General features: G+C 48.3%; 5 protein-coding genes and 7 non-coding genes across 13 annotated transcripts; 9 read left to right on the top strand and 3 right to left on the bottom strand.

Annotated features, from left to right (window-relative positions):
- The first annotated feature begins 39,371 nt into the window (after positions 1-39,371).
- On the top strand, positions 39,372-62,029 carry LOC135821159 (uncharacterized). Of its 2 annotated transcripts, none has more exons than XM_065334227.1 (7): positions 39,372-40,040; positions 44,973-45,287; positions 46,901-47,314; positions 53,289-53,660; positions 58,147-58,194; positions 59,102-59,161; positions 60,174-62,029. In XM_065334227.1, exons 1-7 carry the CDS (start codon positions 39,839-39,841, stop codon positions 60,191-60,193), a joined length of 1,431 nt encoding a protein of 476 aa, XP_065190299.1. In that variant the 5' UTR covers positions 39,372-39,838; the 3' UTR covers positions 60,194-62,029. The 2 variants fall into 2 exon arrangements, with proteins under 2 accessions (XP_065190299.1, XP_065190298.1); XM_065334226.1 differs by having other exon boundaries at positions 39,373-40,040; positions 44,970-45,287.
- Positions 62,030-62,950: 921 nt separating this feature from the next.
- LOC135821158 (mucin-5B-like) lies at positions 62,951-69,451 on the bottom strand. The gene is made up of 3 exons (XM_065334224.1): positions 68,688-69,451; positions 67,519-67,673; positions 62,951-65,656 (listed from the first exon to the last, which is right to left on the bottom strand). The coding sequence occupies exons 1-3, from the start codon at positions 68,873-68,875 to the stop codon at positions 64,029-64,031; spliced, it is 1,971 nt and encodes a 656-aa protein (XP_065190296.1). The 5' UTR covers positions 68,876-69,451; the 3' UTR covers positions 62,951-64,028.
- Positions 69,452-72,191: 2,740 nt separating this feature from the next.
- LOC135821157 (transmembrane protein 64-like) lies at positions 72,192-75,872 on the bottom strand. Its single transcript, XM_065334223.1, has 3 exons — positions 74,940-75,872; positions 73,827-74,153; positions 72,192-73,310 (listed from the first exon to the last, which is right to left on the bottom strand). Exons 1-3 carry the CDS (start codon positions 75,513-75,515, stop codon positions 73,251-73,253), a joined length of 963 nt encoding a protein of 320 aa, XP_065190295.1. The 5' UTR covers positions 75,516-75,872; the 3' UTR covers positions 72,192-73,250.
- A 284-nt stretch (positions 75,873-76,156) lies between these two features.
- On the top strand, positions 76,157-122,901 carry LOC135821156 (citron Rho-interacting kinase-like). The gene is made up of 44 exons (XM_065334222.1): positions 76,157-76,521; positions 78,170-78,261; positions 78,627-78,710; positions 79,754-79,938; positions 80,421-80,577; positions 82,337-82,421; positions 82,846-83,000; positions 83,389-83,545; positions 83,741-84,002; positions 85,086-85,545; positions 86,174-86,277; positions 87,122-87,293; positions 87,497-87,697; positions 88,838-88,891; positions 89,198-89,251; positions 90,140-90,232; positions 90,595-91,020; positions 91,668-91,765; positions 92,116-92,221; positions 93,187-93,240; positions 93,627-93,770; positions 94,394-94,447; positions 98,134-98,187; positions 98,941-99,012; positions 99,803-99,919; positions 101,090-101,199; positions 101,521-101,707; positions 103,213-103,317; positions 104,064-104,126; positions 104,826-104,996; positions 105,319-105,697; positions 106,178-106,286; positions 106,921-107,010; positions 108,100-108,191; positions 108,608-109,032; positions 109,376-109,535; positions 110,988-111,136; positions 117,037-117,126; positions 117,371-117,488; positions 118,704-118,820; positions 119,059-119,139; positions 119,788-119,860; positions 120,930-121,367; positions 121,670-122,901. The coding sequence occupies exons 1-44, from the start codon at positions 76,347-76,349 to the stop codon at positions 121,773-121,775; spliced, it is 6,678 nt and encodes a 2,225-aa protein (XP_065190294.1). The 5' UTR covers positions 76,157-76,346; the 3' UTR covers positions 121,776-122,901.
- Trnar-acg (transfer RNA arginine (anticodon ACG)) lies at positions 95,487-95,559 on the top strand. Its single transcript has one exon. It is a non-coding gene; the product is annotated as a tRNA-Arg (tRNA).
- Trnar-acg (transfer RNA arginine (anticodon ACG)) lies at positions 96,228-96,300 on the top strand. The gene has a single exon. It is a non-coding gene; the product is annotated as a tRNA-Arg (tRNA).
- Positions 96,884-96,956, top strand: Trnar-acg (transfer RNA arginine (anticodon ACG)). The gene has a single exon. It is a non-coding gene; the product is annotated as a tRNA-Arg (tRNA).
- On the top strand, positions 103,837-103,909 carry Trnar-acg (transfer RNA arginine (anticodon ACG)). Its single transcript has one exon. It is a non-coding gene; the product is annotated as a tRNA-Arg (tRNA).
- Trnar-acg (transfer RNA arginine (anticodon ACG)) lies at positions 111,999-112,071 on the top strand. Its single transcript has one exon. It is a non-coding gene; the product is annotated as a tRNA-Arg (tRNA).
- Positions 118,447-118,519, top strand: Trnar-acg (transfer RNA arginine (anticodon ACG)). Its single transcript has one exon. It is a non-coding gene; the product is annotated as a tRNA-Arg (tRNA).
- Positions 120,668-120,740, top strand: Trnar-acg (transfer RNA arginine (anticodon ACG)). The gene has a single exon. It is a non-coding gene; the product is annotated as a tRNA-Arg (tRNA).
- A 3,566-nt stretch (positions 122,902-126,467) lies between the features above and the next one.
- On the bottom strand, positions 126,468-141,324 carry LOC135821154 (uncharacterized). Its single transcript, XM_065334221.1, has 5 exons — positions 140,913-141,324; positions 139,642-139,770; positions 129,701-129,861; positions 128,671-129,059; positions 126,468-127,264 (listed from the first exon to the last, which is right to left on the bottom strand). Exons 2-5 carry the CDS (start codon positions 139,686-139,688, stop codon positions 127,046-127,048), a joined length of 816 nt encoding a protein of 271 aa, XP_065190293.1. The 5' UTR covers positions 139,689-139,770; positions 140,913-141,324; the 3' UTR covers positions 126,468-127,045.
- Positions 141,325-142,885: the final 1,561 nt, after the last annotated feature.

Here is a 142,885-nt window from a genome sequence, read left to right as displayed (position 1 = left end):
CTCGAGGCCCCGCTTTTCCGCCGAAGATTATAATCATCCGCGGCTTGCACTGGATTTCTTTGAGTTTCCTTGTTTTTTATTGCGTTCTGAAGTGGAGCGATACTCTAGAGGCTGTGCTGATGCAGCTCTGGCCCAGGAGCGGGGCTGACAGACTGCCAGAAGCGAGTTATTATTTATTATTATGCTCTATTCGCGTTAGCATCAGTGAGCTTATAAAGCTCACATATAGCCTTCGCTTAAGCCGCAAGAAGGAGCAAGTGAGCGCGAGGAAGCGCAATGCACACAGAGCGTCAAAACAGAACAAAACAAAAACAGAAAAAAGAGACAAGCTGCAAGAAGGAGCAAGTGAATGTGAGGAAGCACAGTGCACATCAAGCATCACAATCGCAAAAAAGACAAGATGGAAACGCAAAGTTATGTCCATTGTTGCATTAGCGGCTACATACAACCTTCACCGGGTCCTGCCATTGAGGGCGATCCTGGGCGAGCTGCTGCAGCCTGTTGCAAGTCATCTCCATTATCTATATAATAAAGGTAATTATGTCCATTGTTTCATTAGCAGCTACATACAGCCTTCACCAGTTCCCGCCACTGTCGACAGTCTTGGGCAAGCTGCTGCAGCATGTTCAAGTCATCGCCAGTCTCTAGGGCGGTATTATTTTTCAGCTTTTTGAGATCATTATTGAGCGTTCGCGGGAGCGTTGTTCTTGGGCGTCCCCTAAAGCTGGGGCCGTTACCCCCTAAGAAGTAAGCTCCCATGGCACGTCTGGCTGGGGCTGCCTCTTCCAAACGCAGCACATGACCAAACAGCCTCCATCTAGCATCTCTGATGATTTGGCTCACGGGGCGAGATTCTGTGCGTTTATACAGGGAAGTGTTCTTTATTATGAGCGGGTATTTAATGCCTATCACTGTTCGCAGCTGCTGCCTGTGGAACGAGTCCAATTTCCGCTCCTGTATCCCCGTGAGACTCCATGTGCCACAGTTATAAAGCAGGATTGGTAGAATGAAGCTATTATAGAGGCGCACTCGTAGAGACTCTCTGATGTGTTGCCCTCTCAGCCATATCACCCACATCCGGTGAAGTGCGCTTGCAGCCAACCGCTTTCGTCTGCCTATGTCCTCATCCACTCCAAGCATCGAGCCCAGCTTTATTGTGTGTCGCCACTGTTCCTCTATTCGATCCTTTTGTCTGCTTATCATGGTGTGTTCCGTCTTCCCCTCATTCATCTTCACGTTCCACTCTGCTAACAAAGAGGATATTGTAGGAAGGCAATATTTTAGATACTTTTGGTCGGTACTGATGAAGTCCACATCATCTGCATATTCCGACTCTCCGGGCAGAAGCAGCTGGACGTCTCGGTCTGGTCGCGGCGGTAGACGGTTTCGTACCTCTCTTAACGCAGCTTCCAGGTATATCGTAAACAATACCGGCGACAGAGAATCTCCCTGTGGAGTCCCATTGTATGTTTCAAGTGGCTGGCTCAGGATGTTGTTTAGCCGTACTTTAATGGTGGTATCCGTAAGTGAGCACTGAATAAGATGTAATTCGTCCCGGTTCACAATAGTCTCCAGCACGTTCATGAGCTTTGGTCTTGAAATAGTGTCAAAGGGTTTCGACATATCAATTCCCAAAATGGCGATATCTTCCTTTACTCTTTGGCATCTTGCTGCCAACCATCTGTAGGAGTACACAGCATCCGCTGTACTTCTCCCGTTGCAAAATCTGCTCTGGCAGTGCGAGAGGTATTGATCAACTGCCGGCTTAATACGCGTCAATACGATTAGAGACAGTACTGAGCTTGCGTAGTGTATTTAGAAGGGTAACTGGCCGCAAATTTGCAGGGGGACCTCTCTTCTTGCCCGGTTTCGGCAACGGGACCAATATACCATCACCAAGCTGGATGCGTTGATCTTTAGCGTAATTATTGAATAATGTGGCTATGTTACCATGCAGTGATTGCGTCCCATACTTCAGGAGCTCAGCCGGGATTCCATCGGGGCCGGATGCTCTGCCGTTATTTAAACGTGTTGCAGCCTTGAACACCTCCTCAGTCGTTATGGATCGGTTCAGTGGCATTTCACTCCTCTCCAACACAGTTGTTGCTAGTGCCTGGTTGCAGAATATAGTTCTGAAGTGTTCCTTGACTGCTTTCACCGATTCCGCAGGTTGAGGTATAATTTTGCCTTCAGCATCCTCAACGATAACCGGTGATTGTTTCTGACGACGGAGTAGCTGGGTTGCTTTGAACATCTTTGCGTCATTCTTTATTCTTCCTATTTCTCCCACTCGTTCATCGAGCCTGCTCGATGCCATCTTGAGGCATTCCCGCCGAATCTGGTGTGAAATGCGATTGCGTTCTTGCTTCATCTCAGAAATCTTCCCAGCGTCTTTGCAGTTAGTGAGATCCAAACGTAACTTGCGTTTTTTCTCGGCTAGCTGTTCAATGGCACTGTTATAGCCATTTGTATGTACTTTTCTTCTTTTTGGTACTATGCCAATGGATGATGCAGCTGACTCCTTCATAATGCCGGTGATCTTCCGGGCATGCTCCTCAACACCCATGTTGTCCATCTCACGGCATGTCAATTCCAGACCCCGCTCGATTGCCGCTTGGTATGCCTCCCTCTTGCTCAAGTCACTGAATTCAGATACACTGAATTTGTCATTGGTCTCCCTTGATATGCATGGCGCATTCAATTTCTTGTAAAGATTGGTCAGGTTGACTTTTGCGAGGACAAGGCGGTGGTCACTCTCCATCTTTGTCCCCGCATATGACCTCGCATCTTCCACCACAGAACGCTCACTATTCCCACAGAATATATAATCGATCTGGTTGTATATGGGTATTGCTGAACCACCGTCTGGGTTGCGACGCCATCCTGTCCATGTTGTGATATGTGCCGCACGGTGTTGGAATGCAGTGTTGCAAGCAAACAGGTGGTTGTCCGACGCAAAGTCAGACAGAGCCTGTCCACTGTAATTGCGGCGGCCTCTTGAGTGTGCTCCGCAGCACGACAAATCATGTCTCCCCGTAGCTGTGACGGAACGTTTTCCAACTTTTGCATTGAAATCACCTATCACGAAAAGCATGGCTGATGATCGAAGCTTCTGAATTGTCTCCAATAAACTGTTGTAGAATTCATCCAGACAGGCAGGATCCTCCGCAACGCATCCAGATGTTGGTGCATAAACGTTGATAAACGAGCACAGAGTTCTATCGGACAGCCATAGCTGCAGCACAGCGATCCGGTCAGAGATACTCCAGTATCTGTGCAATTCGGGGCAGTAAACTTATTTTTACGGCGAATCCAAGTCCATAGTGTCGAGAGGTCGACGAAAGACACAGGAGTCGATAATTATCAATAATTCCATCGAAGCCCTGAGAGATTTTCGTCTCTTGCAGGCAGCAGAGTTCAGCTCCATATCTTGTTAGGTCACAAATAAGTTGATTTTTTTTTCAAATTTGAATTTAGTCCACGAACATTGAAAGTTCCGACGTGAAACAAGCTACTCTTGTTTCTACGACTGCTACTCAGAATACTGCGGGTCCTCAAACCAACCTGCTCATTAGCGAAAGACATACGCCATAGGGTTCAAGAACAGAACCACCATGGCTGAGAGGCGTCACTCTCTCATCCAAACAAGCGAGTGCTGACAAAAAAATTGCTCGCGTGAGTGAGATTTTTTTTCATTGTGCTTATGCAGTGTGGCCGTGATGAAAAGCAGAACAAATAATTCCCGGTTTATAATCTGAGGATTGTTCCCTCAATGTGACCGGCCCCTAACTTGGCCTAAGGATATTATTATAATAATTGTGTCACGAATGGAATGTCCTAAATGATGGCCTACATGTAGCGCCTCTACATGTATATCAAATTCAATACCGTATTATACGCATTGATGTGCAAGCCTTTTCTTGCAGAAAATGGCACTATAATTATGTAGTCTTGCATATTCATGTTCTTCTCCAGGGAAATCATATGGGTAGTGGCGGTGAAACTTTTTTTTATACGCAGGTCATTCTGTGGATGTTGCTGTTGCAGAATTTCATGACTCTGTCATAAAATTGTCTTGCCTTTCAGAAAATTCAGATGTCCACACCCTAAGGGACCATCGCAAAAGTTCGCAGAAGCCCCCGAAACGAAGACCGTGAGTTTCGGGCCTGACCCCCCTCCCTCCCCCCTCAAACGAAACGACAGTCACAATATGGGCTTCATTTTTTCACTTCGATGCTCACACATAATAATTATTATAATAATACTACACAAGCATTGTTGTATCAGTGTGTAACAATGTACAGCACTTTATAAATGCAACGATGATATCACCTTGCAGTGGGTGATCTAAGAACGAGAACAGCTAGAGCTATGCAGTTGTATCCTTTGAGCATTACAATGAACGTTGATTGGTGTATATTGCTTTCACATTCAAGCGATATATCTACGCCGGCTGTGATGGCATGCTAATCCTACAGCTCCTATAATTATGTCGTCAATACTTTTTTGAATTGAAGCCCGGTTTGCGATTTTCGCACCGACTCCCTCCCCCCCCAAACGTATGCTCTTCGTTTCAGGGGCTTCTGCGAACTTTTGCGATGGTCCCTAAATCACATTTACTTGAGAATTGTAACCAGGTGCGTGCCGCAGATGTTTTTGTTGATTCTGTGTTTATAATTGTAGCCATGGGTGGTCGTGATAAGGTCATCCGGCATCATATTGTACTGAAACCATAACCCTTTTGATGTCGATAAAACCTTTGGAAGTAGTTCAATGACTTCAAAGTGTTCCAAGTCCACGATTGTCTAAAACAACACAGCAAAGTAGGAACAACGAGAGAGCTTGGAAGCTCAGGGCCCTACGCTATGCTTTTATGCTTGTTTGCCTAGCTCATCGTACATGTTATAAGAACTGAGGCAAAAGTATTTGCAGAATTTATTGCGGATTGTTATTTCTCTAATATCATCTACTTTTGGTTTGCTCCTTCTTTTCTTTTTATCTCCTTATACTGTAAATCAACAAATTTTGGCCGATGAGAAATAGAAACCTCTCTATTAGAGAGGTTAAGATGCACGTTATTTCCGACGTGACGCGCAATTTCACGTCAAATTTGAAATCGATCGGTATTTTTGCTCTCACATGCATCAATTGCTCAATCATGCATCATTTGCCTATATAACAAACTTTGGCCTGCGATTTACTTTGGCCGGTTGGTACCAAGCGGCGAAATCAGCGAAATTAAATCGCCAGCGAAAATTAGTTGATTTTAATACAGTAATCGGATTTTCTGGCCTTTTTTTGTAGTAATACATGTACATTGACCTGTTGAGCCAATGACGACGCCGAATGCATGGTTGCCTGTGGAGCACATTACATAACTTAGCAGTCTCCTAAAATACGTATCCTGTCCGACGGCAAAAGAGTCTGCAGATTTAGTTTTTCTGCGCGTCGACCGGATGTCTGCGGCGCGAAAGTTCAGCTCGCGTTATTTGGCTCGCACTTCGAAAGATCAACGCGAGTGACCTGCTGCTCACGTGGAAATTTGGACATTACATAACTTTACAGTCTCCTATAATACGTATCCCGTCCGACGGCAAAAGAGGCTGCAGATTTAGTTTTTCTGCGCGTCGACGGGATGTCTGTCCTGACGTTCACTGGGACCGGCGCTGACTCTGCCGATCACGGGCATTCTGGACTCAATGGGATGTCTGTCCTGACGTTGCCTGGGACCGGCGGACTCTGCCGATCACGGGGTTTCTGGAGTCGACGGGATCTCTCTTCCGACGTTTCCTGTGACCGGCGCTGAATCGCTCGTTCACGCTTATTTTGGAGACGACGGGATCTCTCTTCCAAAGTACATGTATGTTTATGCTGACGCATCCTATCACCAATTCGGCGTCTATTCTAATTTAATTTCCTCCTCGTCTCCCTATTTCTTTCCAAATCTCCCTCTACATCAGGGAGTCGTATACATAATACGACGAATATTGGTACGGTACGGGACAGATACAGGAGCCCGCAAATATTGTGGACAGCTGTTATGTACAATCCTGTAGAGCCTTTGTAGTCACAGATACGGGACAGATACGGGACAGATACGGGATAGCTCCAGCCGTGACACAAACAAACAAACAAACAAACACACAAACACCAAATTAAAGCTGTGTGGACACTGGCTAGCGCCAGACGTTACTGAAGTAACGTCTTCTGCATAGCTACGGGAATAAACATGTGTATTATAGGAACAATAAACATGTATTAAAATGTAAACAAATACATTGTTGAGTCCGACACCTCGTTCCTACAACTACACTGATCCTGAGGATATAAGGGGCAAGGATATATGGTTGGAGGTACTGAGAGATTACTATTATTATTATTATACGCATTCCCGCGTTGAAGTGTAGCAGCAGTATGCTGCGTCCACAGCTTCGCTTATGCAGAATGGCTTGGGTGAGAGGAGAGGGGAGAAAAGCAACAAGGCAACCAACATCTATGAAATTGGTCACAATAACATGAAGAGAACCAACCTACATATGCATGATTGCACAAGAATAGAGACGACCAAATATAATGGCTATAATCATTGTGCCACAAAACCGGTACACAGGAGATCTGACGACAATGTAACGAAACATAAAACTCAGTTACTCAATACAGGTTCCACTAAATTACAAGAGAACAACGCTACAACGTTAGAATTGCCGCTAAATTATCGCAAGTGTAGAGAACGAGTCCAATAAAAAATGAAAACCATGAACAGACTGTCCCGAAGTTATTTTGGGAACAAATTGTACTACATGACTGTACTTGCTGATACTGACGCTGACGGAACACGAATTAGAGTTGAATACTCACGAAGTCTTGTACATGCACATCATTATGCGCCGGTGTTGTGGAGTAAGCAGGTACGTCAGTCACCAATCCAGCTTCAGCTCCACGCTCGCTTCAGCAGAATGTTGCCCGCGTTTGCTTTGCCTCCACACGGATAGACGACCAGCGCAGAGTCCCGCAGCTCCGTGGCCGTAAGGTCTTGATATTCGCCGTTAGCGCCGTCAAGTCTCAGTCCACCTCTCACACCAAGCCGCCCTATAAAAATCTTTCTCTCTCCATTGGAGTGCTCCCCAGTTGCGCGAGGAGACTAGAGAAATTCCTCCGGTGAGCGAGGAAGAAGAGCGGAGTTACCCAACTCAACCTAACAAGAGATTACTAAGGCACTCCATAATAATAAAATGTTACACGACTTTGGTGAGTATGAATGATATCCAGTCAAACCTCTTTAGGACGAACACCAAGTGACTGATGCAGTGATGGTATTTGTTCTGTGAGTTTGTCTTAACCCTATTTTATAACGAGTGAATACAATTATTTCTCCACTAGAGACACGAATAGATTTCTTCTACAGCGAAAGATTCTAAGCCAGACCAAACCATTGACTCGTCTTGTATGAAACAAATGAGTCACTGAACCTTTCTTTAGCAACATGACGGCAACTGAAACAACAACAGAGAAAATACGATACATGTACAGCACATTCTTGCAGGTACTACAAACAGATTGCAGATCGTAATTCTTGCTCTGCCGGCACGCAACTTTATTTGGGGCAGTGCAATCTCGGCGCTACTCACAAATCAAACAGCCCAGACTCGAGTAAACAAATCCAATCGTACGAGATTTTCACGAGACGAGACTGCACCCAGTGGCTTGTTTCGTATGCAGCAAACAAGTCACTGAATGCATGAACCTCTCCATAATGGAGATTTTCCCTGATATGCGAATTTATTTTGCATACTCGGCCAATGCGTCCAGGACTCCTTGAACCTGCAAAATTCAGATTCTACCCTGTGATCGGAGCACGGAATGCCGGAAGCAATCATGACCAGTGCCTTACTTGTAACGCACCAATGTACAATGAACATGAGTATTTCGACAACACATCAGCAGCAACATAAGCCTTACCGTCAAGAAGGTGAACTCGCGTTCTTCGCACACTGTTGGCAAGGGCAAAGAGATACGAATGGATCTAAATCCGAATAAAATCAGCACACGTTTCCGTAAATGAAAGGGTGAGCATAAGCAAATGAATCGAAAGAAACTGGTCAACTCAGAGATCACCTGTCATTGAGTATTCCGTAAAAGGAGGCCTCGACAGCAGAAAAGCTAAATTTAGAAAAGAGATCCTGTCAGCTTTTCCAGTATTTTATTGTATTCCACCTAAAATCAGCACATACCTAAATTCAATAAATTCTCCAATTCCAAAAGCCTCAAATGAAGGCGTCTTGGTGACTTCGTTTCCCACGGTTGCAAATAAAATCAGCCCTTGAGTACCCCTTGGCGCACGGACTATATAGCGCGTGGCGATTTTTGAATTTGGTGGGCTCGATACATACACAGCTGTTTTTCACCGTACAGACTTTCAACCCGGATTGAAATTTCTCATGTAAACACAGCAGTGCAAGTGAACAGCTTGGCTGATATGACTGCCCATTTGTCACTGTCTTTATGTTCGCACAGTGCGGTGACGAGGTGACGGCAAAGGGTTTAGGTAGCTGCCGCACCTCAACTGGCAGCACTCATTCGCTGATTCCATTGGCTACGGCTCGCTATCAGGCTATGGCGGACAGGAAGACGTTTCTCCTGCTGCTAGCCTGTTTTCTTCAGGTGCTCACTTTTCTGGCCGCGTTGATGCACTTTCCCGTCAGGACTGGTTATTTTTGGACAGACACATCCGAGCAGCGAAACGCCAGGGCGAGGCAGCAAAGTGCTGGTCGTCAAGTTGAAGTACTACACACGCAGTTCGAGGAGAAGGACAGGCGCGACGATGTATTGTCAGCTCGCAGACCGGTGCCAGCTTGGAATTCGCCACCCACTCACCGTCGTCGACTGAGCCTGAACACCGCTGGTACCGAAAAGGCGGCTGCCATCGCCAAGCTGGTGTCTCAGACGACCATGGATACAGTAGGAAGCACGGAAATGTCGCAAGGCGAGCTCAAGTCAGCCGAGCCAAGCAGTGCTAGGCAGGCAGTGCAACCTCGATCTCTTCTGCTGATAATTATTGTCAAGACAGGCCCGAGCTATTTCCAGCGGCGCCAAGTCACCAGGAGACTGTGGCTCTCACGCTGCACAAGTGGAGAGCTTTATGGAAACAAAGCTAATTTACCGCGGAAGGAACATCAGATGATGGAGACAATCACTGTGGAATGTCTTTTCCTGACAGGAACTTCAACAAATGCCACCGTCATGAGACAACTAAAAGAAGAGGTAGCAGAGAAAGGTGACATGTTCCTGGCGCCATTCGCTGATAGTTATGACCGAATGACTTCCAAGACCCAGTGGTCCCTGATGTGGAGTTTGCGTCGGGAGAAGCACTATGATTACCTGATGATGGTGGATGACGATGCGTACATTGTGTTTCGTCACCTAATCCCCTGGCTGCTGCGTCAGCCCAGACATGAACTATATTCAGGCCATTCCCACAACGACAGAAATATGATTAAATGCTCATCTTTTCCACGTAATCCGAATTGTGTTCATGCAAGTAGTCCCCTGTTCCAAGGTGGGCGACAGTACCCTCCTTTCGCCTCCGGCTTTGCCTATATCCTGTCACGTGACGTCGTCCAGCTCAGTGTCCAGGAGGTAGTGCGCTACACCAGTGACATTGTCCCTGGTAACATCGAGGACGCCGTGCTGGGAACGCTCCTGAATGCGACCGGTGTGCGTTTGCGTGGGGAGAGAGGATTCGTGCATTGGGCTGAAGAACGATGTCCAACGAGTGTAACAGTAATTGTCGTCGGAAACGTCCCCGCCAATAATCTTGCCAAATTAGGAGAGAACGATCAAACAGGGAAACCAATTTGCTTTGGACTCTAGACCTTGATCAGTACCAGGAGTACATGTGATGGTTTTTTTTGTTTTCAAATTGAACGGCTAGCCTAGAATTTCACCAGGCACAGCATACAGTGTGTACACGGTGATTTATTTATTTATTTATTTATTTATTTATGGATTCCCCAAAGGCCGAGGCCTAAGTCGAGGGGGTCTCCGTTCATGGCTTACTGGGAATATATCTGTCAACTTAACTGTGCATAGACTGTAGTACAAGAAGAAGAAAAATAAGAATGGTGTAGGCTAGGTCGCTAGGAGGTTGAGGGGCTATTTGTGTGAGAAAAATAAGCCCCGGCTTATTCAACCCTACTATAGGCTAACGGTAAGCCCGCCTTGATCTGTCACGCAGTCAGTTTGGCTGTGTTTTCCTAGATTTCCGGAAAGTACTATTGTGATAAAGTCCGTCTCCTTGCCCCTCCACACTTTCTACTGTATTAACCGGGCATTGTCCGTCGATGAGAATCAGTCTAGCGTCCAGCAGGAGCTCGACAGCTGCCAGCAATGGGTCAGGAGCGTCCATGGTGAATTCTCTCCGGAGAAGACTTCCTCCCTCTGCAACTACCAACTCCCTACACCATCAGCAACCCGTATGGACAATATTCCTATTCGTCACCCCACTTCTGTAGTTCACCTTGGTGAAGAGCTAAGCCCTGATCTAAAGTCATATCCTTTAACATTTTTATTCACAGTGGGTCCAATGTTATTAGGAATTTTGCCTGTTTTGATTTCCACTATAAATAAAGTATACAACAACAACAACAAAGTTTCATAGTCATTTTGCAACCGTTTTCAAGAAGTTCCAGCAAAGCGCCCTACCCAGCGGTCCCGCCTTCAGGTCCAGCAAAACCGTGCGGCACGCGCCGTATTCGGCCTGCCACCTCGCACAAGCGCCCAACCTCTGCTTGCTCGTCTGCAGCTGTATGGCGTCGAAGAGCTCCACAAGCAAAAGAATGTCACTTCTCTGCGGTTGACGTCACAGTATAAGAATTAACAGAGAAGTAGTGTTCTCTGTCCACCCGGGAACGGGTACGAGGGAGCACGGTGTGGGATAAAAGGAGGTGACGAGTGCAGGGTCGGCCTCTTTTGTCTTTGTGCGGAGAGTTGAGTGAGAGTTTGTGAATTATTTAATTTGAAAGTTTTGGTTTGTGAAAAGAATGTCGCGGTCAAGAAGTGTGTCGCCGAGTGGTAGTGGTAGTGAGAGTGAAGGGTATGTTGAGGAGAGTAGGAGGATGAGAGAGATGGCTGCGAGATTGGAGACGTTGGAGAGGAAGTTGGAGAAGTCTAGTCGTAAGAGGAAAAGAGAGGATAGGAGTGACAGTGAGAGTGAGAGTGAGTCAGAGAGGAGCAGGAGCAGGAGAAGTGGCAGGAGTAGAAGTAGCAAGAAGAGAAACAGCAAGAAGAGCAAGAGGAGCAAGGAAAGTAAGCAGGTGAAGAGGGAGAGACAGGACGAGAGGATGGCGGCGGCAAGAAAGAGAAGTTGGAAGGCCAAGGCTCACGAGGAGCAGTTCTGCGTGATAAGTAAGGCGTTGGAGCCTCTAGCCAAGGCAAGGCAGAAGGCGGAGCGTCGAGGCGAGAAGGACATCGCCAGAAACATAGAGGAAGGTGAGAGCGTCCTCCAGCGGCGCGTCAAGTTATTGCTGTTTGCGGACGCCGAAGGGTGGTCGGCCGCAAACATTTATGATGGTAAAATGGAGTGCGGGTCCGATACCGACGATGAGCGGAGGATGAGGAGGGCCAGGGCGGAGGCCAAGGAGGGGAAGAGGAGCAGTGGCAAGCCCTTTCCAGGAGGCCGCCCAGCCGGGGTCGGGCTCGGAGCGGCTGCTCGAGCTCAGACCATGCCGGCGGCACCGAAGCCACCCGGATTCGGCGCCCCGTTCAAGGAGCTGGCCTGTTGGCGGTGCGGAGGGAAGGGGCACGTGCAGAGGGACTGCACGCAGCCTGCCCAGGCCCAGCACCTGCCAGGTCATTCCCGATGCAGCAGCAACAGCAGCCACGATGAACAAGATAAGTTTGATGTGCATGTTGATGATGATGATGATGAGGATGATGAAAAGAGTGTTCAAACTTATTCAGATGTTTTGGTTGAAAGCGGATATGGTGCGGAAGGGGAAGGGGAAATCTGGGCAGAGGGTGAAACTGTGATGCATGGGAGATTGAAGCGGTGCATACCGTTTTGGAGGGAGATGGGGGCTACATCTTGGATTATTAGTATTTTGGAGGTCGGTTATGCGTTTTGTCTTTGTGCTGTGGTGGCCCCCACTGGCAGTGTTCACGTGTTCAATAGTGGTGTACACGTATGAGTGAGTGTGCGGATGTGTGCGCAACGAGTGAGTGCAGGGTGGACAGAGAACCCTTATTATGATCTGGCGTTGCTCGAATGGTCGGGCAAGCAATGCACTGCAAGCCCTTCTGGAGCATCCCAGTACTCGAACAACGCGCGCGCAACGCAGCTTGGGCCTTCGAGTGCCCAAATCTGCCTCCAAAGCCGGCCACGACCGTCCAACCGCTCGGGGGTCCATTTTATGGAACACCCTGCCATCCGACGTGCGTGGTATTACCCAGTACCACCAGTTCAAACAAGCCTGCCTCCCGTTCTGTCTTGCTAGCAGTAGCACCCACTACTGAACACTACAGGAATCTTTGAACGTTTGCGGTACTCCACAGTACCAGTCATGTGCTGTTTACCGCCTCCCCGTTGTTGTATTCTAACGTTAGCGTTATTCATTGACTGAGCGTTCTTTGCTTTGTACTACACCCTGCTATCATGTTAGGCTATTTCCTACAATATTTTACTGTTTCCATTCGCTTCCATGTAATTGGGCGACACCGCCCGTTTGGTTCTGCGAATTCAAATAAAAATGTACCTACCTACCTACCCTTGACCCCCGAGCTTATCCAGCTCCCAGAGCTTATACATCGCCCGGGATACATAAAAGCTTTTTTTTGCGATGCGACAGCCGCGAAACCGGGATATCCCCAAATCGCAGCCATCTCGCACCCCACCCAACTGCCGCAACTGGGCCATCGCAGAAGCTTGTACCACTGAAGAGCAACCAACCGCAACAAGTCCTGACATCCTACACCAATCCTTCCCGTTCGGCCTACTAACAACATGGAATGCTCTACCCTCTGCCATCCTAAACGCTCCCCCATCCAAGGCAGCGCTGCATCGCTTCACAGTAGCAGTGTACAAGCACCTCCTGGAGCAAACTTGTGGGACTGCTGTCGACGTGTACACCACCGACTAGCATCATGACTATCAAGAGTGCACTTGATACTAACAAGAGTCCATAAACAGTTTATGCACTCTTGATACTAACTGATGGCCTAACTCTTTCTTCTTTCTTTCTTTTTTACCCCCCGCCCCATGGTGCCCGTTGTGTGCAAGGATACCGACACGATGTACCGCTGACTCTACGCTGACGATCTACTAGTAAGTATTTTAATTCTCATTTTCATTCTAATTTTCATATTCGCTTTCATGTTATTGGGTTCTATGCCCGTTTGAATTGGCGAATCAAAATAAATACAAACAAACAAACAAACAGACCTCTGCTCGGAGGAGTCCACAACGCCCCACCTACACAGCTGCGCTAGTGGATACTAGTAGTCAGCCCCGACTCAATAGTTGTTTGTTCTGTCAACCCTCAACTTAAGGGGGCAGACTACCCAAAAATTCGCTGAAAATCGAATTTGTAAATTCCTATTGAGTGCTACGTCAGTTGAAAGAGCATGAATAGCTGCAAATTCTCTGAAAATTGTGTCCCGATCTGACCGGCCGTTCAAGAGTTATGGCCGAAAATGTGCCCTTGCAAGGAAAGATTTTTTTGTTGCACGCTGTCATTTGTTGGCAGCACTGTATTTGAATGTGAGCAGACCGTGCGCAACTTGTCGTATCATGGAAACACGTGAAAGTGTGCAGAATTTTGCTCCAAGTCCAAAAAATCAGGTTTTTGAGCCACGTATTGGGCTGCACAGCGGCGGGCAAAGCCCGCCGCCGTGCAGCAGGACTTTCGCCAGCACCCTCGTGACGTTGCAGATATGTGGCTTGATTATTGTAGTTGACGTTGATTTAGTGACTTTGGCAAGTTTGAGTCGTGTCAAGAAGTCAGGTAGGATTCAGTACTAGGCAGTAGTGAAACGTGAGTGGTAGTCTTTGCCGGTTTCTGAGGGTATCCTGGATTTGGTGTGCAGCGCTGTGGAAATGGCTTGCTGTGGAGGTCCCAGCACTGGATGTTGTATCAAAGGTACGACCTCGTAGCACGTGCTAAATCTAAACAAATTCAAAAATTGACTTGGGTCTGTGGGAGTGTGTGAGAGAACGCCCACTCGTTCCGTTGTGACAGATTCCAGGGCCTCGTTGAGGGGCCGTACCCCATCACCCATGGCTGCTTCTGGACTTGTTCTAGGTTTGAGTCCCGCGCACGAACAGAATGAGCACGAAAATGTGAAAAAATTGTAAATGCATTTGTTTGGCTCCTGGGTGGCTCGCACACCGTGGCACTATGCCGGAAATTTGAGTTTTTCCGGCCTGGAAAGCCTGTCAGTGAGGCGCAAGAACTTGTAAATCATGTCCTGAGGGCCAGCATAGTGGCAGGACTGTGTGGTCAAAATTTCAGTCAAATCCATTGAGAAACACCAAAGTTACGGTCAATTGAATGCCATATGAAATTTATGGGTAGGCTGCCCCCTTAAGAAAGGGTTTGCTCCCCACACCGGAGCTCGCGCTATTCCGCCGACTTTACTTGACACTTGACTGACTCACGACTGCCATCCAGAGCACACGAGAAGTCCATCGAACCTTCGACTCGGCAAACCTGCAAGAAAGCACCACTCCCTGCTCAATACACAGTGTTTCGGGGAATTCCCCCCCCCCCCCCTGAGGAAGATTGTGCCTGAAGACCACCACTTATATAGTGCTCTCCAGGCACAAACATCATCAGGATACAAACTTACAGAGACGCTCCGTTTCCAGCGCGACAAACACCTCGTGAACACGAGATAGCAGCGTGAGTCAGTGTCGCTCCTGGACGGTGAGACAGACGTTGAGGACCCTCGGTCATTCGCAACGCTGTCACCTCCAAACCAACTAGTCGCAAGCCCGCGCTGGGCACAACAGTACGAAGTAGTGGTTGCGACTTCGGCGATGATTTGTAAGAAAGGGTTTGCTCCCCAGTCAAGTGTCAAGTAAAGTCGGACTAGAACACAATAACCTTTTTTAGAAAACTGCCATAAAGCAGTTTTTATTGCTATAATGTACTCTTGCCAGCACTGATCAGGTGCATTGTACACAATTGTATAGCCCACATTATACATTATAGCAATAAAAACTGCTTTATGGCAGTTTTCTAAAAAATGTATTGTGTTCTAGTCCATGGACCCCGTCTAAAAAGTAAGAAATTAACGAAATGTGATAGCCGAAAATTAAAATTTCACACAAAACCTCACAATAATCACAACACTTGAAATGCTGCTTTAAACACTAAACTTGTACTGCACCAACAATTGGCAACATGCATGTCATGCATGCATAGGAAAGAGGATCACGAGGGGAAAAGGTCTTCTACATGTAGCTTTTCATTCTGTATGTGATTATTGTGAGGTTTTGTGTGAAATTTTAATTTTCGGCTATCACATTTCGTTAATTTCTTACTTTTTAGACGGGGTCCATGGACTAGAACACAATAACTTTTTTAGAAAACTGCCATAAAGCAGTTTTTATTGCTATAATTTCTTTTTTTTGGCTAAAGGATATAATTGTGTCACCAATGGAATGCCCAAATAAATGATGGCCTACATGTAGCGCCTCTACATGTTATTATTATTATTATTTTATTTTACTAGGGTGTTTCCCACAGACCTATGGTCTTCTTACGGGAGCCCCTATGTACGTGTATCATATCAAATTCAAGACCGTAATATAGTATACGCATTGATGTGCAAGCCTTTTCTTGCAGAAAATGGAACTAGTCTTGCATACATGTATTCATGTTCTTCTGCAGGGGAATCATAATTTTGGGTAGTGGCGGTGATACTTTTTTTATACGCAGGTCATTCTGTGGATGTTGCAGAATTTCATGACTCTGTCAGAAAATTGTCTTGTCTTTCAGAAAATTCGTTCGTCCACACCCTAAATCACATTTACTTGAGAATTGTAACAAGGTGCGTGCCGCAGATGTTTTTGTTGATTCTGCATTGTTGTTGTTGTTGTTGTTGTTGTTGAACCGCCACCTACATCTATCATCGGCGGTGCTGGGGCTGAGTCTGTGGTGTCGGTGGCACGTGCATATGTATATGGATGAGGCAAGCACTGAACGTAAACAACGAGAAAGAAGGCTGAAGAGAACGGAATTCAACAAAGAAAGTAACACAATCAACATTCAAAGACCTAGACGATCAACGGCTAATTATTCAATGAATTATTACAGTACTGGAGATCAAGCACCGGCGAGGACACTGGGAACACAAGATTTAACAACAACAACAACAACAACAATGGTAACAATTTACCATCAAGATCAAAGGAGGAGTCAACGAACAGAGGTTAAACAACATGAAGCGAGCATGGGACCGATCGGTGTTGATGAGGAGAATGACACGGAGGACGACACTGAGGACGAGTTGGGAGATGAGACGGAGGACGAGGTTGCGGTTGTTGGAGACGAGGAATCAGATGGTGATTGTGATCGTAAGAAGTCTGCCGTTTTTCTTCACTTGTTGTCTCACCCTAAGTGTCTGCAGGTGTATGATGATTTTAGTTTTTCTGTTCTTTGTCGTGCACGGTATGCTAGTCAGTTGAAAGTACTTGAGGCTGTTTGTATTCGTTTGCATAAGCCTGATCTTTGTAAGCAGAAGAAACATGTAGTTGCGTTAAAATTGTTTTCGTAGGTGCACAGCATGATTGTTTGTCTCACTACACAGTTTTAGCGTTATAAATAATAATAATAATAATAATAATAATAATAATAATAATACTCATAAAAAGGACACACTTCAGGCTCATTACAAACATCTTGAAAGTTTTTGTCTTCACAAGTATACTTTCAAGCCTTCTCATCAGGTGAAATACAGGCAAGGGAAAAGGAACAGGAACAGTGGATTAAATACAGTAAGAAGGTGGTAAAACAGCGCAAAAAGAAAGAAAGAAAGAAAGAAGATAGCTAAAGTAAACAGCGAAAATTGCAATAATGACACAAAGGTGCAAATGCGAGAAAACTCAATAAGCGCGACATGTAGTGCGACAACAAGAGACAACCACTGGACATACATGTAACTAACGAGGTTTTGACGACCTACCTAACAGCCTAAGTGTGAATTTGATTTGTTTCTGCTTGCAAAGGTTGGGTTTCCTTGTGTGGATGTATACAGCTTCCAAAACATTCAGCAATCTAGCACTGCGTACACGTGACACAATCGAAAAACAATCATCCGAATACACAGCACGACAATCAGGATGCTCAAACAAATGACTAGCAATGGACGACTCATACTTATCAGAACTAACATCAGAACAATCAGCATGTGCGGTGGACACATCCGATTTCACATGGCTAATAATACGAAGTAGTGGTTAGGACTTCGGCGATGATTTGTAAGAAAGGTTTGCTCCCCACACCGGAGCTCGCGCTATTCCGCCGACTTTACTTGACACTTGACTGACTCACGACTGCCATCCAGAGCACACGAGAAGTCCATCGAACCTTCGACTCAGCAAACCTGCAAGAAAGCACCACTCCCTGCTCAATACACAGTGTTTCGGGGAATTCACCCCTCATCAGTTGAGCTTGAGTAGGCTGAGGAAGATTGTGCCTGAAGAGCACCACTTATATAGTGCTCTCCAGGCACAAACATCACCAGGGATACAAACTTACAGAGACGCTCCGCTTCCAGCGCGACAAACACCTCGTGAACACCAGATAGTAGCGTGAGTCAGTGTCGCTCCTGGACGGTGAGGACGGTGAGGTGTTTGTCGCGCTGGAAGCGGAGCGTCTCTGTAAGTTTGTATCCCTGGTGATGTTTGTGCCTGGAGAGCACTATATAAGTGGTGCTCTTCAGGCACAATCTTCCTCAGCATACTCAAGCTCAACTGATGAGGGGTGAATTCCCCGAAACACTGTGTATTGAGCAGGGAGTGGTGCTTTCTTGCAGGTTTGCCGAGTCGAAGGTTCGATGGACTTCTCGTGTGCTCTGGATGGCAGTCGTGAGTCAGTCAAGTGTCAAGTAAAGTCGGCGGAATAGCGCGAGCTCCGGTGTGGGGAGCAAACCCTTTCTTACAAATAATAATAATAATAATAACTTTATTAGGATGACCCAAAGGCTGATCGCCTAATACATTTTGAAAAGCGATCCTGTCAGCTTTTCTATTATTGTGTTCACATGGCAGAAAAAGAGACATCGCTATGCTACGTAAGTTTCTACGTAAGGTGCTCGGTATTTCACTTAGGCTACGTAAGTTTCTACGTGAGGTGCTCGGTATTAGATCTACCAACGCGTGGTAGCCGCGTGCTGTGCACGTGCACGGCAGACATTGTGTTGCATGCATGCATGCATGCATATGCAGTGCAGTCCGTTTTCGGATGTGCATGCGCGAGGAACTTCCTTCTTTGGAACTGCTTCTTGCATGAGCTGTTTCGGATATTTCGTGTCCTGGCTTATTTCACTTCGGCTCTGCTGAGACCTCCTTTCACGGAATATTACTCAATGACTGGTGAGTAGGGACCCGGCAAATATGCCGGCACTAAATCAAGCATTTTAGGGTGCAAAAATCACATCAGCATTATCGGTGGTTTCGCGGGAATAATTGGCAGGATGGGTGATTTTTCGAGCATATTTACCCGGTGCCTATTTATGACCATTCCTTACCGAGGAAAAGTACCGGTAATCCTGTGGTAGTTAGCGCATAATCATCACTAAGGCTATGGATGTCGTGGAGCACATGGTGTTTTAGGAGCACCAAACATCTAAAATTCCTAAAGATTATAGACGTAAACTTATTTTTCAAATTCCCCACGGGCATGTGTTGGGATACGAAGAAAAACCGAATTTCAAGCTTAAATTTATGAGCATTTCCGGGAATTATCGGCATGGTTTCAGGCATAATTGGCTGTATTGTAAGAATTGCGAGAAAGCATGATGGGCGATTTTTCGAGCATATTTGCCCGGTGCCTACTGGTGAGTTGACCAGTTCCCTTTGATTCATTTGCTTGTGTTGACTCTTTCGAAAAGTGTGCTGATTTTAGGTGGAATTATGGAATACAATAAAATTAATAATGGAAAAGCTGACAGGATCTCTTTTCTAAATTTAGCTTTTCTGCTGTCGAGGCCTCCTTTTACGGAATACGCAATGACAGGCGATCTCTGAGTTGACCAGTTTCCTTCGATTCATTTGCTTATGCTCACCCTTTCATTTACGGAAACGTGTGCTGATTTTATTCGGATTTAGATCCATTCGTATCTCTTTGCCCTTGCCAACAGTGTGCGAAGAACGCGAGTTCACCTTCTTGACGGTAAGGCTTATGTTGCTGCTGAGGCTTAGATGTGTTGTCGAAATACTAATGTTCATTGTACATGTACATTGGTACGTTACAAGTAAGGCACTGGTCATGATTGCTTCCGGCATTCCGTGCTCCGATCATAGGGTAGAATCTGAATTTTGCAGTGGCACAACATCGTTGGCAGTTCCCAATCTGGAGGGAAAGGTTCAAGTACGCATTGGCCGAGTATGCAAAATAAATTCACATATCAGGGAAAATCTCCATTCTGGAGAGGTTCATGCATTCAGTGACTTGTTTGCTTCATACGAAACAAGCCAATGGGTACAGTCTCGTCTCGTGAAAATCTCGTACGATTGGATTTGTTTACTCGAGTCTGGGCTGTTTGATTTGTGAGTAGCGCCGAGATTGCACTGCCCCAAATAAAGTTGCGTGCCGGCAAATCGAGAATTACGATCTGCAATCTGTTTGTAGTACTAGTAGTATACTGTACATGTACCTGCGAGAATGCTGTATTATTATTATTCGTTAATACTTTATTTTACTAGGGTGTACATGTATCGTATTTTCTCTGTTGTTGTTTCAGTTGCCGTCATGTTGCTAAAGAAAGGTTCAGTGACTCATTTGTTTCATACAAGACGAATCAATGGTTTGGTCTGGCTTAGAATCTTTCGCTGTAGAAGAAATCTATTCGTGTCTCTATTGGAGAAATAATTGTATTTACATGTTATAAAGTAGGGTTAAGACAAACTCACAGAACAAATACCATCGGTCCCTTGATGTTCGTCCTAAAGAGGTTTGACTGGATATCATTCATACTCCCCCAAAGTCGTGTAACATTTTATTATTATGGAGTGCCTTGTTTATCTCTCAGTACCTCCAACCATATATCCTTGCCCCTTAAATCCTCACGATCAGTGTAGTTGTTGGAACGAGGTTTCGGACTCAACAATGGATTTGTTTACATTTTAATACATGTTTATTGTTCCTACTTTGCTGTGTTGTTTTAGACAATCGTGGACTACTTCCAAAAGTTTTATCGACATCAACAGGATTACGATTTCAGTGCAATATGATGCCGGATGTCCATATCACGACAACCCATGACTACAATTATAAACATAGAATCAACAAAAACATCTGCGGCACGCACCTGGTTACGATTCTCAAGTAAATGTGATTTAGGGTGTGGACATCTGAATTTTCTGAAAGACAAGACAATTTTATGACTTTATGACATGAAATTCTGCAACAGCACCATTTGACCTTCGTATAAAAAAAAGTATCACCGCCACTACCCATATGATTCCCCTGCAGAAGAACATGAATATTCAAGACTACATGTAGTGCCATTTTCTGCAAGAAAAGGCTTGCACATCAATGCGTATAATACGGTATTGAATTTGATATGATGCACATGTAAAGGCGCTACATGTAGGCCAACATTTAGGGCATTCCATTGGTGACACAACTATTATAATAATCATCCAAAAAAACAAAAGAAATTATAGCAATAAAAACTGCTTTATGGCAGTTTTCTAAAAAAAGTTATTGTGTTCTAGTCCATGGACCCCGTCTAAAAAGTAAGAAATTAACGAAATGTGATAGCCGAAAATTAAAATTTCACACAAAACCTCACAATAATCACAACACTTGAGGATCTTAGTTAAAAAAATACTGCTTTCAACACTTGTTTAGTTCGACCAAGAGTCCATCTTGGTCTGACACTTCACGGGTGACTTGTAGGAGTAGTGCGCCAACATGCATGAATAGGAAAGAGGACCACGAGAAGAAAAGGTCTTCTCGCTTTTCATCCTGTGTGTGATTATTGTGAGGTTTTGTGTGAAATTTTAATTTTCGGCTATCACATTTCGTTAATTTCTTACTTTTTAGACGGGGTCCATGGACTAGAACACAAAAACTTTTTTTAGAAAACTGCCATAAAGCAGTTTTTATTGCTATAATGTTTATTGTTCCTCCTTTGCTGTGTTGTTTTAGAAAATCGTGGACTAACAGTTTGAAGTCGTTGAACTACTTCCAAAAGTTGTATCGACATCAACAGGATTACGATTTCAGTGCGATATGATGCAGGATGACCTTATCACGATAACCCATGATTATAAACAATTATAAACACAGAATCAACAAAAAAACATCTGCGACACGCACCTGGCTACATGTCTCAAGTAAATCTGATCGAGGGCAGAAAATGGTCCAAGCATACAGTAAATGCATGTTCTTCTGTGGGGGAAACATGTGGTTAGTGGTGGTGATACCTTTTTTATGCGCAGATCATTCTGTGCATGTTCCTGTTGCAGAAATTATGCGATTATTCGATTTTGGTAGGAATTATGCGAAAAATTATGCTAGCATAATCTGTCAAGGCCTACATATAGTGTACTTTCACTTTCGGGACTTTCAGTGCATCCCTTACCCACGAGTAGAATTATTTCAATAGTCGCACAAGCACTCACACGGATCATGCAATAGAGAACTGCTTTCTGTGCCTACCTCGCACGGGTAAATAAGAAAAGTAAACTTTCTGCACACTTGGCCTGGTTTTTCGCCCCCATCCTAAAATATTCTGAGCATACCCTCGCCAGTAGAGCGAACATGCAGTCTGATCTCGATGCATGTCAAACATAGGGCAGGAACAATGGAGGTGAATTCTCAGCAAGCAAGATATCCGTGCTGTGCCATAGAGCTATCAATGATACACCTACTGCAGGAATCAATACCAAAATGAATGTACAATGAACCATTAACGGTGGTTTCTGAACTGCAACATCTTGGCATCACCTTGACGGACAACCTGGATTTCCGCAAACATGTCGCCTCAATAACTTCGAAGCCTTCGAAGCCCTCGAAGCCCTCGATATCTGAAGTTCAGATATCGAGTGCACCTGCTGTCAATAATGTCCCAGCAACTTACGCCTTCGGCAAGGATCATACTGTACAAAGGGTTCGTAAGACCTGTGATCGAATATAGCTGTACGGTGTGGTCGTTTGGATCTAATAAGAAACCCATGACCACTCTTGATCAATTACGGGCAAGGTTTGCCAGAGCTCTACTGAAAAAGAAAAAATTGCATTTGATTACACTTCTTCCAAATCTGTCTTAAATACTCCCTAGAGGCACTAGCCTATCGTCGTCAAATCATCAGTCTCACTACTTTTCACAGATACGTTTTCCATCATCGTGATTTACTAGTACCTTGCTGATTTCCATTTCAAGATTACGAAAAGTGAGCGACGACCAAATAAAATCATTCTTCCCTAATTTAAATCATTGTCTAAAGTCTCTCTTCATGTTCCGAACTGCTATTCTATGGAACTGTTTACCCCCCAGTCTAACATCGGAAGCCTCGCTCTATAAGTTCAAAGCTGCCCTCAGGAAATTTACAGCTGACCATGCTTACGCAATAGGTACACAAAAGGAAGTAAATAGGGCTGCTTTTGTTGTAACTCAGAGTTTCATGGCAAAAACCAATCATCAGACAACATAATTAGATTAGAAAAAACGCAGGTATATGAAGGCAAGCAGAGGAGATAGAATAATTCAGTGCAGACGATATGATAATCAACACCTCCCAGAGGCAGTACGCTCTGACGTGCCAGAATCAATCTGCTGGGCGTCTATGGTGAAACATGAACACGCACACTAATCCACATACAGCCTCTCGTTCTCACACACTCCCGCGTTATCACACCTAAACACACGCACACACACACACACACACACACACACACACACACACACACACACACACACACACACACACACACACACACGGCATTTGAGCACTATTGCAGGTTTAGGCGCACAGCCTCTGTGCTGACCATACTTATGCAATCAGCGGAATTCCGCCACCTTGCAGTTGATTTTCCCCATTTCTCTCCTCATCAATCCCTACTTGTCTTTGTACCTACATCTACATGCTACGGTACTAGTAGTAGTGCTATTTGGCTAAAAGATAGCTTAACTCTTAATCATTGTTGTGATTTGCTTTCAAGCAATGTGCATAATCAGTAAATTGATGTTGCTGTTTTTGTTTTGTTTTTTTTTGGTTTCCCGTGCTCGGGGCCTTCTATTCGGTACTCTTTGTAGTTGTACTTCTGTACTGTTGAGCTATCCGAATTCAAATACTTACTTTTATTTATCGCCGTGGTTGGCAATCACCCACTCTCTTGGCCGGTGTTTCCATCGAGTCTTGAGATGTTGTAATAAATAAATAATAAATAAAATGAACACTTAAAAAAAAGTAGTACTGTTCTTTCAATCAAATGAACCCCTCGATAGGCACATTGCCTTTGGGTCATTTCATAATAATAATATTTGTAACTCGGGTATTGAGCCAATAATAAAAGTAGAAAGGAAAAGGACATATGGAAACGAGTTAAGAGTAACTCTCCACCACTTTAACTAGATATTATACAGTCAGAAAGTGCAACAACTAGGCACAAAACTGACAGAGTACTGAGACATTCGACGTCCTGACACCTAGCTTCAACACATCTCCGTAGCGCTAACCGACAGCCTTCCAACTTGGAAGGTTCAAGGTTATGGAAAGACCAAAGAGGGGAAGGCAAGCGCAACGAAAACGAGCACAAGCTACAGTCCCAACGGAACAAAGAATGTCGATTGTCACTGGACGATGACGAGACCAGTAGGCGATTTGACAAAGCGGTCTAACTACAATTCGAAGCAGCAAAGCAGCACACCACCCAACTTGGGTGGGTCAAAAATATCAAAGATAAGTTTTGTGCCTAGTTGTTGCACTTTCTGACTGTATCTAGTATCTAGTTAAAGTGGTGGAGAGTTACTCTTAACTCGTTTCCATATGTCCTTTTCCTTTCTAATAATACTTGTAATAATAATAATAATAATTATTATTTGATTAATAATAATAATAATAATAATAATAATAGGTAATAGGTCTTCTTCGTCTCCGTCTCGTCTCCGTCTCCGTCGCCATCGGGACGTGGAGAGTCGACGCCAGGAGGGTCGCTGCCCTCCTCGGGACGTGGAGAGTCGACGCCAGAGGGGTCGCTGCCCTCCTCGGGGGTGCCTCCCCGTCGGCGCTGGCTGCGGCGACCCGAGCACGATAATAATAATATTATAGCTATGCCGCCATGCTGCACGTGCGGAAAGGCCTCGACCTGTTCAGGCTGCAAATGCGCCAAAGCTGGACGTCAATGTACTAACTGCTCCGCCAATCGCCATGGAACGTGTCGTAACTCCTGTCGCTCAGCGTCGTCACAGACGGCCGGCAGCGCTGCTGCCGCCTCTCATCTGGCTTTCTCTTCATCGTGCCCAGTACCCTCCGCCGTGAATACTCGAAATTCAAGAACTCGAAATTCGAATGTTCAAGGAGTATCTCAAATATCGGCCTCCTCTTCCTGCCACGATGGTCGCGGAAACCCTTCTACCACGTCCTCACAACCCAGCGGTGCTGCCGCGGAGACGTCTGTTTCATCCTCATGCCCCGCTGCGGCTTCTGGCTCAGGCACTCAAACTCCCCAGGTTCGAAACTCCCAAGAGAATTCTCAGCCGCCTTCCGGTACGCACAGCACTGGGGATGCGCATGTTGTGTTGTTGTTGTTGTATACTTTATTTATAGTGGAAATCAAAACAGGCAAAATGCCTAATAACATTGGACCCACTGTGAATAACATGTTAAAGGATATTGTGGAAAAAAGTAGATACAAGAGAAAAAGAGAAAGGAAAAATGACGGAAGGTTGGTTGCAACGAACAGATATCAATCCAGTAAGCATTGGAAAACCTATGTCGCTGATAATATATACTGCATGCCCTGGACTACTCTGCCATTTCATCCCAGGACATTGACCTGCTTGCGAACTTGGACGCCTCTCAGCCACCTGATCGACTCCCTGACGCTGCACCAGCCCTAAACTGCCAGCCGTTCACCTGGGCTTCCGTCCCATCATCGCAGTTTGAGCAAGCCCTGGAGCACGCGAGAGAAGTTGTCGTCAACTGGCGTCGCAACATTTTTGCAATACCATCTGGAAAAGCAGGCTGTGCGTTCGTGGAGGAGCAGGCTCGTCTCCTGCAACTCCTGTCCCCTGACACACCTCAGGAACGCATTGCTCTGAAAGCTGCTATGGTGTTTCCGCCGCTTATCCTGCAGAAACCTTTCCGGACATCAAAGGCTGCTGATCATGTCCGCTGCTTGCAGCGTCGACTCCAACTATGGAAAGATGGTGATATCACTTCCCTGCTCCACGAGGGTCGGCAGATCCAAGACCACCTACCATCTGGTCCTCTCCAGCGGTCTGATGACGCAGCGGTGAAAGGCTTTACCCGTCTCATGCTCGCGGGCAAAGTGAAAGCAGCAATTCGTTGCCTGCACACCTCAGGCAGGGGGGGCGTCCTTCCCTTGCAGGCTGACTGCGGTGGTGGCCAGTCCACCATAGATATTCTGAAAGCCAAACACCCATCACCGGACTTGGATGGCCCCTCATCCGATGTACTGCTACAGGGTCCGTGCCGCCCAACGCATCCCGTGCTGTTCGAACCGGTGAATGCTGCATTTGTCCGGGCTACCTCCCTTTCCCTGTCTGGTGCGGCAGGGGTGTCTGGGCTGGATGCAGATGCCTGGCGGAGGATGTGTTGTTCATTTGGAAGATCTTCCACGGGCCTATGCAACGCTGTAGCCATGCTGACGAAGCGCCTCGCCACCTCTCCTGTCGACTCGGGTGCTTTGGCGCCGCTGCTGGCTGGGAGGCTTGTGCCCCTGGATAAGAATCCTGGTGTGCGCCCGATCGGCATTGGGGAGACCCTCCGTCGCCTCATTGCCAAGGTGGTCCTCCGCATCACGCGTCAGGACATTGTTGAGGCCGCGGGGGCACTTCAAACCTGTGCTGGGCAGGAGGGCGGGGCGGAGGCCGCTGCACATGCCCTGTGTCGCCACTTTGACAGCAGCAACACAGAGGGAGCACTCCTGGTCGATGCTACCAACGCGTTCAACTCCCTGAACCGTGCAGCTATGCTCCACAACATCCACCTACTATGTCCATCAATAGCAACAATTTCGAAAAACTTTTACCGCAGCACAGTACCTCTCCACGTCAGCGGTACGGTCATCTGGTCTGCTGAAGGCACCACGCAAGGCTGCCCACTAGCCATGCCCCTCTACGCTATTGCCATTACGCCACTCGTCACTACCCTCGCCACCGCCCTTATGGACGACTCTCCAGCTGGCACGGTGCATGACCGCGAATCGCCTGAGAGACCAGCCGGCGTCGGTGCGTCCGCTGCTCGACCGGACGCCTCGACCATCCAGCTATGGTATGCCGATGACGCGGGAGCCGCTGGCCTGCTGCGGCGCCTTCGCACCTGGTGGGACCAGATCTGTCAACTTGGCCCAGCATTCGGCTACTATCCAAACGCTGCCAAGACTTGGCTGGTTGTCAAGCCCGAGCATCTCGATGCTGCCAACGCTGCATTCGCCGACACCGATGTCCACATCACCACTGAGGGCCGCCCCTACCTGGGTGCTCCTCTGGGCTCGGAAGCCTTCAAGACAACATTTTGCAATGCTCGAGTGGAGGCTTGGGCATCTGAGATGCGTGAGCTGGCGAACGTGGCCGAGGCCGAGCCCCAAGCCGTGTATGCCGCACTGGTCTTTGGGTACCGTCACCGCTGGACATTCCTGATGCGCGTGTCGAGCTGTGCACCAGACGTCTTCGAGCCTCTCGAGTCCTCTCTTCGCTCCGTCTTGTTGCCAGCTCTATTGGGTGTGCCAGTCGTCCCTGCCCCTCTACGCAGCCTTCTTGCTCTGCCTGTGCGTCATGGTGGCCTTGCAGTGCTCAATCCAGTTGAGGCTGCCCCGCAACAGCGGACAGCATCTCTGTCCATCACGAGCAGTCTCCAGCAACTTATCGCGGACCAGTCCTCCCTCTACAGCGTGGACCCAGCAGCCATTTGCGCCGCCAAGGCTGCTGCCAAGCAAGCCCAGTCTGTGACAACCAAGACCGTCCTGCAGACAGCTGGTCCAGAGGCCCTACCACCAATGCTTCTGGAGCACCTCCAGGCCAAGGGAACAGGTGCATGGCTGACCTGTCTTCCTGTTCGCGAGCATGGATACTCCCTCGACCGGCGGTCCTTCGTTGATGCCCTATGCATTCGGTATGGCCTCACCATCCACGGTTCACCTACCGAGTGTCCATGCGGCCGGCCGTTCACCATCGACCACGCAATGATCTGCAGGTTGGGCGGCTATCCCATCCACCGGCACAACCATGTCCGCAACTACCTGGGCCAACTTCTTTCTCAAGTGTCTGAGGATGTGCAGCTGGAGCCACCGCTGCAACCTCTACCGACGGTCCGCACGTTTGACCATGGTCCTGCCCTGCTCACTGCGGACGACGCCAGACCGGACATCAAGGCCAGGGGGTTTTGGTCGGTACAGACTGATGCATTTTTTGATGTAAGGGTGTTCTATCCCAACGCACAGTCGTACCGATCTCGCCCGCTGGCTGAGGTGTTCCAATGGCACGAGCGTCAGAAGCAGTCGGCATACGGTGCCCGGATCCGGGAAGTTGAGCACGCGTCGTTCACCCCGATCGTCCTGTCTTCCGCTGGTGCCCTGGCGAAGGAGGCCACCCGGTTCCTGAAGCTGCTCGGAACGAAGCTCTCCACCAAGCTCTCGCAGCCTTATCCCCTCGTGATGGGAAAGCTGCGGACGGACCTGGCTTTCAGCCTTGTCCGCGACTCCGTCCTGATGGTTCGTGGGAGTCGCCGTGCATTCCGTGCACCTGGTCTGGCGGCGGATGTGGATGCTGTTTCTGTGGAGGCCCGCATTCCCGCCACTACGTGACGCTAAGTCCTCCTGGGGTTTGCCGCTCTCCGGTCCTCTTTCATCCCGTTCTCCCCTCTTTTTTGGGGATTCTTTGTACTTCGTCTTTCTTGTTTTTTTTTGTTCCTTTGTTTTTTGTAGGACAGATTTTTGGTGTACTGATTTCGGTCGTTGTTGTGTCTGACTCTATTCCCAATATCTAATTCTGTGGTTGGTTTTCCAACTCATTGGGTTTTGTAGTTTCCATCATGAGTTTGATTCCATCGTGAGTTTGATTCCATCGTGAGTTTTGATTCTATTAATTTTGCTATTTTTCGTTCCATTTTTGAGCTCATATTTTATTTTCCTGATTTCTTCTCCAGTGTATGTTGTATTGCATTTTAATACATTGTGTTAATTTTTGCCCGTAAAAGAGGCTTGCACAAAAAATAATAATAATAATAATAATAATAATAATAACGAAGGTACGTGTTAGGTCGTAAGTATCCACGCAAACACACATCCAGTCAAAATAAGGCACTTGTCAAAGTATCCGAACGTTTTCGGTCCCTTCTCATCAAGGATTATACAGGGAATGGCTCAAGTTGAAAAGACTAAAACTTATATAGCGTAAAGATATGAGATAACAACACTCGTGACAAAGTGAAAAAAGTATCAAGTTCAGCACGACACAAAACTCGAAGGACATAATAATAGCGACAAGAACATAGTGAGCAAATTAAGTTACATTGTTAACACCTCGACGAGGAGTAACACCAAACAATTGTAGCGACAACACATTTTCTTTTTGTACGCAAAGTTCAGGATCTAACTTACGGATATACAAAGCTTCTAACACAGCCAGATGCAACGCACATCTACCACGTGACAATATTGAGAACACATTATCACTGTACAACTCACGACAATTGGTACGGGCTGACAGATGTTGCTTGATGGACGAAGTGCGATTCTTAGCTCCGTTGGGTGTAGTCTCCTCCAATGTCCCGTCATCTCGCCTCTTCGCGGCATCACCACTATCCGTCTCTTTGCTTTTCCGCGGCCTTCCACGTTTTCTGACACTAGCCGTTGTGTGCGCGATGCCCAGTGTCCTTTCAGCTACGTCTCCTCCATTGCGGATTTCTATTGATCTTCTATTGATCTTCTTTACTAACGTGCCACTACGGGAGACCATTGACATCTGCGCAACAACACTGTACCACAATAAGTCCATTACTCCGCCGTCCTTGAACGAAACGGAGTTTGTGAAACTCATGTTAATGGTTACATCTGGCGTTGAGTTTTCATTTGGCAACGTTATGTATAAACAAATAGATGGCGTTGCCATGGGCTCGCCACTTGGTCCTGTATTGGCTAATATATTTGTAGGGTTCTGTGAAGCGTCCATTAGTCCATCATTGTGGCCCTCTATGTACTGTCGTTTTGTAGACGATGTGTACTGTCACGATGAGGATGAGGATGTCTGTGGGACTTTTCTACTAACTCTGAATAGCCTCCATCCGGCGTTGAGATTCACGTCGGAAGCGGAACAAAACGGCAGATTATCCTTCTTGGATGTACAAATTTCACGCAACATTAACACTAAGAGTTTGGACACCACTATCTATAGGAAGCCAACTTTCACCGGCCTCTACATTCCGTGGGGGAGCTATACTCCAACGAAATCGAAGAAACATCTTGTGAAAGCGCTAGTTTATCGTGCGCATAGAATATGTTCCCCTCATCTATTGCAGGACGAATTAGACAGACTGACATCAATATTTACGAACAACGGCTATCCAAAGGAATTTCTGGCCAAGCTTATCAACGAAAAACCGGCGACAGACAAGCCGATCCAATTTGGACCTGACCTTTGCCCAGTGGTGCTCCGTTTACCCTGGGTTGGCGCCGGTTCTGCGCGCGTGGAGAAGGATGTTCGTGGTATCGTATGTCCATCTTATCCGTGCGTCAAGCTGTACGTCATATTTGGGACAGTGCGTGCGTTCAGTGTGAAGAAGGATGTTCTACCTACCCTTAGTAAAAGTAACCTTATCTATTTCTTTCAATGCCGACAATGTGAAGATCGGTATGTAGGTAGAACCCTTCAGCACCTGGGCGCGCGCATTCGTCAACATGTGCCGTTAAGTTTTGTTCCGCTTGATGCGCGTGAGTGTCGTCCTCGCCGTGGTCGTCCTCCAAAATGTGCTGTCCAGTCCATCGGTGGATCTTCCTCTTCCTGTGAAGATATCACTGCATGCCCGTCCTCCTCCGCGTGTATAGCGCAGGGTCCAGCTGAGAACAGCGTGAAAGATGGTGAAAGACCGACACGTAAACCACCGAAATTGACAAAGGATCTGTCTGCGTCGGGAAGGGTTACGCGAAGCCAAGTAAAAATACGGACTGGTGAGGACGCACGTACAACGACAACGGAAGTGACAACAACAGTCAATATTCGAAAACGTGGTAGACCGCGAAAACGAACCTCAATATCGAACACCGGACAAGTTGGAGTAAGAAGATCAATAGAAATCCGCAATGGAGGAGACGTAGCTGAAAGGACACTGGGCATCGCGCACACAACGGCTAGTGTCAGAAAACGTGGAAGGCCGCGGAAAAGCAAAGAGACGGATAGTGGTGATGCCGCGAAGAGGCGAGATGACGGGACATTGGAGGAGACTACACCCAACGGAGCTAAGAATCGCACTTCGTCCATCAAGCAACATCTGTCAGCCCGTACCAATTGTCGTGAGTTGTACAGTGATAATGTGTTCTCAATATTGTCACGTGGTAGATGTGCGTTGCATCTGGCTGTGTTAGAAGCTTTGTATATCCGTAAGTTAGATCCTGAACTTTGCGTACAAAAAGAAAATGTGTTGTCGCTACAATTGTTTGGTGTTACTCCTCGTCGAGGTGTTAACAATGTAACTTAATTTGCTCACTATGTTCTTGTCGCTATTATTATGTCCTTCGAGTTTTGTGTCGTGCTGAACTTGATACTTTTTTCACTTTGTCACGAGTGTTGTTATCTCATATCTTTACGCTATATAAGTTTTAGTCTTTTCAACTTGAGCCATTCCCTGTATAATCCTTGATGAGAAGGGACCGAAAACGTTCGGATACTTTGACAAGTGCCTTATTTTGACTGGATGTGTGTTTGCGTGGATACTTACGACCTAACACGTACCTTCGTTATTAAAGTATTATCCGCCTCCGACTTCTTGTAAAAATAATAATAATAATAATATAATAATAATAATAATTTGAAACTCGGGTATTGAGCCAATAATAAAAGTAGAAAGGAAAAGGACATATGGAAACGAGTTAAGAGTAACTCTCCACCACTGTAACTAGATACTATTATAATAATAAGAAGAAGAAAGGGTTTGCTCCCCACACTGGAGCTCGCGCGATTCCGCCGGCTTTACTTGACACTTGACTGACTCACGACTGCCATCCAGAGCACACGAGAAGTCCATCGAACCTTTGACTCGGCAAACCTGCAAGAAAGCACCACTCCCTGCTCAATACACAGTGTTTCGGGGAATTCACCCCTCATCAGTTGAGCTTGAGTAGGCTGAGGAAGATTGTGCCTGAAGAGCACCACTTATATAGTGCTCTCCAGGCACAAACATCACCAGTTTTTGTGCCTGGAGAGCACTATATAAGTGTAGCTCTTCAGGCACAATCTTCCTCAGCCTACTCAAGCTCAACTGATGAGGGGTGAATTCCCCGAAACACTGTGTATTGAGCAGGGAGTGGTGCTTTCTTGCAGGCTTGCCGAGTCGAACGTTCGATGGACTTCTCGTGTGCTCTGGATGGCAGTCGTGAGTCAGTCAAGTGTCAAGTAAAGTCGGCGGAATAGCGCAAGCTCCGGTGTGGGGAGCAAACCCTTTCTTACAAATAATAATAATAATAATAATAAAAATCTAAAATTTCTGAAAATAATAGTACAGTACCGGTAAGTGTGGGTCTGAACATGCACAGTGTTGTGAGTTGCTGCTATTCACGACGCTCAGTGTACTAACGTTGGCTATGAAAACCAGAGAGCGTACGATGTGATCTGCTAACAGTTATATACAAAATACAATATGTACCAGTTTTCAGTGTGTAACAAATTGAGTAAATTATGCATTCTTTGGGTATGTCGAGGCCCACCTCAAGTTTCTTTTTTGGCCATCTGGAGCTACATGTATCCTACCTAGGCTTCAGCGGACAAAATATTGGCGTCAGGGAAGGTCGGCGAGGCCTGTTGAAGCTAGCCCAATTCGTAAGAATTGCTTGCAAATAGTAAATTATGTCAATGTTGATGTCCCCCAGGTTAGTCATCATGTGTTTGCCCTTAAAATCGGTAAAGCAATGTTACAAAGTGGCACGCCTCTAAGTTACTAACTCATGGTGCCGATACACGTACATGTACGTGGTTGGAAAGCTCTTTTCACTTCATTTTTTCCATACGTTTACTGTATCGGCAGTGAGCACTGCTCAACAGCGACTGTAGTCGAGGAGCAAGGATGGCCAATAACTGCCACTGTTCTCTCTTTTCGTAGCTTTCGGTCACCCAGGCATTCGCCCAATCCACTCTTGTTTCGATAGAACGTCTCGCGATGATCATATTAAACTCGGATGGAGAGCCAAGGATTACAATTAAAAAAGAGGATTTTTGACTCAACAGTATTCTGCATGCTTATAACCGTTGGTGTTGGACAAAACGGATAACGTGTAAACGTTTGGTCCTCTTTTTTGATGATATTATTATCGTGTATTATTTTGTTTTTGTTTTTGATAGAACAATATTATTATGTACTATTATGAGATGAAATAAAACAGGAAAGGGCACAGGCCCTGATACGTGCAAGGGATAGCAATCAACCTTGCACATGAATTGAGCATGTGTTCTGAATACATGGCATGGACATGGAAATGCAAAACAAAAAAAACAAAACAAAAAAAAACTGAGCAATAACTTCAGGACTGGGCAGTGCATAATCATGGCTTGGTCGGTGGTGAAAGGCACACCACTCAAGCAGGCGTCAGATAAACCAATCTAGCGATGATATTGTTATTCTGATGAGCTTCCTAGAAGGGTGACTGCGGTGACACGAATTTTGAACAGGTTAGCACAATTTCAATGTTAGTACCGTATCACCTATATAGCCGAGATTTGTATGTATCTATTATTGCAAGATTAAAGAGGTCAATACATGAAATATTATTATTATTATTATTTTTAGAATTGCGATCAACAGAACGAGCTGAACCGACATTTCACAAAGGCTTTTATTGTTTTCAAAAAAACGAGTGGATACGAAGGCAGTGAAGAACGTGGAAGAAAGAAAAAATGTGATATGGAAAAAAATGATGAACAAAAATTTGTACTTCGAACTAGTTTTCGCACAACACTCCTCAGGAAGCTACGTTGTACTAATGAAAAACAATCCAGAAAGATACTAATAAAGAGAAATGGAGTGAGAAGAAACAACACCTATGAAAATGATAATCCTAGCACTAAGGTAATAACAGGAAAAACTGCGAAAGCAATTAACGAACTTGTAAGGACTACTAGTATACTGTGACACAAGATATGACACCATGGCCAACCAGAGCCAAACCGACAGAACAAGCTGCCCCTAAAACAATTTCAAACGAATAATGCTGTCCTTCTGGACACACAGATCAGGCTTATGAATACGTTGACAAACAGCTTCTAACACACTCAACTGCAACTTATAACCATGACGAGCACGGCACAAAACAGAAAAAGAAGAATCAGAATACACCTTGCAACAATCAGGACGAGATGCAAGATGCTTATACACTGATGACTTCCTACTAGAAAACACACGCTCGCACCCACTCTTACTCACACAATCATTCTCGCTCTCACACTCACCGGAATCACTGGACTCACTGGCCGAATCCTCCTCAACGACGTCCTGCCTCGGAGCAATCAGGTCCCGTCTCCTCCCATCCCTCGTCTCACGTTCCTGTTGTGTATTACGTTGGCTCGGTACTTCCGTACTGAAATAGGTCATGGTGTAATTAGCAGTTGTTCTTCTGGGTCTCGTTGATATTGAGGTAGGTATTTTTGTCGTCTCTGCCGGTGATGCAGCAAGCGATGCTGATGCAAACGTGTCTGCATGCAACACACGTGGCGTCGCCGAAGCCACATCCACCTCCGCTGGTGGAGGGAGTGACTTGGTCATGGCCACGGGAGCCAATGGTGGACTTGCCGAGTGGGACGCTAGGTCCTGTGTTGGCGGAGGTAGTGGTTGTTTACGGGGTCTTCCCCGCGTGGGACGCTCCAGTTGTGCGCTACGTGGGATAATGTGTAAAGGAGTGTGTTTATTTTTTTTCCATATCACATTTTTTCTTTCTTCCACGTTCTTCACTGCCTTCGTATCCACTCGTTTTTTTGAAAACAATAAAAGCCTTTGTGAAATGTCGGTTCAGCTCGTTCTGTTGATCGCAATTCTAAAACTATTGTCGCCTCGACGCCTATTTATTATTATTATTATTATTATTATTATTATTTTGCTTGTTCGCGTTGGCATCAACCTGCATAAAGCAGGTATATAGCCTTCGCTTAAGCTGCCATAAAAAAGAAAGCTCATCCTAAGCGAGAGGGCTAGAGGGAAATATAACGATAACGAGATACAGAATACAAAGAAATCCAATGAGTTCAACGTACAATTCAAAACAAGAAAGAAAGGAAAGAAAAACAGAGCCGAATCTACCGATTGATCCATCAATCGACAAAGGGGACTAATCCGTTAGTGTTGCAAAGTAGAAGCTGATTATAGTTGCAGATCTCCAGGCCAGGGCCAGCATATTGCCGATTCTGGATAGGTCTCCGCAGCATTTGATGTGGTAATTATCATAATGTTCGACAAAATTGTTAGAGTATCTAGTATCTAGAGTACCGAGTATCTAGTATCTAGAGTATCTAGTGTAATTGTATCCGTTATTATTGTTAAGGGTATCTAGTGTAATTGTATCCGTTATTATTGTTAAGGGTATCTAGTGTAATTGTATAACTTCAGCCATTACACACAGCACACATTAGTTCCTTCCACTTTCGACGATCCTGGGCGAGCTGCCTCATGAAATATGAAATATAGAACGAGTAAAAGACCGAGGTCCCCCGAGGTCTTTTACGAGGTCTATATTTCATATTAGGCCTTGACGGATTATGCTAGCATAATTTTTCGCATAATTCCTACCAAAATCGAATAATCGCATAATTCGAGGCAAATTGCATACGAATCACATGAATTGGAATAATCCGCTTGTTCGCATCAAATTCCATACAGTTGTACAATGTTCTACAAGTACAAGTACAAGTAGATGCACCAGGAAGTCGTAGGTTTACGACTCCCTTGATAACATGTCCAGTCCACTACAATCAGTGACGGTCGTAGCTAGGTCGGACGGTGCGTTGACCCCGTTGAACTTTTGCTACTACAGTACAACGCCCTCTACAAAAAAGCTCTTGCGCTAGTCGTCATGCATGTAGGTAGGGGGGGGGGGGGGTGGGGTGGGGGGGAGGCCCACTGTGACGAATTCCCCTGTTGTTTTGCACAGAACCATCATATACATGTACATGTACATGTACAGTTGTGGCAAGTGAAATCCGACACTTGCCATAGGGGACAGCGCCTCAAATGGACATCAATGATGTAATGCACTGCACCTAATTTGTACTATAGTATAGAGCCGTATGCATCCCAAACAGATCGAAAGGTCACACAGTTCACAAACATGGTACACATAAGGAGTATTGGTATCCAATTCCCATTCATTTTTGCCAGCACCTTTTGAACCTTGACTGTGATAAGTACGAATTCTGTCATCAGACAGATAAAGTTGTATGCAGCACATGTACTGTACGTATGCAGGGCTGCAGAGGCTGCAGGATGCACGGTGCAGTCCCTTATGCCAAGTGTCGGATTTCACTTGCCACAACTGTACATTACCAGCATATGTGAGCATAATGCGGCATAATTATGATAACTTTTAGCATAAAAATAGCATAATTCTGCAATTTTTTCAGCAATGCGAAAAGCATAATTTCACGAAAATATTAGCATAATCCGTCAAGGCCTATTTCATATATTGACCGATTATGAGGGCAATAATAGATTTATCACGACATAGCATACCTTAACTGTTTTTTGCAGTGTTTATAGGAAGAAAGGAATACTATTGTAATAGTACATAGAATAGATTTTTGGTTGGAGGAAAGCAAATCAGCACACGAGGCACAGAAGCCATCATTTCGGCTAGGTAGGCCTTGACGGATTATGCTAGTATTTTCGTTCAATTATGCTTTTCGCATTGCTGAAAAAATTGCAAAATTATGCTATTTTTATGCTAAAAGTTATCATATTATGCCGCATTATGCTCACATATGCTGCTTATGTATGATGGTTCTGTGCAAAATAACAGGGGAATTTTTTGTAGAGGGCGCTGTACTGTTGTAGCAAAAGTTCAACGGGGTCAACGCACCGTGTGACCTAGCTACGACCGTCACTGATTGTAGTGGACTGGATATGTTATCAAGGTAGTCGTACACCTACGACTTCCTAGTGCATCTACTTGTACGTGTACTTGTAGAACACTGTACAGCTGTATGGAATTTGATGCGAACAGGCGGATTATTCCAATTTATGCGATTCGTATGCAATTTGCCTCGAATTATGCCATTATTCGATTTTGGTAGGAATTATGCGAAAAATTATGCTAGCATAATCCGTCAAAGCCTACGGCTAGGCCTTTCGTGCCATTGGTATTATTACTCTTCAAGTCGAATACAACTACTTACAAGGTAGCAAGCAAGTCCTTATAACCGGCACGTTGGCGGTCAAAGCATTGGCAAAAATAGCACTTGAAAAATAGCGCTAGTGGCGATGACGATACTCGATAGTGAGAAGGACTCGGCGATACTCCGTCACCTGACATCGTCACCAGCCTGCCTAAGTGCAGTCTGCAAACATGGCACCCACTCTCACTCCAAGATTCAAGCGCGTGCGCGTAACAAATCTCACCTTGCTGTGCTCGACTGGAGCAGTGGAGGCAGTGTAAGCTGAAGCCTGAACTGTGCGTGCAAAAGAAGTATGTGCGAAAGTAATAATTACTGTAGTTGTCACTGTTTTGACATTGTACTACCGTGGTCCCCACTGTTGTCTGATACTGGTAATGTTCATTGTCTCACTGAGTCACTGTGCAGTTGGCGCCACTAGTGCTATCTTTTAAAGTGCTATTTGGTCTCTGCTCTGACCGCCAAATATGTTGTTGGCGCTACTACTAGTACTAGCGCTATTTTTCAAGTGCTATTTTTGTTAACGCTCTGCCCGCCAAAGTGCCGGTTATAAGGACTTGCTTGCTACCTTGTTAATTAACTTAATCACCATTGTATCCGACTTGAAGAGTAATGGTACGAAAGGCCTAGTCGAAATTATAAGGCTTCTGTGCTTCGTGTATTTTATTAATATTTTTACTTGGGCATTCCCAACAGACCCTACGGTCTTCTTACAGGGTTCATTTTGCAAGATGATGATGTGAAAAAGGAGAGTAAAGTTTGTACGTCCGCGTTGCAACTCGTTATGACTATGAGCACAGTTGCGTTGAGAAACAGAACCAGCTCAGGAAGCCGAGATGTGGTCGATTCAAATGCCGTTTGACGCTTGCAGTGACTCGGAGAACGGGTGTCTGTACTGTAGATCTACCTCCTTGCCAATGCGTTTTGTCACGGCTGGTAGTGACATTCCGATCCCGGGTACGTCCCGGGTGTCGTGTAGCGACCGTTACTTCAATCAATATTGCCATGGTTACATCATAGTAAAGAACTAAGTCCATGGCCTAAAAAAACACTTGTTGCAGGATGACATATTAATTATTTTAATTATTCTTATTATTATTTCTCACCGTGGCCGTTGGCCAATAAGAGAGATGTAATTAATAATGGCAAGAGTACACAACCCAAGAGTGTGCAACTCCAGCTATGGGGTCTGCGACGGCAGAACTTCACATCACGTGATGAACCCGTGCACTCTAGTGCATGATAGATACTGAGTTGTACGCATCCCAGCTTTGGGTACAACTCTCTTGTGGTCACTTTGCACTGTTTGCCAGCATAACCTTTTGAACCATGTCACGTGATGTGAAGTTCTGCCGTCGCAGCACAGCATAGAGGTTGTGCAGGCAGTTGCACACTCTTGGTTATGTACTCTCTCTGGTTATGTACTCTTGGTTATGTACTCTTGATAATGGTGATTACATGAGGCTATGAGGTAACACCAGATTAAAATATGTTGATACTGATAGTTCAAGAGTTGATCGCTAAGGGGAATTTTGAACCTTTACTTAGAGACCGCCGCTCAGGTCAGATTTTTTTGTGAGGGCCAGGGCACACGTACATGTACCTGAAGACCAACCTTCAACTAACGTTACTTCATAGCAACAGTTGGCACATTATGGTCCCAGAAAGTAGAGAAAAATCGAGAATTTACAAGCATGTAACTTTTATTATTGTTACATAACTGCAGATGACCTCCTACTCAGTACTTGAGCCTGGCTTGTGTAGCCCATTAGCGGCTAGTAGGCGCCACCGCCCTCTGTTTTGGGCCTCGTGGCAGATACACTGGCACAGAGCGCACGTGGGAGGTCGACCACTGCACTAGAGTCTAGAGCATTGAGACTGAAGGATAGTACAAATAATTTTGTGGTGTATGTCTGCAGAACTAATAATTACTTGTCTTGAAGCTGGGACTCGTGGGTTATCACGACTCCCACTGTCACAGGCAAGTAGTGTTTAGTGGAAGTGTAGATCACCACGTAGCAACTCGCCTGGAGAGTGTGGCAGTCTGCTCTGTCCTCGCTAAGTCAAGGGGACTCGCAGCAAATGTAGAGGACACTACTCGCCTGGAAGGCTGGAGACCGTAGACCTATGCGTGGCAGTCAGCCGCCTCCCGTTGCTTGGTCCAGGGGAATCGCAGCACGACGGCGCTGAAATACTACGATCTTGGCTAGCTGCTGCTCTTTCACAGTCCTTTGCTGGGATCGGGAGTATGTGGCGACGTGGCGACGTGACGTAGATCTACTACTAGTACTACTAAGTACTAGTAGTAGTACTAGTACCACTGTACTACGGGCCTTGTAGACTGCGCATGCGGTCTCTGAAGGTACGCACGCACCCGCCACCGCGTTACCGGTTGAAATCGAGGCTAGCGCATAGCGAAATCGTCGCCGTAAATCAATCTAACACGTCGACGCGGAGCTGAATTCATCTATTCGAGCTGATGAGTGTGATCTTGGTGATGCCATCCGTCACTTCACAGCTTTTGCAATAATTGTAGGGTCACGCAGGCGAGCGGCTGCCAGCTAAATCTGTTCTTTCTCCTTGTGCGTGTCCATGGCGAGTTGCGTGAGCTTGTATTTCCTCCGCTAGAGTCGCACGCCATCAGATTTGTTTTGTCTCAGCAATACCTGTTCTCCGCCGTGGGCCTTTTTCTCGAAGTGATTTGACCCGCTTGGATTCCTCTCCGAAGGTTACGGGTATTCCGTGCGCTCCTGCATAACAACTACTTTCTGTGAATTATTTGACTGTGGGCAAGAAGAATTATTTTTTCTTTCAACTGGCAAAGTAAACACGCTTAGCTTTGATCATGGTGCGAGTACTCCGGGTGATATTAGATGCTGCTATCAGTTTTTTCAGCTTCTTCCGAGTTTGTCGACGTCCTCAGCCTGAGCCTGTTGCAGTGGAAGTGAACCAAGAGCAGGACAGGCGACAGCATGAACAGTCACAGGATGACCGATCTGCACATGCAGCAGCGGCAGCGGAAGACAGCGATCCATCGCTCATCCCAGGTAGGAGCGGCGCGCCCTGCGGCCGTGTACAAAAAAATTATGTTCTTGCACCCTTTGTTCTGAGTTTTGTCGTTTGTTAGCTTAGACTTCTCAGCTCGGCTGACAGGACCGGAGAGGGTTGCCGGTTGAAGCAGTTATCATTATTTTCTGTTCAGAGACTGAGCTCATGAGATGTTCGTTGTTGTTCATTAGGTTAGAGACTGAGATGTTCTTTGTTGTTCGTTAGGTTAGGCTTCCCTAGGATCAGTTCGACCGTCCAGTTTCAGCTCCGTGATAAGACCGAAGATAACCGTCGGGAACAGTTAGATGTCATGTTACTATTGTATCAGTGTGCGGAGACTCGCTGGAATGTTCCAGTCAACCTCCGCTCTGCTCATACGGCCGGAGAAGGTGGAAACAGTCATCCATTCGGAGACTGAGATGTTTGGTGTTCTTTGCTGTTCGCTATGCCGGGTTCCCACTTGGCCCATTTTTCGGCCGACATCATGGTATCGTACGAGAATCGTCAAGATCGGCGCATAAACTGCCGGGTGCGAGCGGAGTTGTCGTACAAGGTTCCGGCAAATCTTCAGCGATTTTCTTGTATTTGGCCGAAAAGTCTGCCGATTTTTGGTACGGAGGATTACCAAGACGAAATTCGCGTTCGTGTACGCACTCCAAGGAACGTCGAACTCAGTGACGGAATTCGCGTTATGAGAAGGATTAGCAACCAGAAATAGCACATGCATGACGTTCACACGTCGTACATTGTGCACAGACTGTACAGCGTAGTAAATGTATGACTGTCCTGACACGAATCCGCGATTTGCGTTTCGACTACTTTTCCGGACGAAAAATGCGAAAGTTCGCAATCCAGTTCGCGAACCGAAAAATGTTCGCGAACGCGAATTTCGTCTTGCTACTTCTCCGTAATGATGATGGCTTTTCACCATGACAGCAAAGAGCGTCGGTGCAGATCGTGAACTCGCTGTAAGTGGTTCGCTACTACACAGGCGATAGTGCCTTCAGGCTTTTGGCCCTGAAGCTCATGTAAAAAGATCTCATTTCCTGGGGGCATCAGAAGGTATTTTAGTGTGGTGTGGTCAGCCATCTGAAGTATAATTTACTCTTTGGGGGGGGGGGGGAGGGGCAGGGTTGCTGAGGCGAAAACTTTGGAAATGTAGAGCCAAGATCAGTGTATTTTTAATGAGTCATGGGTGCCTGAGACAATAAGACTTAGTGGTACGGTCAATACCGCAGTGACCGCACCGTGTCCGACGGCCCTATTTCCGATCTTGTGTCTACCACCATCTAGCATGGCTTAGTACCATGTGTGCGTGCGTGTGTGTGCATGTGTGTGTGTGTGAGCTACGTCATGGGCACAGCCCGGGCGTGGCGCAGCTCCCTGATTGCAAGACCGCTGGCTGGTAGCGGAGAAAAGAGCTTCCAGTTAAATGCCACGCTCGGCCGTAGGGACCCTTTGCGGCTGAGCCTCGGAGAACAATATCAACTGGCGTGCTCGTTCAGAAGCAGGCGAAAATGACGATGACTCGTTACTGAAAAGCTTGGAAAGTTCGTCCTTTGTCAGCAACGTCAAGTTGACAAAAATGTCTTTCAATGGGATTTTGACATCGCTTGCAATATAAATTTAAATTTCACGGTTCGCGTGAGACTCGGCTTCCAGCCGAGTTTTCCGCATCCGCCGTGGGAACGCCACCACCCTCAAAGATCAAGGTGCAGATGCAGCGCCTAAACGGTGGGAGGTGAGTAGATCAGACCCACCACAAAGTGGTCAAAGACCGAAATCCCATTACCTGCATCCATGTTACCCTCGTGCCAGGCCACGAGTTCCCAATTAACTGTGTATCGCTTGCAAGTCCACCGCTAATCTGAATACCAGCCTTCTCAACTGCCTTAGCCAGCAAATCACGGGCAGTTCGGACCAAAGCTGGCAACTTCTGCTCGTCGGACGCCATGGGTCACCGGCAGGTTTGCGTCCAAGTTGCGAGGAGCACCAGGCAACAACGTCGTGCAAGAAGACCCTACAATCATTTTACTTTGCCTGCATGACACATGATTGTACGAATCCGGGGTGGTCGGTGTGCGAGGAAGTGACGGTGTTTCCAACTGGAAGCTGTTGTGTTAATACGTTACCATAAAAACCACATGTACAAGACCTGGATTTTCTACTTCAGCAAGTAACAGTTCTTCTCCGAGAAGGACCCAGTGGTCACGAAGACGTGTGGACGGGCATGAAGGCGGTGACGAACGCCAAACACTTTGCCACCGTGTTCTGCCTGACGGAGGACGAGTCGGAGATCGTGCCGGAAACCAGCGTTGAATGGGGAGAGCAAAACGCTGGTGGTGGACTCTGGGAAAAGCCGCTGGCTCACTTTGATGGACTGGATCAGGACATCCGCTGGGCTATCATCAACCTACCGTACACGACAACTAGCGGCGGAAAGCGCAACAGGGACATCTTTGCAACGTGGGTTCTGGACACTCTGACGCGTAGGACCATGCGCGAGTCCGTACGCGTCAAGTTCAAGGGAGTGCAGCTAGCAGGGGGCATGCGTAGGCAGGCGTCCATTGACGGAGGGTCCGTGTATCAAGCTAGCGATTTGGATGACCTGGCCCTGACTGAGGTTGTTGGCCAAGATGTTGCGCTTTGAGCGAGACAGCAGTGATATGGAGAGCTTGGCGATGCTGCACTGAAAATGCGCTGGTCTTAGATGTGTACGCGGCTGACAGGATCGTGTGTGTGCGTGTGTATGTGTGTGTTCTCTGCTCTGGTGGAGGACAGTTGTATTTTTTGGGCTCTTGTTTCTGCCCTCCGTCTGTGCTTGGTCTCGCCGTTGTGGACGGCCTGGGGTGTCTCCAGCCATCCAGGACAACAGTGCCTGAGGTGGGGTCTTCATCGACAGGAGAATTGGTCGGATAGTTACGATGCCAACACTCTCTTCGTCGCCCCCACCTCGGAGTCCTTCGCGAGGCCTTGCAAGCCCGGAAGTGGAGCTAACTACCGCAAGAAGACGACGACTTGGAACGACTCTGAGCATTGGCTCATGGAATGTTCGCTCTGTTATGGAGAGCGATGGACCAGTTCAAGCGGCAGCCAGGAGAGGAATCGTTTCCGATAAGCCAGATCCATAGCTGCCGGAGATGGCTTTCTCGAACATGGTTCCTGAGTCCCTGACCTCTCTCTCAGTGGACTGCCGTCGCTCGTCGTTCCATGTTGTCGGCCCTGCAAGGGGACACGTGACCGTAATGGCAGTGTTTACCAGGACCAGATGTGCATAGACAGTTGTGCCTACAAGCCAAATCCTTTGTTGGTGGGTGGGTACAGGTGGTCCGTCTAGTCCCACACAGTCCCATCTACTGCATTTCGGAGTCGGTGACGACGGAGCATAGGCCAAAAATCAGCCTAGTGGGAACAGGGTTTGAGTTTAGGCTCCATTAGGATCGGTTCAGCCAGTCACTCTCAGCTCCGCTGATAAGATCGGAGAAGATCAAAAAATCTCTTTGTCCGGAGTCAGAGATGTTCTACGGACGGGATTAGAATTTGCGATTAGAATTTTCTCACGCTCCGTATCGCACAGCAGAACATGCGAGGCAATCGAGCATTTTTTTGTCATTGCTTGGAGTAACACTGGATGATAACAGAGGGCTGTTTGCAGGAGAGAAATTCAAATACGCCCGAGCCTACAGTCAACTTCGCTAATAACGACTGCGGATATAACGATAATTCGCAAATAACGACAGAATTTCCCTGCCCAGAGCAAAGTCCAATCCAACTGTAATGCATATAATGAGGCTTCGGAAATAAGGACACTTCGCGAATAAGGACACTTTTTTGATGCCCCGCCGAGTGTCGTTATACGCAAAGTTGACTGTATACAACTCTAGGCTTACGATAAGCCCCTCGCCCCCCCCCCCCCCCCACACACACACACCCTGGATCTGTCACCCAGTCATTTTAGAGAGTGTGTTTACATTGCGTGGCAGGCTTGTCCAGCTCCCCCCCCCCCCCTCCCCCGAGCTGAACTAGCCCTACCCCTGCCTTCCTAGGGTTTTTTTACTACAGTTCTACGTTTGCGCTGAATTACTTTTGCGATTTCCACCCATATTGAAAATCGACGTTTTGGGGTTGCAATGGTCGCCGATTCTCAGTGAATAGACATTTCCTTTTTTTTACTATTGAACACTCACTGCATGATGAACTAAAATGAGGAGGAGAACTCGACACAATGGTACATATCCAGCAGGACGGAGTGGGTGGGACCTGCGAAGCTCAGCCGACCAAGGGTCTCGGCATCACAGCTGCACATGTGCACCGGAGGAAACAAAATGGGGAGTGGAAGAACAGGGAGCAGGAGAGCAAGAACTCTAAGATGGTTAGCATTTTACCGTTCACGCTATTTTCGACGGTCGGCCTGGACCATATTTTTTGTGTGTGTGTGTGTGTGTGTGTGTGTGTGTGTGTGTGTGTGTGTGTAGACATGGTTAGCATTTTACAGTTTGCGCTAAATCCCATGGTACTCGTACCCAACAACCAAAATACCGTCGGTTTGGTACCGTTTCGACGATAGAAAGCTCTGTTTAGCGGGGAGAACGAAACGGTAAGATTCCAACTAGGGTTAAGTCACAAGTCGATCGTTGTGTCAGACACCGAATGCTAACCTCTGTCTTGGAAACACACACAAAACGGTAAAGGCGGACGTACGGTCGAAGTTAGCTTGAACGGTAAAATGCTAACCTTGTTTAATGGTGCAGCTTTCCGAATGTGTGTGTGTGTGTGTGTGTGTGTGTGCGTGCGTGCATCTGTAGCTGATGTGTGTGTGTGTGTGTGTGTGTGTGTGTGTGTGTGTGTGTGCGCGCGCATGCATGTATATGTCTCTGTGTGTGCGCGCTTGTGTCATCGTGCGTGCATTGCCCCCACCCCCTGCACAGTAGCCACCACCAGCAGCCCCTGGCAGCACGAGGACTTCTTGCGCGATCCCTACCTGCCATGGCTGCACACTCTACCGGACGAGGAGCTGATCAAGGCCACGTACAACAAGGGCCTCATCCACGGCGTCGACGTCAAGCGGCTGAGAGAGCTGAGAGGCTCCACGTCGTGCACCCATGATCTGCTGGAGCTGCTGATGACGTCGCCGGAAGACACATTCACACCGTTTTTGGACGTCGTCGAGGAGCTGGGCGGACGCGCCAAGCGGGAGCAGTTCCGCTTGCTGATGCCGTCGTCTCCAGTTCAGCAAGGCGAACAAGGTGAGACGTTGTGAATGCTGAACCAGGCGGAGCCCGCATGGGGCACGTGCCCCCCGCCTCCCCGCCCCCTAAAAATTTCGACCTACATGATTGTTCAGCATGCACATATTGACCATAAATTACATGCGCCTGCCATCCTACACATATGCGGCCGTGCACTCCCCCCCCCCCCCCCCCCCTCTTAAAAGTGGGGACCAGCTATGCTCCTGAGAACAATCTTGCTCCGTCGGCTGCAGCGATATATAGTGGGTTCGCGTCCTATCACGGGACCATACGGGACAGCCATGTTGGTTCCAAGTCCACTCAGCCCGTGCATCTATGGGTCACGTGATGTCGGCCATGTTGGTTCCGCTGTCCACGTGCCATGATCACTTTTGTACACGAAGTTAGTCACATGACCAAGATGTGCAACCACTCCATTCTCATACTTGCCAAACCCAGCCAAAGCAAATCCCTTAGTCACACACCCAGTTTCCCTTAATTTTCTCTCATTTCCCTTATTTTGTTAGTTTTCGCCAATTTCGGCAATTTTCTCTTTTTTTGGGAAATATTTGAATATTTTTGCTTATTCTTTGCACAATTAATTTCATGATGAAGAAAGGAAAAGGACACAATGTTACGAGTTATGTCAAACTGTCCACCAACGTAACCAGATCTTATACAGTCAGCGAGTGCGACAAAATGGCACACAACTGACAAGGAGTACTGAGACATTCGGCGACCTGATACCTAGCTCCAACACTTCTCCAAGGCGCAAACCAACAACCTTCCAACTTGGAAGTTCGTAACATTGTGTCCATTTCCTTTCTTCATCATAACTATATTGGCTCACCATCCGAGTTCAATTAATTTCTTTCTTTTTATTCATTTCTAACCCATTGCTCATTGGGGGACCAAAACCTGAGTTTCTTCATTATCAGATCGCCCCTGCATGCGTGATTCTGGGAAATGCAGGGCCGCATGTGCCATTGTCACACCGCAGAACAACCTTTTTTTTAACACACGTGGTTCAGTGCCAATTCCGGTAGTTTTTCGATCAAAGTCAAAAATCCCCGGTTTGCCGGTAGTTGCCCTAGTGTTCCGGTCGTATACCGGGAAAACCGGTATGATTGGCAAATATGCAGTCCGCCACTGTGTATGGTATGTGTTCTCCAAGTCAGTACTGCTCCAAGTGCCATGATCACTTTCTACACAAATTTAGTCACATGACATGATCACTTTCTACACAAAATTGATCACATGAGAAAGAGGCAAAATCGATAATTTTCACAGAGCAAAAAAAGGTTACGTTATGACCCGGCCCCAAAGACAGGATTGAGGTTCATGTGCTCGAGTCAACTGCTGCACACAGCTGCCAAACATTTCAAAAGCAATAATCGTTTTTCAATTCGAAACTCTCCTCGACTCACCCACATTTTCGTCTCGTGTGAATGATCGATAATCATTATGGGTGGCATCTATAGAAGAGGAGCACATGTATAAAACCTACGCAAGAGGTATCTAGCGTACTACGCTCAGCCCATTATGAGCATTTGAACGCTATTGCAGGTTGCGGCGCAGTGCCTCTGTGTAACATAACGTCTTTGCTGGTGATTTCCTTTTTTGCCTTGTAGCAGCGCCCGCTTGCCCGTGGCAGAACCCGCGGTTCGTCACGGACACGTACAAGCACTGGATTTTGAACATGGACCCAATCAAGCTGCGCGAGATGGCCATACGACAGGACATGATCACCACGGCGCAGATCTTCGAGCTGCAGCGGCTGGTCGCCTGCGAGTGTCATCCGGAGTTAACCGACTTTCCCATGTACCTGGAGGAGCCGATGACGGGACCGGAGCACCGCACCCACAACCGGCGGCTCCTCCAGATGATGGCCGACGGTGGACTGGTGTCATTCTGGAAGTTCATGAACGGACTGTCCTCCATCACCTGCTTCTACGGCATCAGGCACTCATTTAGTCGACTTCTGCCGCCCGGAGTGGCCTGCCCTCTGCCGTCCGGCGCTGAGCTGGCCGCCGAGCCACGTTGTGGTGAGTACGAAGTACACACACATGCACACATATACACACATACATACATACATACATACATACATACATACATACATACATACATACATACATACATACATACTTCCTCCGCGTCATTAAAATTGTCGCTTCCCAGAGCGATTTTTCGAATTTATATTGTCCACTCGAAGGGCAAAGAAATCAGCTAGAAATTGAGGTAGAGCATTGTCGACGGACCAAGCTTTAGTTTGTGGCCTCCCGCTTCGCTGCACTTGCAGCTAAGGTCGACGTCTTCATCAGAGTTTGAGGCAGACTCTTCAGCACTCAACAATACGCTGAAGAAGACGCGCGTTCAAAATAAACAGTTCCGCACCTTCTTTTCTTGGCAAGCGCTTCGCTGATTTTGTCGGTGTTTTCAGACCTGCTACAGTCCATTTCAAAACTATAGACGCGTACCTAGGCAAAAACCGTTATGCCAGCATCTATACCACATACAATCTGTGATCACTTTGTGCATAAATTTTTCCAAATTGGGCGTCTGTTATCCAATCCTTTAGAAGCTATATGAGAGTAATTGTGGAGCGATCCTGAGCAATATTCCGAAAACTATTCTCAAAAAGTTCCAGGCAAATTTGAAATATTTCAAAAACCCTACGCGTCTATAGTTTTGAAATGCACTGTACCTTCGCAGCAACATGCGCCACAAGTAGCGCATTTTTGGAATTTGAGACCACTTTGTTCTTGTCAGTCATCGTCAACTTCAGCATTTCGTATTCAGGAGACATACCAGGATTCTTATACCCGAGCTTGCCGTCTTGATAAATGCCCACTCGAACGATGTGGGATGGCACGAACTCCAGAAAACGAAATGCGCTCTGGGGCGGAATAGTGCGAAGCGCGATGAATTTGCTTGGTGCGGGAGAGAGCTCCGACAAAGTCCGAGACCACCACGGCTTCAGTAACAAGTAGACATTGCGCAGGAAGGGTCGCACCAGTGTTCGAACACAGAAAACAGCGATTCCGACAGTCTGACCAAGACAAGGCAAGTCACAAATATTGCAATGTGCGAAGGGACAATTTTAATGACGCGGAGGAAGTACATACATACATACATACATACTCAAATCTGTGGACAGCAACTGTTTCACTCTGTTAGAGCTCCTCAGCACAGCTCAGAGGGCCGAAGCGCAGCTCTTCGCAATGAAATACGTTTCCGTGAAGCAAAGCATTTTTATAAAGAGCTGCAAACCCCGCCAAGAGTGCTCGAAATGCTCCAAGAGCAGTGAGCTGACTTGAGATAAAAAAAAAAAATTTTGCAATTGACGGGCGAGCAATTCCACAGCTGAGTGAATTTGAGTAAAAAAATGGTTTTTTTCAATTGATGAGTGAACAATTCCACAGTTGAGTGACTTGAGTTTTAAAAAGTGTTCTTTTTCAATTGACGGATTAGCAGCTCCACCGTACAGCTGAGTGACTTGAGCTAAACTGAAAAACTGTTCTTCAAGTTTCAATTGACGAGTGAGCTTGAATTCTACAGCTGAGTGACTTGAGTTTAAAAAAAGTATTTACATGACTGTAGACCATGGTACACAGCTACTACAGGGATGTGTACCATGGTGTAATCCGCGCACCCCTACTCGCAGTAGGCTAAAAACAGTTTAAAAAAGGGGGTCCAAAACAGACAAAAATGCAGGTATAAGCCGTAATGTCAGGAACAAAACCTCGCCAAACCAAGCTACTTCCTCCGTTAAGCAAAACTTCGTTGCGTTTTTACAGTTCAGTCCAAATCATTCTATGGCTACGAACACGCTTTGCAAAGTGGAAAACAAGGCACCATATGAAAGATATTTATTTACAGATGTCACACAGCTCGTTTCAAAGCAGTCCAGCTTCACTCTTCGTCTGAATCTGATGACGACTCACTCCCTGATGACATCGAGTCTGCATCCTCGCTGCCTATCGCCGCCAGCGCCTCCAGCTTTTGTTCCGCAGCCTTTATAAGTTTCCAAGACATGATTATTTTGATCGTGGAGATCGCCCAGTTCTTCGCTCGAACTGTGAGCTTGACGACCTTCACGGTGGCGCTGGTAGTTGTGGCCACTCTCCGGAACGCCATGGAAGGAGCCATACACACCCAAACAAACGCATCTTCGCAGCGGTGTAGTCGTGCCAGCACGTTTCCACACCCTGCAGAAGCTCCTTTCTGCCATTCTGGTTTCCTTCGCCCCGAGTGACACGCCTGTCTACAGGCTGTGGAAGCATGCCAAGTCGTCGACGTTGAGATCAGGATTTTGCGCCGACTGAACGACAATCTGAATGTCGAACGCTTTTGATTACCCCTGCGCTGCAAACACAAGTGCATTGATTTTGGTTGTGTGCGGATGCGCACCATCGACTCATGCTAGTACGGCAGTGCCTGAGTGCTGGCCGGCTCCTGGAACGGACACTTCTTCGAGCCACGCGGCCTTTCAAACTGTTTCTCATTTTCGCACTTTGGTGTCATGCGCGCGCGCCTCGGGTTGTGTTCTGGTGACATCCTGTCGAGAAACAGTTCTGCTTCGCCGATTTTTTCAAAGGACTCGACGCTTTTCGGAGGTTCAAAAGCCTGTCAGAACAATGGACGACAACTCAGCTACCCTGTGTAGGGGATAGATCACTGCCATGTATGTCTAATGCCGACAGAAATATCATGACAAGAACACTAAAAACGCAACGAAGTTTTGCTTAGCGGAGGAAGTAAAATCCACCAGCCTCATATGTGACACCTTCCTGCTCTGTTCTTTGCTCTTCCCAGCCCTTTTTCTTTCTTCTCCTCTTCTTTCTTGTGCTTTTTTGCAATGCTGAACTGGCCACTTCGGCATGTGCAATGCGGTCAGTATCCTCCTTCTTCAGTGCCTTGATGGTGTTATGGCCAACAGAACACGACATTTCTTCAAGAACTTGACAAACGCTCATGGCACCATCATTGAAAGTGCATGTAGCAAGATTCGCAGCGAGCTCCACCACACCGCGACCTGCATTGACTTCCTTCGGGCACATGCGCCACACGACACCATTGAATGCCTCATTGGCATTTTGCGTGGCATCAAGCAAGCACCGTTTCAGAAGTGCCTGGTCTGCCAGTCTTCGGTAAACAGGCACCAGCAACTTGTAGATGGCCTCTGGCAGAATGTTGTGGTGGATGTAGGTCGGTTGTGCCCCTGCCTGCACGCGTTTGAATCCACACCAAGAGTCAGCACCATCGGGGCATAGGAAATGCTGAGGTTTGTCATCTGTGGAGTAGCGGTGGAATAGCCCAGCCCACATTGCCTGTACCATCTTCACCGCATCATCAGTGTTAGCTCGAACAGCAAGTCCAAACTATGTTTGGAGGGGGTCTATCACCTTATCAGTAAGACGACCTGCTCCACCGATGGTGAGTCCGTCTGACAGCTTCTGGCCCTTCATCCACTTCTTCAGGTCTCGGAGGGCTTTTCCGAGCCTCTTCTGAACATGGCCGACACACTCCTCTTTAGATACTGCTACATCACCATAATTATGGCCTCGCCTCACACACCTCCTTGTGCCCCTTGCAGTCTCCATCCCCAACATAAGTGGTATACATGAGGCCTCTTTTCTCCACAGATCTAAAAAAGAGTAACCGCTCGCGTTCGTCGATCAAATTCATCTGATCATCTCGCTTTCCCATGCCAGGAGAGGATCGTCTCGTGTTGGCAGTGCATGAGTCTGCATGTTTCACCTGCCACTCCTGCAGGGTAGAAATTGTTCCACTCTCTTCCTTGGCAGTCCACACAGAGCACTGATGGCAATACTTGGCGCTCGTATGGATGTCCACAAACTTTCCTGATGACCAGGAGATTGCCGTGAACACACCATTCAGAGAGGAATACCCTCTGCGGTGCCATGTGCCGTCAAAGGTTACTGCAATTTGACCTTCGGGATTTTCTGCTAACAGCTGCTGGGCAGCGTAGTTGCGGCTTTTCTCACCAACCGTGTGTGCAGCCTCGATTGCAGCTTGTTGGTGTTTCTGGAAGTTCGTCTTGTTGACAGGCTTGGGGAGGTCCATAATGGCACAGAATTTCTGGAGACCAGACTGTCCTCGGCCAATGCGCCTGGCAGCTAAAACGGAGCGTCGGTTGACGTCAAATAATCTTGTTTTATGGACGATGAAAACTTGACATTAGCACCAGGGCATGATTCTGATGAACAGGATATGACCATGTGTGATCCTAAACCGTGCTGTCTCTCCTCTGCCGAAATGATACCGCCAACTTTACAAACTCCACACACAGCACATTTCAGCAGAATCTCCTGCAGCTGCTCCAAGTCGAAAATACGGTTTCCTGCACCAGTATGGGGCTCATCAGCCTCGAAACAATCACTGGCATCACTGCTGTCACTCGTGTCTGGGTTCGAGGTCAGTGAGGTATCAGACTCCGTTCCAACCTCGCCATTGCTGTCTGATGTCTCCTGCTCCCACCAGGGTTTGCAGCCGACGAGCTTTGCAAATGAGGAGCTACGTCCAATATCTTCTGGCTCCGCTTCCACAGGAACAGGGTTAGGATCGGGAACTGTTTCAGGCTTCTCTCCATAATATTTCTTCTTTTTTGGCAACGTAGTTTCCCATCTTCAAGCTCAGCGCAGCGAGTTCCGAATAGTTGCTGTTTGTGATGCAGAAAGCTCAAGGGAACCCAGTTTTTACGCTGGGTCGCCATTTTGTGCAGTCATGGTAACGAGTATTTGAATATTTGCCACGTGGCATGAGTACTCACTTTCGCTCTTCGTCAAATAATCTTGTTTTTATGGACGATGAAAACTTGTCATTAGCACCAGGGCATGATTCTGATGAACAGGATATGACCATGTGTGATCCTAAACCGTGCTGTCTCTCCTCTTCCGAAATGATACCGCCAACTTTACAAACTCCACACAGAGCACATTTCAGCAGAATCTCCTGCAGCTGCTCCAAGTCGAAAATACGGTTTCCTGCACCAGTATGGGGCTCATCAGCCTCGAAACAATCACTGGCATCACTGCTGTCACTCGTGTCTGGGTTCGAGGTCAGTGAGGTATCAGACTCCGTTCCAACCTCGCCATTGCTGTCTGATGTCTCCTGCTCCCACCAGGGTTTGCAGCCGACGAGCTTTGCAAATGAGGAGCTACGTCCAATATCTTCTGGCTCCGCTTCCACAGGAACAGGGTTAGGATCGGGAACTGTTTTAGGCTTCTCTCCATAATATTTCTTCTTTTTTGGCAACGTAGTTTCCCATCTTCAAGCTCAGCGCAGCGAGTTCCGAATAGTTGCTGTTTGTGATGCAGAAAGCTCAAGGGAACCCAGTTTTTACGCTGGGTCGCCATTTTGTGCAGTCATGGTAACGAGTATTTGAATATTTGCCACGTGGCATGAGTACTCACTTTCGCTCTTCTGATTTGTTTTTTCAATTGACTCATGAGCAATTACACGGCTGAGTAAATTGAGTTATAAAAATGTGTTTTTTTTTCAATTGCCGATTGAGCAATTCCACAGCTGAGTGAATTGAGTTAAAAAGTGTTGTTTTGTCAATTTTTTCAATTGACGGATGAGCAGTTCCACAGCTGAGTGAATTGAGTTTTTAAAAAGTGTTTGTTTTTTCAATAGGCGGATGAGCAATTCCACAGCTGAGTGAATTGAGCTAAAAAAAGTGTTGTGTTTTCAATTGTTTTTCAATTGACGGATGAGCAGTTCCACAGCTGAGTGAATTGAGTTAAAAAAAGTGCTCTTTTCAATTGACGGATTAGCAGTTCAACAGCTGAGTGACTTGAGTTTTTAGAAAAGTTCTTTTTTCAATTGCCGAGCAAGCAATTCCACAGCTGAGTAACTTTGAGTTTAAAAAAGTGATTTTTCTTCTTTTCAATTGGCGGATGAGCAGTTGCACAGCTGAGTGAGTTACCCTGATCGGACAAGAGTGCCAACGTGTCTATATGTATACTGCGTGTTGCTGCATTCACTGCACAGAGAACCCGTGGACGAGCCTGAACATCCGAGCCAAGCCGTTCCGCGGCTACTTTCTGGAGAGCGTCAACCGCGGCCGGCTTCGCAGGAAGGCGCTGCAGATGAACCTGATCGACGAACGCGAGGAGAAGGTGCTGGCCGAGTGTCAGGGCCGCATTGCGCAGAACGCAGTACTGCTGGACATGATACGGCATCGCGGCATCGAGTCCTACGTCTGCTTCATGAACGTCATTGCCGAGCTGGACAGGCAGCGGCTGTGGTTCCTGCTCGCCTCGCTGCTGCCCAGCGGGTTTGATTTGTCGCGCTGCGTTCCGGTCTACCTGGCCGACGCCTACACGTCCGAGCCGATCGCGCCAGGAATGTACAAGCCTAAGTGTAAGTGGGTGATTACAATAATTATTATCAAGAGTACATTTAAGCCAGAGTGTGTGTGTGCAGCTTCTGACCTTTTCTGTATGGGTGTCTGTCACAGGTCAGCGGACTTACAGGTCTAGTCCATTTCAAAAATATAAACGCATGGTATTTTTGAAATACTTGGTCCGCCCAGTTAAAATTGGTGCTTATCTTCACACTTGTCTCAGGAAAGAAATACGAATATTTGAAGCAAGCCACGATCACAAAGCACTATATACATGATTATTTACATGTCAGTAAGCAACTCAGTCGAAAATTCAAGCAAGTTACACATCCTCCGCGCCACTATCGTCGCTGGAGGAAGAGCTCAAAACGTACGATCCGGACAGTTGCTGCACGGGTCGTTCCACTTCTCCTCGTCTCGAATCACGCTCAAAGGCAGTGCGTGCCTGTCACCTTCCCATCAGAAGCTGAGTGAGACTGCCCGCATGTTGACTGTAAGTGTTATCCCCGTTCGTCGCAACAATGCGTCTTTGTTTGAGACAAAAAAGGCAACACCATATCAGTGTCCTTTTTTCAAATCGCCTCTTGCGCTTGTCGTACTTGCTGATCAGCACCCGTACCCACGCGAGCCGCTGGTGCTTGAAGATCTCCATGCAGCGCAAGCTTCCGCTTGATGTAGCACCTCAGTGACCTGTGCGTACTGCACCTACAATGCCGTGCACCAGGCTTTTCGGCTAGTTTCCTGAAAGTCCTTTGCACGAGTGTTTCTCTCAGGACTTGACGTTTTCTTTGATTAGCTCCTTTGCCCTGTCCTCTGTGAGCTTCAAAGTGTGTCCGCCGGATTGGTCTCACTTACTGGAGATATCGACATGAGCTGCAGTTTCTTCGTCAGCGATTTGCTGGTGATAGCCCTTCACTAGGCGCTGTACTGTGCAAGCACTGAAAATCAAGCTCGCGAAGCGCTTTTTCAGCTTTTCTATACCTCCCCGGGGTAAACAATCCTTGCCATCAGACAGCTGGAAGTAGACAGAAACTGTATTCTCCTTCGCTCTTAAATGCGAACATCCTGACCTATTTTACGGACTCGAGCGGAGGTTGCAGTGTTTTCTTGCGCTGACGGAAGTGTTCGTCGGCGGCAGCTCCGTCAAAAAGACTCAAACGAACCGATCGCAACTTCTGTGATGGTTTGTGCTGCCATGTCGTCGGATGCAATGGTCAAGGGTTATGTTCGGATGGTGAATCGGTGGTTCCATGCCGTGTGGCACAGGCAGAACACCAAAAAACCAAGTGAGAAGATAAGCGCCAATTTTCACTTGGCGGACCAGGTAATATTATTTCAAATTTGGCCGGAGCTTTTTCGAGATTTTTTCCCGGAATATTGCTCAAGTCCTTCCCGCAATTGTTCTTTAAAAGCGATCAGATTGCAAACGCCCAATTTCGAAATTTTTATGCACAAAGTGATCACAGATGTTATGACTGTGGTATAGATGCTGGCCTAACCGTTTTTTGAAATCACGCGTCTATTATAATATTTTTGAAACGCACTGTACATCATTATTTGGTACAGATCTGCGGCGGAAGTGGCGTAGTGCGTACAACTGAGCTGCAGTTGTGCAGAAAGAGACCTGCTTGAATCCTGCTCGCGCGCATTACATCACTAAAATGATGTGTTCACTGTGCACAGTCGCCGTGACAGCAACCCATCAGAGCTGCACACTCTGGGGTTCATGTACTCTTGCAATTATGTCTGTACGGTATTATCTTATACCGAGGGTTTGGCACTCCAGAGACATGGGCCAGGGGTCGTTATAACGCATTTTTTGTGTACTGGTGAATTATGTTGTAACCGGACCTGTAAACAGTTGTGTGTACCGAGGGGATTTCAGATTTCTATTTTCTAACGGGTTTTATGCACTAAACGGACTCATGTTAGCGAAGGAGGACAAGTAAAAGGCGAAGAACCAACATGTTACGAATTAGAACAAACAGTCCACCGCAGTAACGGCTGAGTATACAGACAGATAGTATAACCTTCTGCATGATTTTAATCATTTTATACATACATTTTCATTCACTCTTCATCATTTTGTCGGAACTAAGTCTCCGGACCTGATGAGAAGGCAGAAAAATAAAATAAACAAGTATACAGACAGATAGTGTATCAGCATTTTTTGGTCCGTCGTCCTATACATGTATACTTGTTGGCTCAGCATCCGAGTTAGAATCACGGATATGCTGTGCTTTTTGATGCTGCAGTGCTTTGTGCTGTGGAGGTTCAACTCCTGGGCACGAGCTCTAATTGCATTGCTGCGCAGGTGCTATGCGTATGTACACGTTGTCACAGTCCAGCGCCTGTCACAGTGTGGGCCGTTAATTAAGAGGGGCTGTAGATGGGAGCGAACTTTGATGGACCTCTCATCCGTAGCTTGTACCGACCTCTGCACTACCGTAAGGGTCCGGAGGTTGTGAGCATTCGTGGAAAGCCTCGCACCTCATGACCTGGAGCGAACGTTTTATGCGTTTTTTTTTCCGTTTCGCAGAGCCTCCACCGTACCGACTTGGTCAGAACAATATAGGACGTCATGCTGGTCAATTTGGCATACATACCGTACTCGCGCGATTAGTGCCCCAGGGGCTCCAGGTTTTCAACATCTATCACAGATGGGGCACTATTCAAGAGAGGGCACTATTTTGTTCAATACTAGTACGCTTACGCCATCCAACATAAAAACGAAGAAGGCGAAGTAAAGCAGAACCTATAGTTAGTTTACCATAAACTCTCACAACCCAACAGAAACGGCAATACTATCTGAGATGCTGATCTTGAAACCACTAGTGCAATAGTGTGGACAAGACTGAAACTACAAGCCAAACAACACATGCGCTTGATTACAACAAGCCCAGGGGGTGGAGCACTATTCAAGAGAGGGCTTTAGTTTTTTTCACTGGCTCTAGCCCCCCCCCCCCCCCCCGGCACTGTTCGAGATAGGGCACTGCTCAAGCCCATACACAAGCAATAATCCCGCTCTCAAGTCTACACACAGACATGCACGTAGTACCACACAAATGCGAAAGCACTACCACGTATGTACACACACACACACACACACACACACACACACACACACACACACACACACACACACACACACGCACGCACGCATACACACACATATATACACACACACACATATACACACACACCACACACACACACACACACACACACACACACAAACACACACACACACACACACACACAAACACACACACACACACACACACACACACACACATATGCACACACACACACACACACACACACACACACACACACACACACACACACACACACACCTGCACTCCAAAGAACGCAAGTGCTATCCAAAGACCAGGTACAGACGGACTGTAGGCCAGGAGGGGGCGTTAGACCAACACGAAGCTTTCTTTATCAGGACACAAAACCTGCCTTTGTAAGTTCTCTCACCTCCTCCTTCCTCACTCTCACTATCTCCTTCAGGGTCGTGCTCGTCTTCTTCTTCGTCATTCTCTACCTCGTCGTACCAGGGAAACTGCTCATACTCCACATTCAGATCATCTCTGGCCATAGCACTTAGAGCCTTACGCAGCCGTGGAGACAATAGAGCCTGTTCAGGCACCACCTGCTCCTTCAGAGACGAGCAACTCTCAGTAGCGACGGCGAACAGCTTTACTTCGTCGTCAACTTTTCGGAAATCATTCCGCGCCATGTGGAGCTCCGAGAGCTTTGGGAGACTGGGCAGTAGGGACCCAATCACTGGCAGAGCTCTCAACAAGAGGCAGCCGTCGTCCAGGTACAGCTCCTCCAGTCGTCGGCATTGACTTAGCACACCACGAACGGCCTCCGGAAAATCTGCAGTTAGCTCATTGCGCTGGAGCGAGAGGAACTTCAAACTCTCGTGCTGCTGTTGAGTGATTCGACCCACGATCAAGACGGCTCTAATCGTACGAGTACGGCACATCCATTGCGGGTCGCGAATGCCCCCCTCTATCGAGAGGACTCCTGTCGTATCTGGTTTTATTCCGCTGCACCAGGAGCGTCCGGTGGAGACAGGCTCACTGCGCTTTCAACCTCATAGTGTTGTAATAGCTGATTGGTGAACAAGTTCGATATTGTTGCAGAATGAACGGAAAAAAGAGTGAGTCGGCTCTAGAAAACCTCTTCCTTCCAGCCTCACGCTGCAATAACTGATTGATATACGAGTTCGACATTGCTGCAGAGTAGACGGAAAAGAGCGGTTCGCCTCTAGAAAACCTCTTCCTTGCCTCATCAATATGAGTAAGATGATGCCAGCTTCTCAAATTTGGACATGTTTTCCCCGTGCACGGTTGATAGCCATGATTCGCAGGGTTCCCTGTAACAAGGCCATGCCTGTTGGGACTCCCCTAGTCAAATAATTTTAAAAAACCACCACGACTACCACTATTTGCTAAGTTGACTGTATTTTTTTCGTGTACTGTACAGATGAGGACTGTCCTAGAGTTACGAATCCTATCGAGGTTGCTGCTGATGGTGAGGCCTTACAGTTGCTGGAGCCTAGTTAAGATGCACGGTATTTCTGACGGGACGCGAAAGCTCAGCTGGCGCTATTTGGCTGGCGCGTCGAAAGACAACGCGAGTGACCTGCAGCTCACGTCGAAATGTGGAGTTCTTCGCCAAATTTGACGTCACGTCGGAAATAACGTGCATCTTAAACCTCTCTACTATTGGCTGCAATTCTTCATCTTTTATTGGGAGCTAGCCGTATGGTTGGACAAGAAGGCAGAGATACCTGCGTACCTGGTGAAGTAAAATAGAAACAAACAAACAATTGACTCGGATGGAGAGCCGAGGCTTAATTTATACAAAAGAGAAAGCTCCAAGTAACTACAAGTTCCTTGTTTGATTGTTGGTAACTGGTGGTGTTAGTGGACAGTATAGCGTAACTTGTAGTTCCTTGGTCCTTTTTCTTTTATATAAACAAACAATTGCACGTTATCTCCGCAAACATTAAATTTTTTGAAAATGTTAGAAATCTTTCAGCAGCATTCTTCTCCGGCTAGACAATGGCAGTGTCTTGATTTTTATGGAGGGGAGTTGGGGGGGGGGGGGGGGCTGCTGAGTATCCATGTTTGGTGTGTTTTCAATTCTATGGCATGATGACCGCACCATCAGCACTACAGCATCGCCGACCATGAGCGAGGATCCCTGGTTCGAGTCGTGGTGGCGACGACATGGCAGTTCTTTTCTTCAGACGCTGCCCTTCCTCAAACTTACACATATTCCCAACTGTTGTGAATTGATCCCAAACTCAGAGAATAGAAACCTTGGAGACTGTGTACATTTGATGGACAGTGCTAACCATACTCAATGTATATGATTTACAAGAGATGATGGGTTATTGTAACTGGCATGTGCACCCGTATCTTCTTATCCACAGCATTGAAACCTGACGACGAAACTCGCCGACTAACATCCACGATCACACCGCCTGGATATGGTATGTCAATCTAGAATGCTATTGCTAGTGCGGCTAGTGTTGGTGGTGGTGGTGCTGCTGCTGCTGCTGCTGCTGCTGGTGATACTGGTGGTGGTGGTGGTGGTGGTGGTGGTGCTGCTGCTGCTGCTGCTGCTGCTGCTGGTTGTGTTGGTGGTGGTGGTGGTGGTGGTGGTGGTGGTGGTGGTGGTGGCGCTGCTACTGCTGCTGGTTGTGGTGGTGGTGGTGGTGGTGGTGGTGGTGGTGGTGGTGGTGGTGGTGGTGGTGGTGGTGGTGGTGGTGGTGGTGGTGGTGGTGGTGGTGGTGGTGGTGGTGGTGGTGGTGGTGGTGGTGGTGGTGGCGCTGCTGCTGCTGGTGTGATGGTGCTGGTGCTGCTGCTTCTGGTGCGGCCGCTGCTGCTACATCTTCTATTGCTAGTTTGGCTGTTACTGCCCCTGTCACTACCTACTGTGCTTGATAGTGCTGGTCTTGGGGCTCCGTATGCTGATGACCCTCGTAACAAAGCCTTCCATTGCTCTTGTAGTTATACAGTCGGACCTCGCTTATCCGGTCTTCTTCTATCCGGATCCCTCGCCAACCGGAAGAAAATCGTTGGTTACCGATTTTGCAGCAGATGCCATGCATACATACAATATGTTCGATTATCCGGCTCCCCCGCCTATCCGGATATTTTTGTGGAAAACGGATGTGTGCGGTTAAGCGAGGTCTGGCTGTACTTTGTCCCATGCACTTCAGCACTGCTTCAGTGACTTTCAGTGCGTACATGCCACGGAGGCCATCCATGCGGCACTAGTACAAGTACATTCAATTCGATAGACCCTGCGCTAGTGAGCAAATTGCGAGAGTACTAAGCTGCGGCCACAGTGTGTGGATCCATAACAAAACTGGATCCAAGTGGATCCAAAAGTCAGCGCTGCTTTGGCTGTGACTTAGCACTTTCAAGCACTATTTGGAGAATAGCAGCTGTTAAAAAAACCTGTGTGTTATCTGTGTCACCCATTTTCATGTTCTGCAGGAACCATGCGTAAAAACTGATCTTTCCCAATGCATTCCGTGACCGAACCCGCTGTCCAACTTGGAGCACATCGCCCCCAACTCACCAGATTCGACAACAGGAATGATTAAAAGCTAACTAACTGTGGATATGAACCAAACCTGTACTGCAATGGAATGGGATATTGAATATGAACCAGCGGAGACCTGCACTGCAATGGAAAAGGGGTATGGACTCCAACGACTGAACACGCCAACGATACATACATGTACTATAATTGTCGAGATAGACCATGCACTGCCTTCAGCTCTGCAGACGTAATGTAGTCGAACCGACTTTGCATTGTAACATAATTGTTGTGCCCGCATTGAAATGTAGTAGTTGTGCCCCCCGGCTGCCTCTGGATCCCATGGATCTTAGATTGTGCAGCTGTGCTGCGTCGTAAAACCGGTTGTGTACAACTTCACGTACATGTGGTGCTGTAGAAAAGCTGGCCCGAGGCGCAGACACACCGCGGCGCATCCGAGCGTAGCGTCCAGGCTTTCCGAACCAGTTTCCGAGTCAAGGTCAACTGCGCCCAATTCAGCATCTCATCACGCTGTCAGTTACTGGAAACTGATACGCGTAGCTGCGTGTGGTGCCCGAGTGGATCCACAGCCGCCCAACACAAACCTACCCTGGAGAATTGTAATGTTACTTTCTGTGCCCGTGTCCCTGTAACGTGATAGCAAGAGGAGCTTGTTCTCAAGTAGCGCTAAGACATCGTGTGTGTGTGTGTGTGCTGCTCCAAACAACACGGAGCATAAATGAGTTCGTCACCATGGTAATGTGTTCATCATCACGGTAAAGTGTTCATCATCACGGTGAAGTGTTCATCGTCACGGTAACTTGCACGCTAGTGCAATCGTCGCGCCGTGTTCTTGCATGTGTTTGTACCCACTTTACATGTTTGTTTGTGGGCCATATATTATATAAAACTAATCGAGGACTCCTAAGACGTTGTGCATATCTCATCGCTAGTGCTGGCTACACCTGCGACGCAATATAAGTAGGCGCTATGCAGGTAACATCCAATGCAGCGTAACTGATTACATAATGTAACCTCATGGCGTGCAGCCGGGGCTGAGCAACACCTCCAACCCGGACGTACGCAGTTGTCATAGCTACACAGCGTCAGGGTGCTATGCGTGCGTGTGCGAAGGCGAACAGCAGCAACGCCAATGCCTGAATCGGGGCGTCGGGTGTCTCTCACGGCAACACGCTCCACCCAGCATTTCTCAAGCGCTAAAGCTATTATCGGTGTGGCAGTGACCTACTTTCGTTGTATTTCTATTATTATCTTTTCATGCTGTTGCATTCTGGCATTATCCAATGTTGTGGGTAATGAACTCAGACCTCGTGCGCGCGTGCGTGCGCTCGCACACACACACACACACCACACACACAGAAACCAACGCTATCTTTCACGCTGTTCGCATCTCGACTTCTGCTAGTTTTTGTACTTTCCCCTGGCTATCTGTCGTTCTCTGCTTCTACACCACACACTTGGTCATATAGGTATATCTCTAGCCTGATGTCATTGCTGGCTGCCTGTCATTCCGCGAATCCGTGCTTCTACACTGCTGCTCAATGAAATCCAGTCGCGTCACTCAAGTTTGCGCCTTGCATCACTCCGTAGCTCGGTGTTCGCAGGTCCATGGCCGCACAACGCCCGGCGCGTACTTGAGTGATGCGACAGGATTTGCGTGAGCAGCACTGCACATCACCCCCTTAGTCATAGAGCTGCTGCACGAGTCCAATATGATTGCAGGGTACGTGCCCTGCATCATCATCATCATTCAGTCTGGATTTTATGTTGGACGAGTACCTACCTGTGCTTATCGATCCAGATGAGTAGGCTTTGTGCGTGTGCATGTGTGTGTGTGTATGTGTGGGACGGCGTGTGCATATGTGTGTGACGGCGTGTGTGTGTGTGTGTGTGTGTGTGTGTGTGTGTGTGCATGCGCGTGTATGTGTGTGTGTGTGTGTCGGAAGGCTACCTTCTTGCCAAAGCATTTGGAAGTTGGACTAGTTCCGGCTCCACAATCCAGTGTGTCGTTACTATAGCTTTCATGGCTGAGGTTGTTAGCTCTGGGTCTGTTGGCTCTGGGTTCCCAGTGCTCTCTAGCCAAGGCTGGTTGGTGAATAACTCCAATTTCACTTCAAGGTACCAGTGCATCTAGTGCCTGCTCCTATCAAAGCAGCGTGCTGTCAATACTGGTCACCCCAGCAAGTGTAGGGTGTGCATCGGTCTTGGCCGCTTTATGCCGATGTACTCCGTGTGGTGTAGACCAGGTGTTCATTGCATGGGGGTCGATTGACATGGCTTCGCCAGTTGTGTTGATTAGACAGTTATCTGGCGCTTGTCTTCATCTATTTCAATCAGAATCAGATCCGCTATCGTTGCTATAAAGAGAAAATCTGTGGGTGCACATTCAGTGCATTTGCAGATTTGCGTGCTTCTCTTGCGACGGGCGTATACACGGTACATGGTGTGTGTGTGTGTGTATGTGTGCGGTGTGTGGGGGGGGGGGGGGGGAGAGTCATTGTGAGAACACATACCATCACACACCTCAGACATGCCCATCGCGGAAGCGATGATAGCGAACAGCTATGTTAGACATAGCAACTTGTGCTGGGATTGCACCATTCAACAGCACACACACACACACACCACGTACCATGTACCCCCCCCCCCCCCCATACACACACATTCAGTCCGACATGGCTGCACAGAAAACGTTCTCCAGAAAGATAGCTAACTATCAATACTGCCATCTTCACATCTTGTAGGTTGGATAAGGGAGTAGTACAATACCGGTATATTACTACTCCCTGGTGTGGACAGTAATGGTAAAATCTGCATAGTTACAGTTGCCGTCGATAATTATTATGATCTTTGAGAAAGTATAAAAACTCGGGCTATAGAATTTGAGCACCTACAAATAGAACAGTACTGATAGCGAAGGGCATGACATGATAGTGTAGTATGCAATGCTCAGCATACAGTTATAATCGACTCTATTGCCGTGTATCGCATGCGCAGTGCACGTAGATTCTCCTGTTGAAAAATTGTTGGCGGTCTCTCAATGCTATGCGATGTACCCCTATTCATATAGCAGAGTGGTGTGTTGTGAGGGCTGGTGCACGATAGACTACGCATACACAGGTTTCACAATGGTACAGCGGCCCTTTCAAATAAAACATGGTACATGTATGGTACACTGTATGGGGTTTCGGAAATCAGCTGTCGGAGGCAGAAAGCATTTTTTTCATTGTCCGTCGACTCCAATGCAGCCACACACACACACACACACACACACACACACACACACATGCACACACACACACACACACACACACACACACACACACACACACACACACACACACACACACACATGTATTATCCGGAGTATAAGCCACACTTGAAACACAAGTAATCCACTCCCCCAAAAAGTCGGTCAGCGGCGGCCTATACTACAATGGTCAAATTAATGGTGATAAAATAGGATAGACATATGTGTTTCGGGACCAATATCTGGGTGTGGCTTCTACTCCGAAAGTACGCTAACTCTTCACTTCAGTCAGTAAGCCAGAAGAGAAACAACCCACACTAGAACCAGTGGCGTTACAGGGAAGTGGGCAGTGGTGCGATGGGCGGGGAGTAAAGGGTATCCCCTGGGAGAAAACCCGGATTTTTCGGCCAAACAGGGTACATTTTAGCACTCTACAGGCGCTCTGGGCGGACCATCCTGGACGAAATGTGGTCCAATCATGGACATTCTGGTACTACCATGTGTTACGCCTCTGGCAGCTGGTAATGTCACGGCCGTCTCAGGGTGGTTGCTGCGGTGTGCTGTACGCTATTGGCATGGGTGACGTGAACGCCGCGGGCACAGTCTGTCTCGACGCCGCTGCTGCGCCGTTTGTCGGAGTGCTGGCTTGCTGCGCCGTGATCGGGGACAGCGTCTGCATCGTGTCCAGGTTCTGATCAGTTGCCATGCCGATCTTTCTTTGCCGGCCCTTTTTGTTGCCGCGCTGCCTGCGGTGCTGATCTTGCGGTGTCAGTGGTTGTAGCTTTGCTGGGTGACTGGGTCCAGTTCTTTCTAAGGAGGATGGGGTCATGTGATTTGCGAAATCGTCCTTCGCCGTTCCTATCGGATCTGGGGACTGCTTTCTTGTCCGGCCGATGGCAGAGCGCGTTGATGCTGCTGCTGCTGCTGCTGATGATGATGATGATGGTAGTGATATTGCCGCTGTGGCCGGTGATGTCATCGGTGCTGGGGATGATGTCACCACATCTGACGACCCTGGGTCAGGGCGGCGCGAGAGATGGCTGTGCTGGTCCAGTGACATGCCACGCCTTGTTTTACCCGGCAATGTTGGTCTTTCCCCCGCGGTTGGGGAATTCCCTACAGCAGGCTGATGCATTTCTCCGCTTTCTGCTTCTTGATGTGACTGGCATTCGGTCGACAGCTCCCGAAGCGCCGGTAGGAAATTCCCCGCATGCTTCAGCTTCTTGTCATTGTGACGAGCCTGGGGTGGACTTGAGGAGGCGGGTGCAGCGACACGGGCTGTTGGTGGGGAGGGCTGGGAATTACCCATTCCAACGGGCGGTGCACTCTCCTGTTCAAGCATTGCCCGGCGGACGCCGGGTGTCGGCGTGGAGCGTCGAGATGTGTCGGCGGAGGCATTGTCGGATTGAAGAGCAGGCACGGTGATGACTCGTTGAGGTGATGGCTGCGGAGAGGCGTCGCTGCGCCCGGAGCTGTCACCATCATCAGGAAATGATCGGAGGGCGCTGCTCGCCATCAGCGGCGATTGGCGAGTAGCGGTGCTTCGGCTCCGCTGGCCAGCCCACGCATGCACTCTGGTTTCGGACTGCGGCGGAATGTGACCTTCCATACTGGCTGCACGGCTCGACGGTCGTCTGACCGTGCGCCGTGGCAGCTTCCTCGTACCGCTGGCGACCGATGACTTGCGATGGGGTGGCGTCGGAGATGGCTGTAGCTCACCTTGAAGTGCGCTGCGGTCTAGATTTGACGCAGAGTCCGCGTTGTCCGAGCCGTGCATCGGCTTTGGCAGGGATCGCTGCGTTGAGACAAGGGATGACGATAGACTCCCTACGGTGCTGGACGGGTATGCTGTCATCTCGGAGCTGTATGACACCGGCGACATATTCTGACCGAGTAACACGGAGTCATTCGCCGTCTCGTTGCCGCCGCTGCTGTTGTTCAGCAAATGGCCGACGTGGAGCGTATTGCTGGCATCCTGGACAATGGATGAGCGCATCAGAGAGCCTCGCGTCGTCATGAACTCGCTGTTCTGGTCGGTCGCCTCGGAGATGAGAACGGCCACGACGGAGTTGGGTAAGGTGATCTGCAGCTGCCGCGCCGTCACCACGTCGGGCAGCTGCTGTAGGTCCTTCAGTGCCATCTGTCGGACCACGACGGGCGTTTCAACTGTGCAAACACAAACACCCCCCCCCCCACACACACACACACACACACACACACACACACACATGCACACACACACACACGCATAGACACGCATGTACACATACACCAACACACGTACGCAGGCGCACGCACACACACACACACACACACACACACACACACACACAACATGATGACATGATTTTAGAGGCTTTGTTCAGAGTGGCCAACCGGTGTGCAAGTACAGACACGCTACACTATAGACTAGTGGAGACGAGCTACTGCTGAGTAGTCATAAGAACTTACACTCTAACGTTATACTTAACGCTCATAAGCGGCTGTGCTGACTCACCACCATATCATTCGATTTTTGGATCTGGTCCCCCCCCCAAAAAAGCTCTACAGGATACAATGGAGTGCCAGCTGGAGAACAAACATCCTGGAATGCTTAATGTAAGACAGGCTGAGCATTTTAGACATTAATTTTACTCGTTGCCTCATCCTGGATAGACTATTGCCGCTTGTAGTTAGTCATTTTGCATTGGTTTTTTCTTACCTACTGCCATGGCTGGCTATTGCTCTTCCCTCTATACTGGCCCTCTATTCCCTGGCCACGGGAAGGTGAAATAAATAAATAAATACAAAATAGATAAAATAAATACAAATACAATGACGGTGACGCGTGACTCGGATGAAGAGCCAAGGATAAATGTATACCAAAAAGTAAAAGAAGAGGTTGGTGCGGCTTCGGCGATAGTAGGGCAAGAGTGTGTTGCTCCCTACATGGGAGCTTGCGGTTTTCCTGCCGACTTGAATTCTCACTTGACTGACTCACGACTGCCATCCAGAGCACACGAGAAGTCCATCGAACCGTAAAAAGACCAGGGAACTAGTACCTGAGAGCCGGATGGCAGTCGTGAGTCAGTCAAGTGTCAAGTTCGGCAAGAAGCGTGTGTTCCTAGTTGGAACAATCACGAGAGTACAATCATGAGAGCTGATTGTTTAGAAACTGGTGGTGTTTGTGGACAGTAGGGAGGTTTAGTTCCCACGTAGCGGAAACGCGTACGTGGGTGATCCACGTAAAGTGGATGAAGGGCATCCACGTTGCAATGTTGTGTTTAGTCACACGGAACAAACAAAAGCATGAAGCGAAAGGCCCAAACCTGGTCAAAGACGAAGCTACCCAGGCCTAAGAAGCTCATCGAATATTTTGATTTTGTGCTTCGGAAACTTCTTCGGCTGAGCACCCTCACAGCTCGCAAAAAGGGCTCCATTCTGATTTTCACCCACGTTCTGGCGGAACGTGGGTGAGCCTCCATACACGGTATGTCGTGAATAAGAAAACGTCTGTACGTGGGTCACTGAGTATCACGTGGTACACACACGTAAAGTACCCACGGATTACGAGGGACTAAACCTCCCTACTATGTCTATAGCGCAACTTGTACAGTAAAACCTGTAACTAAAGACCACCGTGACTAGCGACCAGCCTGGTACTACAGTAAAACCTGTAACTAAAGACCACAGTGACTAGCGACCAGCCTGGTACTACAGTAAAACCTGTAACTAAAGACCACCGTGACTAGCGACCAGCCTGGTACTACAGTAAAACCTGTAACTAAAGACCACCGTGACTAGCGACCAGCCTGGTACTACAGACCACCGTGACTAGCGACCAGCCTGGTACTACAGACCACTTCGCCAGGCACGGCCGGTCTCACATTCATAATTATTATGGTTGTGCGGTGCTAACCTCTAACTAAGGACCACCTGCCACTAAAGACCACTTTCTCTGGCCCCAAGGGGTGGTCTTTAGTCACAGGTTTTACTGTGGTTTCTTGGTCCTTTTTCATTTCAATAAATGCACACACACAATGACGTACATGGTGATACTGCCTGTGTGCTAAACGCCGTCCCACGCATACTGTCCATGCCCGCTCTCAGACACACCATGCAGCAGCTGTTGTACAGGTCTGTGTTGCTGGGCATCCTGGGCCGCCGGGGAAGACTGATGTGCTTCGGGAGCCTGATTGGTGGCCTGCACGTCGGTGGGTTGGTTGGTCAGACAGTTCAGCACACGAGCGCGTGCACACGCGGAGGCACAGACAGACAGACAGACAGACACACACACACACACACACACACACACACATATGCACACAAATGTGTGGACACACACACATGCGTACCAACACACAGTTTAATGTTATACATTGAAAATCAACGCACATTTTTTCATAGCCACCACCTGTTTCCCTTGAATGTAACGGGAAGTGCTCACCTCGCACAGTCACACACTCACAGATATACATGCAATGTAAAACCGGGAAATTTCGGCGTTGTAATATTTTCGGTATTTCCCAAAATCAGCGGTTTGGATGGCGCAAACATTTCGGTAACCCAGTTTTCCAGATCCAAGAAATGAAATTTGCACGCTGTGTGGCATGGAATTTTAGGTCGAGTCTCACTTTAGGTAAAAATGACCTGTACATGGAGTTACCGAAAACGAATCTCCACCGAAATTTTCCGGTTTTACAGCAATGTACGGGCAGACACATACACAGACAGACACACACACACACACACACACACCATACCATGTACCACTTTAATGTGCACGTCGAACGCCGACACGCAAATCTGCAAATGCACTGGACGTGCACCCACAGGTTTTCTCTGGTAGCAACGATAACGACAGCGGACAGAATCTGAATGAAACAGATCAAGACTAGCGCCAGATAACCGCCTAATCCACGCACACACACACACACACACACACACACACACACACCTCAGACCCGCCCATCGCAGAAGCAATGATAGCGAACAGCTATGTTAGACATAGCAACTAGTGCTGGGATTACACCATTCAACAGCTTGCAAGGCTGATACACACACACACACACACACACACACACACACACACACACACACACACACACGCGCGCGCACACCCCCCCCCCCCCACACACACACACCGTGAGCATTTATGCATGCATGACTCACAGCAAAAGCCTTCCATACTCGCCCTGAGGATCGAGTGCTCGCTCACCTTCCAAAGCGTTTCTTCTCCCCTTTCCACCAAGCCACGATAATGCATGTCACCACCAGCAGCACTAGCAAACCCATGAAACCACCGACAGACGCACCAACGATCACAGCTATGCTGATCGAAGACGTGTCTTGTTCCGCGAGTGTTGCACTGTATGCCAGCGAATCTAGCACAGACGTCGATGCCATCACATACGCCCAACATGCACAGCACAATCTAGCCAGCCAAGTACGTCCAGGAAGGTCTTCAGTCTCTCCACATTTGTATTGTTTATTTACGGACTCTGCACTGCAGAGGTAAATCTGAGATAACTGTGTACTGATTCCTCGCCGGAGAGGACGAAGGATATGCAGCGACGGCTGATTGCGGCCGAGCGCCGCTTTTTAGCGCTGCGACGATTCGACATCAGCTAGCCGCGCCATTACGGCATTATGGCCACGACCAACCAACTGCTGGGGGCATTTGAATGGCGGTGGGATGCACGGGCTGCTCGGGGTAGACCTCGACAAACAACGATAGATAGATGCAGCGCTGAAGACGAACAAACCACGTAATGTTCATAGACAGCCAGCGCTGTAGGATTTACTCATGAAATCTGTGGATCAGCTTGGCGGAGCAGAAGCAAGAGCACATACATCGTAGTAAACTACAAAACACTTTGCGCACTTTACTTCAACTAAACCAAAGACTAGTAACAGCTGAAACCATGAAACTGTGAAAGAAGAGTAGCTGCTGCTAGCATCAAAATACACAGGTAGAGACAAGTATACAACTACAGCTTGTAGTAAAAATTAAAGGGGAAGTATACCCTAAAATCAAATTTTCACCAGTTGTAGTCTTCTGGGTGCTGAGTCGAATGGTCTTGGTCCGAGGAAGCTGCGACGCTCCCTTCCTACTTGAATCCCAATCGAACTCGCGCACTTCCACCAAAACTGGGTGACTGCGCCCTACTAGATGGGGATTTGTATGCAAAATGTCACTAAAAGCGCCATTTCGTTCTTATAAAAGCACGGATCACCGCGATTGGCCCATATGTTGTAGTCTTTTGGACGCTGAGTCGACTGGTTTTGGTCCGAAAAGGCTGCGATGCAGCGTTCCTCCTTTATTCCCAATCGAACATGGTTGAACAAGCGGTCACGTGCTCCTGCGTACACCAGTCAGCTGGTCACCGTGCCTGCAGGGTACAACCAAGAGTACATAACCTCATTCATACTCTTGGTACAACTTACTAGCCTGTTTGACCTTTTTTGGGTACAGTCCTGTCACTCGAGTTGAACCCGAGTTGAACCTTGGTGTGAAAGTAACAGTTGTCGCCTGCTGGCGCGGTGACCAGGTGATTTGGGCACCCAGGAGCACGTGACCGCTTGTTCAACCATGTTCGATTGGGAATAAAGGAGGAACGCTGCATCGCAGCCTTTTCGGACCAAAACCAGTCGACTCAGCGTCCAAAAGACTACAACATATGGGCCAATCGCGGTGATCCGTGCTTTTATAAGAACGAAATGGCGCTTTTAGTGACATTTTGCATACAAATCCCCATCTCGTAGGGCGCAGTCACCCAGTTTCGGTTGAAGTGCGCGAGTTCGATTGGGATTCAAGTAGGAAGGGAGCGTCGCAGCTTCCTCGGACCAAGACCATTCGACTCAGCACCCAGAAGACTACAACTGGTGAAAATTTGATTTTAGGGTATACTTCCCCTTTAATTATTTCTACACCACTAGTACTAGTACTACTAGTACTAGTAGATGTTCACGAGATCTCGACTCCGACTCGAGACTTAGTCGAGACAGCCTGAGTAACTGACTGTCCTGACTTGACAGTACTTCGACACGCAAAACTGTCCAGACGGACGAGAAGTGGAGTTTGAATGTGCAAACGTGTTGCCATGGCCGCTGCGATATCGGTAGCCATGGAGATGGCGTAGCCTCCCCCCCCCCCTCCCCGGCCTTGTTGCCTTCTGCAATCTGTATGCCTGGCAGTTTAGGCTGGCACTGCCGTACTTCTTTGATTGTACCAAGAGTCCGGAGTACATAACCAGTATGTATGGTAATAGTCCAGTCTTGATTATACTGATCATCAGGGAGTGATGCTTTCTTGCAGGTTTGCTGAGTGGAAGGTAAGGTTGGATGAGACTTCTCGTGTTCACTGGATGGCAGCCGTGAGTCAGTCGAGTGAGAATTCAAGTTGGCAGGAAAAGCACGAGCTCCAGTCTAGGGCTGACCCGAATTTGCCAGCTGAATCTCGATATTTTGCGGCATAATTTTGCTCGTGCATCGTCGAAATTTTGCTTTCATTTTGCTAGGCCACTCGATATTTTGCTCCCTTTTTGCTCCAAAATTTGTGTCACGTGTGAGAAAACTGACCGAAAGTGGGTTACGTGTTGGCAAAAATGAGAAAAAGTGAGTCACGTGTTGGTAAAACTGTGCCGAAATGAGTCATGTGCACCGTATATGTGTAAAATCTCCCAATTCCCAGCCAACACACCGATATTTTGCTCCATTTTGCCAGCAAATTCCCTTTCAAAATTCTTCGATATTTTGCTAGAAGAATTGCTAGCAAATTCGGGTCTGCCCTAGCGAGCTCCCACGTACCACGTGACGTTGGGAGCAACACAAAATCCCCGAAGTATTGCTGAAGGCGAAGCCGCTATAAGTTATAATTCTTCACAATCCGATCTTGACGCTACTGATATTCACTGATACTGTGGATTTATACAGTAAAACCTGGTGTAAGCGACCGCCTGCTCGACCGTTTTTCCATGCACGGACAGCTCTACACAGACACTGTGGGACCTGGTTTTAAAGACCACCTGGCTTTAGCGACCGATTTTGCTTGCACCGTGGGGTGGTCGCCAGGTTTTACTGTAATAAATTGTCTTTGACCACTTGCTGGTGAGCTGATCTACTCACCTCCCACCGCTTTAGGAGCTGCATCTGCGCCTTGATCCTTGAAGGGTGGTGGCATTCCTACGGATGCGGAAAGCCCGGCTTCCAGCCGAGTCTCACGCGAACCGTGAAATTATTAATTAATGCCACTCGGATAGTAAAAAAACAATGCTTTCCTATCCAGTTCACTATAATCATCAGCCTAGCTGCCACACGAGCTCCACTGATGAGACCCGGGGGGGTACAACTACATATGTAGATACTCCGGCCAGATTAGCTAGTTTGAAGGGTCCTGCGCACTGCCTGCGTGGGGTTGTGATCTTGTGCACTTTGGCAAACATACTCAGATTGACAAATTCAATAATAGTACATTGACATCAACACACAAACCCACATCTACATCCACGCCTGTGGGCCAACAGACATCACATACACACACACACACCACAACTGCTGCACATGCGGTGCACGCACACAGGCACACACAAACACACCACACACATCACTACCACCACCCGCAGCCCCCCCCCCCGCACACACACACACACACACACACACACACACACACACACACACACACACACACACACACACTTCCAGCATTGCAGTCAAGGGAGAATTCAACAGAGCACAGACTCATTCACACTTCCCTATAATTATTGTATTTTGAAGTAGTGCCTACTCTCATGCATACACACATGTAGAATGAGGACATTAAAGGCCGAGAGAATAGAGTTGCCAGCAACTCATAGACAATTGACCCAGTACAGTACTGTTTTACCAGCTTAGAAGTCAAATGTTCACTAATATGATGTGCTTTGACTTGCGGGGTCTTGGGGTGAATAATAAAATCTCATAATAAAGGATATAAAAAATCTGTATGGCGAAGATATAATATTATTATCCTGCTTGGATGGGTGATGCGCTAAAACCAGGTGGAACTTTTACCTATGGCAGGGCAGTGGGCCTGAGAAGTAAGACCGTGTGTGCGTGCGTGCGTGTGAGGGAGAGATAGAGAAAGAAAGAGAGAGAGAGAGAGAGAGAGAGAGAGAGAGAGAGAGCAAATGAGTGAGAGATGCAGCTTCATCTCGTCAATACCTTAGAGTCTTAGATAGAAGGGAGTGTGGTCGCTGCCGCAGGCGACCGGTATAGGGTAGAGAGCTGTTAGAATGCGCTGCCAGGACTTGGTACCTTACCTCTACACGTCACAGTTGTGAGAGCACGTGTGACAAACATATGCGAAGCACGGAGCTATATAAGCATCCACACCGACGACATACGGCCGGACGCGTGCACTCATATTCTGGTTGGATTTCTCGTCTGCTGCTCGACTCGACGTCACCTTTCAGATGATGCCAGTGACATTGCAAGCCAGAGGCCTGTTCCGATCGATCGTAAGATATGAAAGCCGACCGGGAGCACAGTTGAAGTGGAAACGTTGGCGAATGGTCTCACCGGTCTACTGCTTGTGATCCTCCTTCCGCACACACACACACTGGTGGCCACTTTCAGGGACGTGCTCTTCGGAGCCGTACTGGTTCTGTTGGAACCCGGCTCCTGATTATAATAGGAGTAGTACTGGAAGCCAGTGGGCAGGTCAGCTGACGAACCAGAGTCGCCTGGCGTACGTAGCTAGACTGTAGAGTCTGTGTACGGATGCTCCATTAGGAGGGCTGGTTCACACAAACTGGATTATAACCGGGTGCGACCATGAGCGACTGTGGCGAGAGGAGCGCACCTGCAGACGAACAAGAATATCAAAGAAACACCGGTCGCAAATACATGTATGAGAGTTATGGTCAACGCGTGAGTGTGTGCGGAGGGGGATCAGACAGGCATGAGAGAGAGAGAGAGAGAGAGAGAGAGAGAGAGAGAGAGAGAGAGAGAGAGAGAGAGAGAGAGAGCGTGTGTGCATGCGTGTGCATGTGTTATTGGAAGGGAGAGAGGTAAAGAGAGAGAGAGAGAGAGAGAGAGAGAGAGAGAGAGAGGGAGAGAGAGAGAGAGAGAGCCTCGCACACACACACACACCACTATGCCGATACACATGTTCACACATAAACACATCCGCACACCGACACACATTCATACACATACGTGTTTGGACAGACACTCGCACATGCATACGCATGCACAATACACTCGAACCTCCACATGCACACCCACATACACACACATGCACACACACACTCACGTACATACACATGCACACACAAACAGACACACACACGCATAAAGAAGAAGATCGCGCACTCACCGCAGCTGGAAACTCGGCTTTACTGGACGAGTCCGGGCTGTCAGTCGAACTCTTCTTCGCCTCCGTTGCCTTTCCAGTTGACCTCGAGTGAGTGGGCAGATTGTATTCGGCGGCCTTGAGCTCCAACCTAGCGAGGTGAAGGACGTAAGCCAGCATAGTGCACAGGCCCAGGAACTGGAAGACGACGAGCAGGTAGGAGTCCCACTGGCGCGTGTACAGCTCCTCCATGTTGCGCACCGTCGAGCCCAGGTAGGCGTTGAACGACTGCGCCGGCAGCAGACCTATGATGCTGGCAAGGCAGCAGCGCCACACTGGCTGGTCGGTCACCTACGCGCCGGCAAAGAACACAGACATGGGAAAGCACGGCAGAGAGCGGAGTGCACGCACACACACACACACACACACAAACACACAGGAACAAAGCCATCAGACCTTGGGTTTCTTCTCCAGGTTTACTCGGTTCCCCATACCAGCTCGTCGGTAAGATTCACACACACACAGTCACACACACACACACACACACACAAACACACGCACCATGTAACATGCGCCCGTCGCAAGAGAAGCACGCAAATCTGCAAATGCACTGGGTGTGCACCCACAGATTTTCTCTTATAGTAACACACACACACACACGCATACACACACACACACGAACATGCGCAAGCACATGCTCGCACCATCACGCATACACTCACACGCATACAAATACCGTAAAGTACCGTTGATTCGCCCCCCCCCCCCCCCCCCGTCGCATTTCTGCCTGTGAAGCAACCTCGGCGTATACAACGAAATACAATGCTGAACCGACGCATGTACTGCTGTACACACTACAGTATGTGCGAGTGCAGGATGAAAATGTGCGCAATCCAGCATGCCAGGTCTGATCTTTTGCTTTGTTGTACATCGTACTGCACTTGAGCGACTTGATCTAATTCCTGCCCGCCCCCCCCCCCCCTGCCGAAAAACCGGCTGGGAAGCGACACGGCCTAGGGGGCGGATCAACGGTACTGTACGGTACCGTAGGCAGACAATGGGGTCATGATCGTCAAGGCCAAGGCATGAGCTAATGAAAGGGGCAGCAGGCTTGTACACTTCTAACAGCTCACTTACAGCAAAGCATGCGTTCTGCAGTCCAAATGGGATGGGGGTCAGGCGCGTGAGCATAACCACGCGGAATCCATACGAGCCGTCCATAACACGAATCAGTGCTTTCAGATGGGACTGCTCCAGCGACTCATGGACAGTATCACGGAACCATCTCCGACACGCGGACAGAGACACCAGCACACCTACGCCGGCACACGTCGACGCTGCCAGGACGCCGCCGACGAACCCGTACAAATAGCCGGAGGCAATGTTGAGCAGCAGATAACCAAACGTGAAGGGAAAAGAGACTAGAATGAACAACACTTGTAGTAGGGCGCTGCTTTGCCACCACGGCAACGCTGAGAGGAAAGCCAGAATCCCGTGCAAGTACTGTCGTCCTGAGAGCAGCAAGCCCACCATGAGCAGGCTGAGGGCAACTGTCGAGCCATAGGGTCGGGACAAGCTCCATTTCTTGCCACGACTGCGCCACGTTGTTTGTACGTCGGATGGCACGACCGGCGGCAAGGATGAGCTGGATTTCGCCACTGGGTTTGCAGTCTGCTCTGTGCAGGACATCTTGGTCACTGCCACAGCCACCATATCAGCAAAGCGCAGCAGCCGAGAAAGAAGGGGTCCAGTTTGATCGACACAAGGATTGAAATTTCTCTTGTGGACTCACAACGTAGTACAGCCCAGACTGAAAAATTTTCCGTACAAGGTTCAGCAAAATGCAAGCTCACTGCATGACTCTACGACTACGGTCTACCTCTACCACACAGCACATGCGGAGTATGGCGGAGTCTTCGCTGCTTGCAAGCGATCTCACTACACACTCTGCTGCGCAGCCTAGCCAGCAGTACACCACAGATGGCGGAAGGAAACCACGGAAAAGCGCAGTCTAGTCAGGACTTTCTTCATACACTGATCATGCTGATGCGAGTGAGGGGGTCCAAAAAAGGAGCAAAATAAGCAAGACTGCACTGATTCATGCCAAGGCCAAAAAAAAAAGTTCTCCATCCACGCACGTGTCTACGCGCGCTGTCGAGTGCGTGTCGTGTCGAGCTCGAGCTGACTGCATGCTGCACTGACGTCGTGACATGACATGATCGATGATGACGTTGCCGCAAAACTTTTGACAGCCACCATGTACCAAGCGCAGCGCGAGCGGCGCGAATTTTCGAAAATTCATTTTGAACTAAAACTTGCAGTTTGCTTCACCCTTTGTTTTGTTCGTTCGAGTAACAGTTCCTCACGTGAAGAGTTCGTCCTGGTTTGCACTCCAATGTCGTTTGTGTAACGACTCTCTTGGCAGGCTAAATCAAACACAACGGAGATCTACTAGTATCAGAAAGTTCCGCGATTTCAGGGAATCCTGGCTGCTCGCAGCAGAAGTTGTAGCTCCTGGATTGCTAGTACCAGAGAAGAGGCAACATGCCTCGCGCAAAATCTCTCTCGCGCCCCTCCATCTCCGACAAGGCCACGGCCGCCAGCGCAGCCGTAATGGAGCGAGGCAAGGACGTTCTTGTCGATGCAGTGCTGGCACTGTACGACGAATGCTCCAAGGAGGCGGAAAGAGACAGGAATGCTTCACGCTTCGTTGAACAGAGTAAGACAAAGTACACGCTGGTTTGAAACCACCTGGCTACTTGCATTTTTGTTGGCCAGATAACACGTATCCAGCGTACCCGGCTTGGGTAGCTTGGAAAGTGAATCACCGGCCTGAGGTGCGTTTACCGCCGTAGTAGCTAGAGCGCCAGCAGTAGATTAATACGGATCTTATCCGTGGACAATTTATACACACCTCCCTTGGAATCAAACAAATTTCAATGCTTCTGGGGTTGGAGTTGAGAAGCACTTTTCCTGGCACATCTTGGAGCATCAAAGTAAAGCACACAATTTAATTTAAAATTCACCAAAATGCCCGCATCAGGTACAGAATAGTTTTTCCCCCTTCGCCCACCCCAGTTTTCAGTTCTTACTTACTTGAAACTGTCGCACTTCTATCTTCATTGTACACGTGTCACCTCTAGCTCTACGTACTCGCTCGATTAGAAGGCGGGGGCGGGGGCTTTTATTTTTTCAATGCCAATTTTGAGGAGGCTTTTATTCAAGTGGACCTTTATTATTTCATTCCATGCCAGTATTCCGATTGAAGTTGTATTTTTTCAAACGGTCGCTATATGGGGGGGGGGGGGGGGGGGGGGCTTTTATTTGAGAGGGGCTTCTAATCGAGTGAGTACGGTGTATTCCCAATGCCTCTACCAGTATACGGGCAGTAATAGTATAGTACATGCACCCCCCCTCCCCCTCCCCTGTGTTAGAAAGACCCTAGGGCCTGGGCCTGGCGTTCAAATTTGTCATGGTTGAGCCTGTTAGAGGAACTCCCTTCGAAAGGGAAATGTATTGGTAGCGCCAGTTCCTGTAGCTGGTGGCTATCCATGCGTCCATGTGTGCGGACCTACAGTCCATTCGGAAAAAGATGGACTTCTAGCTTTTGGCCATAAATGGGTCAACCTTTGAGTTTTTTTAGAATTTTTTTCTGCAATCCCCTATGGAATCCTCTTCCAATTATGTTTCTGAACTTTTTTTGTCCAAAAAGCAAGCCATAACAAGAATAGGATTTCGGCCAGGTTTTGCCCCAAAAGCACTAAAAAAACCATAAACATCCAGGTCGTTTGACCCCGCCTGCAACAGTGCATTGTGCGGTTCGAACTTCGAACTCCAGTTCAGGTACCCTTTTTGGACCCTTTTCAAATTTAAAATTTCGCAGCGCTGCACTGTGTACGATCAAATTACGAAAAATCGCCGAATACGGGAGCTCGCCAGGGGCCAGGGCCCATCTCTTTTATGAATGGACTGTATACCTCATCTGTCTGAGTCGTCTGAGTCGCCCGGCATGTGCACTGCGCGCACGTGTGTGTGTGCACGTGTGTGTGTGTGTGCAAATCCGTGGGTGCACATCCGGTGCATTTTCAGATTTGCGTGCTTCTCTTGCGACGGGCGTACACATGGTACATGGTGTGTGTGGGTGTGTGTGGGTGTGTGTGTGTGTGTATGGGATATATGGTGTGTCGGAGAGAGAGAGAGAGAGAGAGAGAGAGAGAGAGAGAGAGAGAGAGAGAGAGAGAGAGAGAGAGAGAGAGAGAGAGAGAGAGAGAGAGAGGGAGGGAGGGAGCATGTTAATGTGTGTATCTGTTTGTTTGTGTTACACTACGTTAAATCTTTGACCTTGCCCTTACTTTGATCTGCTGCAGACAATGAACTTGTCAGTGAGCTGCGCTGCTTGCAGACCCGGCTGAGCGACTTCAAGGGTTGCGGTATGATCGGCCGCGGCTGTTTCGGCGAGGTGAGTGACATGCCTTACACACTGCATCGTTCTCAGTTTGGGACATTTGATCACAATGGGAGCTATGGTTAATCTTCCCGCCGGTTTGGTTTTAGTTTTGCGGGGCAAGTCCACTTCAGCCGTACACTCCGTGATACCAGTTATTAAAAAAGTCATGAACTGTGTACGATTATACTCACACATGTACAGTACTAGAGCTGGGTGTACGTGCCAAATATGGGACAAGTTTGGCAATGCTCAATGGAGTACTTGTATTGGCAGCAACTGTTGTGTTATGTGGAATGTAAGTTTGAAAGTCTTTTTTGCCTGTACTCGTCAAGTATTGAGATTGTTTGTCTGTGTGCTTTGTTTGTTTCCCGTGACAGGTGCGTGTTGTAAAGGAAGTGCGTACCGGCGGCGTGTATGCGCTGAAGTCCACGAGCAAGCAGGACGCTCTTCAGCAGAGCCAGGTAAACAAAATGAGGGCCTTGGTTCAGGCTGGGTGTGAATGAAAACCGGGCACGGCGCACACATGCTCGCACATGCACGAACACATGCTCGCATATGCGCGCGCGCACACACACACACACACACACACACACAGACGTACACATTTGCACACATGCACACCGTTAGGCGCTGCATCTGCCGCTAGGGTTTTCCGGGTGTTAGCGGCCGCCGTGAGTTCCCTTCGGGAACGGACACGATAGTTGACTTTTTACTTCACACCCTTCTTAGTCGTATTGGTCAATCTGTCGGCAGTCTTGTTTCATTTTCTTGTTTCATTGGCTTGTTTCATTGTCATTCCATAGCATCTCATGAATCCAGGTGATAAAACTCAGCAGATTTTGTACCGTCGGTCAGCGTCATGCAATGTTATCGCATGAGCTGATTGTTTAGTAACTGGTGGTGTTAGTGGACATTATAGTGTAACTTGTAGTTGTCCTTTTTTTTAAAGATTTTTTTATTCTTTACCAATTCTGAGGGACACCTCTTTGCGGCTGAATCATTAACAATGACTTGGTGTGGCCAAACAGCATTGTACTGGTGACTTTTGCCGATAGGAGAACAAGAAGCCTGCTTGCCAAGCTGTTGTCTGTTGACATGATACGGTGGACAACAACTGAATTCTTCCAGTCAGTATGCACCTACTGTAGCGGACATTGAAATCCGTTGAGAAGTCAAGCGGCCACGGGGCGCTGGCCTTGCAGCCGGGAGCACTGCTGGTCCATTTTTTTACAGTGTGGACGTGAACAACAGTGCATGTACGCCCTAAAAGGAGTGAGGGCGCCGGCCCCAGTCATCCCATCGGATTTCAATGTCCACGGCAGTACAATGCTTTTTGGCCACGCCATGCCATTGTTCTTGTCACTTCTCACTCTGGATCTGTGCAATGCTCGGCCTTTTCGACTACGCCACGTCATTGTTAAGGATTCAGCTACGGGAGGCATCCCTCAGAATTTTGAAACATGTCATTGTTATTCTTGATTCTCACTGTGGGTGATCTGTGCAGTGCTTGGCCTTACAGCACGAGAAAGAGATACTGGAGCGCAACAAGTCTCCATTCCTCGTTCAGCTACGCTGTTCCTTCCAGGACACTGGCTACTTGCATTTCGTCATGGACTACGCGCCTGGCGGTGACCTCATAGCACACTTACGGAGACAAGAGTCCGGTTGTCTGCCCGAACATCATGTCAGGTAAGTCGCTGCTGGCGCTGTTGCTGGTTGTTGTGGCTATGTTGTTTGCTGCAATGTGTACTGATGGTGCTGCTGCTGTTGTGTGTACTGGTGGTGGTGGTGGTGATGCTGCTATTGTGTGTACTGGTGGTGATGGTGGTGGTGGTGATGATGCTATTGTGTGTACTGGTGGTGGTGGTGGCGGTGGTGGTGGTGGTGGTGGTGTACTGACGTTTTTTGGTGGTTATGTTGATGCGATTGTGTGTACCGAATGTGTTTGCTGTGGTTATGTGGTTATGTTGTGCAGAGTGATGGCTGTGTTGGCACTGTTCTTGCCAGTGATGCGTCATCATAATTATGGTGGTCTTGTGCCTGTGGCGAGTGTTAGCGTAACACGTTATCATCCTCAGTGCCTCCTCTCTCAGCCATGCTGATCGCTTGCTCATGTATATGCCCTGGCCTGGCTTTTCATGTCTTTTTTTTTTCTTTTTTTTTGTGTGCAGATTTTACTTATCCGAAGTAGTAGCTGCACTAGATGCTGTGCATCAGCTGGGCTTTGTGCATCGAGATGTCAAACCGGAAAATATGCTTGTTGCCACGACTGGTCACCTCAAGTTGGCTGATTTTGGCTGCGCTGCCAGGCTGGACCCGAATGGAATGGTATGATTCATGATGACCTACATTTCGTGCCCAGAAATGATCTTGTGGCGGGAAAATAATTCTTTGTTGCCACGGCATCATTAATTTATCTTTGTGCATCTGTGTATGTAAGTTTGGTGGTGGGTCTGGTCTGCTCACCTCCCACCGATTTAGGAGCTGCGCCTGCGCCTTTGAAACCTTGAAGGCGATGGCGTTCCTACGGATGTGGAAAACTCGGTCTGACAATGTTTCTAGGCGAACCATGAAATTCGTGTGTATATATGTGTGTTCGTGGTGGTCAATTCATCAGCCTTGCAAGCTGTTGAATGGTGTAATCCCAGCACAAGGTGATAATATGTCTAACGTAGCTGTTCGCTATCATCGCTTCCGCGATGGACAGGTCCGAGTCTGGGATCTGAGTGTGTATGTTCGTCCAACAGTGCACCTTTCTGTCGTCGTAGACACGGCATGCATATCCTCGTCGGGGAAAGGACAAACTCACTTGTTCGTGCACAGTGCAAACAATAGCCTTAGGGCCGATTCCCACTACGGTACCGTGAGTGCCGTGCCGACGATTTGGGTAGGTCACGTGTACCCCACGGTACGAGCTTGAAGCTGAGAGTGATTTACACCTGCGCACAGTCATTCCGTGCATTCCGTCGGCAGGCCGGATCACCATTTTTATCAATTTCTGACTTTGGTCCTGAGGGAAAATAGCGGGGGAGATGACTGCTGGAGAAAGCTCAAGAATCAACCAATCGAAAAGCCAAAAGCCAAGAAAAAACTTCGTACCACAAATACAAAAGCCAAGAAAAAACTTCCTTTCAGGGAGTAGCAAAATACCTACTACTCACTGCATTCGACCTCACGGAATACCACGGCATGCCATTTCCACCCCCCCCCCCCCCCCCCCCCCCCCCCAGAGACCCTCGGCACCGGAATGTCCACGGCGCGGTACGGCAGGAGCCACGGAATGAACTCGCGCCAAAACTGCCCCTCACGTGAGCAAATCACCATGGGTACTCACGGCACGGCACTTACGGTACCGTAGTGGGAATCGGCCCTTATAGGGGATTCACACGACGGGCAAACTCACGTGTGTGGTACTCTTTTTACTCGTGTGACCCTAGCGCGTGCAAAATCTTGATAAACTTGATCGAGGGTCCTAGGCCCACGTTTGTGCTTTGCGCGCGTGTAAAAACAGCGAGAGTACATGAGTACACAGGCGGATGCGAGATTTGCACGGGTCTGTTGTCCGTGTGAATCCGATGGGCAGCTTGTCCACTTTTATACAAACGTGTTTTCGTTCATTTTCACGTCGTGTGAATACCCTATTACACAAGATACTACAGTGATGCAGGTCTTGTGTCCACGGTGTTACCTACCGTAAAGTCTTGTATAAAAGCCGCGGATTCTATGACTTTCTTGGTGAAATTTTGCAGGCTTCTATGCAAGACAGGTATTTCTATGTATGTCGACACTAAAACCAGGCTTATGTGTGATTTGATGGGCCCAAAATTGCGGCTTCTATTCAAGTGCGGCTTTTATACAAGACTTAACGGTATGCTCAACACGAGTACAGTCAAGTGCGGATATACCGACAATTCGCGAATAGCGACAGAATTCCCATGCCCAGAGCAAAGTCCATTCTACCTGAATACATGTACATATAATGAGACTTCGGGTATACGGACACTTCGCGAATATCCCGCCAAGTGTCGTTATACTCAAAGTTGACAGCACTACTAAACTCGTCCTGTGTTCTATTCCCTTTCTGCAGGTAACCGGCATAATGTCAACAGGAACACCAGATTACATGGCTCCTGAAGTGCTTGCTTGTATGGAGCTGCCCTCGAACCCAGATGGTATGTTTCGTATCTCAATTCATTTGCTGCAAGTGCTGTACGATTTCTACGCACGTAGAGCTGTATGTTGTGCTCTTTCTTCCTCTCCCGGTCTCCTCAAGAGAGATGTTTCTTTTGGCGGGCTGTTTGTTTTTGAATGTACTAGCAGTCTGCTTTTGTGTGTGTGTGTGTGTGTGTGTGTGTGTTTGGCTTTGTGTGTGTGTGTGTGTGTGTGTGTGTGTGTGTGTATGTATGTATGTGTGGGTGTGTATTTGTACACTGGCAGCACATAAGCCTGGTTTTAGTGTTGACACACATAGAAATACCCAGTTTAAATAGAAGCCTGATGTGAATATATGCCTAGCCCTAACATCGGCTTCTACAGGAATAAGCCAGGCTTTAATACGCGACATTACGGTATATGTTGTGTTGTACCCCTGCTCAGCCTCAATGTGCGCCAAGCCTTATGGTGTGAAGTGTGACTGGTGGTCGATGGGTATATCCATGTTTGAACTGCTGGTTGGTCAGCCACCACGCTGTGATCGCGAGGAGAGTACCAACAACCTAGGACAGGTGATTTCCAACACAAACAAGCTGGATGTAAGTACTGTACTCTGTGTGTCTGTGCGTGCGTGTGTGTGTGTGTGCGTGTGTCTGTGTGTGTGTGTGTGTGTGTGTGTGTGTGTGTGTGTGTCTGTTCGTGTGTCTGTGCGTGTGTTTGTGCGTGCGTGTGTGTTTGTGCTTGTTCTTATTGAACTCCTTGTATTGCAATGGCTGCTGGTTGGCCAGTTTTCAGTTCCATCACAGATTTTAATTTCTGATATCCGAATCCATTGTGACAAGTTCAGACGAATGTCTTGTAATAAGAGTGTTTTGGAGAGGGATGGATCATGATGGACAAAAACGGGCCTTGAACGGGCTTTCAGAACTATCTCTGTGTTTTTGAACAAACCCTGGTGTGTTTGTATGTCTGCGTATGCTTACTCAGCTACAGAATCTGTTTGATGGCGCCGACATCCAGGTGTCCGACGCAGCCAAGAGTTTCCTGTGTCAGCTGGTGTGCCCCAGCGAGGAACGCCTGGATTTGACTGCCATCCGGGCCCATGAGTTCTTCTGCGGTGTGGACTGGAACAACCTTGAAGCAGGTATGATGATGGGCTTATGCCCTGGTTCAGTGTCGGCCCTGTATTGGTTGGGTCCAGTTTGTTGCTTAGATGCAGCTAAAGAGGTTCGCCCTCTTGCCGGGCTTTGGTTATGAGACTTGTCACCTCACCGGATTTCCACTGCATCTGCCACCCTGGTATAATCAGGTGTGCAATGTTCTTCTCTGCTCTTTACAGCCACCCCGCCATTTGTTCCTAGTCTGTCCTCACCCACGGATACATCATACTTTGATCAGATCGACGATCTGGCCCAGGCGTCCCTTCCACCGCCCACGCCGCCTCCACCGCACCGCAACGGCATTCGTACGGACGACCTGCCCTTCGTCGGCTTCACGTGCTTTCCACACGCACCGTCGAGCAAGCTGTCACCGATGGCTGCTCCTCCGCTGACCTCGCTCACTCCGGTTTCGTCGGCCAATTCTGGACGACGGTCACCAAGGTGAGACACATACAGTACAGTACTTCAGGTCGAAGAACTGAGGGGGTCAGCCGCCTAGCCTAGACCGTTTTTATTTTCATGTACACGGTGACTCAACTGTGACTCAACTGCGCATAGACTGTAGTAGACTGTAGTCTATGCGCAGTTGAGTCACCGTGTACGCATTGGTACGCTATGATTGGTGAAATTCTAGGCTAGTCGTTCTTCGGCGCTCTGTTCTTTGGCGCCCGGCCGTACTGTAAGGGGCCATTCGGCATTTTCATGGAACGGAAAAAAAAGTTTAGTTATGACCCTCCCCCAACCACCCTGTAACGAGAATATTTTTTGCTTGACATCTTGAATGGATTGATGTTTCATCTAACAATCAATATTTTCAAAATGAAACTCTACTTGACCCACCCGCCCATAAAAAAAGTTGGATAATTATGAACGGCCCCTAAACATGCGGTATGTTTAAATAAATTATCAGGCATTGCTGTGCGGGAATCTTGTCGCATGAAACCTGCCCCGGAAGAAATCTCTTTTCAAACAATGTTCAAATTTGTCAGGATTCAGCCTGTATAATTCATTAATTTAGTATTATTGTATGATGTCGGAACTAAGATGAGAAATCTCGTTCAACCTCCCCATCCTTTCCAAAGCGAGTTGCGTTCATGTAGGTTGTTTTCTTTCACTGTGATCCCCTTCCACAAACTCCAACGCAGCCACTTGCACATTTAGGAAACTGCACTCAACTCCAAACTCCAAAAACGGTCTCTTCACTGTGATTTCAAATTAAAATTTACATTACACCAAATTTTCAGGCTTGGCCCATCATGAGGGTTATGAAATTGTCGAGTGAAGTTTCCTGAATGATCGCTTTCATTAGTTCAGGCCTTCGGGACATGGAAAAAGGGAAAAAAGTCTGAAGAAAAAATTGACTGTCGCCACCGCTACTCGAACCAGGGACCTTCGCTTGAGGCCAGCGATGCTCTAAATGCTGATCCCTTTCCGTGATCTGTTTTTTGCCGTTTTCTGGGTGTGTGTGTGTGTGTGTGTTTCTGTGCGCTGTTGTCGTTGGCGTACGTGCTGCGCGTTGTCCAGGAGTGTACGTCGCACGTCCACGCCCACCACCGTGCCGGGCATCAGCCCGATCTGCAAGCCAACACCCGGCCCGCGCAAGCGTGCGCACTCAGACGGCAACGACGACAACAGCAGCGGCACCACCACCGCCACTGAGGAGCGTCGCCATGACAGCAGCAGAGTCCCGCTGGTGGCGGTCGACGGGGAGTTTCTGACGCTGCCCACCAAGCAGCAGCAGCAGCAAGCTAGCCCGTGCCCCACGATGTCCGTCAGCTGCGTGTCCGACTCGTCCGTGATGCAGACGCGCCTCATCGACCTGCAGTCGGACGTGGCCAGTCGCGACAACGTCATCGCGTCACTGGAGCGCCAGCTGGGCGACTGTAGACACTCGCTGCAGGAGGCCACGTCACGACGCAAGGACGCCGAGCGCAGCAGCGAGGAAAACCGGGTCGCGCGGGAGCTGGCCGTGGCTAAACTAGACGTGAGTGATGATGGATAGTGCTGCCCGACACAGTACGTCCCCTTCTATGATGCCATGCGGGAATTCGCGTTGGCGGCGCTCAATTCAAACTGCACATTCTGGCTTTGCCTTTTTTGGGGATTGAGTCAAATAATTTGTCATTTCGTATGCTTGAATCCTAGGGTTGTTACATGGTAAAGATGCGGGCTCACCATCTGAATTCTGACTCCCAGAGTAGTAATAATCGTACTCACAATCATTCTCATGCTTCATTGAATTTTGCTGTGTTTGAGTAGGGTTCCAATGTTCTTACTGTACAAGCAGAAATATTTGTTTGGAATTTAATTTCGTCTTTTTCGTCCAAGGAGCTTTCGGACTAAATTAAATGCCGGACGAATGTCGATTTGTCCAGCGTTTCAATACACTGTTATAGTCCATGGGCTAAATTTTCAACCGGACGAAATCCCTTTCTTTGGAGTTGGACGAAATGTTCTGCCTGTGCAGTATCTCATTCTTCCTTTCATGGAATTGTTTTCAGTTCTTGAATTGTGTTCTACCCAACGTCAGATCATTCTCATGCTCATATTAATCGCAAGTTGTTATTGCTGCTGCTGCTGCTGCTGCTGCTGCTGCTGCTGGTGTTGAACAGGATGTTACTGAGCAGCTTGACATGGTGACGGCCGAAAACCGCGGCCTCTCCAATGAGATCAAGCTCTTCCTGGACAGCAAGAAGGAGTGGGACAAGGAAAAACAGTGAGTATAGTCAGCATCACTCATAACAAACTCGCTTATGTAGCGAATTTCGTGATGCAGGTCTACCCTCGTGAGTACGGCATCGACATCGGTTACAAAACAACCTTCTTTAGTTATATCAAGAGTACAGCTGCCAGGATGGATTCGCTTGGTCCTGATCTTTGCAACGAGCCCAGGATGATGAAAATCCATCAAGGTGGAGTGAAATGAGAATAAATTCCGCTCGGAGCTGTGAGTGCATACTCCACCAAGAGAGTCAGTGCGCATATTTGGTGCAGATCTGAGGCGGGAAGTGGCGTAGTGCGTACAACTGAGCTGCAGTTGTGCGGAAAGAGACCTGCTTGAATCCTGCTTGTACGCACCACATCACTGAAATGATGTAATCACGAACTTCCGCCGTGACAGCAACCCATCCGAGCTGCACCCTCTGGTTTTCATGTACTCTGAGATACATGCATAGCTCATTAGTTATAGTGAAGTTGAAGACACCAACAAGACAACGTTTTTGAAACCCCAGGGATTGTCTACTAGCGAGGGTAGACCTGTATGGCGAGCCATTGTTCGTGTCCGTGTTTGAACCTGTGTGTAAAAATTAAAAATGGACGCCAACCGGTTCATGGTGTGTTTCTTGTTCTGCTTTCTATTCTGGTTTCGCTGCTGCTCTGTCCTGTGCTGTAGACAGGGTTCGCACAGGTTATGGAAGGCCTGGAAAATGTATGATATTGTGAAACGAGGTTTAAAAGACCTGGACAACTATGATATTTTGAGTGTGAGTTTTGGGAAGTTTTGTAAAAGTTATTAAATTTGGTGGTGATTGTCACTTCTGCTCTGTGCTGTGCCGTAGATCTGTCAGTGAGCAAGCCACCATGGAGCTCTCCGTGGTGCACCACATGGCCGAGCGAGAACGCCTCAACTCTCAGAAACGCCTGGCGTTCAAGGACAGCGAGATCAAGGAGCTGAAGACGGCGAACGGCGACCTGCGCTGTCGTGTTGCCTCGCTGGAGAAACGACTTCAGGTTGTTATGTTATGTCATGGTGTCATGTTTTGGTCACGTATACTCCCATATCGTACATATTGGTCTCAGTTCTCTTTCTCTTGACCATGCCGTGTTTCCTGGTCCGTTGAACTTTCCTTTTCCATCTCTGAAAGTATAATGTAATAATTATAATATTGCTCTCCTGCTCGACTTGTCTTTGGGTGGCTGTGAACGTAACGCAGGTGAAGTCCACCGACGCGCTCACCGGTCTCGATGAGGTCAAGAAGCGTCTCGCCGAGGTGTCGTCCTCGTCCAAGGAGCGCATCGCCGCGCTGCAGAGCGACCTGAAGACGGCGCTGGAGGTGCGAGCCACGCTGCACGAGGACATTGCACGACTGCAGGACACGCGCCAGGCGCTGGAGGACGAGAAACGCGGGATCACGGTACGTTTACCGCTCGTTGATGTGTTGTTTGTTCTACTGGTTGCTGCTATTTGCGTTACTATCGGGCTTGAAAGTGCTACGTCACAGCATAGCAACAATTTCAAAAATTCAAAAAACTGGATTCCCATGGATCCAGTTTTTGAATGGATCCAAGCACATTTCAAGCGGTCTTACTCGCAGCAAGGTGATATAGCCGGTGAAATTGACTGGGTTGGCTAATGGGGGGGGGGGGGGGGGGTGACAACTGGTGGCGAAGAAAAAGTCACACCTGCATACGACATGAGTGGGTTGCTATGCACCCACACACTAAAGCGGGATTCACAGAAGCTTTTTTGCGATGCGACACGCGATGCGACACGATCTGCGAAGGACGCGTGCGATGCGAACTCGCGAAATACCATTCACAGAAGAAGTCAGTGATGCGACAACATCTTGCTGATTTGGCTACGTCACCATGATATTCGCACGGTTTGTTACGTGTACAAATTTATAGGCAACTCTTGAACCTTTGTACAACTTTGCTGTAGAAAAGGTCAAAATCGTACGCCAAATCGCTTGTCGCATCGCATCGCAAAAGTTGAGCCAAGCTCAACTTCTGCGATGGCCTGCGGTGGCCCAGTTGCGGCAGTTGCGTGGGGTGCGACATGGCTGCGATTTGGGGTTTTCCCTGTTTCGCGCCTGTCGCATCGCAAAAAAGCTTCTGTGAATCCCGCTTAAGGCAATAGCAAAGTCACACCTTGGTGGATCCAAAAGTAGAAATCTGACGTGAACTTACTACACTCCCTGGCCGTTTTGACGTTATCACTTTCAAGCCCTATTTATTACCTGCATGTTACCGTGGTGTGTCTTACTGCAAATATTTGCTTGTACAGTCAGACCTCGCTTATCCGGATCCCTCGCCATCCGAAAGAAAATAGCTGGTTACAGATTTACAGCATACGTGTTGCATCCAACATAACCGGTGTTCGATTATCCGGTTCCCTCGCCTATCCCGATGTTTTTGTGGAAAACGGATGTGTGGTTAATGCTTTGTTGCTTCTCTGTCCTTTTATACTTGTTATCAAATCAGTCTGTTGTTGTCTTTTCTAAACTGGATTTCTCCTTTGTTCTGCTCACTGTCGTACTCGTGTGCTGCTGCAGGAGAAATTCACCAAGGAGCGCGAACAGTTCACTACAAACTCCTCGGCTACGCAGGTAACTTTCTTTTTACCGTCTAGTCCTCTGCTATTGTTGCCTAGTTTCCAGTTGTTCGTATACTAGTAGGCCAGATGTATCACTACCATAGAGAATGGCTTCGGCCTCTGGTGGGCGGGTCTGATCTCTCCTCCCCAGCCGTTTACAGTACCTCAGCTATATACTGATGATGTTAACTTTACGGCCCTTGGAGGCATTTTATCGGAAGCTTCACTTTCCTTTTTCCTTTTGGAGTCCTATTTCTCTCATGGGAATGCTCTCATCGCTGCTTTCATGCCCGTTGCTTAATTTATACTGTCGACGCAGAAAGAATGTGAGAAGCTGACGCAGCAGGTGGCAGAACTAACCAAGCTCGCATCCGTAAGTCTCGACTTGCCTCTGCTTGGCCCCGGGCAGGCCAGGGCTGTATTTCATGAACAGGCGGTGTGCAAATGGTGTGCAAACTGGTACCGCTGTATAAGCAAAAACTATTCGTCAGGAGTTTAATTTCGTCTTTTCGTCCGAGGAGCTCGTAAACTGAATAAAGTGCCTGACTTACGTTGAGTTGTCTAGCTTTTCAATATGTGTTATAGTCTATGGGCAAAATTCTTGACGTTTCGAGTCATTTGGAGTTGGGCGATCTTATAGTAACACCTGTCTGAGGCGACCAGTCAAGGGACCTTGCAAATGTGGTCGCCGTGGCCACTCAAGGGACCTTGCAAATGCGGTCGCCGTGGCCACTCAAGGGACCTTGCAAATGCGGTCGCCGTGTTCACATGATCTCCTTATTCAGTGTCTGACGACAAGTCATTTCATGCCGGGCGGTTGTGTTAGGCCCTCTTCAGACTAGGTACAAACCAGCCTATAAGTCACATTTACATAGAAGTTTCCAGGACAACAACAAGAATCTGGCGGGAAACCTAAAAAGCTGCCCAATCCTTTCAGGCAGGGGGCCAACCCTTGTACAAGGCAACTTTCCTGCATTTATCGTACTTTCACCAGGCAGTTGTACGAACTTTGTACCCGGGTACGACTGTCCGCTGCTTTCACACATCCCAGGCCGCTTGCGCAATTTCGTAGGGTCAAAGGTTGCCTGTATATTGCATGTAAAATGTGTAGTCTGAATGCAGGCATGGAAAAATGTTGCCTTTTAGGTTTTATGTGATTTTGTACTGGATTTTCTATGTACGTAGTCTGATGAGGGCCTAAACACTATCGCTTTCCCCATAGTACGTCTCTTTTGCTACTGTTGTCCTGTTTGCAATGTAGGCATCTGAAGATCATAATCGTCAGTTAGCCAAGCTGGAAGAGCTCCTTCTTGGCAAGGCCCAGTGCTGTGCTGACCTGATGACTCGTGTTTCTGTAAGTCCGGCTGTTTGCACTGTTTTCTACGTTTGAGTGTACGGTTGTGATGTGCGTGTACGTGCGTGTGTGTGTGCGTGTACGTGCGTGTACGTGCGTGTCTGCCCGTGTGTGAGGGGTGGAGGGAGTGAGTGCATGCTTTGTCAATCCGTCTCACTGCGCAACAGCTTTCATTTTTGTTTTCACTTGCTTTACCTCCAGGCATACGAACTTGTGGTGTTTAGTCCTGGACTGGGAGATATTTCTGAATGATCTCCTCCTGGTAGTGTTAGATTTGGTTTCTTATATACAGTATAACGCATCGGTGTGGTGTTGTCGTTGCTGCTGGTACTCTCGCCATTTCTGTTTGGTTTGTCTTCTAGACTCTTGAAGACGAGCTGGAGAAGATCCAGTCCGACAAGCAGGCCGTGGAGTCGGCCGAGTGGGCCCTGGCCGAAGAGAACAAGAAGCTGGAGCAGAAACTGGCCGAGTACCGCTCCATCATCGCCTCCTCTCCTGCGCTGCCTGCAGTATCCGTCACTGTCACCGCTGACAGCTCCACATCACCGTTGGCAACGGCTCCGGCGCAGACCACTACCATGGAAACGCAAACGGCAATGAGCGGCGGCGCTGACGCCCTCACCCCCGAGGAAATTGAGCTGCGGCCCGTCATTCTCAGGACCACATCGTCGTCGTCGCAAACCACTTACGCCGCCGCTCTGCTTGAAGACGAGGAGCACAAACTTGCCACGTCCATCGCTAGTGAGGTGTCTGAGAAGCAGAAAGAACTCTTTGATCAGCAAGAACAGGTACTTACATGTGGCTGAGCCGTGTTGTCTCGTTCAGAGAAACCCGTGTTTTAGCAGCCCCGTTTTGGGGCTTATGAGAATGCTTTCAATTGACAGATTGCCTTTCCGTGCAGATATAGTTGTATACCATGCTATGGCTGAGTGTTCATGACATGTCTCAACGGCTTTGGCCTTCGCATTGCATGCCTCCTTGTGGTGGTAGAGCCGCCTGCTCAGTGCCAATGCCAAGTGCTCTCTCTATCTATCTATCTATCGCTCTCTCTCTCCTCTCTCTCTCTCTCTCTCTCTCTCTCTCTCTCTCTCTCTCTCTCTCTCTCTCTCTCTCTCTCTCTCTCTCTCTCTCTCTCTCTCTCTCTTGCTCTGTCTCTCTTGCTCTGTCTCTCTCTCTCTCTTGCTCTCTCTCTCTCTTCACACACACACACACACACACACACACACACACACACACACACACACACACACACACACACACACACACACACACACACACACACACACACACACACACACACACACACACACACACACACACACACACACACACACACACACACACACACACACACACACACACACACACACACAAGTGCACACACACACACACGCTAACTCCCTTTCTCTCTCTCCTTTCCTTTATCTCTTCTCAGAGTATCTCGTCTCTCAAGCAAATGTATCAGCAACTAGTGAATCGTCTTGATGAGCACAGTAATAAATCTGTGTCCCAACAAGAAGCAACCAAGATGAGGTAGGTAACGTATTGTATTGTTCTTGACTCAGACTGCTACATCTATTGCTCTGCTCTGAGAAGGCAGAATTACCTGTGCTCTGAACGAATTCTAACTTAATAAGAGAATTCTAACCCTAACCTTAACCGCACACATCCGTTTTCCATAAAAAAAATATCCGGATAGGCGAGGGAACCAGATAATCGAGCACAATTACTGTATGCATGCATGACCCATGCTGTAAATCGGTATCCAGCGTTTTTCTTCCGGACGGCGAGGGGTCCGGATAAAGGAGGACCGGATAAGCGAGGTCTCTGACTGTAATGGAGATTCTTTTCGTCATGTTTCCTCTCTGTGTCTTGTTGTGCAGCTTCCATTTGGAGCTCAGACAACAGCTGGCAGAGGCACAGCAGAAGCTGGGTGCATCCGAGGAGCAGCGCCGCAGTCTTGAAGAAGAGATGGAGAAGATGGCTAGAGTACGTTTGCGGATTTGGTTGATAGGGGCGTGTGTACGTGTGTGGGTGCGTGTATGCATGTGTGTGATTTGGCTGATAGGAGTGTGTGTCTGTGTGGGTGGGTGTCCTCCCCTTCTTATCTAGGTAGAGTTATCGCCACTGTTCCCTGCATCAGCCAGAGCGGTAGTTTAGGGACATCACTGGCTGTGTGCATGCTTACCGTATATTCTCTATTATAAGCACAGGTCTCCATTACTAGCACAGTCTCTAATACTAGCACACTGTGAGCACCTTTCGAAACATTATAAGCACAGTCTCTATTATTAGCACGGTCTTGGTGGAAATCAATGCTGCATGCATGATATCTAGCATGTATTTCTTCTTGCTCTGTATGGATGAATTGGTTGAAAAAATAAAAGCACGGTCTCCAATATAAGCGCGGTCTCCAATATAAGCACAGGGTAGAGGGGTGTTGAAAATATATAAGCACGGCGCTTGTAATAGAGAATATACGGGTATGAGTATGTGTGTGCGTGTGTGTGTGTGTGTGTGACTGTGACTGTGACTGTCTGTGTCGCATGTGTGTTTGGAGGGATGGCCGGGGGGGGGGGGGGGGGGGGCAGGAGCATGTGTCGTTCGCATCTTGTCTTCAGGTGAAGCCCGTGTAACGTCAGTCTGCCAGCTACTGTTTGCAGTGACTGATTGCGTGCATTACCGTACTCTCATCCAGCTTTCACTGCCTCCCCTTCCCCCAACTTCACCCACCCGTTTCAAGCGGTTAGTTTCCTTGTGTGTGTGAACAATTACATAAGTTATTTACTGGTTTGAGGGGAAGACACAAATGGGAAAAAGTCTGAAGAAAAATATTGACTGTCACCACCAGGACTCGAACCAGGGATCCTCGCTTGTAACCAGCGATGTTCTAACCACGGAGCTATGGTCTAGTCGTCGTCATAAGTGCCTGTGTTTGTGCGTCTTGTTTGCAGGAGATCCGAGTATCACAGCGTCAGAACAAGACGGAGAAGGCAGACTGGACGGCCGTAAGTTCACGGGTGTGGCAGTGCAGTGCGGAGTGGTACACACGGGGGGAAAAAATCGGGTTTTCCCCCTACCGGGCACGTTTTAGCGCTCTTTTATTCCTGTTTTGGATGAATTTTGGATGAATTTCCCGGACCTTCTTGGACGAAAATTGGTTTTACAATGGTCATACTGATTGTACGTGTGTGACACCCCTGAAGTTCAATAAGAAAGCCATCGTTTGTATTACCTATTTGATTCATTTCTTCCTCGGTGTGGTCGCTTTCCTTTTCGGGCCTGCGGATGTGATGTGAAAAACGAAGCTGATTCGTCGTACTCAGCTTCTTGTGTGCGCATGTGCGTGTGTGTGTGCATGTGTGTGTGTCTGTCTGTCTGTCTGTCTGAGTAGGCTCAAGACAAGCTGAACTTGCGCCTTGACTACCTGAGGTCGGAGCTGCGCAGCACCAGAGAGTCATCTCGCGCATCCAGAAGAGAACTCAATGAAGCAGTCGCTAAGCAACAGGCAGCGACCAATCAGCTGGATGAGTTGAAGGTGGGTGGACATTCGGGTTACAATTCTCAGTTTGCGATGATGATTTGTTTTCCATGCAAACACACACACACACACACACACACACACACACACACACACACACACACACACACACTAAGGCTGTGTTTACATGAGAGTCTTCAACCCGGGTCGAGTTCAGCCCGGGTTGAAAGTCTGTACGATAGACAAAATAGGTGAGCGTTTACATGAAGACAGTTGACCCGGGTCAAATACTGATATGCCGCCAAAAGTCCACTTCTAGAGTCCTGTATGGTCACGTGAATGCTTTCGCGCGAAATTTGCATGTGCAGTGCTATTCAAACCTGGCACGAGATACGCACAGAAGTGCGTTAGTACGATTTTCTCGCCCCGGGTTGATTTCAACCGGGTCGAACTCAACCCGGGTTGAAAACTCTCATGTAAACACAGCCTGATTTATTCAACTCGGGTCGTTGAATATCCCAGTAACCTGTCGGTGGTGTGCCCAGTTATCACACTTTCTGACTGCTTATTATTGTGTAATACAGTCGTGGATAGTTGCTGCATAACTCGTCCCCATGTGTTTTTGTCTATGTTACAGTAAATTATTCCCTGCTTATGCTTGTGTGTTGTTTTCCTCTCAGATGGAAAGCTCGGGAACCATTGGTGACTTACGTCGCAGTCTTGCTGAGTCTGAGGTGAGTACGCTCAGCTCAGCCTGTTTAGCGTCACAGTTTAACCCTTTGGAGTCCATGGTTCGATTTCGAACCATGGGCATTTTGTATGCATGTGGGCGCAGTCAAACTTTCGGTTCTCGCCCAAATCGTGACCAAACTCAACAATCGAAGGGTCTAGATGGTAGAGAAAACTCTCAGCTTTCGCATCGAACAGGTCCGAAGTCTCTCCGATGAAGGTTGAGTGAGCGGCGAGCGATCAAACATTCGAATTTTCTGCGCTGCGTGCTGCGAGTCAGCAGTGCATGAAAAAAAGGGATTTTCGCAGCTTCATGACAGGCGACACGTGCCAGGACCGGCGCGGCGCGAAGTCACGGCAAGGTAAACTTCTACTCGAAAAAAATTGAACAGTTCCGAGCTAGATTCAGTGAAATGGCTACAGGAGACCGATTTCGTCTCAGATCTGGAGCTGGACTCGCGTTTGGGGCGCGTTGTGGCGGACAATGAATAGTGCTCTTGGCGAGTTTGGGCTCATTGTATTTCTCTCATCAAGAGCTTTCCAACGAGCCCAAGATAATCAAAATCGGTTAAGTAGAACCAAAGTTATGTTGGAAATGGAGTGCGCATTTTCGTGACTGCCACAAATTCTGCGGAAGTAAAAAAGTTACGGACTCCAAAGGGTTAAATTGTTTGTCTGGTCGCCCGGTGTCCCCTTTGCGTGTTTATGTGTGTGCATGGGTGCCTCGGGTTTTTGTTCGTAAGGCCACCTACTTATGAATGTTCAGACGCACGGCGGACGGTGTCTATTCACAAAGCAAGGGAACAAGAGAATGAAATAATAACTTGGTGCGAAAATAAGATGATAACGCCCGAAAACGCTAAAATTTAATATTAAGAAACATCCCTCCAGGGACCAGGTTTTCCTGTACAAGACCGTTGTTCACCATGGAGTGACCCAAGAGTAAGGAGCTCAGTGCTGGATGCATTGCCCAATGCAACTATCTCCTTCCCCATCCATGCCGAGGTGTTTTCTGCATTGTTTGCTCGTACTATGAATGTGACTGGCCGCGTGGCCCAACGGATAAGGCGCCTGACTACGAATCAGGAGATTCCAGGTTCGAATCCTGGCGTGGTCGCATCTTTTTTTTCTTTTCTCTGACAGGGAAATGTATACCAACACCTGCCGACCCTGTCAGACTCCCCTTTCCCAGTCTATGTGTGATCCAGCCTGCCTACAAGAGTACATAACCAAAAGTGTGCAACTCCACGATCCCTCAGCTAACTGCGGAGTTTTTTTTGTGACATCAGTCTTTTGCGTGCGTTTGACTCGCTGATGCCATCATGAGTACTAGTAGCCAGAAGTCAAAGTACAAAGAACCGTGTCTGCAATAACAAGCACGGGGAAGGACTCCACACTTGATCATACCAAGAGTACATAACCCCCCCCCCAGAGTGTGCAATGCCTGATCCAGCTCTGCATAGGCTCTTGGTCGAGCGTAGTCGGCTCTTCTGATGTCATGTGTGCGCTCCACACCAGCGCAAGGCCTGTCTCGAGGCAGGGCAGCGTTGTTTTTGATCCGAGAGTCCCCGCGACTCCCCGGATCCCCTCAGATCTGTACAGCATTATGACGCAAAGATCCGATTACGCTCGGCCAAGAGTCCAAGACACTATGCAGAACCGGATCAGGCGCTGCACACTCTGGGGGTTATGTACTCTTGCTCATACTTCTGCCAAAGAATAGTGTGTCCCCTTCCCCATGTTGTGGTGTTTTCTGCACTGTGTGCCCGGATTATGAATGTGACTGGCCGCGTGGCCCAACGGATAAGGCGCCTGACTACGAATCAGGAGATTCCAGGTTCGAATCCTGGCGTGGTCGCATTTTTTTTCTTCTTTTTTTGTCTGACAGGGACATATAATACCGACCCTGTCAGACTTCTTCGTTTGACTCTGGCCCGGGTGAAGCATAACATGCCTGCACTTGAACTCCCCTTTCCCGGTCCATGTGAAATCCTACTGCAAGAGTACACAACCAAGAGTGTGGAACTCCACAAAACCCCAGCCCATGGCGGAATTGTTTATGACATCAGTCTTTCACGGCTGTTTGACTCGCCATCAATCATGCTTAGCCAGAAATCAAAGTTCAGTACAGTTCGACAAAATTAATTTGTACGTCCCAGCTACGCTAGTCAGAGGAGAACAATGGATGGTAGATCCATGTGTCCTGAACCTGGTGAACTCACAACGTATCTTCAAAACAAGCATGGGAAAGCACGCACACTTGACAATACTCCTGCCAAAGAATGGTGCAATAAAAAAATTCCGCCGTGGGTGAACCCATCGCAGCTCGATAGTTGTGAACGGGTATTTCCCCAATGTAACTCCCCCTCCTCCCCCCCCCCCCCCTCCTTCCCCGTGTTGAGGTGTTTTCTGCACTGTATGCTCGGACCATGAATGTGACTGGCCGCGTGGCCCAACGGACAAGGCGCCTGACTACGAATCAGGAGATTCCAGGTTCGAATCCTGGCGTGGTCGCATCTTTTTCTTCTTTTTTGTCAGACCCACTGACCCCTGTCAAATTTCTTTGTTTGACTCTTTTTGTAGGCGAAACCAAGAGTAGATAAACAAGAGTGTGCAACTCCAGCTATGGGGTCTGCGACGGCAGAACTTCACATCACGTGATGAACCCGTGCACTCTAGTGCATGATAGATACTGGGTTGTACGCAGCCCAGCTTTGGGTACAACTCTCTTGTGGTCACTTTGCACTGTTTGCCAGCATAACCTTTTGAACCATGTCACGTGATGTGAAGTTCTGCCGTCGCAGCACAGCATAGAGGTTGTGCAGGCAGTTGCACACTCTTGTTTATCTACTCTTGGCGAAACCAAGAGTATATTCTCTATTATAAGCGCCGTGCTTATATTTTTTCAACACCCCTCTACCCCGTGCTTATATTGGAGACCGCGCCATACAGAGCAAGAAGAAATACATGCTAGATATCATGCATGCAGCATTGATTTCCACCAAGAGCGTGCTAATAATAGAGACTGTGCTTATAATGTTTCGAAAGGTGCACACAGTGTGCTAGTATTAGAGACCGTGCTAGTAATGGAGACCTGTGCTTATAATAGAGAATATACGGTATGTAACCCCACAAGATTGTGCAATTCCCACATACCCTGCTGTCCCGACAGAATTTCAAGTTGACGTCATAATTTATGATGCAATGCTCCTTGCACCAGTGATTTACAACATGCGTACGGGTGTCAACGCATCACACGTTTTTCTTTGCAATATTTTGTACATGATCAGACGGGCTTTGGTCCACCACAGGTTCCGGATTCGTCTGATAATCCGTGCACAGTGCGAATTGCATCATAAAAAAATGACGTCAACTTGAAATTCTGTCAGGACAGCACCCATAGTCGAGTTGCACACTCTTGGGGGGTTATGAACTCTTGGCGAAACGCAAATGCATTTGAACTCCCCTTTCGCCTGTAGCTGGGTGTTGTTTGCAACGTGAAGCTTTGATCCCAAAAAGAGGCTGGTTTTCTCTATGTTACAGATGTGCTTTGTCATTCCTTCATCACACGCCCGGATACTTTCAATCAACTATTCTTCCGTGTGTTTGTCTGGCTGCGTTTGTGTGCGTGTACGTGTGTGTGTGCGCGCGTGTGTGTGTGTGTGTGTGCACGTGTGTGTTCATCTCACAGGCCAAGTGTACACAGCTTACTGACGGCTTGGGTGCCGCTAAGATACGCATTTCGGTACGCTTGCATTCAGCTGTCCTTGGAACATTCAGTCCATTTCTTGTATCTCTTACTTGTTGTGCACGGGGACATGATCCGGAAACACAATGTTTGCTGTCTTTAACTATCACCGTCTCTCTCTGTCTCTCTCTCTCTCTCTCTATCTCTATCTCTCTCTCTCTCTCTCTCTCTCTCTCTCTCTCTCTCTCTCTCTCTCTCTCTCTCTCTCTCTCTCTCTCTCTCTCTCTCTCTCTCTCTCTCTCTCTCTCTCTCTCTCTGTCTCTGTCTCTGTCTCTGTGTGTGTGTGTGTCTCTCTCTCTCTCTCTCTCTCTCTCTCTCTCTCTCTCTCTCTCTCTCTCTCTCTCTCTCTCTCTCTCTCTCTCTCTCTCTCTCTCTCTCTCTCTCTCTCTCTCTCTCTCAATCTCTGTCTGTGTGTGTGTGTGTGTGCGTCTCTCTCTCTCTCTCTCTCTCTCTCTCTCTCTCTCTCTCTCTCTCTCTCTCTCTCTCTCTCTCACGCACTCGCACACACACACACACACATCGCACTTTATAACTGAGGAAAACTATATTCAAAGGTACGCTATATCCAAATGTTCACTGTATCCAAAAGTACGCTATATCCAAAGTAACATGACAGGGCAGCAATGGTCACAATCCTTAAAAAACAATACTCGGTCCTGTATCCACCGTCTGTGACGAGGAAAGTATATTCTACCCATGTCCCTGTGTACTGAACTGTGTCAATGTGTATGTCATTCTATTCCTGTACAGTCCTTGGAGCAGGGAGAATCCAGAGCTGACTGTCTGGCGGTTGAGCTGAGGGTTCTGCAGTCCGGCAAGCAGGTAGGCTGTTGGATGTGTACTAGTAGCAACAGCAGCAGCAGCAGCAGCAGCTGATACGTGTTGCTTCAAGGCTATTTTTCTTGCATGCTACCGGTGATTTTGATGTGGATGCTTCTGTACCTTGATCTCTGCGCGGATCACCTGTATTCTGTATGATCAAGAGTACATAAACCAGAGTGTGCAACTCGGGATGGTTCCTGTGGGAGCGTAATTCGTGCACTACGTCATTTCTGACAGCATGGTAAGCCACAGGTACGGTGAAAAGTTGCGTAACCAGTCGCGGTGGTGCAGGTCACTGAGTTTGTCCTGATTTCGGTTTTTTGATACGGATAGCCTGGTGACTTTACTTGTCGGTGGATGTACGCAGCGTACACAGTCACACAAAACACCGAAATACTGAAGCTGGACGTCTAAAATCAAGCAAACTTGGCTGATTTCCGGGCTATGAAACATGAAAATATGAGCTGTACGCCAGTCGCGGCTTGGCTGACCTCATCAGGGTGACGTAGTGCACGAACTGCGCTGTTTCAGATCTGATATGCAGAGTTGCACACTCTGGTTTATGTACTCTTGGTATGATGCATGGAGTACAGAACAGACAACTGAAATGCTTTGTGTGTGTGTGTGTGTGTTTGTTTGTGTGTGTGTGTGTATGTTTTTTTTGTTTTTTTTGGTGTGTATGTGTGTTTGTGTGTGTATGTGTGTGTGTGTGTGTGTGTTTGTTTTGGTGTGTGTATCTGTGTGTGTGTGTCTGTGTGTGCATATGTGCGCGTGTGTGTCTCAACTACAGGCATTGATGGAGCAGATCAACAAGCTGGAAGCAGCACGCAACGACCTTGTAGGCTGGAAGGCCAAGGCCGAGGAGCAGCTGGCGGAGAAACAACAAAGATTGGAGTCGGCTGACCTGGTATGCTTTGAAAGCGGCTTTCTTTGTTGCATCCTTGTATTGACTCGTGTGGCACTGTGGCAGCTCTCTGGCGACCGCTGGGACGGTTTGTTATGCACTTGCATTTCCTAGTGTCGATTGAGATAGTGGTTTTGTCTCAAGAGAAGCCACGTGTGTGCTTGGTTTACGGTGTCAGGTTAGTGCAGAGTGGGTGAGCTGCTGGTGCTGCCCGAAAGCTGTAGTGGCAGAGACAGTTACCAGTTAGCTACGTGTGTGGCCGGTGTATGCAGGCAGTGGCTCTGGTCACAAATGTAACGCGTAGCTTGCTCTGGTCAAGACTTCAGTCATTTGATCATCGTACTATCCGACTATAGAGCTTTTTCAAGGACGCCGTTCCCGCCACCGCCCCGGCGATCATCCCGAGATTGTGGTGAACAGGTTGCATGTCAAAATGCATTGAAAAGTATACAAAAGGTGACAGGTTCGTCTCCACCAGCGCTTGGAGTTATTCTGAAGCTTGTTCTTTTTCGCCCAAGCCATGGAAGGTCTTCCTGGCAACTGCTCTGACTCAACACGAGCGTCGGACATCAAGTGGAGCGCCATTCTACTGCTTCTTGCACCTCCACGCATCCACTCCCATACAAAGTGAACGTGAACTGGGCTTCGCCTGTTCACCAGCGATTCAAAAATTTCTCGCACGTGACCCCAAAAAGTGTGGTGCAACCTCGAAAAAGCTCTATATGCCACCCTGGAGTATACCACACCCAGTTTTTTGTTGTCACGATATGCAGACATCTACACTGTTTATCACTATCACTGTTCGTTTGATCATCGTAGTACAAGCGGCACTGACTTTTCGGGTGAATTACTGGTGCTAAAAGTGCTGCTTGTACTCCGGAAAATGTGGTACAGTCAACTTCGCTAACGGCTGCAGATACAACGACAATTAGCGAATAACGACAGAATTTCCATGCCCAGAGCAAAGTCCATTCTAACTGCAATGCATAATGAATTAATAATGAAGACTTCGGGTATAAGGACACTTCGCGAATAACGACACTTTTCTGATGCCCCATCGGGTGTCGTTATACGCAAAGTTGACTGTATGCACATGAAATGCTGAGTTCGGCAGTACGAGGACTCGTCGAGGAGTAACTTCTTTTGTTGTCTGGTTGTGCCATGTTCTTGCAGACAATACAACTGTTGAAGAAGACTACGTCCACGCTTGAAACACAGACGGAGGACTGGGAGATTCTGCACGACGAGGTCGCCGAGAGGGAGAAGAAGTCACTCAAACAGCTGTATGTACATTTGACGGTGTGTGTGTGGGGGGGGGGGGTGTTGTGTGGGTGTGTTACACATCTGATCCCCGCATCCAGGTGGTGTACTTTGATATCCAGGGTCACTTGACTGGAAATAAGATCCCTTGCTTCTAGATCCAGTGGTTCTCAGGGACAAGTGATCGCTTTATCAGTGTGGTTGTCTTGGCAAGTTTTTCTGTATTCACAGGGTTGTGGTCAAAGCGACGATTACCGTGGTGCTGCCCCCCCCCCCCCCCCCCAGGCCTATCTTCAAGTTAACATTTCAAAATCTGTCTCTCTCTCTCTCTCTCTCTCTCTCAGTGAATCAGTCCGTCAGGAGCTACACAGTACAGAGGAGACCCTTGCGGAGGTGCAATCACTACTGGAGACGGAGCGTGACACACACGCACGTGCTCGCAGTGACCTCACCACCGCCTCCCAGGCCATCAAGTCCGGTCTGGAAGAGCGACAGCGACTACAGGCAGAGCTCACTGCTATTCTAGATCAGGTACGGGTGTGTGTGTGTGTGTGTGTGTGTGTGTGTGTGTGTGTACGTGTACATGTACATGTACACGTACACGTGTGGTTGTGTGTATCTAGTGGTGTTCTTAGTGAGTGTTTTTGTTTGTGTGGGTTGGGGTGGGGTGGGGTGGGGGGGGGGGGGGGGCACTGCCTAGCACAGGAGATGTATGATGTGGAAGGGTGCATACCGGTATGACTGTATGTTTGTTTGGTGGGGGGCATTTGTATTTAGTTTGTATATGGGGTTGTGGAGGGATGCACTGACCAGCAAAGGATAAGTGGTGTTGTTGGTGGGATGCTTATGTATATGGTTGATGTGGTGGTTGGTGTGGTGGTTGGTGTGGTGGTTGGGATGCTGACGGTTGAATATGTGAGTAGGGCTAGGCTTTTAGGCCAAGTTGAGTGGCTAGTGAGTACTGGTATTTACCCTATTTTGGATATTGTGCCAGCGGTGGGATGCGTGTAGAGATAGGGAGAGAGAGAGAGAGAGAGAGAGAGAGAGAGAGAGAGAGAGAGACTCTTCATCACCGCTGCAATAGGACCGCAAGTGAGCCCAACTTGCCAGGCGGTAATGGCATCAGTCAGAAATACTAGTACAGTCAGACCTCGCTTAACCGCACACGTCCGTTTTCCACAGAAATATCCGGATAGGCGAGGCAGCGGGATAATCAAACACACATACTGTATGTATGCATGACGTGTGCTGTAAATCGGTAACCAACGATTTTCTTCCGGATGGCGAGGGATCCGGATAAAAGAGGTCCGGATAAGCGAGGTCTGACTCTATAGTGAATCATAACTTCCTGTTTGGAGTTGCTCTGTAAGGGGCCGTCCGTAATTATCGAACTTTTTTCACCAAACGAATTATTTTAGTTTAGACCCAACCCCTCCCTCCCTCCCCCTCAGAACGTAAAAAAAGTTTGACATATGCATGCATAATACAACAAAAGTTGCAAGCCAGTGTGTAACTGCTAGTATGGGCATTCACATGACTGTATCAATATTTTCTGAAACGAAATTGGTCAACCCCCTCCCAGCCCATAACGAAATTATTTCGTTTTGTGGAAAAAGTTCGATAATTATGGACGACCCCTAAGTACTCTAATTTCAGAAATTTTAGGTGCTCAAAATTTTAGGTATGAAAGCAAAAGGCCAGGTTCGGTGAACAGAAAATTTAAGTACAGAGAAGCAGTTCCCTATTGGATTATGTGTGTGAGTGTTTGTTCGGTGTATTGAAATTTTAGGTATGACACAGATGCACCGAAAGTACCGAAAATAAAAGTACACCGAAAATTTGTGAAACTCCAGTATTCTACTTCAAGTATCTGCTGTGTGGTAAATCTTTTCACCTGGGATCCCCGGCCAGTGGCCACAAGTCCCTACACACCCACCACACCGGCCGCAGCAAACAGCCTGGTGTCGGTTTGCCGTCTGAAACCACGCCCTGCGCTCATTCTTGTATCTCATGTAATTGTGTTCGTGTTGCCACAGCTTAAGAACAGCCAGCGTGCGTGCGCCGTTCTCATCTCTGAGAAGAAGGTACTGGAGCAGAGTCTTGAAGGAGAGCTGGAGCGTAACAAGAAGTCCGAGGATGAGGTGAGTGTTCCATGCTGACCTTGAGCTACCGTGTGTGTGCTTGGGTGGTGTGTGTGTGCATAGAGAGGGTCTTGTGTTTGTTTGGTTGTGAGGTTGTTGTTGCGTGATAATTGTCCTTGCGTACCAGTTGGTGTTGGGCCAAGCTTCTCTCTCCTTGCATGGTTGTGAGATTTGCAGGTGGGGGTGTTCATTCAGTTATAGGGCTGTGGCGTGGTCATCGTCCATGCATAGCTGATTACCAGTCGGTATCGGAGCAAGCTTCTCTCTGAGTCTCCTTACATTCTGGTGAAACATGCTCTGCTGTCTGGTCACCTGGGGGTGGGGAGTCTTGTATTTGTTTAATTGTAATGTTGTTGCGTGATAATCGTCCATGTGTACCAGTCGGTGTCGGACCAAGCTTCTCACTCCTGGCTTGCTGGTTGACGAGCTCTGCTCTGTGGCTACCTTCCCCGGCCGGACACTGTGTTTCCTCGGGAATGAAGGATGTCACCAACACGCTGTATTGTAATCTATGTGACTGGCCGCGTGGCCCAACGGATAAGGCGCCTGACTACGAATCAGGAGATTCCAGGTTCGAATCCTGGCGTGGTCGCTTTTTTTTATAAACTTTTTTCATATGTCAATTAGCTAATTTTCAAGTAACTCATCTCAGTAAGTAGCAGCTAAATATAGTTGTCGTCCGTTGATAACCCCCCTTTTTTCTTTTGACTTTTTAAATGCTGCCTTCGTCTGTTCCTCGCATGCAGAATTTCAAGATGCAGAGAATGCTGTCCATCGAGCAAGCCTCTGTTACCAGGCAGCAGGGCGAGGTAAGTGTCTGCCACCTTGGAATGCATCGGTTTTCTTGCCATCAGCTGGATAACCGCACTGTGATGTGTTATGCAGTTCTGCCGCAAAAGAAGTTTTTTTTGTGTGCACGCATTCGTGACCTTTCCCCGCGTAGCGTAACGCACTCCTGTCGGCATTCCAGCTACAGTGTACTGTATTTCATGTGATTTAGGTGTATTAGAAATTTAGAATCTCGTGTCAGGGACCCGGCGGGTTTCAATTGTTTTTAGAATTAGGGGCCATCCGGCAATATCGATAATTTTCACGGAACCAGAAAGTTTAGTTATGACCCTCCTCCCCCACCCTCTTGGAACGAAAAATATATTGACTTGACAGCTAGAATAGATTGATGTTTCAGCAATCGATCTTTTTCAAAACGAAACTCTCCTCAACCCACCCATCCATACACGAAACTTTTTCTCTTCGTGAAGATCGATAATTACGGACAGCCCCTTAGTGACAAACATTCCCTTCACGCACAGTGCTGCATACTATAGTGCCTTAGAGTTGTAGTCTAATTTTAAGTGTTTGGTGTCCGCTCTCCCGAAACTACCGAGAATCAGGTTACACCGACCAACACGCGTTGTACATTACTCGGTCCTCCTCTTGCTCATGATTTCAGATTGCCAAATTTCAATGTAAACGCTATACAGTAGCCGTCGTGTTGCTTGTGATTTCAGATCGCCAAGCTTCAGTCCGAAGTGGCCCAGCTAGCCGAGGCGCGGGGCAAGTTGACCGAAGACCTGGACACCCGCGTCACCGAGGAGATCCGACTGCGCGAGATGTCACAGCAGCAGCTCAAGCTCATCAACTTCCTCCAGGATCAGAACGACGCTGCTGGTACCGGCAAGGTAAGCACCTGCAATCCGCCTGGGTGGCATTCAGTACATTGTACTGTTGGGTGGCGAAGAGCGGGGGGGGGGGGGGGGGGGGGGCAGCCTCTTAGTCTAGGTCGTTCTTATTTCATGTACTGTCTTAAACTGGAGCACGTGTTTGTGTTTGCTCTCACCTGTTGATGTGTTTGTGCATGCTCAGTCTCTGCACAAGACACCGAGCAGGTGTTTCCGCGGAGAGACGGGCATTCCCCTGTTCACTATTTCTCATTTCTAGTTTTTCTGTCTTAATGGTTCACATTTTTGCTCTCATGCATCGATGTGTTTTGTGCATGCTCAGCCTCTACACAAGACACCGAGCAGGCGTTTCCGCGGAGAAACGGGAATTCCCCTGTTCTCCTCGCACAGCAGCTTCCGCAAGAACGACGTGACCACCACCGCTGGAGCACCGGCAACGCGCTCTGCCGCGTCAACCCCCGCTGCTACAGCTGGCGGCGAGACCAACACCGCCGCCGCAGCCCCGTCGTCAATGGACAGTACTGTCACCACCGGCAACACAGCATCTAGCACGGCCGCGACATTGCCTCTCGTCGCCGAGAAGACAGCAGCCGGCAAGAGATCCGCCGCCGTCGCCGCCGCCAATGAGGATGACTCCGCCGCTACCGCTGCTACTGCACCGGCTGCCAAGCGAAAGAAACACGGCGTTCCGAAAATCCTAGGTCAGTTTAAGCCGCACTGGAGTATAAGCCGCACCCAGATCTTTTGTCACAAAATACAGACATCTACTCCATTTACCACCGTTAAAATTACTAGTGTTTAAAGGTGCTGCTTATAGTCCGGAAAGTACAGTATATTGTGGATTTGGAACTGGTTTACACAATCTGGGATGACCGTATCCTGGTACTACACCGACCTGTAAGTTTGCTTAGTGCACGGGTAGCGCGTGTAAAGCGCGTGACAACGGTCGCGGGATTAGGCCGAATGAGTTGAGCCCAAGTCAATCTCTCTCTCTCTCTCTCTCTCTCTCTCTCTCTCTCTCTCTTTCTCTCTCTCTCACTCTCTCACTCTCTCTCTCTCTCTCTCTCTCTCTCTCTCTCTCTCTCTCTCTCGCTCTCGCTCTCGCTCTCTCTCGCTCTCTCTCATTCTTTCTCTTTCTCAACCTTCCCGTTCCAATCTCTGATTACTCTTGCTTGTCTCAGAATCTATTCGTCTACGCAAGGACAAGGATGCACGTGCCATTCCGGTCGTTGTCCGCCGCTCCTCTCCCACATGTCGTGGTAGCACCAGCAACTACACCTTCCATGACAGGTCAGTATTACTGCTCCCTTGTTGCATTGTGTTTGCTTGTGGAGATGGTACTGTGTTGGATGAAGTTCTGTCGCATCGGTTACTGTAAAACCGGAAAGTTTAACGACCAATAAGGGTTTTTGTCATTTTGGCATGATAACGTGCAGACAGTTTAACAATGTTTGTTCAACGGAAAGAACATGCATCGATGTATACGCATCTTTACACAGACATCTCAAACCGGGTTCACAATAGCGTTTCTTTAAATAACGAAACAAAATTGGTCGTTAAAACGTTAGACTTTGTGACTCGTTAGACTTTCCGGTTGTACAGTAGATGGTTGTGTGTCCTACGAGATTCCGCCATAGCGATGTAGCATTGGATGGTGTATTGGAATAAGGGACAGACTTGTTCTGGACTCCGGACATCTTAGTCACATCTCTATCGTTCTGTGTACAAATGGCTTGTGTGGTGATACCAATTGTGCCAAATTGCACTCAACCGTGCCTTGTGTTTGTGTTTGTGTGTGTGTGCGTGTGTGTGTGTGTGTGTGTGCACGTGTGTGTGTGCATGCGTGTGTGCATGCGTGTGTGCGTGTATGTCTGTGTGCACGTGTGTGTGTCCTGGTTCTGTGTGTCCTGACTTGCTTCTCCAGCCCTAGCGGCTCTCAGGCAGCCTTCCCCGAAGGCCTTGCCAGCACGCCCAAGGCATCACCGGAAATGGACGGATTCCTGGAGATAGCCAAGTGAGTTGATTTTTCCGTTGTTGAACCCTAGAATAGGGTTGTGCTGTAGTGGACGGTATCACGAATGCATGTTGAGGCCGGTACTGTGAGTGAACAATTATTCGGCGCATATTTGTTAATATTTATTTACCAGTTAATAGGGACGTTTAGCAATGCGAAAATTCGAACTTTTGGTGGTGGCGATATTTCGCGAAAATCTATTTCGAAAAAGAAAACTTGTGAGGTTTAGCAATGCGAAATGACTTTTTCTCGAAGCTATTTGAATCTTATAGTACCGTACCGTATATGCAGGTCAGTCTCAAGCAGGGGGCTGTAAATTTACTACTCCCTGTAGTCAAATGCGTACCGAGAAAAGAGAAAGTTACTTTCGCAAATCACTGCAACTTCGCGTCCAAGTTTTCGAAGTTTCGACCTTTGTTTCTGTACTCATTCCCAGACTCGAATTTTCTTTCGAACTTTCGCTTTGCTAAACGTCCTTAATATTTATTTATTTTCGGCTTTATTCGGCCTGGTCCTATTTGGCCGAAATGTTTGCTTTGCAAGGTGCAGTGCAGTCGGCAGCAGTACAGGCCGAAAATTTAATGCGGCCGAAATTTGTTTTAGCTCTGGGGGCCGAAAATTGGTAGACTTCTTAAAATACAGTATAGGGCAAAGCTTATTACCCTGTGCTGTCTTGTAGCCTATCTCGAATAGAGGCCTGTTCTGAAGACGTGTAAAAGCCTGATTTCCAGCATGAAACGTCGGCACACGAGCCTGGTATTAATGTCGACATACATAGAAATACCTGGTTTGAATACAAGTCCGCTTTGAATAGAAGCCTAGCCCCTGACATCGGCTTCTACAGAAATATGCCCAGCTTTTATGCGTGGCATGATTACAGTATTCGTACTGCTGCATCCTGGTAGTGTGCTTGTACGTTGGCAATGGCTGACTCACAGCTGGAATGGATTGGTGTGTGGTCTGTGCGTGCTGTGTGTGTGTGTGTGTGTGTTCCGTGTGTTCCATGTGCGCTCTGTGTGTGTGTGTGTGTGTGTGTGTGTTCGTGTGTATGCGTGTGCGTGTGTGTGTTCGGTGTGTTCCATCCGGCAGTGACCCTAAGGGTGAGAAATGGACCAGTCGCTATGTGGTGCTGACTCCCACCCAGCTGCGTTGCTTCCACACGCAGATTGACAGCGCAACAGGTAAGCACCGTCACTGTCGTCTCCGATCTAGCAGAGTGTTATGCGCTTGTGTGTGTGTGTGTGTGTGTGTGTGTGTGTGTGTGTGTGTGTGTGTGTGTGTGTGTGTACTTGCCTGTTTGCTTGCGTGTTGTGGAGCCCGTTTTAAGTTTTAATGATTTAATACTTGCCTCTTGTTTTTCTACATGTATGTGTGTTACGAGTTCGCTGCTTGTCTCTCATAGGCCACAAGTAATCCCTGCTGCCTCCAATATAGCTGAGTTATGTGCTCGCTGTGTGTGTGTTTGTGTGTGTTTGCCAGTTGCTTTGAGGCCGTTTACCTTCCATTTTGTTCTCTAGAAGCCTCATTTTTGCCTTTTGCGTGTAGCGTCTATCTTGTGTTTCAACGTGTGTCGCTGCTTGTCTCTCTCTCTCTCTAGGTCTGCCTTGCGACACATTCCCGCTGTACGTCAAGCAGGACTCGCTCGTCGCTGCCGTGCTCAAGCGTAACATCTTCTCGCCGGAGCTGCCGTCGGTGACGGTGCAGGAGCGGCAGCTGTGCTTTGCGCTCACGCTGCTGCCCAAGTCGCACGCGTTCAGTGTGGTGTTCCGCTGCCCGGATCGCCGCGCCAAGACGCGCTGGGCCCGCGCGCTGCAGCTGGCGCTCTCCACCACGCCGAGCCGCGAGCAGCTGGCGTTGATCTCTGGCGGCGAGGAGGAGGAGAGTCGCTGTCAGCTGCGAACGCTGCACACCGAGCCACCCGCTGCTGCTCCTGCTGGTCCTCGCCACCAGCACCAGCTGCAGAGAGGGCATTCCTCGGGACAGCTGTCGGGCATCTCATCGGCCATTCACCTCAGCGATGATGTGAGTAGTGGTGTTTGTATATACAGTCAACTTTGCGTATAGCAACACTCGGCGGGACATCAGATAAGTGTCCTTATACCCGATGTCTCATAAGTATTACAGTTAGATGGGACTTTGCTCTGGGCATGGAAATTCTGTCGTTATTCGCGAATTGTTATATCCGCAGTCGTTACTAGCGAAGTTGACTGTACATACTCAGCAGTTTGCCCCTCCTCCCCATCACACACCCTCTCTGGAGGTATCACATGCTTGTCATGTACACTTAAGCCTGTCTAGGCCGACCACTCTCTCTTCTTCGTGGAGTTGATCGTGCAAGTCTTCTGTTTCATCTCTGCTCCTCCAGAACTGGCTGTTGGTGGCGGACGGCAGTCTGGCCGTGTTCACCCCCGTGTCGGGCACGGGAACGGACGCGGCGCGCGGCCAAGTGCTGAAACTGCCCTCGTCTCTCGCGCCCGTGCACCACATCGCGCGCAGCTCCTCCGACGTCATTGTCATTGTCGCGGGTAAGCAAGACGGCGTTAGAAGAGTACTGTGTTAGTATGATTATAACACTTTGATTTCGGTGTACGTGTAATTTTTATTTTGGTTATTTCGGTACACACAAACCTAGCATACAGACACATCTGCAGAGTGCTGTCAGTGTGTGTTATGCCATGCCATGGCTGCAAGACACGTGGGAGTCACATGACTTGATGTTTGGTTTGCTCTAATGTTGCTGGGATGTACTGTTGTATGGTATGGCATGGTGTTATAACTATTCTTTATTTTACTTGATCAAGCGAACAGGCAATGATGCCGTCCCGCCAGCGAACAATACAGAATGATGACTATGTATGCGTGCCTGTCCTCCTCTCATCCGTAAACAATGAGCTCGGCACGGTGTGAGCAGCTCTCGTCTCCTCCCCCTCATCGTCTCGTTGTCTCAGGCATACATATTCCTAGCAATTATATACTGAATAGTGCAATGAATATGACTAAATGCGCACTCATATCACAACCACGGTGACGAATAATGTATTCCGGAACGTTTTCCTGTCACTATTATCAATGGAATTCGTGACTGAAGAGAATGATGAAACTACAATAGGATTTATGCACTTGGAGTAGCTATGTCGTCTCTAATGAATGTTTCTTCGATGGCCAATTATATACTGCACTGCACTTGAGCAGTGCTGTGTTCCTAGAGCGCACCATTGCTGTATGTGCCGTATTTCCCCGAATATAAGTCGCACCTTTTTACACTAAGATTCAGGGTAAAAAAAGGGGTGCGACTTACAATCGAGCATGACTTACTACTGAAGTGAATATATCGAAACAATATTGCTCAAACCTGAAAATGGAGTACGACTCAATATGAAGTGCGACTTATAATCGGGGAAATACGGTATCTGTGAGTGTGTGTGTGTAGGGGGGGGGGGGGGGGGGGGGACACAGGGAGTCAAGTTGACATCTGTATTCCAACATTCTAGAAGAGTTGTAGGTGGACAATCCATCTTTGCCCCATGCTGTAGTGTAGAACGCACGTGTTGAAGCCAGGCTATGAACTTCCTTCCGGCAATGCAAACATCCTTGTTACATCCTTGTTTGAGCAGTCACACGAGCCGTCAACCGTTGATTGTTACCACGTAGTGCCGTGCACATCAAGTCACAAGTGTGACATGCTAAATCTTTTCCCTTGACCGCCTTTCACTTCCCTTTCACCCCAGCCACCCGTCCAGGGAGCTCCCTTGATAAGTATCCGTTTACTTTTGGAGTAATTCCCAAGAGAATGCTTCAAATATAGTCTGAGCGAACATGCATCAAACATTGACGCTTCCCACGTTGTGTCAGGACACACACACACACACACACACACACACACACACACACACACACACACACACACACACACGGCAGTGTATTCTGTTCTCTAAAGCCGTCTCTTGTCTTATCTTGTGCTGCGGCTGCTCCTGCAGGGTCTGAACGACGCCTGCACCTGTGCCACGTCCACCACGTCATGGCGCTGGTGCAGGAGATGGCGTCCAGCAGTGCGGGTCACGACAAGCTGAGTCTCAGCGTGACGTCCAGCCAACTGACACAGTGCATGTGCTTGGCTGTGCAGAAGGTATGCGTTGTTTTTTGTTTTATTTATTTTGTTTTATGAAAGTCCACTTGACTACATAGAATGGAAGACAACAACAACAACAACTGTAACTCTCTTATTGGCCACAGGCCATCGTGAGAATAAAGATTTGAAACTATCTTGTATTGGCGATGGCGCCATCGTGAGAATAAAGAGTTCAACAACAACAACAACAACAACAACAACAACAACAACAACAACAACAACAACAACAACAACAACAGCAGCAACAACAACAACAACAGCAGCAACAACAACACCAACAACAGCAGCAGCAGCAGCAACAACAACAGCATTATAACATAGTGGACTACAAAGGTCGTGTAGGTGCTATACAAGCCGTGCAAAAAAAGTGGTACGAGTCGTACTGGGCGTACCGTGTGTGGCGTCCCTGCATGCGCACTTGATCATACCTCTGCCAAAGAATGAGGCAACTGAAAAAACTCCTGCGGTGAACGCATCGCAGCTCGAGATAGGAGTTGCGCACAGGTGTTTCCCCAATGCAACTCTCTCTCTCTCTCTCTCTCTCTCTCTCTCTCTCTCTCTCTCTCTCTCTCTCTCTCTCTCTCTCTCTCTCTCTCTCTCTCTCTCTCTCTCTCTCTCTCTCTCTCTCTCTCTCTCTCTCTCTCTCTCTCTCTCTCTCTCTCTCTCTCTCTCTCTCTCTCTCTCTCTCTCTCTCTCTCTCTCTCTCTCTCTCTCTCTCTCTCTCTCTCTCTCTCTCTCTCTCTCTCTCTCTCTCTCTCTCTCTCTCTCTCTCTCTCTCTCTCTCTCTATCCCCTCCCTCCCCTCCCTCCCCCATGTTGAGATGTTTTCTGCACTGTATGCTCGGACTATGAATGTGACTGGCCGCGTGGCCCAACGGATAAGGCGCCTGACTACGAATCAGGAGATTCCAGGTTCGAATCCTGGCGTGGTCGCATCTTTTTTTCTTCTGTTTTCTCAGACTGGGAAATACACCGACCCTGTCAAAAATCTTTGTTTGACTCTGGGGGGTAGCACACATGCACTTGAACTCTCGTTTCCCCGGCCCATGCGGGACCTGACCCACTTTTAACCAGGTGCTGCATCCTGCTTTTAAAAAAAAGTTTAATCCAGAGATAGGACTAGTAGCTGAAGAGTACAGTTAGACTTTTTCGAGCTCCGTAGTTTTTCGTGCGATTTATCAGCCCAGCCGGCACCAGGCCGGTCTGGAGGTAGTTACAGGGTAGAAGAGAAGAGTGGTGAGTAGTAGATAGTCTAGGTAGTACTAGTAGGTAGACACAGGTAGCTATGCCGGCCAGAACTGCCACTCGCAGCCTGACGGAATCGGAAATAAAACTTTTGAGCTCCATCCCTGAAATTGAATCGTCCGTCTTTGAAATGGTCAAGACGCTGTCAGCGCTCGTGTCGGAATCTGCAAACCGGGAGGTCCGTCTCAAAAACAGGATTGACGAACTGGTCATGCAGATAACAGGACTGAAAGAGGAGGTTGTCGCCATGAAGGAGTCCGCCATTGCAACGGCAAGTGTTACCTCTCCTCCGGCTGAACAACAGCCCCAGATGCAGAGTACGACGAGGCGGAAGGGATCTCGTAGCCGTACGCGAAGAGACCAGGTCACCAAGTGCACTGGTGCAGCAGCAGGAGAACACCGTAGCGCTTTCAAACGCGTACACGTGGATGACACTGGCAGTGATCGTGAGATCTCGAGCGAGGAAGACGAAAGTTTTCAGACTGTTGGGCGCCCTCCAGTCAAGCCCCAGAAAACATCGTTCGACCCAATCGCTGATGAATCGTGGAAACTAGTATCCAAAGAACCCCACCAAACAAGGAAGGCAGTCGTGTATGTGGGAAATCTGCACGCGGATTGCACAGAGGAACGAGTGACAGAGTTCACTCAGCAGCGATCTGTGGCCGTGGCCAAATCCGTCAAAGTCCATGAGTGCAGCATGCACACCACGGAAGACGGGAAAGTCTCAGCCCGATTGACGCTCGACGCCACTGGATTAGAAACAGTCACTGCTGCGAACTTCTGGCCACGACCGCTTTACGCTCGAGCCTGGCGACACCGCAAACGGCCGCAGGGTGACAGCTCATCTGGTGCAGCTGGCGCCGGCAACGTGGGCAGCAGAGGCGATAGGGACAGTGAGGAAGAGGCTGCCTCAGCTGGAGCGATTCAGTCACACAAACACCAATGAACACCAGCTGCGCAAGGACATACCCAGTAATGAAGTTCCTGCTGACAAATGCTTTTGGGCTGCTGTCAAAGTTTGGAGCCTTCCAGCATGCTGTTGCACGGAGCAGATCTGACATCGCCATCGTAACAGAGACTAAACTCACCCCGGAGAAAGCCTCACTATCTGACTCCTCCATGCCGGGCTTCCACCCACCCCTCCGACTTGACCGATCTGCTCAAGGTGGCGGAGTTGCAGTCTGGGTCAGGGACTCCCTCTCCTTTGACCACCTGAGTGACATCAACTGCCATGGCCATGAGGTCATCTGGCTTCGCCTGCACCTGGACAATGGCCAGAAAGTAGTTGTATGTGCAGTGTACCGACCCGGGTCGTGCCCTGGACAAGATGTCTCTCTGCTTGAGTATCTTGACTCAGTGATGGATCAAGCTCGATCCCTCGGGAACAGCGTCGTGATAGCCGGGGATTTAAATGTTCATAATGAAAGCTGGCTATGCAGCACGAAGACTACACCGGCTGGTGAATACATGGAAGAACTTTCTGCGTTCCACGGGCTCCACCAGCACGTTACGCAACCGACACGTGGTGAGAACACCCTGGACCTCATACTCAGCGACTTCTCGGAGACCTCAGTGGTGGTAAATGTACTGGACCCCATTGGAGCATCAGACCATGCCACCGTTGTGGCCACTTTTGATGCCACCCCACTCCGCGAACCACCGACTAAACGGCGCGTTTGGAGGTATGCTCAGGCAGACTGGGGCCGGCTTCGGCACTTCTACTCAACAGCAAACTGGGATATATCAGAAGACCCCGAGGCGTCGTGCAGATCAGTAACCGCTGTTGTCATGGAAGGCATGAATCGCTTCATTCCACACAAAGAACTTTCGACGAAACCAACAGATCCATCCTGGTGGACGCCGGAATGCTCAGCCGCTACCCAGGCAAAGAAGAATGCATGGAACCGTCTCAGGAGATACCCTACCTGCCACCAGCATCTCATTGACTACAATGCCAAAGTCCGAGCCTCTGCCAATTGCCTTCGTCTCGCAAAGCAGGCAGAATCTGCCCGCATCCGAGATCGGCTCAAACATGGATCACTGCGAAACAAGCAATGGTGGTCACTCCTGAAGCAAGCTGCAGGCTCTGGCCGCAGCTCGTCTATCCCTGTCCTACGCAATGCCCAGGGTAGAGAATATGTCACCAACCAGGAAAAGGCTACTTGCTTTGGAGAATTCTTTGCGAGCAAATGCAGTCTGGGTGATCAAGATCTACAGCACTCCGACCTTCCTGACCTTCCTCCTAGGTGTATTTCTGCCCTGACAACTGTCCGATTTCGGGAAGCGACAGTCCAGCGCCAGCTCCGCCAGCTGGATCCAACCAAGGCTACCGGACCCGATGGCATCCCTGCCAGAGTTCTGAAGCAGTGCTCAAAAGTTTTGGCTGCACCACTTGCCAAGCTGTTCTCACTCTGTTTTCGGTGTCATGTCCAGCCCTCTCTCTCTGGAAAGTAGCCCGTGTGGTCCCGATACACAAGAAGCAATCTCATTCTGCTGTTAAGAACTACCGACCTGTGTCCTTGTTATCTGTTGTCTCCAAAGTCATGGAGAAGATTGTCAACACTGCCATAATCAATCATCTTGAGCATGAAAAGGCTCTGTCCATCCACCAGTACGGATTCCGGCAGGGGCTCAGCACATCTGACCTTCTCACGTCTCTCAACCACTCCTGGGTCTCCGAAGTCAACCGTGGTGGCGCAGTCCGAGTGCTGGCTGTCGACATAGCAGGAGCATTCGACAAAGTTTCACACCGAGGCGTGCTCCACAAGGCTGCGTCATATGGCATCACTGGTCCCCTCCTCAACTGGCTGTCTGACTACCTGTATGACAGGAAGTTGCAGGCAGTAGTCGGCGGAGCATCTTCAGAACCATACAAGATTGATGCTGGGGTCCCACAAGGGAGCATCCTTGGGCCCACACTGTTTTTGCTGTACGTGAATGACGCCTGCGACGTCCTACCGGAAGGGATCACTCCGGCTGTTTACGCAGATGACACCACGCTTTATGCCCACATCCCAACGCCACATGCTGTGACAGAAGTGTGCCGCAACCTCCAAGCTGGTGTGGATGCACTTGCTGAATGGGGTGCTCAGTGGCGCGTCACTTTTGAGCCAACGAAATCACAGGCCATGACTGTGTCCCGCCACCGCAGACCCTGGGAGACACCACCCATCAAGTTCAACGGCACAGTGGTCCCAGAATGCTCGCGGCTGAAGCTCCTTGGAGTGACGTTTGATGCCCATCTAACATACTCGGAGCATCTTCGAGGAACTGCAGTGCGTGCCACACAGCGAATTGGTTTCTTCCGGAAGGCATGCCATGTCCTGGACCCACCGGGCCGGGCCACAGCATACCGGGGGTTCATTCGGCCTCTAATGGAGTACTGTCCACTTGTATGGATGGGAGCTGCGGCTACCCATCTCTCACAGCTGGACCGAGTCCAGCATCGTGCCCTCACCCTGATTGGGACAGGGGCTGCAATGGACACTCTGTCCCTGCGGCGCCGTGTGGCCGGCCTCACAACTCTGTACAAGCTCCATTACATCGCAAGCCCGCCAGCTCTTGCAGCGACACGCCCAGCCAGAGCCATCGCACCCGCCATCGCGCCTGCCACACGTCGCCGCTCGGCAGCCAACCTTGCGCACGAGCTTCAACTCCAGACAGCCCTGCCTGCCAGATCGTGCAATGTTGCGCTGCGCTCTTTCCCGGAGTGCCTCATCGAAGCCTGGAATGAACTGCCAGCCACTCTCCTCCGCGATGCACCGTCTGCCAAAGGGATGCAGCAGTTCAAGGTTCAGACCTACCGCTACCTGAAACGGTCGGGTTGGTCATTGGCCACGGACATCGCCCCCTAGGCTACTGCCAGTACGACCCTGTTCATGTTCTCGGAGCACTCCCTTCTCATCAAACTCCCAATCCATCTGTCTATATCTCTCTCTAACTCTCCTCTTATCTTTCGTCAAATCTGCACGGCAATCAGCCTCTACTTTCGCCTCAGCATCATGATCTTGATACTGCTATATTTGTACTTGTTTGCACTCATATCTTGGAATAACAAGTTTCCTGGTTTCCTACCCCCCCCCCCCTCCTCTCTTTCCTACCCTTAGAGTTCTTCCTCTCCTGCTCCCCTCCCCGCCCTTCCACTCCCCATTTTGTTTCCTTTGGTGCACATGTGCAGCTGTGATGCCGAGACCCTTGGTCGGCTGAGCTTCACAGGTCCCACCCACTCCGTCCTGCTGGATATGTACCATTGTGTCGAGTTCGTCTCCTCATTTTAGTTCATCATGCAGTGAGTGTTCAATAGTAAAAAAAAAAAAAATCCTTGGCTCTCCAACTGAGTCTAGTCTGCTCAGATTTATGTCGGGCTTTGTAGTACTGTCGTGGACATGGAAATCCAGTCGATTGACCGTGGCCGGCGCCCTCAGCGCGTACAGAACGCTGTGTGCAGTGCACACACATGTTGATCCGATGCGACCAGCACGCCGTGGCGAATAAATCCACGTGTGTGCCATGGTGTACCGCTTATCCATGGCTGCACGGCCAGCGCCCTGGGGCCGCTAGACGTGCGACCGGATTTCCATGTCCACGGCAGTATAATATCTAGTATGGAAGGCATTTTCTGATTGTGTGTGGTTGTGTGTGTGTGTTTTGCAGGTGCATTCCAAGACATTGCTGGCGGTGGCAAACACCACAGCTGTGGATATCTACCGGGTGGAACAGTCACTCAGTATTGTTGATGAGGGTGTAAGTGATTGCCTGTGTGTTTGTGTGTGTGTGTGTGGGGGGGGGGGGGGGGGTGTAAGTGTGTGTGTGTGTGTATGTATGTGCGTGTGTGTGTGTGTGTTTGGCCTATGTCTGTGTGTGTGTAAGAAATTTAGTGCGTGTGTATTCGTACTATTTGTGCATTACCTGGTCCTGTCCACCAATCTTACCAGGGTTTCAACTAAAATCCTTCTTTTTCTCCTGTGTGTTATGTGATTGTTTGCAGACAATTGACATTCCCACCCAGCCAACATCCATCACCTCATTTGTATTCACACCTACCACTCTAATCATTGTGGGAGACGATGTCCACTCGGCGCAACTCAGCAACTTTGAGCACATGTGTGAGTTTCTTGGGTCGGTGTGTGTGTGGGGGGGGGGGGGGGGGGGTGTGCACATGTGTGTGTGTGTGTGTGGCTTTGGGGGGGGGGGGGGGGGGGCTGTTCTTTTAGGGATGAGTCTGTTGGCCTGGAGAGGCGGCATTTTTCGGACTTGGATGAATTGTTGAAATGTTCTAAATTTCCCGTTGTTACCACCGAAATGAGATGTTGTCAAAGAGGAAGTTTTAATCCTTCAGAAGTGTGCTGGTCATACATGTGACTTAGTTGATTTGCCAGCTACTCGACGTGTACCCTTACGCCGACAGGTGTGATGTCTGGCTCTCGAGATTGTACTTCTATACGCTGACTGTTATCAGGTGTACACTAGCTTCCGAGTTTTAGTTGGTTTGCAGGACACCGTTAGGAACGGTTTTAAAATAACTGGTGTGCTTGGTTCCTTGAGAGTGTCTTACGGAGCACACACGTATTCTACGAGAAGCACCTGGCATGCGTTCTGGGTTTTGCTGCCCCCTGCTACCTTCAGCTGTGGGAAAGCATGCCGGGGGCGTCACATGACAGTGGGGAGCGGTGCGACCAGGGGGATCTCAGTTGGTGAGTACTTCAGGGGCGTCGCATGACAGTGTGGGGGGGGGGGGGTCACATGACAGTGGGGAGCGTAACCACCGGTGATCAGCGGTGTCCCCGTGGAAAACAAATCGGATTTTCGGCCATCAGGTTTTAGCCCCCGACAGGTACTCTGGGCATCCTGGAGGAAAAGTGGTGCGAGACGTACTGGTCGTACCGTGTGTGACGTCCCTGCATGCACATTTGATCACCTCCCACCCCTCTGCCAAAGAATGACGCAATTTAAAAAAACTTCTCGGGTGAACGCATCGCAGCTCGAGATAAGAGTTGCGCACAGGTGTTTCCCCAATGGAACTCACTCTTATTTGCACTGTATGCTCGGATGATAAATGTGACTGGCCGCGTGGCCCAACGGATAAGGCGCCTGACTACGAATCAGGAGATTCCAGGTTCGAATCCTGGCGTGGTCGCATCTTTTTTCTTCTTTGTATCTTTTTCTCTGACGGGGCACGCAGGCGCTGCTTCCATCTCTTTGTCTTGCCTAGGTTTCATTTCTGAGTCTTCTTGCTGTCATAATACTTGTGTTGTTGCGTTCTAAGTCTGTCTTGTCTTGTCCACTTTCTCTGTTTGTGCATGCTACGGCGGTGGTCTTAGCCTTCATTCGGGACTCCTCGAGGGCACCGAACATGGCGGGAAAGACTCCTCGCTACGTTTTCTGTGTTGCTGCCACCGATGAAGAAGATGAGGATGAGTTCGTTGTCTGCTATGATGGTGAGTCCCTCTTTATTTTACAGAGCATGTGTGTGTGCGGAAAAACGCATCAATTTAGCTATTTGCGATTTCCCTCGTGCTCGGAACTTTCCACCGCCTGTGTCCATAGCGTTCACTTTGTGTATGTGTGGGCACTGGGCGGGCGTGCATGTGGACGTGCGTTGCTGTGTGTGTGTGTGTGTGTGTGTGTGTGTGTGTGTGTGTGTGTGTGTGTGTGTGCTGGCTGTGTTCTGTGCAGAATTTGCCATCTTTCTGAGTGCCAATGGCCACTCGGCGCGAACCATGCGCTTGGAGTGGCCGTCGACTGCGACCAAGTTTGGTAAGTAGCCTCTGTTGATGAGAGTGTTTGGCTACGGAGTTCTGCCATCACTTTTACCAGCGCACATCTCCTTATCCAGCAGACTTTTAGTCACGAATGTGCTGATCGTCTTCACTTCAGCCGGTTTCTATTCTAAACTTTTAAATCTGGGAATGATAGACTGATGATTTTTTTCTTTCTTTCTTTCGTATCTGGCTTGCAAGTGTTGAGTTTCGGAGAGAAAGGAGCAGTACGCGGCGTGTGGCCTCTGGTTTCCTATTGATAGCCAGTCACTAGATTTATGGAGTTATTACTTCAAACACGAAACGAGTTTGCACTTGTTAACACTTCCATTTTCCGTCCCACCGACAGGCCATCAGCTTCACAGAATGAATGACAAAATACAGATTGCCAGTATTTCGCGCATCGGGCATCAGCGGAGGCATTCATGAGGACGGGTTTTCGAACTTGTTTTAACTCGGTTGGGGCACTATTCGTACGGTTGCCGAGATTTCCTGTTGCTTAAACACACATTGGCACTTTATAGTTCACCTCGGTATCTTTAACTTACTGTGCTTGTTTTCTCTGAGTGTGGTACAATGCACACATCTACATGTACTGATTTGACCTGCATATCTGTACGGTGTTTTTCCTTTCTGTGTGTGTCAGGTGTGAGTGGCTCGACGTTGTTTGTTGGTCAGCGCAGCGGTATTCGCTACTTCAACTTGCATTCTGGAAAGAGGTACGTCAGCTCAGCTCAGCTCGGCTCTCTCTCTCTCTCTCTCTCTCTCTCTCTCTCTCCCCTTCTCTCTCCTCCTCTCTCCTTCTCTCTCTGTGTCTCTCCCCCGATATTGGAAACGTAGAATGGTGAGTCGTGTCTAAATGCTTCGACACGTACAATTCACAAACGTCGGCCATTGCAACGGCCTTCACACAGAGACAGTTTGTAGCAAGAGTATAATATCCCCCCAAGAGTGTGCAACTCTGCATATGGGGTCTCCGACAGCGAAAACTCACATTGCGTGTCTCAGATACGTTCGTACTACGTACAAGCGAAGGATAGCGTGCGCGCTATCCGATTATCTGCCATGATCATGCTGGGGATTTGCATACCCGCAGCGAGTTTCTGTCAGAGAGTGCTTTTTTTATTACTCCGCTGCTCGCTAAAAACGGGCTGCAAACGTACAACTGCGACACTGCACCACGTGATGTGAGTTTTCGCCGTCGGCGTACCCCATGGAAAGGGCATCAGGAGTTGCACACTCTTGGGGGGTTATAAACTCTTGTTTGTAGGTGTATGATCATCCATGCATGTGATCATAACACCCACCGCTTCACACGGCTCAGCATTAGCATTTAAAATTTCACGGTTCGCGTGAGACTCGGCTGGAAGCCCAGTTTTCCGCATTCGTCGTGGGAACGCCACCACCCTCTAGGATCAAAGGCGCAGATGCAGCGCCTAAACGGTGGGATTAGCATTTGACCATTCGATATTCTTTTCCCTGCCTGAAAATCATGGTGAAGTGGTTCAGGTATGTATCCTGTGACTGGCCGCGTGGCCCAACGGATAAGGCGCCTGACTACGAATCAGGAGATTCCAGGTTCGAATCCTGGCGTGGTCGCATCTTTTTTTCTTCTTCTCTTTGACATACTGGATTCCGATCAGAATGGGAAAAAAGTACAAATTACCTGCACACATCATCTTCAAGTCAAGTACATGTAGTCTTTTTGCTGCAAATTACTACTAGTATTATCACAGTCAAATTTCGGCCATCATCAGTTTGCCGGGAATTGTTGTTGTTCTTCTCCAGTGGTCTGCTTGATGTCAAGTCTCCCGTTCTCCTGAACACCAGCCAGTGCACGTCCACGCTGCGATCGGACAGCACAACACCGCCATTGCTACTGCTGGAGTCAGCATCGGCCAGCAGCAACACCGGGGACGAGGCGGCTACTCGTCTGGTCTCGCTGACGGACTACAGGGACGACGCCGATAGCATTCTCTCCTCCATCATCTCCGCGTCGCCGGTGATCTCCGGTTTCCGCCGAAACGCCCAGCGTCTCAGCTCCGAGTCCTTCACCACCACCACCACCGCTGCTACCGCTGCTGCTGCCATCGTCCCCGCCGCAAGTACCACCGCCGTTAGTAGCGGCAAGGAGAAGAAGAGCGGGCCAAAGTCGTCCTCGTCGACCACGGCAATCAACACGGTCGACGATCCGCTGTCCACGTCGCGCCCGCGTTCGTCAACTCTGTAAGTAACCGTCGATGTGTGTGCTTGATTTGAGGGAGATTCACCAATGTGTGTGTGGGGGGGGGGGGGGGAGGTTCACCAATGTGTGTATTTGGGGGGGGGGGGGGGAGATTCACCAATGTGTGTGTGGGGGGGGGGGGGGGGGGCGGCGCCACACATACATGCTCTTCACTCCATAGACCTAACAAGGCCAGCTGTGCGGAGATTGCGTGCACTCCACTCCTATCCTATCTGTACCAGTGTACATTCACATTCTGCCTAGATCTACATGTACTCACCGTCATCTGCCTCTCTGCTTACAGGGCGTCTCGTCCGTCAACACGTCTATTCAAGCGCAGCAAGGGGATGGGCCCTTCCACTTCATCCACTTCCTTAGCTGACAAGCTCACCACGAAACTGCGGCGTTGAAGTCACTTGCTTTTTGCAAAGTGCTCCTCAAGTTATGTGGCAGCAGCGCCATGTTCAACCCGTTTGAACTGGGTGAGTTGTTCACAAGAGGAAGGCATGTGCGCGCGCGTGTGTGTGCATGTGTGTGTGCATGTGTGTGTGTGCGTGCTTTCAGTGAACCTCTGGCCGTATTGTGCCCTTCCCCCCCCCCCCCCCCCCCAACATGCACAGTCGTACCCGATGAGTTTTGCTGTGCCTCTACCTGGCGCACAGGATGGTTGTCTCATGGCCTGAGTTATGCCTGTGTTGTTAACAACACGTCTTTGCCGCGCACGATTGCAAAGGGCACAGCCGTCCATACCGTCCCGGCTACTACTGATCAATGATTAATTTAATTAACCGAGTCCCACGCTATACTGGCTTTCTGAGAATGACAATATTGTTGACCAAACCAGATCTCTCTCTCTCTCTCTCTCTCTCTCTCTCTCACGCACACGTACACACACGCACACGTTCCTCCATCATCTTGCTCATGCATCCATTGCACCGTAATCATCATCATCATCATCATCATCTTCACACATCACTATCCCATTGTTTGCCGGATTTCCCTACTGGTCATAGTCCCATCAACTACTTTGATTATAATATATATATACCACTTTAAAAGCTTGTTGTCTATCTTCTCATCGGTAACCGCCAGTAGACACCGTCTTGAAACACTAGTACATTACCGTGTATTCTGAGTCTAATTTTCTTTCTCGTTCATCTCCTACCGTTTCTTCGCAATTCGAAGACCTTCCGCTGCACTTGACTTGGATCCCTTTCTAGAATGTGGGGTTTCGCATTGTTTCCTTCCACTCGAATTTGCCCTTTCAATCTGATTTGTTCTTTTTCCGGTACTTTATTTCCACTACTGATATTTCATGTTAGAACATGCGTGAAAGATTCCGTTTTATGCGTATTTGTAATGCTTTTCCGCTTTGTTTTCCGAACATTGTGAGTTTTATTCTGCCGGAATTACGTGCCCCGAATCCTTTCCGTTTGCTTGTGTCGCACCAATGCTGCGCTGGACACGCACATACAGAGTCTACCCTCGCGTGATTTCCGCGCGACTGCACCGAACGCGTGCGCGCACGCAACTCTCTCAGTGCCGTGGACTAGGGTTCTGTGCCTGACTGTCCGTAGGTGGCACAAGGACCCTTGATCTCGTGTAATCTGCCCATTCGAAAATGCACGTACTGTAAATATACAGAAATTTCGGCCGCTGTTTAATATCGGCTACACACGGAAGGTTGGGTGTGGTCCTCGAAAGAGTGCTCAATGCACCGGGGTGCAGAGTTTCATACAAAAGGAATAGAATACGAAGCTTGTGTTGGCTGTGACTCCGAGTTTCACGCCTATGGCGATCATCAGACAGCAATGATTACAAAAACTCAATGAATGTTCTTGATATAGTGTGGTAAGGTGCCAGTGGAATCAGAGAATTTAAGCGCAAATAAGGTCAAGCGGTGATTCTATGCATGTGCTTGCAAGATTAGCGCCAGACATCAGGTGTAATCCTGGTTTATGTAACTGGAGGTGTGAAGTTAGATAGGTAGAATTTGTTCTCATGTCTGCACTTGGCCACTAGCTCCGATCGCTTGTTGATGTTCACCCTTCTGTCAGCATGCAAGATCTCCAGCTTCTCACGCAGACAGAGAGGGCAGCGCTTGGTGGCATTGGAGTATGCTGGTGTTTGGGCGACAACTGACCAACTGATGCTGTACCCGGCATTCTTGCGCTTCATGTCCCAGATGAGCTTCGACAACTCGGTACTCTTCTCCATTCGCTCATGCCTCATTGACGTCATGTGTCCGTCGTATCGCTTCTTGAACGTCATTTCCGTTAAGCCGAGGTACTCATTTCGTTCGTCTTTTCCGGTTTCTGTCACGCTGGCCTTGTATACGATTGACTGGATCTGGCAGTTTCCATGCATGGGGCAGTTAACTTTATCCCTGCAGTTGCATCTTTTCTCTGTTCTCTGTTGATCATCTTTCTGCTTCTTCCGTAAGACCGAATTGTTGTGCGCCTTTAGTACACCAGACATGTTCTGCATGCAGCTGTAACTTTTACTGTGTTACTGTTGAATATTTTGTTTAGGCGTGAAGGAGGTGGGAAATGCTTCTCGACGAGGTGCAAGAATCTTTGCGCGACATTCGTGGCTACTGTTTTGCTGAACGGAGGATTGTACCAGATGATCTTTCGTCTGCGGTTTTTCTTCTTTTTCTCTTCATCTTTTTCTCTCTCCTCCATGTACACGATCTGCTCGGCGTAACCGCTGGCCTTGAGCGCACTGTTGTACAGAGGTGCCGCCTCCTGGAAGATGTCTCTGTTGGACGAAATATCTGTCAATCGTCTGCTGATAGACTTGGGTATTTGTTGGATGATGGTTGGCGGGTGGTTGGATAGTGTGTGGACGTACATCGGCGTGTCATTTGGTTTTCGGTAGGGGCGGTAGGTCCCGTCGGCTAGATTAAGTGTGACGTCGAGGTAGTTTACGACCTTCATGCCGGCATCGATGGTAATTTTCAGCCCAAGATCTTTAAAGATACGGCATATCTCCTTTCTTGCTCTGTCTGCTGCACTGCCTGTCGCATCTCTCAAGACCGCCAACCCGTCGTCGCGGTAGAGTCCGATGTTATCACTGTCGAACTTATCAGCTAGCTTTGACAGTGCGTAAGTTCCCACTAGCTCGCATGTCTCTGCTCCGTCAAAACAACCCATTGTGACGTCAAATAGGCCTCTTCCGTCCTTTTTCATCCATGCTGCATCACTACTAAACAAGAGCGACTTTCGCGCATGCATGATGATATCTCGATCTTGCTGGCTGACGTCGGAATGCTGTGCTGCGAATGCAATGGATTCTTCCAGCAGGTCTTGGGAGATTGTTGGGTAATATTCCACTATGTCGAAGCAGACAAACGTGCATGCCGCTTTATTGTCTATTTCTCGGAACCAGTTGACGACTGCAGCGGTATTCTTCCAGGAGTTTAGTTTCAGTTTGTCTCGTACTTCTTGGGTGATCCTCGCCAGGATATTCTGGCTGACTTTCCCGATCTCACTTTTTGAGGGGTTGATGAGTCTGCATGGTAAACTTTGTGAGAAGTTGGTTTTGTGATCTTTTAGGGTTATGTACGCGTTTTTCTTCGCCATGGTCTCGGCTCGGTTAGCGATGTTGAGGCTCTCTGCGATGCCTTTTGCTTCTTGGTTGATGTCGTTTTGGGCGTTGTCAGGGGCATGCTTGTAGTGCTTCGTGACGTTGTCGTTCAGTAGCTTGGTGTACTGGTCAGGGCTGACTTCGTAGATGTTCCTCGTCTTATCTGCAGAGGCGAGTATGTTCTGTGATGATTTGATCCTGGTCCGGTCATCTTGGAGCTTGCGCTGGAGCTCGTCGCTCACCCTGCGGAATCTAACGTTCTCGACCAGGGACCACAGGTCTTCCTCGAACTTTTTCATGTCATCCACTTGGGATGACATGTCGGCATATCGGCTATGCGGCACCGCACCGACCCAAAACGCCGAAATTAAACCGCTGATGACATGTTTTCACAATGGCTATGGTGATGGACTGTACTAGTATTAACCCTGTGCCGAAAATAAATCGCTGCCGAAGTGTCGAAAATCGTGAAATACTGAACCTTGCCGTTCATGTTTGGCATTAGTGTTGTTACACTTTGGTTGATCTTACATATAACTGGAAAACAAATCCGTTGATCCCCCGAGCTGCAGAGAGTGCTCAATGTCAGAGACAGAGCTTAGTACATTGCAGACTCAGCGGAGGACGTTCGGGTTGGTTGCAACTCTGAGTTTCATGCCGTTAGGCTATCATCAGACAACTGATACTCGGGTCTACCCAACACTTTCTAGCCATACCTTACACCAGATTTAGTGCTAAATTTGTTTATGCTTGTGGCCCTATGTGTTTATAAGCATACTGTTGGGTAGACCCGAGTATCAGTTGTTTGATGATTGCCTAACGGCATGAAACTCAGAGTTACAACCAACCTGATCGTACTGTGAAAACATGTAATTTTAGGTGTATTACAATTTCGGTACCAGGGATCTGCCAGGTTTCAGGTGTAATGTAGAATTAGGTGACCAACGTTCCCTTCACACCCAATGTATACTCTGGTGCCTTTTAATTAATAGGTGTAATCTAAATTGAGGTGCCTGGTTTCTCTACCGAAATTGAAGTTACACCGAAAACATTGTGTTTTACAGACTTCGATGCTGCTTTCAGAGTGTTGCCGGTAGTTGTACAAATGCAGGCGCTGTGTGTATGGAGTGTTAGCTGCTAAGTGTGAGAGCAAAGCGAGCGGGTACGCTTGCAAGCTTACATGTGTGCATCTGTGCGTGGCTTCAAGTAAAACAATGACGTGTGAGCAATAAAATCAGATTGCCTTAAATACATGTACTTTATACTGTACCTGTAGAAGAAAATACTTTGTTTTCCCATAGACACTTTCTATCTTTATCAAATTTTTTGGCGTCGATCCCCAAAATACTGTTGGAGAGAATACTTTTTTTTTTTGAAGTAGAAGAAATACTGCATGCAGTACGGGCGTTGCACCTACATGATTGTACCCAGGGAGTAGTACTACTCCCTGATTGTACCGGTACTTGCACAATGTACCGGTACATGTAAGTTGTTACGCGATTTATGATCGGAAATCAGCAGATCAAGAGAATCGTGCGCCGTTAGTCATGGTCACGGATGAAGGGGTTTACGCCGAAGAATACGCACTGGTGAGATCAATGTCTGAGTAATACTAGGAGGCAGCTGCGATAAAACTGCTCCAAATAACTACTTCAAGTATCATTACCCTAACGAATAAGAGTAAGCCACAGCATTCGACCCTGTAAAGATATTTCAAAGGTCGACTGGAGAGCGCAGTTAAGGTGTGGTGGTTGATGAAAAATCTAACCGTGATTTGAATCAGCTTTATCGCAACAGCTTCAGAAACACTATCATCTCCGGCCCTGGTGCATGCAAGGGGTTCACGAATAGAAGTTGCTCCTTTTTACACTGAATTTCAAGGGCAACGGAAGAATGTGACTTACATTCGATTCGAGTGCGACATCCTACTAATAATCATGTGAAAATAATTTGAACAATCGGCTCAAACTTGAAAGTGGGGGTACGAGATTTATGCTAGTATTCAGGACAATACGGCTTCTATGCAGCAGGCTGGCATGACTGGATTCAAAACAGGGATTAGTAAAATACCGGTATTTTATTAATCCCTGATTCAGAACACCATGCCGACACTGTCGGTGCTGTCCACGGACGACGTGGAGTCCGTGCTCGTTTTCGGCACTCGCGCGGCGCACTCGTGCCGTCCCGCGGTGAACTGAAGCAGCTCGCACTCGCTGCTGGTGCGGCCCATGTGCCAGCGCGGCTGTTGCTGCTGCTGTCCGCGCGAGGGCCCCGGCTGCTGATTCAGGGTGAGCGGACTGGGAGCTTTGGTCTGGAAAGTAAAAAAGAAAAAGAAAAGTAAATTGTGGTGTTCGTTCGCGACGGAACTCACGACGGCCGCTAACCCCTGTAAATCCGGTCTAGAAGCACACGCAACGTGCGCGCACAAGTCAAGGGAAATAGAAGTTGGATGAATTGGAAAAAAAGCAATACTATCAGGGGCGTGACCGCCGTCCAACCTAGGCTTTCCCCTAATCGGCGTGTTTTTTCGTCCATTCGGCTTTCCGCCCTGCTCAAAAACATCAGATTCGGCTTCAAAATCAGCAGACTGTTCGCAAATCGGTTGCAAAATTGGAATAATTATATTGGAAAATCGGCTAAAATAATTGTTGGCATATTGGCTTCGAAATTGGTGAGATATTGGAAGATTTGGTAGATTTTCGGCGATTCTCAAAGGAACCCTCCAAAATCGGCAAAAAGCTTGGTGATTTTTTCGATACGTCTCGTTTTCGGCGAATTATTCGGCCGGCTGATTTGGAGAGTGTACTGGTAATGATCTTCATAATGGCTAATGTTTGTTTGAGAGGAGGTCAAAGGACACGAGTCACACGACCTCAAGGCTCAACGCACATGTACTGCAAGTACTGAAGTAGAGAGGTCGACTGGTCATGCTTGCAGTAACATCATTCGTTCGTAAACACACTTTGCAACAACGTTTGGTAGATTTTCGCCATTTTTCGACTTTTCTCAAAGGAACTCTCCAAAATCGGCGAAAAGCTTAAAACAATTTTTCCATAAGTCTCGTTTTCGGCGAGTTTTTCGGCCGGCTGATTTGGGGAAAGCCGCACAAACAATTTTAACTTGTGATTTTTGAGGCAATGCAATAATGGGCTATCATAGTGGGCCCAGCTTTCCAAAAGCATCCCAGGAGAAGATCTTCCCTGACCCCCCCCCCCCATCGTGTCTGCACCAATGTTGAATACCTTGCAACACCGCTGACTATTGTGCTGTGCTTCAAGCAGCAGCGGACATAGACATATTGTTACAGCTAAATCTCTTTTGAACGACAACCGAAGCACCAGAGGAGTTTGTTTGCACAGTTCTTCTTCATGATCCAGATTTCATACCCGGTGAAAACACCGTGGTGACATATTGAATAGAGTTATGAATACCAGTTTGCCTACAGCGAAAGTTCCCCTTTAATTAAGGCTTATCAGTGTTCTTCTCGGCGGGAGTCACTGTACTGTCTTTGCAGGTCCTGGTCATAGCCTAGGATAGCACATTCACCGGGGTACGGGTAGGATATGACCCCCCCCCCCCCTCCCCTCCCTCTGCTTTTCTCTCTAAAGTCAAACAGACACCATGTGACTACACAGTCACTGTTCAACGAGTCGTAAACACACAGTCGCTTTACTCGTCATGTCAGTATGCACTGCAAAGTCGTACCCTGGGACTTACACGACCGATGCGTCGTCTTGGCAACTCCAGCTGTTGCATGGCATTGGTGAGGGCACCAACATGGCCGCCCTTGCGTCGCCGACTGGTGGCGGTGGCCGATGCGCTGGCTGATGCAGAGTTGGCCATTGTAGAGCTGACCACGTCATTGGCAACCCCCGCCAGGTCATTGCTGTCATCGTCATCGAACATACCCAGCATTGTGCCTCGTGGCAAGCGTGTGTCCGTGCTGACTGCATCGCTGAGCAGTCGGAGGTGCGGGTGAGGCGACTGATGCCGATACTGCTGCTGCTGCTGCTGCTGGTACTGGCCAAATGGAGCAGAGGAACATGGTCTTGGCCCCACACCTGGATGGCCTGCTGGCAGCTGCAGAGATCCAAGCTCACTGGAATCTGCAAAGCATGGGGTGGACAGGAAGATGCATGAAGTTCCGAACGACAATTTCTACAAAACGGACTGCATTATAAGTAGGGCTGAGTCGGGTAGCATTTTCTTCGGGTATCGGGTCCGGGTAGTTTTCCACGGTTAGCACAGGTACCCGATCGGGTACCCGATCGGGTAATGTTCCCATGGTAAGACCACAATGCACACCGGCACACCCTTCCCTTGCGCATTGGGTAGACATGCGTGAATTATTTGTACACGTGCACTGTACATGATGTCATCTGTGACCTCGGGTTTTCGGGTACTATTCGGTACCCGACTACCCGAGGTCCTCACGGGTAGCACGGGTACCCGACTACCCGTGCACACCACTAATTATAAGTCTCAATACCTAGTCTCGATACCTGTGTATTCAAAGCCAGTTTTGTGCTGAAAGGCGGGCTCACGCCCCTACATGGCTACTTCTCCTTGTCTAACCCCCAACACGAAAATGATAGGAGCCGACTGGCCGAAATTTAAAATATTCTTTGTAAATTTAATTTCTCCAAGGTATAGTTCTGGCCAGAGAATTCCGACCTCATGGGTATTATCATGATTATACCGGGATCGGATGTCTCTGCCCAGGACTGTGCAGTGGGTTTGCACTTACCTGGACCCGGGCAGCCGGCTGACATGGTCAAGCACTCGTCTAGCGATGCCGCCGACCGCTGGTAGCGCGCCCGCTGCCGTGCCGAGCTACCCCCGTGTCGTGCCGCTAGTCGATCTGTGTCGTCTCCAGTCCAGTCGCCACCACATGGGCTCTTGCCATCTCTACAGTCACAGACGAAGGGAGCAGACCACTAATCTGGAATACGGAACTTAGGGAATGAAAAAGAATTGCTGGAAATTTTGAACGAATATCCACAAAAGTATTGTACTACTCCCTGGTCACGTGATGAGAGCTCTGCACTACAAGACTGTCTGTATCTCTTTATTTGCTCACCTATTGCTCATCACTTCTTTTACAGATTTGGTGTTGTGGACGGTTTGGAAGCCCCCTCGATAGGCGAAAGCCTTTGGGGAATCCAAAAATTACAAAATTAAAAATGATGACGGTGCAAAAGAGCATAATTGTGCAGTACTTGTAGAACTATGAACATGATCCTGAAGCATAGTTCGAAGTTCAAAGTTCAAAGGTTCATAAACTGCTTGTACATGTATGGAAGTGAGCTAGCAAAAACTTGTAGTGGTGTAATCGTGTATATGACTCGTACTCGTAGGGTAATTATTTCGATAACATCATTCTTGTGAGTCAGTCAAGTGTCAAGTTCGGCAAGAAGCGTGTGTTCCTAGTTGGAACAATCAACTTCATCATTCTTGTAGTTCCTGAAATTTCTGGAGCCAGCCAAAACATTGCCAGGTTTGACGTCACCACATACCGGTACGTAGATACACAATACATTCCCAGGGTGGATACAATCGATTTTGTGTGGTTTTCCTCGTGTTTCATCCACTGCGATGTGCACTGTCTCCTTTTTGATTTCACCAGGAAGCTACAGAGACCCACTATGCGCTCCCTGGACTGTACCCGTTTCTAGCCATTCGTTCCAGGAAATGGAATGCTTAGTACCGGCACTCTTGATGTAAACGAGGTTTTGTTTAAAGGGGAAGTTCAGGCAAAAATTAAAATTTCACCAGTTGTAGTCTTCGGGGTGCTGAGTCGAATGGTCGTGGTCCGAGGAAGCTGAGACGCTCCCTTCCTACTTGAATCCCAATCGAACTCGCGCACTTCCACCGAAACTGGGTGACTGCGCCCTACTATAGAGGACTTTCCATTACATCACCTTTTTGGCGCCTTCCCGGTGTCCACCCAAAGATCACCCATAAGACAAGTCCGTGTCCTACGGTAAAATGTGCTTGGGTGGCAAAAAGAGAGTCAAATGTGTTGTTCGGTGTACGGTTGAAAATGATGTTGCAGGCCGTCGCAGTGGTGAAGCACTTTTGCTTTTCTTTGATGTGGTGAATAGTTTCGGTAAGTCGCGAGGATTACTAGCCGCAGTTACTGTACTGTTTATTCCAGCCTTGAAGAGGCGTTGCCGCGAGAAGATTGACAGAATCCGTGGGCCCAGTACATTGATCCATATTTACCTATGGACGAAGACCTTTCAGCCAATCCCCCTGCGTTGGGTATCCAGGCCTCTCTAAATATTTAGTGAATGTCCCCAGCACATATGCAAAGGACTCTCTAAAGTCTTACAATAGCCCTGATGGATACAAATGCATGTGTCTCATTGCTGGCTGGGTTGGCACATTATCGTGTCTTGCCCAATCGAAGGAAGAAACAACAACTGTCAACAAAATACGTTTGCAAACGTCAGGCACTCGCGGAGTGTTTTGCCGAACCTGTCCATCCTTGGGTAGCTGCTTAATTACCTGGAATTGTTCTTGGCGCACACTGCACTTGCATGGTGGGCCTGGGAGAAGCATGTTCCCATGTTGCTGCAGTGCAGTGTTGTTTTGACTGAATTTACGTTGGAGACTGAAATGTGATGTGTGCTGAATGTCAACACCTACACCACTGGGTCACTCACCAGTGGCTGGCACCGTCAATGAACACTACACGAAAATAGTGTACATGGATTTTACTTCAGCTGGGCAGAAATTGGAGCACCGTGCCCATAACCTACAAGTAGTCTCACTTCTCTTTCGCTGCCTGACTCTCTGTCTCTCTTGCTTCGCATGCCTGTCAGTGTATCCATGTGTGTACGTGTGTGTGTGTGTGTGTGTGCGTGTGTGTGCGTGCGTGTGTGGGTTTTTCTTCCTTATCAGTACGAGTATGACAATGTTGACATGCGGTGGCTGGTAGCACGAAAGCTGACAAAGTCAAACACGGCCATCATTATCATTGCTCCTATGTAGCCAAAAAGTTGGTGTAGTGGCGAACTTAGTTGTCCTGATCTTAAAACACGCTGATGAATGCACATTCAATACAGCAATTGTTTTTTCCTGGTCGTCCCTCGACCTGGGCCATTCTCCATAAGCGGTTGCTGATTACCGGTAGAGTATCCTCCATTACTGCCTTTGCAAGAGTTACACAAGAAGTAAGATCAAGATGATCCTCACCACAAGAAGATCAAGAAGCTGAATACATGTACCTAATTGACCAGAAAGACAGAAGATGAGGTATACTAGTATGTGCCGCAGCAGATGAAGAACTGCACAGCGCAGCAACCAAGTGGGAAGCAGAAGAAGATTGCGCAAGTAGGTCGATCAGAGTATTTATCCATGACAAAGGAAATACACGTTGTGCAGAACATGAGGCATACACACTGGCATGGAAGAGATGATGAGTTGCACCCAGGGCCAGTACTAGAATAGCTAGCACCACCAGTCATGTATAGGTACGTGCATAGAGCTGGGTACATTAGTCATTACCATCAGCATCAGCACTATCAATCATCAAACTCCAGCTATACCTTGCACCCCAACAAACTAAGTAAGTTGATAGTGTTCGGAATCATCTTCGTGTTTCCGCCTTTACTGGTGCTGCCACAAATGAGCTGAACAAGTTGGTTAGTTAGTTCGATACGTACTGGGGTGACAGGGGATGATCATGACTTTTCTCTTCGCCAACGAAGTGATGGAACAATATTCGTGTACTTCGAAGTATTTGCATAAGGAGCGAAGTTGTTGTTGTTGTTGTTGTTTATTTTACTTCGCAGATTCTAACGGGCAAGTTGCCCAATAACAAGAAAGCGAAGGCAAAGAAAATAATACTAATAAAAGAAATAACCGGGGGCAGCAGAAAATGAATAATAGCTTTAAGAACTCAGATGGTGAGCCAAGGAACAAATTTCCATGTTACAAATAATCGCTTTTAAAAAGTAAAAAGAAAAGAGCGGGTGGTACAGCAGACTTCCTATTCTGAATTCCCTGAACGAAGCAGAGACATTAGCTGGGTACATGTCACTATTACACAGTAGCAAGAGAGCTACCTCGGTCGGCATCAGTGGACGTGGACTACGAGTGGATGCGACATACGAGTGGATGCGACAGCAACAGTGACTGGAATAATGGGTGATACGTTTCATGGAGCGAGCGTATGTGGGATGACTGACATCTTGAACACACTGCGTTGGGGGATGGTGCGGATGTCGCTGGGTAGTGCGTTCCACAGCTTGGGAGCGGCAACAGAGAACCTAGCCTGACCAGCGCGGCTTGCGGCGGGTGGTATGTGCGCTCCGATGTCCTTCTGCAAGCGGGTACGCCGATCTGGTGACCTTGAAATCAGTCCACAGAGCCGGTTCCCCGCAATGCCGTGGATGCATCGCCAGGTGAGCAATAGCGCCTTTTGCTTGTGCAACTCTGAGATTCGGTAGAGTTCCACCCGTTGGAGCAGAGGTTGAGCAGAGTCGTATGGCCGAGCGCCAAAAACTGCGCGAACCGCTTTGTTCTCCAGCGTCTGGAGATCCGTTGCTTGCTGGGCAGTTAGACAGAACAAGAAACAACTTGATGCGTAGGTCAGATCCGGCATCACCACGGACTTCAAGTAGGTGACTCGGGCCGCCAGGCTCAAGCATCTCCGAGTCCGCCAGAGGGCACCTACTTTGCGGGACACCTTTGCTGTAATGGCTTTCAGGTGTTGCTGAAAGTTCAGCCCCTCGTCAATGATGACGCCAAGGTACTTCGCGCTGGTGACTGTCGGCAGAGGTTGGCTGCGACAGAGGACTGTGACCCGGGGTCCAGCGTCTCTACCGGGAAAGACTGTGAGAACTTGACTCTTCTTCTCATTCAGAATCAGTCCTCGCTCTTCCAGCCATGCAGCCAAGGAGGAGACTGCGGTGGAGAGCGTACTGGCAACAGCCTGAGTCGTGTCAGCGCTACAATATACTGCGACGTCATCGGCGAACTGGATCGTGGCTGCGGATTGGGCTACTTGAGGAACATCTCTTGTGTACACGTTAAAGAGCAACGGGCCGAGCACCGATCCCTGGGGCACACCGCAGCTGCAAGAGGTGATTGTGCTGCTGCTGGCCCCGAAACAAACTCGCTGTGTCCGCTCACTGAGGTAGCTGATGAGCCAGCGAAGGGGTCTGCCTGTCACTCCTAAAGCAAACAGGTCCTGAATGAGACGCTCATGAATGACTTTGTCAAATGCCTTGGAGAGATCGAGAAAGCACACTCCCGATACCTGGCGTCGATCGCGGGCCTCCAGGAGCGTGTCCGTCAGGACAACCAATGCATCTTCTGTTGAGTAGCCATGCCGGTACGCAAACTGCGTGTCAGGCAGCGCATGAACACGGGAAAGCTGACCTTGTAACTGGTTTTGTACAATCCGCTCGAGGATTTTCGAAATAATGGGTAGTAGAGATACTGGTCTATAATTCCCAGGGGAAGCAGGATCTCCCGATTTGAAGAGGGGGCGAACCTCTGCTAGCTTGAAGGCCCGAGGAACGATACCCGATTTCAGGGACATGTTGAAAAGTTGGGTGAGGCTTGGTGCGATGATGTCGGCAGTGGCGAGCAGCAACGATCCTGGGACCCCGTCACTACCGGTTGCTTTTCTGGCGTCGACTTTACGGAGCAGTTCGTAAACGGAACCTGCATCAGTCCCTCGAAAATCCGAAAGGACTTCCCCTCTCAATGGCCCCTGAGGTTCTGCCAATATGGGAGGTCTATTGGCGTCGGTCACAACTTGATGGAACGTATTGCCGACCTCTTCAACGTCGCATGTAGGATCCGGTTGTGCTCGGGTACGGCCTGTAAGGCTGTTGATGAGCTGCCAGAGCTTACGAGGGTTTGCAGATGCAGATTGACATGTCTGATGAAAATACGAGTTTCGTTTGCGCCGAATCGCGTTAGATGCCTGCGTCCGAGCCAGTTTGAATGCACTGTGAAGTGCCATATCTTCGGGGTTCCGGAGCCAGCGCGTGTGCAGCCTATTCCGTGTCCTGATGAGTTGATACGTCTCACGGTCGGACCATGGAGGTAGAGGCTTGCGGCGCGGTGGTATAGTCTTCATTGGAGCATACCTGTCCAGGACAGTCATAAAGCGCGAGTGCCAATCATGCCACGTATCATCCACGCTTGACGACTGTGGAAGGGAAGGGAAATGCTGAAGTTCTTGCTCCAGAGCGATTCTGAACTCAGGGATACTTATATTCCGAATCCGCCTGGCCTGCTTCGATTGAGTCTCTGCACGAGGAACTGAAATGTTCAGGTTGGCGAGCACAGCGCTGTGATCACTGATCAGACAAGGTATCACCCTGCAGCTGGATACCATCTTCCTGTCCGTGAGGACAAGGTCAATAAGGGTGCCTTTCGGCGTACTTGGAGTGATGCGCGTCACTGCATCCACGCAGTTGGTTAAGTCGAACGTGCAGCACAGGCTCTGTAGATGGGTTCGCTGATGATTGGGGTGATTAGCGGACAAGTCCACATTGAAATCCCCCAACACCGTTAAAGACGTGGCTGAAGAGCCAGCACTATGCATGGCACTTTCTAAATCAGTCCAAAACTCCACGGATGTGTCAGGGGGCCTGTAGGCGCAGCCGACACGGTGATGCTGTCGATGTATCTGTACGTCAACCCACACCAGCTCTAAGCCGCTTACGCTTAGATCTGGGCGTGGTTTGATTGGCAGGGTGGATTTGTAATAGATACACGTGCCGCCACCTCGCCTGCCGCTGCGATCGGTCCTTGTGAGGCTGTATCCAGGAATAGCTACTTCTCCGTCACCAATAGTGCTATCCAGCCAGGTTTCGGCCAATGCAAAAATATCAAAGTCCTGCACCCGGAGGAGTGCCGTTACTTCATCTACTTTGTAGCGCAAGCTACAGACATTCAAAAAACCTAGTTTAAGCGTTCGGGTATCCTGGGTGCTCACCGGAAAACTGATGGTGGCAGCTCGTGGAGAGAATACCTGAGCGTGTGGATTTAAAGACGATATAGCAGTGAAAAGTAGTAATTAGTAAGAAAAAGAACAATCATGACGAGGACTAGCATAGAATCGAGATTACAAGCAGAAGTTTACCGGTTATTGGCTTCCTCGCCGACTCCTCACACGTTGGGCAAGGCGGTGCATCTCTTTTGCAGATGCCTCATTTGCCCATGCGACTTGGGGGTCGAATGCCAGGACTCTTGCGCTGAATGTGTGCTTGCCTGATGCGCGGATGAATCCTTCGTCATCAGGTGAAGAGTGACACCCCTTCCCACGAGAGAGCGGAAATGCCGGCACTCCACGTGTAGCCTCTTCTGCTGGCAGGGTTGTTGGCGTGGCGACTGGTACAGAATAAGCTGCCTGCCGTACAGGTATCTTAGAGACCTTTGGTGGTCGCTTGTCGCAGTGCTGCTGCTGTTGTTGTTGGTTCGAGCCCTCTAGTGTGGTTGAACCTTTTGGTGGACATGGGCAGTTGCTATCTGTTGCTTCGCCTGCTATCGCAGCTCCTGGATTTGGTTCAGCGCCAGTGGGTTCTTGTACCGGTACATGAACGAGTACATCCGGACTGTCATCCGCCATACGGTCCGCAGCCTGGCCCTGTACGACAGTGGAGTACGAAGTGTGATGCGTACGTGTACGTGCAGCATTTGGGCGTGCAGGACAGTCACGTGCTTGGTGGCCAGATACACCACAGCGAAAGCACGTCTGTATCTGGTCGCGGTGATGTGTACGGTACGACCTTTTCTGAATGCTTAGCTTGCAGGGTACACCTTTCTTCAGGATCATTAGCACCCGTCGTACCCCCGTGAGAATTTTGAATTTCTCAACGGTGACAAATTCGCAATCAATATTGCCGACAATTTCGCCAAATTCCCCCAAAGCCGACTCTATGTGGCCCAGATGCAATGCGGGTTCGCAACCATAAATGTAAACACGGGTAGCGGATACTGTGCCATCTCCCGGTAGCACGTCAATGCTCTTACCCTCCAACTGCAGATTTGCTGCGACGAGCTTGTCCCTGGTGGCGAAATCACGCAGGGTCAGAACACAAGACCCGGGCCGGCCGTGCAGGTCGATCTGCAGGACATCTCCAAGCGAGAGACTGCAGGCTTGAATTGCCTTTGCTACGTCCAGATGCTTCACAGTCTTTGGACACTGGAAATGGACAGCTGGCCTGTCCATGTCAGAGCGCTCAATTTGCCTACCACTCGGTATTTAGAAAAAAAAAAAAAAAAAAAAAAAAAAAAAAAAGTTCTCGAGTCATGTGTCCGTCATCCACTGGTTCCGTCGTTCTCCATCGTAGGGAAAACGATAACAACTCAAAGACGATCCAGGTGTGGGAACATCCGATCGCGAGCAGCCCTTTGGTATTCTCAAACTACAGTATGCAAAATGGAACTGCTTTCGAAAAACACTGTTTCCTTCCAGTGCAGGCTTCTTTTTTTGCCACCCAAGCTCCGTTTCAAGTCCGGTGATCGGTGGTGAACTCGATGATCTTTGGCCCGAATCCTCATAGGCCGCACGGTATGACTCATTGGAAAGTCCTCTATAATGTAGATGGGGATTTGTATGCAAAATGTCACTAAAAGCGCCATTTCGTTCTTATAAAAGCACGGATGACCGCGATTGGCCCATATGTTGTAGTCTTTTGGACGCTGAGTCGACTGGTTTTGGTCCGAAAAGGCTGCGATGCAGCGTTCCTCCTTTATTCCCAATCGAACATGGTTGAACAAGCGGTCACGTGCTCCTGGGTGCCCAAATCACCTGGTCACCAGTCTCACCACGCCAGGCGACAACTTTCACACCAAGGTTCAACTCGAGTGACAGGACTGCACCCAAAAAAGGTCAAACAGGCTAGTAAGTTGTACCCTGCAGGCACGGTGACCAGGTGACTGGCGTCCGCAGGAGCACGTGACCGCTTGTTCAACCATGTTCGATTGGGAATAAAGGAGGAACGCTGCATCGCAGCCTTTTCGGACCAAGACCAGTCGACTCAGCGTCCAAAAGACTACAACATATGGGCCAATCGCGGTCATCCGTGCTTTTATAAGAACGAAATGGCGCTTTTAGTGACATTTTGCATACAAATCCCCATCTACATATAGTAGGGCGCAGTCACCCAGTTTCGGTGGAAGTGCGCGAGTTCGATTGGGATTCAAGTAGGAAGGGAGCGTCTCAGCTTCCTCGGACCACGACCATTCGACTCAGCACCCCGAAGACTACAACTGGTGAAATTTTAATTTTTGCCTTAACTTCCCCTTTAATAAACAGGCTGGGAATGGCTGCGAAAGCATCTCCAGGAATTCGTAAATCTGCAAGATTAGCATAATGGTCAGCTGTGGGATGCCTTCATTCAATTACCAGCGTGTACACGATGTAAATACTCAATTATGTAGTCCACTGTCTGCGCCAAAGCCTACTTCCGGCTGCACGATACTACAGTACACTAGTATTCGATAGGACAATAGCCAGGAAGTTCACATACACTGTACCAGGGCGACACGTGTACGAACGATTGACCAACACCATCAGCATGCTGGAAGGAAACGGCTGCAAATAATAATGTTCAAAGATAGTATCTTTCTAAAAGGATAATAAATAAGAATAAGTATCCTGATCGTTATGATAGTCAGCAGCTGATGTACACGTAGACATGTACAGTAGGTATCGGTTATAGCGTGGGTGTTGGAAAAACGACTTTCTATTCTTATTTCCGATATTTCTTACACACGATAAATCAAGTGTGGCATATCACATGCATGTGCGCAGGGGCAGGAAGATCATCGTACATGCAACGCAGTACTTCTGTGCATGTGGCTGGTCATAGTCCCATAGGCTTACATGTGGCTATGCAAAATGAGGTACATGACTACAACAGTTGAATCTGCAGCACTACGACCCAACGAGAGTCAGATCAGAACTGCTTTGGACGGATGTTATTACTACAGACGATACACTTTGTACTAATCTGGCATGTTTCGCTACACAAAGTCCATTCTTAGGACCGATATATTCTACTGTGGGATAAAATTGCTTGTAAGAATAAATGTGCACTTGAAATCCATGTTATGATTATGAAAACATGAGAGTTCATTCTTGTAGGCAGTATATTCTTTTACACGACCACGCTATAACCGATACGCACTGTACATACAAACCCTGTGGGTCGCCCACGCTTCTAGCCTGGTTGGCCCAGTCGAGACCCTAGCCAAGGGTTGGCGGAGCTCCCTAGACCCTAACCCTCATGATCACTGCTGCGATTCGACAAAAAGAGAGCGTAATGTGATGGGTGGAGAGAGGTAGACAACAGGTAGCCCCATCACGTCACATAGCACAACTCAACCATTCGCTACCCTGTTATTGAGCACTCCTGCTCGTTTGGTCTCGCGAATCCAAATAAAATCAATCAATCATGACTTGTAAATTTTGTTATTGCAAGGCAGTTCAATTATTGTACTCTAGCCATGCTAGGCTGAACTACATACAGACGGCCTCACAAACACGACATTGTTCTTCGTGGGAAGACAATGGATGCAACTTCGACATGAAAGGTTGAAGTAGATTAGAGACACCAACACACGGAGAACGCGGGTATACATGTAGATGTTCTACTGGAGGTATCTGTTTTAAAATGTTATTCTGACGAAAAAACGGCTTAGATGATCACAAACCTTAGCACTGATGAGGCCCCTACGTGGTATGTGCCAGCCAGTGCCATCGTGTCCTCAGCAAACCTCCCTGTCCCGACCAACTCCGGTATACACGCAGCGGGAAGAGATACTCTGGCAGTCTGGGAGAGTCTGTAGCAAGCACGTGAACAACACGATTGTGAATAGCTTGAATGGCACGGTCCGTGTGTGCAAACCACCTGTTCATCCCACGCTGGAATTTCAATGGAAACAAACCTCATAATACAAATGTACATGTACATGTAGTTGGTGAGCAACACAATCATTGAAAAGTATCCGGGAAATCCGAAAGAAGAGCGTGTTCGATTCGCTGTGTGCAAAACACGAGCACAGGCCCTTTCTACATGTAGATGCTCAAAACAGATCTCTCTACATGAAATAGATACTTCATACAAGTATTCCCCGAGGTCTACTACGTATTCACTACTCGAAGTGAGTGTATACAGAGGCTAACGAGGTGTCGCATCCATGTTGGGCACTGGTTGGTCTCACTCTCGCTGCAAACGTTAGGCACTGCATCTACCACCTTGGTATTATTAGTACTGTCACAAAAAATTGAAATTTTCGGTGTACCTAGATTTTCGGTACTTTCGGCGCGTCTGTTTCATAAAAAGGCCAGGTTGGGTGAACAGGACATTTAGGTATGGTATGGTATTGATTTATTTGAATTCGGTATCTCAACAGTACATTGTACAACTTGGGAAGATCCGAATGACATAGATACATAGGTACAGAGAAGCAGCTCCCTATTGGATTATATCTTTCGACGAGGCCTTTCATACCATTACTCTTCAAAGAGTGGCTTGCAGTTTGTTTTCCTCCAGCAAAATCAATCAAATTTGTATTTCGAAAGCGCACAGGTCCCTTGTTCGAGTCCTAATGGCGACAGTCTATTTTGTAATCAAACCTTTCCTTTGCAATCCCTCAGGCTGATCAGATGAGTGGGTATTTTCCAAATGATTATTCTTCGAGGCTAGGCACCAATGAAGTGAAACAAATAATTAGTTTGGTGACCTACTGTGGCGTATAACACTATAAAAAAAAAGATGACCTTTCTGCTCTGTTTTACTTTCTCTTTTCGTTTGTCCCTCTTGATATTTGTACTTTGTACTGTTGAGGCAACGAACTGAAATAATAAAAGAAAACCAAACCAACCAAGACGTACAGCCATAATACGTACAGACTGTATCAAATTTCTTCTGTTTTTGGCTGTTGTTTCGAACCTTCGGAGGTGACGTTTTTTAAAGACTTACGGCGGCTCCCAAGGGATGCTAGCGTGGTGCAACTCTGTTAGCGATCTTCTGGGCACTCTGACTATTATCGGGTATGAAACAACTTTACGTGAATGGCAAAATAGCTCTCCTCAGCTCGCTAGCGCTGCGCGATGCTGGGTAGAAGATTTATCGCCAACGTCTGCGTCCTCCAATGCTCGAATATCGCACCTTCAGCACTGTCTGGCACTCACCTACCTGGCTTTGCACTGAACTTACTTGACTTGGCTGTGGAAATAGCGGAGCAGGCATACCGGTAATACTACATATCAGCGTAGATCCACAGTTTGTAACGACACGGAGAGATGCACTGGAGTTCTGACTGCTACACCGCTGACGGGAGCCTATTATATTATCGTCCAGGTGCAACAGCGACAATACGAACGGCTCGTGCGCGTCCACATCTACATGTACACCGAAGCTGACGGGCGCGGAGCAGTCTGAAGTATAACAATTGCTATAATTATGAACAGGTCGCATATTGCCCGCATAAACAGATCATACGGGGGTCATGCATCTGTCAATGATCGTTAACCAGAGTTGCGTGTTGGTGGCGAGGTTGAGGCATTCCGGAATTCAGAGGCTTGACGTCTTCTCTGATGTTGTCGACCCACCTCTTGTGGGGTCGTCCACGTACGGGGCGCTTGATGTCCGAAGTATGGAGTCTGAAGCATGCACACGGATAATATTATGCGTGTCTGTTTCGCTAGTAAAATGGCGGCAGGTGAAATTCGACCCCTCGTTTTCCTGCTCGAGAGCAGCACCGATTCTAGCGGTCTTTTATTATAATAATTTTCGTACTGTTGCAATCCCGCGTGCCGGGTCTTTGCCATGAGGTGAGCGCACCACTGCATGCAGTGGTCGGATTTACAGGAGACAGTTATGTCGTATGGGCTCAGTGGCTATCCAATTCACTGCAGACTGCCTGCTTGGCGGCAGTGGGTAAGCCATTGCCAGCTGCACGCCGAGCATGACTAATTCCCTTTCCTTTCCTGTCTAAACGCGCATTGTCCATTCTCCTTATTAACATGTACGTGTACATCATTGGGCCTAGTTCCCGTTTATTATGCAAAGTAGAATACACCGAGCATCCAAATCAACCAATGACAGAACAAACGTTAGAACCAGCTGTCGGGCAAACACAGTAGTTAGCGATGTCTCTGCCAAGCTCGCTAGACGATCCCTGGCTAAATTCCAGGTGTCCCATATATGGACCATAGCCTAGGCATTGTGCTGCGAGACAACAATGAATCTGTGTAGTAGTAGTAGTAGTAGTAGTAGTAGTAGTAGTAGTAGTAGTAGTAGTAGTAGTAGTAGTAGTAGTAGTAGTAGTAGTAGTAGTAGTAGTAGTAGTAGTAGTAGTAGTAGTAGTAGTAGTAGTAGTAGTAGTAGTAGTAGTAGTAGTAGTAGTAGTAGTAGTAGTAGTAGTAGTAGTAGTAGTAGTAGTAGTAGTAGTAGTAGTAGTAGTAGTAGTAGTAGTAGTAGTAGTAGTAGTAGTAGTAGTAGTAGTAGTAGTAGTAGTAGTAGTAGTAGTAGTAGTAGTAGTAGTAGTAGTAGTAGTAGTAGTAGTAGTAGTAGTAGTAGTAGTAGTAGTAGTAGTAGTAGTAGTAGTAGTAGTAGTAGTAGTAGTAGTAGTAGTAGTAGTAGTAGTAGTAGTAGTAGTAGTAGTAGTAGTAGTAGTAGTAGTAGTAGTAGTAGTAGTAGTAGTAGTAGTAGTAGTAGTAGTAGTAGTAGTAGTAGTAGTAGTAGTAGTAGTAGAATTTATTATTTTGATAGGGAAGGCCCTACATACGTTGCCGTCTTGTTACAGGGAACCCTAAGTGCTCTTTACAGAGCGAAACGAAAACGGATAGATGCTCAACCTGACGACACGAGACAGGCAGAGAATTCCACCTATCAGCGCCAAGGAAAGAAATAGAGAACATGCCATATCTAGTGGTAGCAGCGGGCAAAGA

This window comes from Sycon ciliatum, chromosome 7 (genome assembly GCF_964019385.1).
Source record: "Sycon ciliatum chromosome 7, ocSycCili1.1, whole genome shotgun sequence".
In the NCBI taxonomy this organism is placed as follows: domain Eukaryota; kingdom Metazoa; phylum Porifera; class Calcarea; order Leucosolenida; family Sycettidae; genus Sycon; species Sycon ciliatum.
The sequence above is the reverse complement of the archived record's forward strand: the minus strand, read 5'-3'. Positions and strand labels throughout refer to the sequence as shown.

Bases quoted from the DNA above. Each gene is read 5' to 3' on its own strand.
- LOC135821159 (XM_065334226.1), top strand. From the start codon at position 39,839: ATGGTGCGAGTACTCCGGGTGATATTAGATGCTGCTATCAGTTTTTTC. The intron at 47,315-53,288 runs GTGAGTACGAAG...TTCACTGCACAG, and splicing joins GGCCGCCGAGCCACGTTGTG to AGAACCCGTGGACGAGCCTG. The intron at 53,661-58,146 runs GTAAGTGGGTGA...TGTACTGTACAG, and splicing joins AGGAATGTACAAGCCTAAGT to ATGAGGACTGTCCTAGAGTT.
- LOC135821158 (XM_065334224.1), bottom strand. From the start codon at position 68,875: ATGGCATCGACGTCTGTGCTAGATTCGCTGGCATACAGTGCAACACTC. The intron at 67,674-68,687 runs GTGAGCGAGCAC...ACCGACGTGCAG, and splicing joins GAGAAGAAACGCTTTGGAAG to GCCACCAATCAGGCTCCCGA. The intron at 65,657-67,518 runs GTACGTCATTGT...GTGTTTGCACAG, and splicing joins CACACAGGCAGTATCACCAT to TTGAAACGCCCGTCGTGGTC.
- LOC135821154 (XM_065334221.1), bottom strand. From the start codon at position 139,688: ATGGCACTGGCTGGCACATACCACGTAGGGGCCTCATCAGTGCTAAG. The intron at 129,862-139,641 runs GTTTGTGATCAT...CTGTGACTGTAG, and splicing joins GGGGCCTCATCAGTGCTAAG to AGATGGCAAGAGCCCATGTG. The intron at 127,265-128,670 runs GTAAGTCCCAGG...TTTACTTTCCAG, and splicing joins CAAGACGACGCATCGGTCGT to ACCAAAGCTCCCAGTCCGCT.
- LOC135821157 (XM_065334223.1), bottom strand. From the start codon at position 75,515: ATGGTGGCTGTGGCAGTGACCAAGATGTCCTGCACAGAGCAGACTGCA. The intron at 74,154-74,939 runs GTAAGTGAGCTG...GCCGGCGCGTAG, and splicing joins TGCAGAACGCATGCTTTGCT to GTGACCGACCAGCCAGTGTG. The intron at 73,311-73,826 runs GTGAGTGCGCGA...GTTCGTCTGCAG, and splicing joins AAGCCGAGTTTCCAGCTGCG to GTGCGCTCCTCTCGCCACAG.
- LOC135821156 (XM_065334222.1), top strand. From the start codon at position 76,347: ATGCCTCGCGCAAAATCTCTCTCGCGCCCCTCCATCTCCGACAAGGCC. The intron at 90,233-90,594 runs GTAAGTCCGGCT...TTTGTCTTCTAG, and splicing joins ACCTGATGACTCGTGTTTCT to ACTCTTGAAGACGAGCTGGA. The intron at 121,368-121,669 runs GTAAGTAACCGT...CTCTGCTTACAG, and splicing joins CGCCCGCGTTCGTCAACTCT to GGCGTCTCGTCCGTCAACAC.